The following is a 136,169-nucleotide window of genomic DNA, read 5'->3' on the forward strand; positions in this document are numbered from 1 at the left end:
CAGAAAGGTGTGCTGTCGCCTTACTGTTGCCAATGTGTCAGTGACCACCGTTATCAGCTCTGTGCTCCCGGGCGCCCGGTTCGGGACCACTGATCCGAGTGCTCTCCTGCGCCGTCTTGTTCATTCATCTTTCCTTTCCCTCCTTCCCCATGATTTTAGGGAATCACTTTTCCTTTCTGTCACCACCCTTTAAACATATATTCCGTTCCTAACTTTTAATACTCCCTTTATTACACAGGAAGAAGACAGTCGTCTCTGAGCCAAGGAGAGAAGCTTAGGACAGACCCTTTGTCACAGGCCTCAGAAGGGGCCATCCACGCCATCACCTTCATTGTAGACTCCGACCCCTCCGAACTGTGAGAAATTACATTTCTCTTCTTTTTTTTTTTTTAATAAAAATTCCCTGCCACTGGGAATTTATTTTTTTTATCCTTACCCAAGGACTTTTTTACATTTTTGCATTTATCTTCAGACAGAGCAGGAGGGAGAGAGGGGGAAAGAGAGAGATTGATGTGAGAGAGACACATCAAGTGGTCACCACCCACACGACCCCAACCAGGGCCGGGGACAAACTGCAACCGAGGTACGTGCCCTTAGCGGGAACCGAACCTGGGTCTCTCTGGTCTGCCGCCCGATGCTCTAACCGCTGAGCCAAACTGGTCAGGGCACATTTCTCTTCTTTAAGGCACCTGGTCTGAGGTACCTGAATGAACTAATACACCCTTCTTTACTCTCTGTTCCCCCCAGCAGCCAGTGTGACCCTGACAAAACCTGAGTCAAATCATGCTGTTCTCTGTTAAAATCCCCCCAAAGTAAAGTTCACTCACAGACCCTCAGTGGTCTGCTCCCCTGGGTCTTCTCCGTGGCCCTCCTGCAGCTCAGCCCTCCTCCTGCTCCAGTCGCAGCAGCCTGTCTGCTGTCCCCCGCCCCACCTCAGGCACTGACCCCTGCTTCAGGATACCTGCTCTGCTGGGCCTTCTGCGTGATCGCTCTCCCCAGGACACTCACCTGTCCTCCCCCTCCCTTCCTTCAGGCCTTCGCCCGGGTACAACCTTGCCAGTGAGGCCTTTCCTGGTCCTTGCGTGTAACCCTACAATGCGCACACCCCACTTTCTATCTCCTTTGCCTGCATTCTTGGTCTCCTTAGCCTATATTACTATCTAATATAGTAATTTGTTTATTGCTTATATTTTCTACCCCCCTGCTAGAATATAAATTCCCCTGGGGGCAAGGTTTTTTTTTTTACTGTTTTATTTACTCCTTTATCCACAGTGCCTGACACATAAGTAATGCTTAATAAATAGTTCTTGAATGAATGAATACATAGATAAATGGAGAAATTCTCTATTACAAGTAGAACTCTTTCTTCTTCCAAAATCAAAAGCTTTGGTGGTATTATTCATTTCTTCTTGCCCTCTCCCCAAGCTTACAACACACTGTAATGTAAAACCTTGTCTGATGGTTTCTCTGGTGTTGTTAACTTACCATGCCACGACCTAATATTATTTAAAATCCCCAGATGGTTTTGCAAGAGAGTGAGAAGACTTTTTTCTTCATGACTGCCGATGGCTCTTTGTATCATCTTTTTCCCTGGTAAAATAAATCTAATAACTCTTAACCACATCCAATGTCCTTGCAGTTCCCAAGTTCCCCTCACACCCATTCACAAGGTTTCTTCTCTGTCGTTTCAAATACCTATTTTTACTTTGCGGTGTCTGAATTGCTACCACATTCCTCAATTTTATCTCTCTGGAATTAATTGAAGGTCTCAGAGCCCTGGTGTCACAAATGTTATAGCTTCCCCAGGAAAGCTATAGATTCATGCTTTCTGCATGGAAAAGAAAGTCCAAACATTACGGAAGCCATTGTAGCTTTCATAGGATGCTGAAGGTACATAGTAATAAGTCATTAATTTCTAAAGGCTGAGCCATATTCTAAACTTGCTGAAAGAGAATGAGAATTTGAAACCCTGTGTTTTTAAAAATACGGCCTGGGAAAGTCTCAATGACTGTAAGTACCCAGTGGGACAGACTGCACCTTCCCGTCTCTTCTGTTTGTCAGTCTGGAGCTAACCCTGGCCTTCTGGAGGACTTCTCGGACGGCTGCCTTTCTCTCCACCACGTGCGCGCCACACGAAAACCCTGCTGTCCCTCCAGTCCCTCCCACCGAGACTGTGATATTCACGCTGTGCAAGAAACTGCTGTTCCAGTTGTCATCAGTGGAAGAGTCCTTGCTGGAATATTTTTGGTCTTTAGGGAAATATGTTTTTAAGTGACCATTCTGTCTCCTTTTTAGCTTGTAAAGGATTTCTGGGGGATAGGGCTATCAGAAAAGTTCTCTAGCAGTGGAAGCTTCGATGATACTATATTCTTCAACTTCATTTCAGTGGCTTCCAAAACGCCTTTTCCAAGGGAGGCCCTGGTGGGAAGCAGAAGAGGTGCATAATCTCAGCCCTAGAAATGCTTGCCTTCTGGCAGGGAAGATGACATTAACATCTTTAAAACAGTGAGATGCCAAAAAAAAAAAAAATGCAAATTGGATGGAACTGCTCAGAAGGGCCAAGCGGTTCAGAGAAAGGGGAGAAACGTGGTCAGCATACACAGGTAAGAGGGGCATAGCCCACCTAAAACTCAAGGACGAATAAGGTCAGGGCTGATAGGGTAGGAAGAAAGACCCCGCAGTCAAGAGAAATAGCATAGGCTAAAGCATGAACTCCTTCCTGAGAAATTCTAAATGGAGGATAAAAATCTTCAGCCTCATCCAGCCGGTGTGGCTCAGTGGTTGAGCATCGACCCATGAACTAAGAGGTCACCAGTTCGATTCCCAGTCAGGGCACACAGGAGGCGGCCAATCACTGTTCTCTCTCACCAATGTTTCTATCTCTCTCTCCTTCTCCCTTCTTCTTTCTCTCATATCAATAAAGAAAAAAATATCTTCAGCCCCCAGCCCTCCCTCCCCAGGGCACGGTGGGCTGCCCCGGTGGAGTTCGGCCAGCACTCCAGACTGAAGCCTGGGTGCGGCAGGTGAGAAACGTGCGCCTCTGTCCCTGGAATACTAGTGAGCAGTCTCTAGGTTTCTCCACTATATTTTGAAAAAAATAAATAAGCAAATGTCAGATTCAAATAGATCCCTCAAGAAGGATAATTTTAGTTGACTGGGACTGGAAGCCTGTCTGGGCACGTACAAGTACACAGATATCAGTTACCTTGGGTTACTGAGGAGGAGCAGGTGTCTAAACAAAGCGGCTGCTAGCCAACCCGATTGCAAATGACCCTGCGCTCCTCCACAGCCCCCGGGATTAGCAGGCGTGCAGCAGGCCCAAGATCACCTTCTTTACAGATGGCTTTTGAGGACACCTGCGCTTAATCAACTGTCATAGTCAATGGCTACGTCTGAGCCTGACATTTGGTCCCCAAAGGATCGCAAAGTTATAATAATGTAACATCGTTGAGCTTGGAACCTGGAGAACGTGACCTCCGGCTCTCTGTCTCCCGTTCAGCGACTTCTGGAACATTGCTGGGTCTCTCTGAGCTCCCATTTAACTCTAACTTCTGCCAAGTTGCAACATACTATTCTTTCTTATGTCGTCTGTGCTATTACTTTTTCCATTTGTGGAAGCATGTTTGCTGAGCATTTACTCTGTGCAAAGCTCTCTGCTAAATGTTGGAGGGAAGAAGAGAAACAGCAGGGTGGATGAGGCAAGTTATGTCTTCAAAGAGTAAAACTTTCTCTGATGACTACGTAGGACCGCGTAAGACTGGGCTGTAAGAGGTACAGAATGTGCCATGGGGAGGCCGGGGTAGGGCAATTAATTTGAGAGAAGGTTTCTGCGATGACCCTGAGAGTCTTCTGGGTCATGTTTTGATGAACAGACGCTGTCATGATCAGGAAGGGAAACATTGCATGCTAACAGGAGAGCATAAACAAAGGCACACAGTATGAAAATGCACAATGTATGTAGCCCTGGCCAGTTTGGCTCAGCGGTTGAGCATCGGCCTGTGGACCAGAGAGTCCCGGGTTCGGTTCCTGCTAGGGGCACGTACCGCAAAAAAAAAAAAAAAAGAAAGAAAGAAAATGCACAATGTATGTGGGATTTACAGTTATTTGTATAAAAAATAATACAATAGCTGGCTGGTGTGTCTCAGTAGTTGAGCATTGACCCATGCACTAAGAGGTCGCCGGTTTGATTTCTGGTCAGGGCGCATGCCCAGGTTGTGGGCCTGACCCCCAGTGGGGGGTAGGCAGGAGGCGGCCAATCAGTGTTCACTCTCATCGATGTTTCTGTCTCTCTCTCTCTCTTCCTTCCTCTCTCTCTAAAAATCAATAAAGAAAAAATAATAATAATACAATAATTAATAAATTGTAATAAACTCTGTGTTACATGTTCTCACGACTGCCCACCCTGTATTGGACAGCTACCACCTCTGTTGGTTCCACAACATTTTGATCAACCCCAAATCCGTACCCGTTAAGCAGTCACTCTCAATCCACTCCCTTTGATCCTGGCTACCGCCAATCTGCTTTCTGTTCCTATGGATTTACTATTCTACATAATCTGAATAAATGGACACATAAAATATGTAACCTTTTATGTCTGGCTTCTTTCACTTGGGGTAATGTTTTTGAGGTTCAGCCACACTGTAGCATGTGTTAACCTTCATTCCTTTCTATGGCTGAATTATATTTCTTTGTATGTACATACTACCACTTGCTGATTCACTCATCGATAGGCATTTGGGTTTTTCATCTTTCGCTATTGTGATTAATGCTGCCATGCACATGCTTGTACAAGTATTCGTTTGAGTCCCTGCTTTTAATTACTTTGGATGCATGCCTAGGGGTGAAACGGCTGGACGATATGATAATTCTACTTAGCTTTTTAGGCAATCGCCAAATTGTTTTTCATAGCAGCTGGACCATTTTACACTCCCATTCACACTATATGAGGATTCCAGGTCTGTCACATCCTCACAAACACTCGTTATTTTTCATTTTTCAAATTACTGGGATGCTAATGGGTAGGAGGTAGTATCTCATTGTAAGTTTGATTTGCATTTCCCTAGTAATCAATGATGTTTAAGACCTTTTCATATGCTTGTTGGTCACTTATATATATATTCACTGGAAAAGTACCAATTCAAGTCTTCTGCTCATCTTTAAAATAGGTTGTTTGTCTTTTTACATGTTGAGCTGTAAAGAGTTCTTTATACAGGGTGTGGCAAAAGTAGGTTTACAATTGTGCATACATGTAATAGAGTTTATTCTTGTACTATTATTTATTAACTATTGTATTATTTTCCATAAGAACAATTGCCCACCTTGTATATACAAATAATAGTTATGCAAAGTTTTGAGCAGGGGGATATAACAGGATCATACGCAAGTATTAGTACGTGAAGGGTGGCAGAATAAGCCACCCCAAAATATGCCACTTTGGCATATGGATTATTTTGAGCTGAAGACAATTGAGAAACAGCAGATACAAGAAAAACTCTTTGCCTTCCCCGTTTGCCTAAAAGCAAGACAGAAATTTGTAAAGGTGTCTCCCCTCTCTTCTCCACCAGGAAGGACAGAAGTCAATCACTGAAGTGTGGTACCTTCTCAGCTCAGAGATGGTACCAAAGGAATGTACATATCACATTTTGTTAAAACTTACCCATGTGCATCATTAGTTTCTGCATTTATTTGTCTTCCCACATTTGCTTCCTGGAAGCTCAAAGTCCCTTTGTTTCGTCTTGTCACCTCTAAAAGATTATCGTTCTTTCTCTAAGATGCCAGATAAGCCCAAATTCTGAGCATCCCAGTGAGCTGCTCGTTGCTGAGTCCTCCCATGTGTATGCACGATAAACAGGTCAATAAACTTCTGTCTGATTTTCTCGTTACTCTGTCTTTGTCGGTGTACTCTGCAGAGTCCCAGCCAGTACCTAAAATGGGTAGAAGGAAAATAATCTTTCCCTCCTCTATATACGCTACCAGAAATGTAAATGACGATCTGGAGATACGTTATGAAAGGCCAGTTAGGACCGGCAATCACCCTATTCCTACAGTGAGATGATGGAGGCCTGACCTGGTCCAGCGAGTGTGAAAATAGCTAAAAAGAGGTAAATGCAAAGTGTGGGCCAGATGCAGTGAGGAGCAGGTGGCTGCAGCATTTCCGTTTTGAGTTGTTTGTCTTCCCTCTTCCACCAGACTTTCCAGGGAGCATCTGTGTCAGGGAGTGTTTCTAGGTGTTCTGGATCTTCCCAGACCACAGTTAGCTTTTTTTTTTTTTTTTTTCCTTTATTTATTGATTTGAGAGAGAGATAGAGGAAGGGAGAAGTAGGGGGAGATGGAAACATCAATGAGAGAGAACATCAATTAGCCGCCTCCTGCATGCCCCCCACCGGGATCGGTCCTACAACCTGGGCATGTGCCCTGACCAGGAATCGAACCGGAGACCTCCCGGTATATGGGTCCACACTCAACCACTGAGCCACATGGGCTGGGCCACAGTTAACTTTTAATAGACTAAAATTGGCAAAGGTTCTGTCTTCAAATCCACCAAGTTGGAGAATAAAGATACTTTCATATGAGGAAGAAGAAACAAGAAACAGCTCACGAAGGAAGACACTGGGGACACATTGGGTCCGAAGCTGCCTGGTGGTCATCCAAGCAGGGTCGCCGATGGCAGGTAGAAGGGCTCACTCGAAGCTGTCTCAGAGCAGCTGACGCAGGTGACAGCTGCTTTCAGACATTTGTGATCATGTGTTTGTTTTGTTCATTTGCCTATTTGGAAAGTTATCTATGGGGGAAACGTAAGCTTTGGGTCTGGTGAATCTTCCAAACTGAAGACAAGAAGATGGAAAATATTCTGAGAAATCAAACCTCTTCCAGAAAACTCCAGCAGAGTGTCGAGGCAAACACTACAGGAAGCCTTGTGACAGAGCATCAGTTGTCTCTTTTTAGGGGGAGACCAAACCTTGCACCTGATGACCCAGGGCGAAGTTCATTTATTTTAATTTCACCAACTAAGGCCCTATTTGCATAAGCAATTGCCTTTGGCCCTACTCTAAGGGGTTATACCATCCTTGAATCCAGTCTAGAACTTCCTCTTTCCTGAAGATTCTGAGGTGGGGAGCTTCACTTGTTATATTGGGGAGCTACTAAGGAGTGGCACCCCGAGATCACACCTCTACTGGGCAGCCTGCCTGCCGTACCTCAGGAATAGCAGGGACAGCCAGCCCTCTGACCAAACAGCTAGGCAGGAGTCGCTGGAAGTATGAGTCGCTGAGAGTTTCAAATTCCTCTGAAAGTAAAGCTGATGTTCCTGTGCTTCGAGAGTACGTGTTAGTTTTTTTTGGTTAAAAACTAAAAAGATGCAGGTATCCCTGGCCAGTTTGGCTCAGCGGTTGAGCGTCCACCTGCAGACCAGAGAGTCCCGGGTTCGGTTCTCGCTAGGGACATGTATCACACACACACACACAAAAAAGATGCAGGTCATTGGAAGTAATACCTTGCTTGATGTGATCTTGCCTAGCATTCTAGGTAATAACATTGGCTTTTACTGCTTCTAAAACACTTTTGTAAAACATGATTTTTATTTATTTATTTATTTATTTATTTTTGTTACGGGTGTTTCTCCTTTTTTACCCCATTGACACCCTCCTCCCCACCCCACCCCCACCCTGTTCCCGGCTTTGTTGTCCATGTCCATTGGTCATGCATACATGCATATAAGTTCTGTGGTTTATCTCTTCCCACCTCCCAACCCCCTCTTCTGAGGGATGTCAGTCTGTGCCCTACTTCCATGTTTCTGGGTCTACCCTATTCCTCAGACTGTTATGTTCATTATATTCCGTATATAAGTGAGATCATGTGGTATTTGTCTTTTTCTGCTTGGATGTTTCACTTAGGATAACACTTTCCAGGTCCCTCCATGTAGTCTCAAAGGATAAGAGATCGCTCTTTCTTACAGCTGCGTAGTACTCCATTGTGTATATATACCACAGCTTTTTTGTCCATTCGTCTACCGATGGACTCTTGGGCTGTTTCCAGATCTTAGCTATTGTAAATAGTGCTGCTATGAACATGGGGGTACATATATTCTTCCTGATTGGTGTTTTAGGCTTCTTAGGGTATATTTCTAGAAGCAGGATCACTGGGTCAAATGGAAGTTCAATTTTTACTTTTTTGAGGTAACACCATATTGTTTTCCATAGTGGCTGCACCAGTCTGCATTCCCACCAGCAGTGTACTAGAGTCCCCTTTTCTCCACACCCTCGCCAACACTTGTTGCTTGATGATTTGTTGATGGCGGCCATTCTGACAGGTGTGAGGTGATACCTCATTGTTGTAAAACATGACTTTTAAATACACATTTTTTGAATGGCAAAAACAAAACTACAAAGCAAATTGTGTAACCCACATGTGGGATTTTGGTTAAATTTTTTCATAGTTATACTTGAGTAGTATGTTCACCCAACTGACATTTTATGATTCATATCACCTGCAAAAAAGTATTTACTGCATAGGATTCCTGAGCAATTATGAGCATGTGTGTATTCGTGTATGTGTGTGTTTGAGGTTTGCCTCTACTTACCATAGGAAATGCATACATTTGCCACGTAGGAGACCATCTTTATCCAAAGGGAGTCCTTTATTTCTGTACTATATCCTTGCCTTACAGTTTAAGGAAGATGAAAACATCATCTAAAAGAAAAAACATTATCAGGAAATTTGCTACGCCTCTCTGGAACTTTTAGGTGGTTTCCACAAAGCCGACATGGGGTTGTGTGTGTGCCTGTCTCTATTTCTCTTACCATGCGTTTTGTTCTAAAACGAAACATTCTCAAGATAAAAACTTCCCAAGCAAGGAGAAGGAAACAAAAGCATTGTTTGTAAAAATGTTTTCTTGACACTAATGAGAATGATTGTAGGTCATTATAGCTCCTGCGGTGCAGATTCTCATGGTGCAGGGCCAGTGTGGTGTCAGAAGTGAGGAGTCAAGACCCTTTCTCAGGGCCTTGGACACCATCTCGAATTACCTTCTCTCTGTCTAGGCCTCCTTCTAGCTCATCCCCAACCTGGGGCCTCTCATGTTGAACCTTGTCTAAATCTGACATCTCCACTGGGCCCTGCAGTGAATGGAAAAATACCATCTGCACATGTTATTTCCCATCCTCCACGGCTGTAAGACACGTAGTACTCCAGGCTTCTAGAGTCCCTACCAGTACTAACTATTTTTCATGGCAGGGTGTCCATGAACCACTCCGCCCTATAGATGGTCATGCTGAGGACCAAGGGTTGATTGACTTGCCCTCTGAAAATCCCTAACAGAGCCATGGCAGAGCCAAGTTCAGAAAGTGGGGCCCCTGAAGAAATGGATCACCCCAATGTGAACTCAGGAAATGAAAATATGGCCTCAGGCTCAACTGCAGGGAGAATTCTTTCAGTCGGCTAAATATAGTGGCCCAGACTGGAAGACAGCCAGCCCTCGGCGTGCCCGCTCCAGGGCCCCGCACAGAGCCTCGAGGATCCCTCCCTGCACAGGTGGGTGGCGGAGTCTTTTCAATCTCTCCTAAAAATAAACGTTTAATGAGTCTGACTCCAAAGGTTGATTGTCTTGTCATCTTATGATTCAGGATGAAAAGAGGTAGTGGTGAGCAGAAGGAAGAAGAGGTGGTTATTCTTGGGAAATCAGACATCTATTCCATGAGTTGCTGGGGAGTGATTTTGAAAGTTGATTTGCCACAGATATCGATGTCATTTGTCCTCGACGGTTTTCTCTTTGTTTTGTACAAAGCCTGAGAAATGTATTTGGCGGTCTGTGATTCCTCTCTGGCGGGGTCTCCAGAGCTGTGTGTGCAGCCTGGAGGTGCCAGCTACACACAGAGTGAAGTGAGCCCCACAGAAAGTCCAGCAAGGCCTTCGGTCCCCAGGGAGCCCAGCCTTCTTGGGTGCAGCAGGGGCGATGCAAATCCTCATGGTGATAAACAACTAAAAATTCTGAGGGTGACAAAACACAGTGGGCATGAGCAAGGGCTTTGAAGCCCTCTAGATCCACAGTTTGAATCAGAATTTCACTCTCTCCCGCCATTTCCATATGCAAGCTTCGGGTCATTTATTCCTACCTCAGAAATAATAATACCAAACCCTCTTTATACAGAGGTTGTGAGATCAGATTGTTATTGGTGGGGTGCTCACTGTGCCCCCCCCTTGTTGCCAGTGGACGTGGGCTTCTTGGGGTGGCTCCGGAATAAGAATTTCTTGAGGCCCCCATGGGAGGGTAAGGTAACATGGAAAACTTAATTTCTGTGGAATTAAACCCCTGGATTTCCAAGATCTCAGCTCCCTCCATCCTGCCACGGAAAAGTCCCAGTTTGCCTTCAGCAGGGCTATGATTAGCCGCTGCCCAGAGCCTCTGTTTCCTACCGAAGCACGGTCCAGTGCAGTAGCTGGTTAGCTGCAGCTCCCGGCCGCAGTCCATAGCATGTGGAGTCAGCGTGACCACGGGCCATGTGGATTCTGGGGCCACACGGTGGGCCAGTGCACGGGCCAGTGCAAGGAAGCAAGAGTGAAGCAAGAGGGAAAAGAGGGAGACGATTCCTCTGGGTATTAGGCATTGCCAAATTTTTAAAGGCTTGCACTGGGGTCCACCCTCCTGGCCAATTATCTTTTTTCCAGGCTAGACTGACTGGAAGGCATCTTCCCTTCATCACCCCAACTTCACTGTGCATGTGTCCATCTGCCCCTTTGTTGGACCCCTTCCCTCAGTGATCTGTGGGAAATGGTGGCCTCTTGGGGGATGCACAGTGGCAGTTTCCTAGTGAAGCTGCCCAGATGACCATGCTTATAACATCTGGCCTCCCCTTGGCTCCTTTTCTATTATTAATATTAGCTAGCTAATTATGACTAACAAGATGAAGGAATAGTGCAGAGGGGTTATCTAAGGACCGAATACACGCCACCACCAATATACCCTAGGGGATCTGATTTTAACAACTCAACAATTATCTTGAACAATTCAGGTAATTGCAGTTGCTTTTACTGCATCTAAATGACTTTTGTGAAACACGAGTTGGTATTGGACACAGGGTATTAGGGCAGTGGTTAGTTTTACCAATGGCAGCGATTCATGGATACTTCACAGAGAGACTGATTTTATGACTACCAGGAATAGAGAGGGAGGACTCTCTTCTTCACTGACATTTCGAATGTCCCCCTATTTAAAGTCACTAGGAAGTGAGTGCATTAAGGTGGCATTCCGTCACCAGAGCCCAGCTATGACAAACAGGCTCTTTGTTTATGCGTTTGCCATGACTGTTCCTCCATATTTTCATGCCCATGTTCCCCTTCCTCCAAAGGAAATCAGCACCTCTCGCTCCCTGCTTCCCCGTCTAGTAACTGTCTAGTGTTCAGTGTGAATGAGAGTCGATTAACCATTGGACACATGTGGAACCATCTACTGCTAACAGATTTCTCCAGAGACGCAACCTACAGGCTCATCAGAGCCACTCTCTCCACCCAAATTCCTGCATTTAAATATAGTCCTCAGTGAACAAATAGCCCTTCCTTCCTTCCTTCCTTCCTTCCTTCCTTCCTTCCTTCCTTCCTTCCTTCCTTCCTTCCTTTCTCTTTCTTCCTTTCTTTCTTTCTTTCTTTCTTTCTTTCTTTCTTTCTTTCTTTCTTTCTTTCTTTCTTTCTTCTTTCTTTACTTTCTTATCTCTTCTTTCTTTCCTTCCTTTCCTTCCTCCTTCCTTCTTCTTCCTCCTTCCTCTCCTCCCTCCTCCTCCCTCCCTTCCTTCCTTCCTTCCTTCCTTCCTTCCTTCCTTCCTTCCTTCCTTCCTTCCTTCCTTCCTCCTTCCTTCCTCCTCTCTATCTCTCTCTTTCTTTTTACCACCAGTTTGTCCTGTCCTGTGTGAGTGCTTTTGCTTTAATCCAATTCTACTCCTTTGCATTTGCTTCCTACAAACTGTTTTCAAGAAGTGGTTTTGTTTTTTTCTGAGACTTTTGGCTTTCCTGAGGCCGGGCGGGCAGGCTTGTGTGGCTTGAATTTTGTTTATGTGCTTTTAAAATTCTAATTATAACTCTTTGGGGAGCTGCTCAGCCTCGAAGAGCTGGGTGGGTGGACTGGCATGCTGGCAGCGATTAAACATACATGTCACTGCGGGGCGGGAGCAGCTGCCACAGCAACGCCGCAGCAGACACCCTGCAGCAGACGCTGGGTTATGTTTTCCTGGTGCCTAGAAGGAGAAGTGAGTAATGGAGGGAGGAGGCAGCATGACACTCCAAGCTGATTTAGGGGTACCAAAGCTTCCCCCCTAATAATCCCCCTACCTTATTCTCTGCAAATGGTCCAAGGCTGTTTAAGTAAAAGGTCAAGCGTGGAACCTAAAAGTCCCTGCTAGAGTCGTGGTGAACTTTATAAGAGAGAGTCCCTGACTGGTGAGGGACTGCAGTAAGGAGGAGCATGGAGCTGTCCCCGACAGAGAAGCTTGGCCTGGGAAATCTGTGCTCACGTTCTGTCCCTGGCCCCGTGCAGTGAGGATAAGATAGATGTTCTTATCAAGGATGCCCATGGAGGCGCCATGAGATTGCCATCCCCCCTCCCCCCAAAGAGCCTGCAATCTACCCATAGCCCCTAGGGCTAAGAATTGCCCCGCCCCCCACTGGTTTTTTGTTGTTGTTTGCAAATGTGGGGGTGGGGGCCGTGGAGAGGCAAGAAGAACTCAGGTTGCTTACACCCCTGGTTCTCAAAGTGCAGCCAGGACCAGCGGGGTCACCACCTGGGTTCCTGTGAGTGAAGCCTCCCAGGCCCCACCCCTGACCTACTGAATCAGAATCGAGTACATTTTAGCAAGGTCCTCGGATGACGTGTGTGAACATTGAAGTTTAACAGGCACTGGATGTCACCTTCACGTAGGTCGGTTTATTCTGGGTTTGTATGTTGGAAAGACAATGCATTGTTTCAGGATGTAGAAGAGCATGTGTGGAAACCAGAGATTGCACCCATTCTACTCCTTGGTGGATTGACTTGAAAGTCCCTAAAGCCCATCAGCTTGTCAGTTCCTGTGTTTGCTGGATCAAGGCCCTCCCCCTGCCAGGGGCCAGGTCCCAGTCATTCCCCATTCTTGTGTCGCTAGTGGTTCCCAGAGTGGAGGGGAGTATTTCACAGACACTGGGGCCTCTGCCTGCAGCTCGGCCCTCCCTCTGTTCCCGCTGTTCCTCTGCCGTAGGTCTCTGAAACCTTACTGCTGCTGCAGACACGGCCTCCAGCTGCCCTGCAGAGAAAGGGGACACATTCCAGACCTCCATGGCCCAGACCAGCTGCACTAGGCCGCTATCACCTGCAATTCTTCGCCGTCTGCTTAATGGTCTCTAATACTTACTGCTCTTTCAGGTAAAAGTCATTTCCCTTTAAATGGCCCCCACTTTTCTGGAGAGAGGGCCAGGGATTGAGACGGTTGGGAGAAGGGACCCATGCAAGGTGGCTGGAATTAGTGGCCAGAGAGCAAAGCTGGAGATGTTGAAGACACTCAGCACAGAGAGTCTACTATTCAATGAGACATTTTTTTGTTTTCAGGTTGCTGTTTTTTCTGAGCTGTGCTAGAGTACAAGCCTCTTCCATTTCTCCAAGCAAATCTTTAGTAAAGTCTGCTGTCTCCAACTCTTTGGCAAGACAGCTGAGGGCAGAGGGACTGTCTAGCCTGAGGTCAGCTGGTGTGGCGGGAGGCGGTGTCACCTCACCTTAGAAGGCACACCAGCTGGCTGAGTGACCTAGATTTCAGTGGAAGCAAAAAGTTGGGGAGAACAGTATCTATGCGAGTGTAAGCCCCCCAAATTCATAGAAATCTTGGGGAAATTACTGGATTTACCACAGAATAGGGATGAGGGAGCCTGAAGTGATTATTTTTTTTTAGGTAAAGGAATGGGTGCCCCAGAAGGCTGAAGGGACTTGACCACGTAGGAAGCAGTCACACTGCTGAGTATAATTGTGCCCTTTCCTTCCAGGACACAAAGGCCCTGAAGGGTGAGAAAGACCAGCTGAGTTGAGGGTAAAAGCAGCCACTGCCACCACAGACTGTGCTTGGCCCCAGGACCCTTGTTATTCCCTGGAGTTCAACGTCCATGCTTTTCTCCTCTGCCCCTGTCTGTCAGACATGTATGTGTCTGAACTCTACGTCTGGATAAAGTTCAAGTTCCCTCCCCGTGGACCCCAGGGCCTCAGGAGCATCAGTGATGTGGAGCAACCTAGGGAGGCTGTGTCTGCTGAACGCACCTGGAGGATGCCCAGGGGAAGCCACCAAGTCATGACAGCAGCATAGCTGCGGCTCAGCTGAGCGGCAGCCAGGAGACACGGGGACAAGAGAACTTGAGTTTACTGAGCCTGAAAAGGTCCTGGTCTTTGTTATTTCTAGAAGCTTTTCTTTCTCACCCTACCCAGCCTGCTACCTGCCAGACACACACACATACACACGCACGCACGCACGCACACACACAGTTTAAGGGAATGACTAAACCTCATTTTGTGCAGGGTTATTGACTGGTGCAAACCTATATAGCTGGTCAGCAGATGCTCAGTTTTCTTGGCTCAGGCTGATAGCACTCACGTTTACCCCGAAAGCCCAGAAATCCGTCCCCATCCAGTCGTGGGCTGCAGGCTCCTTCATAGTCTCCAATGGCCCTCAGTCTTTGGAGGCATGACAGTCACCTGGCTGGTTTAGAGGCTAGTGGTCTACCTGTGCCAGCATTTGGCCTTCGGTGCCTCAGTGTGCTAACTCTACGCTCCCATCCTCCTGCGCGTTTTTGCTCCTACACAGCCTACGGATCCTGAAATCTCTTTCAGGGGTAGGTTCTGCCTTTTAGCTTCTGGTATAGTATTGACTGAACAGTTGCCTACTTCCCCAGCTTAGCCAGGACCCTCTCGTTTAGTTTCCCTGATCTCCTCACATTTTTTTTTTCTAAACCCTCTTCTAGTTTTTCACAATTCTGCTCTTCTTCCTGCTTCCTCTCTCCACTTAACATTCTGGGGAAGAAAAAAATCACCTTTGTAATAGTCTCCTTTACACAGACAAAAAAGAACAACAACAAAATCACATTTACATTGTAAGGGAAACTTCTCTTTACTATCATTAAAGGATTTAAAATTCCAAGGCTTCATATTTATAGGATTAACACAGAAATCTCAGGGCCCAGGGCCAGGAGGGAGCAGTGACAGACCTCATCTACTCCGAAATTGTCGCTGTAGTCGACCCCTGCTTCCTGTACTGGCTGCCTCCAGCTGCCTTCACTGTGACATGGCCCCCTGAGCAAGCTGTTGTCACCACCCCAGTCACCACTGCAGCGAGGATTCTACCTTGGCAGCTAATAGTCACCTACATTCCTTACTTGACATGAAAAATAAAATGCATAGACGATGTATGCTTAAAATATATTGTAATTGCAAGAACAAAAAAAAAATCATGTTTTAGGTATAAAGTTAAAGTTTTAGACTCAACTTGCTTTTTACTCATTCTCATTTTTTTTTGTTTTTGTAAGCATCCTGAAGGTCTGAAGGAAAAGGTGAAAGGAATTAAGAATTGACATTTTTAAAACTTGGTAAGACAGGTCATGAACGATGCCTGAATCATCTTAATAGTTTTGTTTTTAATGAATCTTTCATAAATGTGGTGTTGAGTGACATTGTTTAAATTTAGCTCCTTTAATAAAGAGTTAATACTTTTATAGATAGGAAGAAAAAAAAGCAATGGATCTGTACCACCCCTAAACCAATGGGTATGACTGCCACCTAGTGGCAGCAAATCCTCATCGTAGAATTCCTGCCTAGTGGGCGGCAGGACTGCAGGGCTAATCTGCTGGCTAAAGCATTTCCATAAGGTCAACTCACAGCTTCTAGGACTGTTTTACGACATCTATTTGTTGATGTAGTTTCAAAGAAAGTTATATAAGGACCCATAAACCATGGTTTTCACTCTTACGGAGTTCATCTTTATTTCACACGGTCTCCAAATGGACAAATGATCTATAAAGGTTCAAGTTTCCTATTAATTTTATCTAGTTCAGAAATCACTTTGTGATTCTATTTTCTTTTCTTTTTTGTTTGTTTTTTATTGAATTTACTGGGGTGACATTGGGTAATAAAATTATACAGGTTTCAGGTATACAGTTCTATAACACATTATCTGCATATTGTATTGTGTGGTCACCACTCCAAGTCAAGTCTCCTGTCACCATTTATTCTTCCTCTACCCTCTTTTACCTGTCCTCAGCCCTCTCCTCCCCTAGTAATAATCATACTACTGTCTGTTTTTCCTTAATCCCTTTAATTTTTTCACCCAGGCCCCCAACACCCCTCCCCTCTGACAGCTGTCTGTGTATTTGTATTTATGAGTCTGTTTCTGTTTGTTTGTTGGTTTATTTTGTATATTAGATTCCACGAGTAAGTGAAATCATATGGTATTTGTCTTTCTCTGACTGGCTAATTTCACTTAGCATAATGCTCTCCAGGTTCATCTGTGCTGTGGCAAAATGCAAGATTTCTTTCTTTTTTACTGCCAAGTGGTATTCCATTGTGTAAATGTATCATAGCTTTTTTTATCCACTCACCTACTGATGGGCACTTGGGCTGCTTCCAAGTCTTGGCTATTGTAAATAACACTGCAATGAACATAGGATTACATATATTCTTTCAAATTACTGTTTCAGGTTTCTTTGGATATGGTCCCAGAAATGGAATCACTGGGTCATAAGGCAGTTTTATTTTTAAATTTTTTAAGGTAACTCCATGCCGCTTTTCACAGTGGCTGCACCAGTCTGCACCCCACCAACAGTACACGAGGGTTTCCTTTCTCCACATCCTCACTAACACTTGTTGTTTGTTGATTTATTGATGATAGCCATTCTGACAGGTGGGATTTTAATTTTTATTTCTCAGATGATTAGTGTGATGTTGGGCATCTTTTCATATATCTATTGGCCATCTGCATGTCCTCTTTGGAAAATAGTCTATTCAGGTTCTTTGACCATTCTTAATTGGATTGTTTTTCTGGTATTGAGTTGTATGAGTTTTTTATAAAATTTGGATATTAACAATCTCTTATCATATGTATCATTGGCTAATATGTTTTCTCATTCTGTGGGTTGTCTTTTCATTTTGTTGATGGTTTCCTTTGCTGTGCAAAAACTGTTTACTTTGATGTAGTTCCATTTGTTTACTTATTTTGTTGTTGTTTCTCTTGCCCAAGGAGATAAACCAGGGGAAAAAAATATTACTACAAGAAATGTCAGAGATTTTACTGCCTATATTTTCTTCTAGAATTTTTATGATTTTGAGTCTAACTTTTAAGTTTTAATCCATTTTGAGTTTATTTTTCTGTACGGTGTAAGAAGGTGGTTTAATTTCTTTCTTTTTTTTTTTTGCATGTATCAGTCCCATTTTTCCAATACCATTTATTGAACAGATTTTCTTTACCCCTTGTATGTTCTTACCTCTTTTCTCAAGTATCAATTGACCATAAAGGAATGGGTTTCTTTCTGGACTCTCTATTCTCTTCCATTGATCTATATCTCTGTTTTCATGCCAGTACCATGCTGTTTGTAGTATAGTTTGATATCAGGTGGCATGATTCCTCCCACTTTGTTCTTCTTTCTCAAGATTTTTGAGGCTATTTGAGGTCTTTTATTGTTCCATATAAACTTTTGGAATATTTGTTCTAGTTCTGTGAAATACACCATTGGAATTTTGATAGGAATTGCTCTGAATCTATACATTGCTGTGGGTAGTATGGACGTCTTAATGATGTCCTTCCTTCCTATCCATGAGCACGGTATATATTTCCACTTATTTGTATCTTCTTCAATGTCTTATAATTTACTGAATACAGTTCTTTTACCTCAGTGGTTAAATTTATCCCTAGGTATTTTTTTTTTTTTTCGAGGCAATTGTAAATGGGATTATTCTCTTAGTTTCCTTCTCTGATAGTTCATTATTGGTGTATAAAAATGCAACTGATTTCTAGACATTTATTTTGTATCCTGCTACTTAACTGAATTTATTTATCTGTTCTAGTAGTTGTTTTGGTGGAATCTTTAAGGTTCTCTATAAACAGTGTTATATCATCTACAAATAATAACAGTTTTACTTCTTCCTTTCCCATTTAGATGCCTTTTATTTCTTCTTGTTGTTTGATTGATTGCTGTGGCTAGGACTTCCAGTATTATGTTGAATAAGAGTGGTAAAAGCAGACATCTCTTGTCTTGTTCTTGATCTTAAGGGAAACACTTGTAGTTTTTGTCCATTGAGTATGATGTTGACTGTGGGTTTGTCATATATGGCCTTTATTAGGTTGAGGTATATTTTCTTTATTCCCACTTTGCTGAGAGTTTTCATCATAAATGGGTGCTAGATTTTATACAATTTTTTTCTGCATTTATTGATATGATTATGTGATGTTTATTCTTCATTTTGTTTATGTGGTGTATCACACTTATTGATTTTTACAATATCCTTATATACTTAGAATAAATCCCACTTGATCATGATGTATGATCTTTTGAATATATTGCTAAATCTGGTTTGCTAATACTTTGTTGAGGATTTTAACATCTATGTTCATCAGGGATATTTGCCTATAATTTTCTTTCTTTATAGTGTCTTTATCTGGTTTTGAAATTAGGATAATAATGGCCTCATAAAATAAGCTTGGGAGTCTCCCCTCCTCTTGAATTTTTTGGAAATAGATTGAGAAGGATAGGTGTTAGTTCTTCTTTGAATGTTTGGTAAAATTAATCTGTGAAGCCACCCAGTTCAAGATTTTTGTTTGTTGGGAGTTATTTTTATTACTACTTCAATGTCATTAGTTGTAATCTATCTATACAGACTTTCTGATTCTTCCTGATTCAGTTTTAGAAGATTGTATATTTCTAGGAATTTATCCATTTTGTTCATATTGTCCAATTTGTTGGTATATTTATAACATTTATTTTATTTTATTTTTTGGTGGTATGTGCCCCTAGTGGGAACCGAACCTGGGACTCTCTGGTCCTCAGGCCGATGCTCAACCACTGAGCCAAACTGGCCAGGGCATAACATTTTTTTTTATAATCCTTTGTATTTCTTTGGTGTCAGTTGTCACTTCTCCTCTTTCATTTCTGATTTTATTTATTTTGGTCCTCTCTCTTTTTTTCTTGAGTCTGGTTAAAGATTTTCCAATATTGTTTATCTTTTTAAGGAACTAGCTCTTGGTTTCATTAAATTTTATATTGTTTTTTAGACTCTATATCATTTATTTCTCTTCTAATCTTTATTATTTCCTTTCTTTTACTCACTTTGGGCTTTGTTTGTTGTTCTTTTTCTAGTTCCTTTAAGTTTCAAGTTGAGTTGTTTATTTGAGATTTTTCTTATTTTCTGAATAGGCCTGTAATGCTATGAATTTCCCTCTTAGGACTGTTTTCACTGTGTCCCTTAGATTTTGGCTATAGTGTTCTAATTTTCATTTGTTTCAAGGTATCTTTTGATTTCTTTCTTGATCTCATTGTTAACCCATTCATTGTGTAGTAACGTGTCATTTAGCTTCCATGTCTTTGTGTGTTTTTCTTTTTTATCCTTGTGATTGATTTCTAGTTTCATACAATTATGGTCAGAGAAGATGCTTGATATGATTTTAATCTTCTTACATTTAGGCAGACTCGTTCACTTTGTGATTTTAAAAGAGCATTAAAGTTTTCTGGATTTTGTATCACTGGAATTAGTAAGGCAGCAACAGAGGGCTGAGTCAGATCTCACCTCCACCACTGACTAGATGTGGGACCTAAGATAAGTACTTTATTATTTTCCAAGCCATTTTCAACCTGATAAACAGGAGTTGCAATAGATTCTTTCCATGTGCCCTCCATAAAAAGTTTTAAGACCTTTCCAATTTCTTAATTTTCACCCTAAGATAGACTGAAATATATTGAAATTTTAGCTGAGTTGCTCCCATTGCTCTGCCCGTGCCCCCCGCCCACACACATGATTATGGGTGATTTCAAGGCTGACCCATGTTCATAACCTGATTCTACCCTGGCACCTCCTGTGAAGCTAGAATATCTCAGAAATATATTAGCTGGCCTGTTGGTCAAATTATTTTTGCACTTTGTTATTTGCACATATTGGTTAGTATAGCCGTCTTTTCAAATGAAGTCAGATCAAGAAGACAAGAAGGATTTGAAGAAGGCCCACAAGATCCAAAAGTATGAAAACACAATTTCTCTTTGTTGAATTAGCAGCTACTCTTGGAAACTTAAAAACAAAAGCTGGTGTGTTGGAGGTTTCATTTCAGTCCATGTTTTTGTTATTCAGATCAGTGCCGAGCTAATTAAGCATAACCTTTCCATACAGATGGCGTTTCCCTTCATCAGCGCTAACAGCACCTGTCACATAAACCCTTAAATGCAGATGTTTGCATATTTTTAAGACACAGAGTCTTAAAATTGCAAAGTGAATGCTGAAGTAAAGGCTTTGCAGAAAGGACCATAGTATCACTTATTCTATTTGCATTACTTGATAAGAAAGCCACACTGCAGTTCTAGGAAATTAGACGACATGTCAAACAAAGCCCTCTTCTTAAACCACATGTACATATGCTTTCTTAAAATGATTAGAATAATGTACCAACACTGCTCTATCTGAAGGCATGTTGATTCACTGTGATAAGAGGTGTTTTGTTAAATGCGAGCAGTCCCCAAGTTCAACACAAAATAGAATGTGCACCGTGTGAGTGCAGGTAGCTTCCACGACACTGCACGATGGTATCCAAAAGGTCACAACACCTCAAAGTTGAAAGGGATCTTCAAACTGACTTCCTCCCAATATAAGAATCCCTTACCAGTAGCTACAAGGCAGGTAAAGGAGGTTGGGAGCCGCTGAACCCCAAGAAAAACCAATAATAATTGAGAAATAATAATATTGTATGAATAATAATTCATACAATTATGGTCAGAGAAGATGCTTGATATGATTTTAATCTTCTTACATTTAGGCAGACTCGTTCACTTTGTGATTTTATTTTATTTTATTTTTTTAATCCTCATCCGAGGACATTTTTCCATTTTTTGTACAGACAGAGTGGGAGGGAGAGAGAGGAAGAGAGAGAGAGGGAAACATCGATGTGAAAGGGACACATCGAGTGGCTGCCACCCGCACGACCAACCAGGGCCGGGGACAAACTGCAACCGAGGTACATGCCCTTAGCGGGAACCGAACCCAGGTCTCTCCGGACTGCAGGTGGACGCTCTAACCGCTGAGCCAAACCGGCCAGGGTCACTTTGTGATTTTAAAAGAGCATTAAAGTTTTCTGGATTTTGTATCACTGGAATTAGTAAGGCAGCAACAGAGGGCTGAGTCAGATCTCACCTCCACCACTGACTAGATGTGGGACATGAGAAATTGAGAAATAATAATAAACCCCATAAGAATGAGAGGTCAGTCTGCTTTTATTATCACCAGATACCAGCAATTCAGAACAGTGGCAATGTTGCTACTCTTCCGGTAGGGGAAGACCCCCCTCATTCACTTCCGTCCATCATGTCCCCCAGTTCCCCAGCCCATCCACAACCCAGCTCCCGCACCATCTGGCCTCTGGTTTAATATAATATTACATGACGAAAAGCATACTTTCTGTGTTTTTTAAATAGGATTTTTACTTCATATCTCCTGATTATTCAAAGTGATATTTTATAACTTAGAAAATATAGAAACAATACAAAGAAATATTTAAAAAGTTGTTCATAATTTAACTATTCAGAGCTGCTTCCAGCCTACCTGTTGTCACGCTTCTGGCATTTCCTTTTTCTGTCAAGTTTTTCTTTTCATGATTGGATATTTGTATATTTATACTATAGACACTTAACAAATAACATTTTTTTTCTTCTTTTGTACATGCCCCTGGAGGGAATTGAACCCGGGACTCTCTGGTCCGCAGGCTGACGCTGCAACTGCTGAGCCAAACCGGCCAGGACAACAACAAATAACATTTTTAAAAGATACTTAATAACCTAGTCTATGGCTGTGCCATGCATTTCTTAATTCTGTTAATGTTATAAATTTAGGCTGTTTCCAGCCTGTCACTTTTATAAGATAATGTAACAATGAAGATTATTATGTTAATATTGTATTTGCCTAATTATGTTGCTTAAGATTTCTAGAAATCACCCTGGCTGGATTGGCTCAGCAGTTAGAGAGTCGGCCTGCGGTCCAGAGACACCCGGGTTCGGTTCCCGCTAAGGGCACGTACCTCAGTTGCAGTTTGTCCCTGGCCCTGGTTGGGTTGTGCAGGTGGCAGCCACTCGATGTGTCCCTTTCACATCGATGTTTCTCTCTCTCTCTCTCCCTCCCACTCTATCTGAATAACAACAACAACAACAAAAAGGAAAAATGTCCTCAGGTGAGGATAAAAATAAGTAAATAAATAAATAATTCCAGAAATCAAATTATTGGGTCAAAGATTAAGTACTTCTTACAAAGACCTTAGAAATCATATTGCTAACTGGCCAGTTTTCATACCCAGGGCAGAGTGTGAGATCATAGCTCTCACTGACAGTGAGCGTTATCAAGTGGTTGGGTTTGAGGGGTAGGAAGGGGAGAGGGTGGTTTGTTTATTTTTACTTTTGCAATTTGATAAGCAAAAGAATGTATCCCATTGCTAGTATGATTTATATTTCTTGAACCACCAGTGGGATTTTACATTTGCATTTTCTCATTCATGAATTTGTCTTCAAGTCCTTTGCCTGTAGTCACCCTTTTGAACTTAGTTCGTACTGAAAACCACATGAGAAGCACTCATTTTTATGGGGTTGCATGCCTGAGTGACTCTCACATTGAAAAGCTTTCTTTGCTGTCACATACCCTTGACCCTGCTGACTGAGTCCTGCCACCTGCCATGTACACTACGTGTTCCTTTCTTTTTTAAATTTTTTTTTTACTTTATTGATTTTAGAGAGAGAGGAAGGGAGAGGGAGAGAGAGATAGAAACATTGATGAAAGAGAACATCGATTGGCCGCCTCTTGCATGCCCCCCACTGGGTATTTGGCCCACAACCTGGGCATGTGCCCTGATTGGGAATCGAACTGGTGACCTCTTGTTGCATGGGTCGATGCTCAACCACTGAGCCACACCGGCAGGGTGAGTGTTCTTTTTTATCCACAGACCTTCAAACCCTTAAGACATTCATTGCAGTCCCCTCTTCAGTTTTTCTTCTCAGATTTATCAACTGTTCCACCATCCTAGTTGGACACACTTTAGTCTGCTGCAGTAGTGAACAGAAAAAGATATGAAAACAAGCTATGGTCTCATTAGGAGGTTGGGGCAGGACATGGACCTCCAATGATATTCATGCCATTTGTATCTGTTAATGTTGCCTAAAGTGTCCCTAATCATTTTGGGGCTGTACTATCTCAAGGATGTCTCACAGTAAGAAAGCTACAGAAATCCTCAACTCCTTTCCAGATGGCTCTTCTCAAGCCAAGTATCTTTATTCTGTGCCTAGTAGATTGATTCGAGGGTTCGAAAAGCTGGCCTTTGCATTTGGGGGAGGGGTGCCGGGCACCACTGGCAATACAAAAAAGTCCGTCTTCTCTGTTCTTGGCACACGGCTTGGTTCTGCTTCCAGGCTCCAATGCAGTCAGGTAGAGTCACCCACACATTGTCGTCAGCAGAATGTGAGTGATTACGTGTGTCTTTTATCGCCGCAGCCTGTAAACGCCTCCCTCACCTGCTCCTCCGTGCCGACTGAATTCCTAAAACTGAGAGCAAGGTTGAAATCCATGCGTTAACAATGCCACGACCACCATCAGCCTGGTTCGTAAATGACTAAGGTGGAGGGTTGTCCCCACTGACTTCAGGATCTATGCTGGAGAGTTATGTGAGTAAGAGTTACACTTCCTCCGTGTTGAAGTATGAAATGTATGAAATGTTGGGTCTATCTGAAGCAGCTCTTTAGCAGACTAACACGGGAGAAAACGAGGGCTAGTGGAAAGGTCCTAGAATGAAAACATTATGTACGAGTTCTTCATTGTTGACTCTCAGCTCCGTTCCCAACCTTCTCTGCTCTCCTTGTGTCACAGGGGGCTGGGAGCCTACAGAGGACATTTCAACGAGTTCGTTGCCAGCTCTCTTCCAGATAGCATTTGCCATCTGGGGGACTACAAAAAAAGAAAATCCTTTTTAGAAAAAAATAAGTTCTGCTTTCGGCAGTGCATCCAGCACAATGGTGGTAGTTGCAAGTTTCAGAAGCGTCAGCACCGGTTTCCAGCTGTGTCGAGAGGTGTGTCCTCCTGGGCTCCCCAGATCAGCAGTGGCCGAGTCTCCCTCAGAGGAAGTTACAGTTTCATGATCCCCCCTCACTCCTCTTGTTCTTCCAACGTCTTTGTAGCCAGTTTTCTGCGTTATAGCCCTGTCTGGATAAAATATCTAGGATAGATTTTCTTTTCTAATCTGGACACTGACCCCCACAAATTCTCTTCCCCGTGCTATTAATTACTGACAAGTTCCTTAATATTTCTAAGCTCCAATTTTCTCATCTATTAAAAAATAACAACTATCATGAAACCTGTTTCTGCCTAATTAACATAACATTCATAATACCCAAATGAAGTGATCATGGAAACTTGCAATGTATAGTGACATTATTACATGTTTTATGGTTTCTGGCTAAATTTCCTCTTGTTGGTCACATCTTTCTCTTTCTAGAATTTCCACAGCCTCTTGACTATTTCTAAATCTTAATCTAGTTAAATGTGTCAGTTATTTCTTCCTCTGAAAAGGACTAATTTAACCTGCTACAGCAAGAGCTGTTGCTTCATAACCACTGAGGGTGATTCAAACACAAAGCTTCAGTTGTTTCAATACTGTCATTTGGCAAATGTCACCAGTGAACCAATCACCCTGGCTTTCTGCAACTGTGCAGAACTAATTGAATGCCATTGTTGGGCTTGAGCAAAAAAAAATACGTGGTAGACACAAAGGAAGACTGACCTCAGTATCCCAGTTAATGTTCCTTGACGTCTACTCACATAACTCAGGCCCCTCTTAGAAGAAGCAGGACCTTCTCCTTTATCCCTCACGTCTTCCCCAGTTATTCCTGGGAGTTCCCAGAAACATCGCTCCCTGGGTGCTGGAGACCAAGTTCCCTCCTGTTCTCTTGCTCTACCCTTTGTGCCAAGGGTCCTGCGAAGGCCCTTTAGCCACATGCTCCCTGAGGTCTCTCTCTGCAGTGACCTGCTCCCCTGGCCTGCCCCATTCCCGGGCCACACGGGCCCTCTGGGGGAAGTCCGGTAAAGTGACAGAGGTAGAGGAGAAGGGCTGGCGTTTGATTCCAGTGTAGCTTTCTCCTTAGATGGCTTTGCATGGTTCCCCACCGTGGATTTATGGTATCATCGTTTCTAGGATGTTCTTGGAGGAAAAAAAAAAAAAAATCTGCTAAGATAGACCAGACCAGCCCTTTTGATGTTTTTGACTAGGCAATACTTTGTTGTAAGGAGTGTCCTGTGTGCTATAGGATGCTCAGCAGCATGACACACTAGATGTCAATAGGCTCCCCAAGTTGGGAAACCAAAAATGTCTCCAGATATTGCCCAATGTCCCCTGGGGGCCAAATTGTTCCCTGTTGAGAACCACTGCTTTAGGGTCTGTGGATCCTGAATTAAGATTCTCCAGGGAAACAGAACCAATAAGACATGTGTACAGCAGGTCCTCAAATAACATAATTTTATTCCACATTGTTTCATTCACTGCCATTTGCTGTAATGTTGCTGAGATACAGTAGGAACTAAACTCTTGTTTATATCAGTCTATGGCAAAATTGGTTTCTTTATATACTATTTTGCCATAGTTTCAAGAATTTATTGACAACATTAAGTGAGGACTTACTCTACATACAGAAAGAGATTTATTATAAGGAACTGGCTCATGTGATTATGGATCCTGGCAAGTACAACATCTGCAGACTAAGCCAGCAGATTTTCCCTAATTGGGTTCTAGTTTGAACAGGAAGGCTGTCTGCTATAGAACCAGGAAGAGCGATGTTGCAGATGAAGTCTGGAAGCAGTCTTCTGGAGAATTCTCTTGCTCAGGGGAGGCTGATCTCTTTGTTCTGTTCAGGCCTTCAATTGATTGGATAAGGCTTACCCAATTATGAAGAGCAATTTGCTTTACTCAAAATCCATCAATTTAAATGTAAATCTCATTCAAAAACACTCACTGAGCCCGGCTGGTGTAGCCCAGTGGTTGAGCATTGACCCATGCACCAAGAGGTCACCAGTTCGATTTCCAGTCAGGGCACATGCCCAGGTTGTGGGCCCGATCCCCAGTGGGGGGCATGCAGGAGACAGCCAATCAATGTCCTCTCTCATCGATGTTTCTATCTTTCTTCCTCTTCTTTCCTCTCTCTCTCTCTAAAATCAATGAAGAAAAAACAAAACAAAACAAAAACACTCATTGAAAAACCCATATTAATGTTTGACCAGCTCTCTGGACAGCCTCTGGCTCAGTCAGGTTGACACATAAAATTAACCATCACAGAAACAGAGTATCAAGACACTTAAAGTCACTGCCTCCTAGAGCTCACGTTCTAGGCTATGACCCAGATGACAAACAAGTGTTTTAGTCATCTGTCACAGGGTAACAAACCACCCCAACTTTGTGGCATAACACAGCAACCTGTCCATTATGTGCCTGTATTTTTTTTTTTTTAACTCATCTTTATTGTTGAATGTATTACAGATGTTTCTCCCTTTTTCCCCATTGACCTCCTCCTCCCCATTCTCGCTCCCTCCTGCCTTCCCCACACTATTGTCGGTGTCCATTGGTTGTGCATATATGCATAGAAGTTCTTTGGTTTATCTCATCCCGCCCTCCCTCCCTCTTTCTCTTTGAAGTTCATCAGTCTAACAACCAATTTGTACTTCTTAATTCCTTCATCGTTTTCACTCCCTCCTCCCCATCTGGCAAGCAACAAAAAGTTCTCTGTATCTATGAGCCTGTTTCTGTTCTCATTTTGTTTGTGGATTCAATTGTTGATAGATATGTATTCATTGCCATTTTATTGTGCCTGTATTCTTTAGATTCAAAATTCAACAAGACATACAGAGGGATGTCTTGTTTCTGTTCTTCAGTGTCTGGGGCCTCAGTTGGAAAAACTCAAACCACTGGGAGTAACATAACTGGCGGGAGACTGGAGTCATCCGGAGGCTCCTTCAGTCAGGTGTCTAGAACCTGGACTGAAATTATTGAAGCCAGGCTCATTTAGGACTGTCAACCAGAGCACAGCATGAAACACTCCACGCGGTATGGGCTTCCTTTGGTATGACAACTGGATTGTAAAAGAGAACACCTTGGAGGGAGTGTCTGAAGAGTGAGTGGTCCAAGAGCCCGGGCAGAAGCTGCAAGGCTTTTGCAACCTGACCTCCAAAGTGCCGCCTCCCTCATATGCTATTGGCCACAAATGAATCACCAAGGTCAGGCCAAATTCAAAGGTGGGAAATTAGGCACTACTTCTTTTAAAAAAAATATCTAAATTTATTTTTTTAACCCAAATACACATTTATTTATAAGGAAAAATTAGTACATGTACAACTATTTTGATAAACACAAATATTTGAAGTCAGGAGTTGGGATACAGTTATGTCAGTCCACTTCTGCAATTTGGTTTTGGTTGCACATTGGTGAGAATATTCTGACCCACAATATAAGTATTAGCAAATGGTAATAGTTTTTATTACCTTATCCACCAGCACACTGTGTAGGTACCACCTCCTGATGAAGGAGTGACAAGGTCATAATGCAGATTATGTCAGATGAGAGATATGGATGGAGGGATGGAGGGATGGATGGATAGATAGATAGATAGATAGATAATTATATATAATATAATTTATTTGCCACCACACGTAAGCAAATATCTTATGTAATTCATTTAGGTATAGCTAAGTTGAAGTGATTTTCAAAATATTTAGATTGCAAATGAGTACAAAGGTTCTTTAGGGGATGATGAAAACATCCAAAAATTAGATTGTGATGATGGGTGCACAACTTGGTAAATTTACTAAAAATAATTGAATTGTATACTTAAAGAAAATGAACATTATGGTATGTAAATTACACCTCAATACACCTGTTAAATCCACAATTGGCACATCACAGGCACTGAAGGATCAGAACAGACCTGGATGCTGGCCCTAGTGCTGGAACAGGGCTCTGGAATCTCCTTCGCTTAGTGTGGCGAGGAAAGGTCTTAGGTGTCTGGGGGACACAGGTGGCCAAAATGACAGGGAGACACTTAGGGGTTAAGAAGGGTGGCTATTTCCAAACTTGTATGAAAGTATGTTAGTATTTTTAACAACCAACACTGAGTGTTTTGAAGCAATAAGGTAGGGTAAGGGAATAGAAATGACAGGCCTAGGGCAGGAGGGAAAGCATTTTATTGTAATTTGTTGTTGTTGTTGTTGTTGTTAATCCTCACCAGAGGATATATTTTCCATTGATTTTAGAGAGTGGAAAGGAGAGAAGAAGGGGGAGACAAAGAGAGAGAGAGAGAGGGAGGGAGAGAGAGAGAGAAAGAGAGAAACATTAATGTCAGAGAGACTGATTGGTTGTCCCCTGCATGCATCCCATCCGGGGCTGGGGATTGAACATGCAACCCAGGTATGTGCCCCTGACCAAAAATTGAACCCATGACCCTTTGGTGCTCAGGCTGACGCTCTAACCTCTGAGCCACACCATCCAGGGCATTTTATTTTTTTGTCCTCATGTGAGGATATGTTTGTATTGATTTCAGAGAGAGAGAGAGAAACATTGATTGGCTGCCTCCTGTATGCACCGTGACTGGGGATCAAACCCAAAATTTTTTGGTGTATGGGACGATGCTCCAACCAACTAAGCCACCCTGCTAGTGCTGGAGAAGCATTTTGTATGTGGGGTGGTTAGGGAAGCTCTTTCTGCGAAGGTGAACTTTGAACAAAACACCCAGTAAAGTGAAAGAAGGAATCGGGCGGGATCTGGAGGGAGAGAGAACCAGAAAAAGGGAAAAGCAATTCCAGAGCCCTGAAGCAAAAATGAGTCACGTTCAAGGAGAAGCAAGGAAGTGGGAAGAGCTAGTTTGAAGAGAGAGGGGAGAGGGCAACACATGCATTTCTTTCATAGGATCTCGGGAGACACCCGTCCCTACTTCAATAACAAAGTAACTGAACAAACTTGTAGGAACTGGGATAAAGTCCACAGAACCCATGAACTTGGTCCTTGACGCCCCATTCCCATGGCCCTGACGGAGCATGTGAGCTTTGCTCTACTGTGAATGCACGGAGGGTGAGGGGTGCAGGTGGCGTCAGGAAATACCGAGAGAATGGAGCTCCTCCGGGGTGACCCCCCAGGGAGATTGCTAGGGAACCTCCGTGAAGACAAGGATTTCTCTCCTACTGTCGAGGACTCGATGTTCCACCTTCCCTGCAATGGGCTTCGTGACCTGCACAGCTGCTCTTCTGCATAAACTTCAAAAACCTGAAGATGATATGAAGGAATTAAAGCAAGTCACTGGTTTAGTGAATGAAACAAATATTTCACATTAAATAAAGAAGGCTGAAAATGGAGTTCAAGACTGAATATTGAGCCCTGGCCAGTTTGGCTCAGCGGTTGGAGTGTCGGCCCGCGGACCAGAGAGTCCCGGGTTCAGTTCCCGCTAGGCGCACGTCCCCAAAAAAAACAAAACAAAAAAGACTGAATGTTGAAAATGAAAAGGGAAAACTGTAGAGAGGAGAAATAAGAAAGAGGAAAGGGGAGGATTGGGAAGGTTTCTGCGGGTGTATGCTTCTGGCAGGTGTCTGGTGTGTCTGGCGGTAGAACTGACCAGCTGGAGTGCCCGGGCTCTGGAGCCACGTCTGATTCTTACACAGATTTTCTTCCAGAGGCGGTCAGCGGCCCGGGACACCGGGAGAGGCTCACTGCAGTCTTTTGGCTACTCCAGAGCTACCACTTTTGTCATAATTATTTAATAAAAAAGAAGAGCGGTATGGACAAAAAAGGGGGTTCTATGAAAAATAGCTTTAGAGGGTGATCTGATCTGGTCATGGTAGGTTACATGCCAGGCATATAACTTTTTAGTAAAAGGTTTATCTTTGCCTTAGGCAAGCCCTGCCCATTGTTTCTGGACATACAATTTTTTTTCTTTCTTTATTGATTTGAGAGAGAGAGAGGAAGGGAAAGGGAGATAGAAACATCGATGAAAGAGAACATCAATTGGCCACCTCCTGCATGCCCTCATTGGGGATCAGGTCCACATCTGGGCATGTGCCCTGCCCAGAAATCGAACCAGTGACCCTTTGGTGCATGGGTCAATGCTCAACCACTGAGCCACACTGACTGGGCTATGCGTATAATTTAACACAACTTTGAAATAAGCCATAACCACCCTCAAGAGAGCACATGAACTATCCTGTAATCCAATCCTCACCTTGCTTCTCCAGCCTTCCTTACACCCCCTCCTTAATTTCAAAGGCATTTTTTAAAAAGCTGCACAACTGTTCATCTCCAGAGCATCTGAGGTTTTGCTCCCTGGCATATGTTGTCAGTATGGCTCAAATAAACTCTTACAGAAATTCTCTACAGGTTTAGTTGTTTCTTATGTCGACAGACTGAATAACTTTTATGTTCAAGCCCTTCTGTGGCCGCCGTGGGAGCCAGCCACGCAGACTCTCTGGGAAGAACTGCTGTGAGGCCAGCGGCAATCAGAGCACTAACACGATGTTCTCGCCCAATGTCAATGTCTCCAGCGGGCAATGCTGGTTCTGCGGCTGCCCATGCCGGGAGACGTCCCTAGACCTGAGGCTCTTTGTACCCCACTCCCCGTCTTCCTCTTTCTCTCCCTTCACTGGTGTCAGTGTGTACTCAGTTGAATAGTGTCCCCCCAAAATTCATGTCCTCCAAGAACCTCATAATGTGATTTTCCTTGGAAACAGATTCTTTAGAGATGCAATTAGCTACGATAAGATCATACTGGATTAAGGAGGTCCTGAATTCCAATGACTGTCATCCCACCGGAAGGCCATTAGAGGACAGGGAGAGAAGACAGTGGTGTGAGGACCGCAGCAAAGACTGAAGTGAGCCATCTACCAGCCAAGGAAATTAAGGATTGCCAGCAACAACCAGAGCTAGCAGAGGGGCATGGGATAGATTCTCCTGCAGAAACCAATGTCACCATCACCTCAGTTTCAGATGTCTAACCTCCCAAATTGAGAGAGAATAGTTTTCTGTTGTTGGTAGCTACCCAGTGTACAGCACTTTGTTATGGCAGCTCTAGAACCAAGCGCAGCTCCACGTTGTGGTCTGAGGCTCTCTGGGTCGGCCCTCTCCTTCCCCCCTCCTTTACGGACATCCCCGCCTAAGACATGTCCTGCTCATTTAGTTTCATCTTAGCATCTACTCTCTAGAAACTCAAACTGACACAATGACCCAAATGAAAAGTTAGCCCAATTTTCATCTTTCTATCAACATCTTCCGAAAAGGGTCTTTACCATCAACTGAGCAAAGATTGTCAAACTGCTACGACTCCCCAGGGACTATGCTGAGTGGAAGGGGTGTAAAGATGAGCAAGACATCAGCTGTCCTCTAACTGCTCTCTCTCGAGAACAGAGTTTTGTCTTGAGGAATACACCAAGAAAAAAAAACCCTTCAATCTCAATACAGTGGCCAAAGTGTCATCATCAAGAAATGCAAAGCAGATGATGGCGGTGGAGATGCCGAGCAGCATGAAGGCTGCCTCCCCGAGCCCGCAGAGCGGGGAGCCAGAAAACCAGCACCAGAAGAGGTGTAAACAAATGCTGAGGCTTGAAGATGTAAAGGAGCTGGCTGGGGGAAGCCACATCCAATAGGAGAGCGTGCACACAGCAAAATGTCTTCTTTATGGGACTAAATTTAAGTGGTGCTGAGTTTCCTCCGCTTTGGGAAAGAAGACAGGAGAAAGTGTGGCCAAATCGTTTCTCAGAAGTGGGCTGTGAGCTGTGCTGGTGCTGAGGACAGTGTGGGGTTTTCCTCAACCTGCCCCTGCTCCTCGCTCCTTACCCAGTCAGACTCACCCCTTGTTTGGCATGGGATTTTGGAGACCCTGTCTGGAGTTGGGATTTAGACAGTGTCAGAGACCAGGGGTTTCCAGGGGTGTTTCAGCAGTGAGATACCCCAGGTAAAGACGGCACGTGGCGCCAACATCAGGAGGGATCCACCAACGGCAGCAGCAGCTTTATTCGATACTTCTAAGGGCTTTCATAGACTCATGTGGCAGGATACCCTGCCCGGGGCAGTGCTCGACACAGCTTCAGCTGTGTCATACTAAAACACCATGACACCTAGAGAACCACTTTGCAAATAAATTGAGCTGCATCCAGAGACCTGAAGCATTTGCTCCCTCGGGATGCTCCTCCTCACTCCAAGCAATGCCTGCTTGTAGGTCATTGCATTTTGACAACACCCAGCAGGCCAAGAGAGTCGGCAATATCTCTGTAGAGACAGAGATCAAGACTGTACCTAGCAGATTGAATAACTATCCCAAGGAACTTTGGAGATCAGGAAGGAGCAATGACACCCACATAGACACAGACCACAGTGGCCTGGTGCAGGCCCATTAAATAACGAGGGATCGGGAAGCAGGTGGCGATGGGATTCCACCTAGAAGAGAGTAGAAGCCAAAACCAAGTCGTCATTCAGCACTAGGTCTGTACACCACATGGCCTAAATTGGTCAGTGGAAGAGAAATTGACCAAAGGCAAGTAGAATGACTCCCGGGGGACTGGTGAGAAGAGAAGCCACAGCAGTGGTGGGGAAGGGGTTGAGGCAGGGTCTCACAGAGGATGAACTGTGACCAGGCTCAACCCACAGGGCTCAACAGGAGAGAACAGAGCTGTCTTCTCACCATCACTGGATATCCATCTGCCTCACTGAGATATATACACGTGGCCATCATTATCATTTCTTAATGACCAAATTTTACTTTTATAAAATATTTCTTGAGTACCTGGGAACACACACTGTGGCTCCACTGGGCTTGGTTTTTCAGAATTTTACGTCACCCAGGAAACAATGCCTTTTAAAGAATGTATTGTAGCCCTGGCTGGTTTGACTCAGCGGTTAGAGCATGGCCTGCGGTCCAGAGAGACCCGGGTTTGGTTCCCGCTAAGGGCGCGTACCTCGGTTGCAGTTTGTCCCCGGCCCTGGATGGTCGTGCGGGTGGCAGCCACTCGATGTGTCCCTTTCACGTCAATGTGTCTCTCTCTCCCCCTCCCCCACTCTAACTGAACAAAAAATGGAAAAATATCCTCGGGCGAGGATAACAAAAAATTTTAAAAAAGAATATATTGTAAAGGTAAAATCCACCGTGGTTATATCTTTCCTTTCTCCTGTGGAAACTCCTATTTCTCTGTTTCCAGTGTCCCACTCTCCCAAAAGAAAAAAGGATTTGAGTGAATTTTACACCTTGAACTTGATGAGTTATAGCCATATCCAGACAACCTTATTCAACAAAGAAGCTAGGACTGCTTATAAGGACAAGAGAAAAGAATAAAATGGGGTCCCAATTAATTCGAGGAAACCAATCACTTTAGCAATTGATACTGTATTAAGTGATCACATAACTGTGGCAGACAACACGGAGGTGGTGACTTGAAGTAAAACACTAATCTTTTTTCTGTACTTTTTTTTTTTTTTTATTCTCACTCGAGGACATTTTTCCATTTTTTGTTCAGATAGAGCGGGAGGGAGAGAGAGGGAGAGAGAGAGAAACATCGATGTGAAGGGACACATCAAGTGGCTGCCACCCGCACGACCAACCAGGGCCGGGGACAAACTGCAACCGAAGTACGTGCCCTTAGCGGGAACCGAACCCGGTCTCTCTGTACCACAGGCCGACGCTCCAACCGCTGAGCCAAACCGGCCAGGGCAAACACCAATCTTTTTTAAAGCAATTTGGCAGCTCTGAGCTTGCCACAGAATTAGAAGAAGAAATAGAAGCTCTCCTTTTGGAGAGCTGACCTGCAGCTAAAAAACAATGGTCAGTTCTTTCTTTGCTGTTCCTGTTTCAATTTAACATGAAATGATAATTTCTTCTTCTTTGTGGGTGGGAAGAACAGACAGAGAGGAACAGAGTAAGGGTCCCTCAACCCTAAGGGACAGTAACCTCAGTCCATGGTAGTTCCATGCCATGGTTTCCCTTTTAAGAATGTATCTTTTATTTTCCACCATCACAAATGATAGAGAGAAAGAGTGCTTGGTGAACAGTAAATAGTTAACAAATGGAGCTCATAGATCATTCCCACTGGGGAAGGCATGAGTAGAATTGCCATTGATGATGAACAGGTGAAAAGCAGACATTGTGATATGTGAGTTTTCTGTAGAGATAAAGAAATCAGAAAAAGATCAAAAGGGTCTTCAACTACATGGAGTCATTTCTATTAAAAAATTCTCCTCGCCCTGGCCAGTATGGCTCAGCGGTTAGAGCATCAGCCTGAGGTCCAGAAAGACTTGGGTTCAGTTCCTGCTAGGGGCACGTACCTCGGTTGCAGTTTGTCCTCGGCCCTGGTTGGGTCATGCGGGTGGCAGCCACTCGATGTGTCCCTTTCACATCGATGTTTCTCTCTCTTTCTCTCTCCCTCCCACTCTATCTGAACAAAATATCGAAAAATGTCCTCGGGTGAGGATAAAGAAAAAAAGAAAAAGAAAAAAAAATTCTCCTGAGCCTGGCCGGTGTTGCTCAGTGGTTGGAGTGTCAGCCCACGGACTGAAGGATTTCATGTTCAATTTCCGGTCAAGGACACATGCCTGGGTTGCAGGTTTGATCCCCGGCCCCAGTCGGGGTCAGGCTGTGCGAGAGGCAACCAATCGATGTGTCTCTCTCACATTGATGTTTCTCTCTTTCCTCTCTCCCTTCCACTCGATCTAAAAAATCAATGGAAAAATATCCTTGGGTGAGAATTAACCCAAAAAATAAAAATATACCTTGCACTTGTTTTGAAGCAAAATTTGTTATTTCTTTAATTTAAAAAAAATTATGACATCCAAACAGTCTAATGTAAAATATATTACGAGATAGTTTTATAAATGTCCAGTAACTTTGTTGGAACCACCTAGCCATGCTGCAGCCCTGTTTCCACTACAACGCCAACCGTGCGCTTAGTGAATGAGGGGTCAGGGGCCAAGCAGGGATCCTGGGGAAATGGAGTAAGCCACCCAATGAAACAGCGAGCTCACAGGAGAGCACAACAGGTGGGATGGCAACAGGTGGGAAAGGGCCAGGGGCAGGAAGATTGAAAAAGGGAAGAGGCTCATCTTAGTAAACTGCTCCTTTTCTGAACAAAGAAGGCTAAAAAAAGAAAAACCAGAATTGCTAAAGCAGAACAAAATAGCTACTAAAACACTAACCAAAGGGCTCTAGAAAGGGAACAGAAAACCTGCCGCCTGCTGGTCCCCCGTCTCTGCCGCAGGCACACTCAGCACCTCCCCGGCCAGGATGGGCCTCTGTGGCAAGTGGATCCTGCATTTCTCTCGCAACAAGCCGGAGCCCAAGGATTTTACACGCGCATATACAATCAGCGCGCGTCACCGGAGCCCAGCCTCCCCCAGGCTCTCCCTGGACACTCAGGAATTTCTCTGTGGCTATCAGAGGAAGCCAGGGTCTCACAGACGTCAAGGGAAGGACCGAAAGGAAAGGGAGAAAGCCGCCAGGCCATCGGCCGCCTCTCCGTGGGAGCACTCTGCTGTCTGGAACCCTAGCGGGTGGTCCTCCTGAAACTTGCATGTGCTGCCGGGAGTCACTTCGGGGATTTGGTTCAAATGCAGATGCTGGTTCAGAAGGGCCGGGACGAACCTGAAATTCTGCATTCCGATGTCTCCCAGTGATGCCGGCGGTGCTGGTCCCCAGGCAGCACTGGGAGAAGCCAGTGTTGGAGCATTCTGGTGAACCCTGGGCGAGGCAGGGCGGGGCGAGAGGGGAGGCGAGGAGAGAGGGAGGGAGGGAGAGAGGGAGGGAGGGAGAGAGGGAGGGAGGGAGAGAGGGAGGGAGGGAGAGAGGGAGGGAGGGAGAGAGGGAGAGGGCCTGGGACCAGAAGCACCATGTCTCCTGCGAATACATATAGGGAGAAGGCAGAAAGCAACGTGTTCTTTCTGCATGTATCACTGGACTCTGTCCAGCACCCAAGGATGCAGGGTTACTGCAGTTTCCCTTTAGGACTTTCAGGCAGATGGAATTCCCTACCCACGGATCTGGACACCAAGCACTACCAGCTGTCAGCCCAGTGCGGGGAGTGGCGGGGACTTCTAACACGCCCCAGGGGTTGGCACCAGGCTGGCCCCGTCCCACTTTTCCTCCTTCTTGTCACCTTATCCTTCTTCCACGGACGAAACAACTGTGTCTGAACCACGCCAATCTGAACATCCAGCGTATGTTGTACACTTGAAAAATGGAAGCAGAAATATTGAGAAAGTGCTAAAAACCAGACTTCGGGATCAGACTTAGTGATCTGACTCTGATTTGTTTACCCACGCTGATGATGTTCCTGAAATAGAAGCTTCATCGGTGTTCTGTGTGTTCATGTGTGAGGCAGAAGGTGGGGTGAATGAGTGCATGCAACCCCCCTCCCCCACCCCCAGCTCCCCACACACAAACCAGAGGCTAGTAGCACCAGGGAGACACCGTGGTCTGGTCCCGCAAGAGGAGCTCGAATTAATTGTGCAGTCCCGGTTGGAGTGCTGTCATCTTGATTTCCTGTGATAGAAACTGCAGGTTGCCTGGCGCAGTGTGGGTGTCCTGAGAGGTAGCTCGCTAAGTTTGCATGCTTCCTGGCTGACAGCGCCTCCCGCCAGGGCCTGGGGCCAGGGTGGTGAGTGTCAGTGGGAGGAGTAACCAAGTTTCACTTCCTGGAGACTCACAGCTGGCTTCTCTCAAAGGGCAGAGTGTGAGCAGCAGCCGAGCTCATTTCTCTGCCTGTTCCCTGGTAGCACCTGGCAGGGGCTTCGCAGACGTGAGGAGCTCGAATGGGCAGAGCAGAGTCTGTAGGAGGGAAGATGAACGCTCAGGATCCTTCCGATCTGTGGAGCACATCTGATGGAGAAGCCGAGCTGCTCCAGGACCTGGGGTAAGAGAGCAGATCTGCTTTTCTACTTCTTGGTAGGATATTAATTCCTGCTCCCACCGGAATGTTCACTTTGAATATTGATTATCTTTAGCACCCTTGCCCCCCCCCCCCTTTATGCCTTCTACCCTACTCACTGTGTCTGTTAGGTGTCTTCCTGCTTGGGGCCAATTGCATTGGAAAAGCACATATTGTTTTTCCAGATGTGAAAGCAGGGAGCTGGAGAAAATGGGACAAAGTTCAAATGCTGGACATTCTTCGAGATTAGGGACAGAATGGGGATGTGAGAGTTGGTGTTGCTTGGTTTCCTTGGTATTGGTCAGGCTTATGAATATTTGTGCCATGAAGATTTTTTGAGCTCTAAGCTGTGGCTGGTAAGATAAACAGAAAGTTTACCCTGCTGCATGGGAGAGGGACTTTTTCAAGACAGAAGGAGGAAGTGTCTGCAGCAATGTCCATGTGCCTTTCTCCGGAGGCTGTGTGTGTGAGCTCTTCTCTACACACGTCTGCAGGGGCGACTCTGAGCCACTCAGAGAGAGAGTGTCTGCCTCAAATAGGTAATGAGTTTGAATAGGTGGAGTCATCAGAGTCCCATCTTTAAGAGGGGACCAGATGAGACAACTCATCGGGATATTTAATCAGAGAAACAAATATTACACAAGAGAGGAACAGGGGATTTCCTAGAGACTCTGACCCCTAACCCTAAAGTACTGGGAACAGCCTGGTGAGGCTGGTTTCAGCACCTGTGCATTATGAGAGGCGAGACCTGCACCTTAACATCTTAATAAGCAGCTCAAGTCTTCGCAACAACCAGACGACATAGGAACTGTTATCATCTCCACCTTACAAAAGGGTTGAATAATTTGCCTTTGTCACACAACAATTAGATGGCAAAGCTGGGATTCCAACCTGCCAAAGTCAATGTTCTTAACCAGAGAAGTACTGAAACAGATGGGGTATCTGCATTAAGACGGCAGAGACTGTGTCTTTTGTGTTGTACTGTTGTGAAAGTTCTCAGTAAGTCCTGTCTTTAGATTTTAAATTTGAGGTCTCAGAACTGAACTCTACTTTCAGAAGGTAAATCAGATACAATGGCTAGAATTTTCTGTAAAGTAATCTCCTCTTCTTGGGAATTCAGAGTTCTGGGATATCGCTATCCTTCTAGATTTCCCTGAAGGACAAAAGGTAAAATGCCCCTGAGCATCCAAAACAGGTCTCACAAGTCCAGGCACTAAAGCTGGACACATGGGCTCTCACTCAGAGCTCTATTAAATTATTAAACTATACTTCTTTAGTAAATGCTTCTTGATCTATATATTCCCAGTCTACAATCAGTGATAAGCCCCTAAAGAGCTGCAAAGGAGATATTCAACTCTGGTCCTTTAATTCATAGTCTCTGCGCCTAGACTGTGTTAGATGACAAGGTGACCTAGATGATGTCCCTTCTCCCAGCATAATGCCCATGGCAGAAAGCAACTGCAGGTGGAACCCACAAGGAAACTCTGTCTTCCCTCCATGTGCAAAGAATAGACATTCAATACAACCCGGGAAAAACCCAAGGATGTGCATTTATGTCCAGACTTCTCTATTTCAGAAGGCCTAGAAATGTATTAAGCACTTGAGGATGGTTTCCATAACAATAGGTGAGCTACAATTTGTAAGAACGTGGTGGAATGAGGCTGTGCAGGGTCCCCAGAAGTTCGGGTTTATTGGGAATCAGCCTGCCGGACCACCTCTAAGGAGAGAGTAGCAACCGGTTTGTACAGTGGGGATTTCTAAACTCGGGCTGGGGGGGTGGTCGTTCAGCGGAGGAGACGTGGTTGGTCAGGCCTGGGGTCTCCCAAGTTCTTAATTGGTGGGGGGTGAGGTCTCCTGAAATTTGTTTTTCTTGCCGAGCGACTATTTACAGTTTGGGGTGGGTTAGGGTGGTTCCATCATTCCTTCCTCCTGACTGGAGGGATGGGTTTTAGTTTTCTGGAATGAGAGGTTTAGGGCAAGGTTAAATGATAAGAGTGATAAGTTTTGGATTCTTGGAATGAGAGGCTTAGGGCAAGGTTAAATGATAAGAGTGATAAGTTTTGGATTCTTGGAATGAGAGGCTTAGGGCAAGGTTAAATGATAAGAGTGATAAGTTTTGGATTCTTGGAATGAGAGGGTTAGGGCAATAATATGGAAGTTAAGAGCTAACACAATTATCTGGGGAAATTGCTCCATAATTGTGGTTCTCAACCTTGGCCATGCACTGGAATCACCCAAGAAGTTTTTTAAAACTTCTGCTCAGGCCACAGACAACACGAATGACATCAGTATCTTGGGAGTGAGCGTTTTCTTATTAAACTTTCCAAGTGATTCCAGAGTGAGATCAAGGTTGAGAATCACTGCATAGAATATAAATTCATCAGAAATGCTGAATAAATGTGGCTTTATTTTTCTTTTATTGGGTATGTACCTGAATCTTAAAGCCATTAATACATGTTGACATTTTGTTTGTTGATTTGAGAGCATTTTGTTGAACAATTTTATTGAGATATGTTTTAGAGATCATAAAACTCACTCATTTCAAGTGTATACAACTCAATAATTTTTAATGACTTTAAAGAGTGGTGCAACCATGAGCATAAATCAATTTTAGGGCATTTTCATTACCCTGATAAGAACTCTGAAGAGCATGGGTCATTTAAATATACACAGTGATGTGCTGACAAACCACATAGACGGGGGGAGCCCTGATTTTCCAGAGTCTGCCTATTTCTCTGGTGTAAATACTCCTACCTTGGACAATATCAAGCTGCCAAGAATTTATCAACCAGCTTGCAAAATTGCTGAAAATTTACTAATTGACTTGAGCTGTACTTGCCCCTCCAGGACATCACTGATACGCCTCTTATAGGTAATAATATCTGAGAAAACTTGAAAATGGTTTGTTGCCTCTGGCAGAATTCTGAATGTAAATAAATCCCTCTCCCCAACCATTAAGTCACTGGTTTTGTATAATCTATACCAAAACTTAAGGTTAATTTAGACTTTTTAAAGCTCCATAAAAACAAAAATGATTTAATGTACTTGATAGATAAAAATAACTGGTCTTAATGACTTAATTTTAAAGTTATTTTTAACAGGTTGTTTGATTAGGTAGGTAGATTTTTACATTTGTATTTTTGATAGATATAGAGAGATAACTTGATGATTAAATTAAAGAGATAGCATATGTCTTTGTTCCTTGGCCCCTATTTTTCTTCAGGCTCTGGAATATGTAAGCTCTGTAAATTCAATCCTGCCCTGAGCCAAATCCATCACCTGCCTGTCTAGGATACACATGACTTGCTCAGAGCACAGTCTTAGTCCTTCTAAAGTACTTATGTCAAGTAACTCAGACAGATTTCTGTGTCTCATTTATAGAGTGTCAGTCAAACAACATTTATTTTCATTCATCCTAAATGTGTCCAACAGCAAGAAAAAATAAAACCATCTGCAAATGTCACTCAGCTTCACCGATACCTTGGCGATATGGGGTGGGGGAGGAGTGGGTGGTGGTGGAGGAAGGGATCAGGGGTGGAGAATGGCCCATGAGAAGCGAGGGGTGAGCTGGGAACAGTCAGGCTGTGTGTTGCTCTCAAAAGGAAGTAATGGGGAGATGAAACAAGTAATGAATATTAGAGACATCACCTAAGTAACAAACCAGTAGAGAATTGCTAATCAGTTAATAATTTAAAATTCTAGAAATCCTTGGACTATAACAAAGTTTCCTACGAGCTAATGTAGAAACAAAATAGTTTTATCATTTAGTAAGCGGTAACTACAGACACAAAAGATACTGAGAAATGCAAATAATTTAGGATATTTTTAAATTATATATTCAGAAGACCTAGTCAGACATATTCCCTCAGGGGAGAAATATAATAACTATCTCCTTTTCTCTACTTTCCCAAATCTTTATTTTTTTTTTTTTTATCCTCACCCGAGGACATTTTTCCATTTTTTGTTCAGGTATAGTGGGAGGGAGAGAGAGAGAAACATCGATGTGAAAGGGACACATCGAGTGGCTGCCGCCCGCATGACCAACCAGGGCCGGGGACAAACTGCAACCGAGGTACATGCTCTTAGTGGGAACCGAACCCGGGTCTCTGGACCGCAGGCCAATGCTCTAACCGCTGAGCCAAATTGGCCAGAACTACTTTCCCAAATCTTATATGAAAGGGTCAGTGTCTGGCTGTGTTGGCCAGTGTCAAGAAACTAGACTCTAAATTCTGTATACTTAAGAAATCAAAATGTCTCTCATTTCTCTGCCTCTTAACCTTCACATATAAGAGAAAGTTAGAATAGGTCAAGGGTCAGCAAACGTTTTTTGGGTGAGGAGCCAGGTAACAAATATTTGGGGCTTTGCAGGCCCTGCGATCTCTGCCCAAACTTCTTCCATCTGCCCCTGTGGTGGGAGAACAGACCACAGAAACTGTCATGGTAGCGCTCACACAAATTGTTATTTTTGAACACTGAAATTTGAATTTTATACAATTTTCACGAGTCACAAAATATTCTTTCCCCCCTCCTCTCAACCATTTAAAAACATAAAGATAATGGCTTTCAGTTCATCCAGAGATATGTGCTCTAGCAGGAACTGGCCCTCAGGCGATGTTCTGCTCACCCAAGGAGTAACTGATAATAACCCAAGTGAGTTCTTATGACAAAGCAGACATTTTGCACACACTAGCTCTGGCCTTTAGTAGGTCCTGCAATTCCAACTTGACTTGTGAAGAGACTCATTGGCAGAGAATTCAGGCTGCCTAACATCCAGTGGATCCGGGTCCAAGCCCATGTGTATTCTCCCAAACCAGGGTGCTCTCTGGCTGCCATAGTCATTCTATACTGGCCCCCTACTCTGCACTGCACCATGCCATTCACATCCGTGACGTCATTTAGTCTTCACAGTAACACGTTCAATAGGTATGATTATACTCATTTCATAGATGTGGAGGGTGACTTCAAATAAATTCAATGAACTGACCAGGTCACCGACTTCCTAATTGGTTCAACTGAGTGACATGCCTAGGAGATTACCCCAAAGCTGATCCTCTTTCCACTGATCCAAGAAGGTATATGTTCTAATCATGGCAATTAGTAATTACGGGAGGCTCACTAGGTGCCAGGCACTATTTTAAGCCCTTTGCATGTATGACTGATTACATCCACACATCGCTGTAGATAGATAGTATTACTGACATCATTCCCGTTTACAAATGAGAAAAGTGAAGGACAGAGCTGTGATCACATGCCCAGGTTTACATGCTCAAAACCAACAAATCCCGTTTTGCTCCAGAGTCCATGTGCCTGTTCACTAATGCAACTCCCAAATTCCCCTCACACTTCTTTCTTCTTATACTAGCACTGTATGTTAGTGCTAGCATGAACTGAGACAAATACAAAAGTTCTGTGGTTACTACAGCCAATCGATTTTATTACGAAAAACAACACTAACTATTCTTTCACATTATTCACATAGTACACATACATGCACATGACACAGTCAGGTTAATATCCTAATTAATAAAAAGTTTTTGAATTTTGTGTAGATTTCACTTTTGGGGCCGAGCTAGACAAATGGACAAGGCTAAGAAAAGTATAGAAAAGTCAGCTTTGAAGGAATGTGTTTACAGATCTCTGATACTAAGTAGAGCAATGATGCTTGTTCCTCTTCTGAGTCTATAATCTGCAATTCTGTAATCTTGGAGTCTAAAAACGGAAGGTGAGTCTCTTACCGTGGCAGGAGAAAATGTAACTAGTGTAGTTTACTCTCTCAGTGACTCAAGCAAATTTCCTCTTCAGTTGTTGTGTTTTCTGTTCCTCTGTGGGTGATGGTGACTTCCTTCTGCTTACATATGGAAATCTGTCCTCACAGGTTCTCCACACTAAGGGGTCACTCAGTTTCATTCATTTACTTTTCCATTCATCCATAGATCCCTCTGTTTGTTGTCGATGACATTAGGTGCCATGCAGGTGGGGAATGCTGAAATTAAGATAGAATGGCCGCCCCCTCGAGGAGTTCGCAGCCCAGAGGACAGAATGCAGCTGCGTGTGCAGCTAGTGCTGGGTAGTGCGGGCTGGGGACACAGCGTCGAGAAAGCATACCTCATATGGCAGGAACTGGACGCGGAGGAGGTGGCCTTGGGATCGATAGGATTTTTGTCAGTTGAAGTCAGAAAACAATGAAATAGAGAGTAGATAACTAATAAAATAAGGACCTGTCTGGAATCTTTTTACATCTCGCAAAGCTTGGGACTCTTCCCTCTAGCCATAGCTTCCCGAAAGTGGCCCACTCTGTCGCCTGTACCAGCCCAAAGTTGTCAATGATAATGCCGTCTAAAGATAATTACCCTGCAGCCGCCTTTTACGAGGTACTGCAGGCTGCAAGGATAACCAGAGGAGGTACAGAATCCAGCCTGGTCCTACTCAGAGATGAGCCCTCCTGAGAGAAACGTCTGATGTTTGATTTCTGTGCAGCCATTCTAGTGCTCCCCAAGTCCTTCTGCACAAAATATTTCTTCTGGTCAGTCATTGAGCTTTGGGTCCCAGCCCAGATCACACACTCCCTGGCCCCAATCACTGGGGGAGCAGTGATGTTCTCTTGGTCTTGCACCTTGACCTGGGGGCAGGACAGATGGACGTCTGCGGGAATGAGATACAGTTTGCCACCCCTCCCTCCAGTCTCTCCACGTCTGACAACCCTGGGTGTGCTGGCCCACCTGAGTCAGGCTCTCTACATGCCTATGTCCTCTGTCTTTGGCTCTGCCTCTGTCCTTTGAACCACTCTGTTTGGGTTGTATCTGTGTTCCCAAATCACTGTCCTGTGTGTTTCTGTCTGTCTCGGTGAGCTGGTGTGCCTTTTTGTCTCCAGGTTTTGGTCTCTATCTCTCTGTCTCGGTCTACAGCTCTTAACTTTTGTGTCTCTGACTCTGTGCTACTCTGCATCTCTGAGTCTCTGGCTGTCAACCTCTGTGATTCCATCTTTCAGAACACCCTGCCGCATTCCTCAGACTCCTTCAAGAACAGGTTTATCCTGGTCTCCAACTCCCTCAGAATTCTCTTCTTCCAGTCCTGTTTACCTTTCGTTGAGCCTTGACTCCCACCAAAAGCAAAAGAAACAAAAACAAAAACGCCCTGCGGCCAGCCTTTAACTCACTGTTTGACCAGCACTCACATTTTCTGCCTCTGTGGTCACTCAGGTTTGCCTCGAGAAGCCTGGGGCAGCTGGCCTCACCTTTAGCTCTACTAGCTCATGCAGATTTAGAATGGCCACATGGAAAGCCACAGGCAGGCAGGTTTCATCACAGGACCTTACTGGAAGGCTGGCGAGTCTTTCAGCCTTTCCTATGGTCACACCGTGCCCGTCTGAGGCCTCGTTAGAACTTTCAGAATCCTGCGCAGAGCCTTTGCTTGGTTCTCTGTACCTGGCCAGGGCCTGTCACTGTGATCCATGGAAAGAGAAGGCCACATTGTGACCATGGGAGTTAATGTTCATACATGACCACACCATCTTGTCTTAGATTTGTCACAGCCTGACTGTAATGCAAGTTACAGCACAGAGAGCTCTTGAACCAAATGAGATATTTACTTATCCTAAACCATGATTTCTGAGGGTATAGGGGGCCAAATGCTTTATTTTTCACCAAACTGAAGAACCTGGAACCAACCCAATGAACAACTGAACATGCAGATAATCAGCAACTAAGCAATCCCACGGAAACTCAAATGTTAAGGACAGACCAACCCAAGCTCAGACTGCTTGCAGTGGGATTGCCTAACTGATCTATTTGATGGTCAAGCTCCACTCTGTTCAGAAAGACTCCGAGGCCAAGTGTAGGCTTAGCAAGAACAAAGGTCGGTGAGCATCATCTATGGCCTTAGGAGCAGGAGCAGCCTCACGCTCTGCATTTGCCACCTTTGGTCTAGCGGGTTCAGAAAGTGTGTCGGTGTCGTTCAAAAGTGAGAATAATTTTGAAAATGAAGAAAAAAGTGAAAATTCTCTGCGGAGGAGTGATTTTGTTGGCTGTTCAACTCCAGGACCTTTTAACGGCTTTCACATAGCCAGGGGTTGAATCCATTGCTTTGGGTTGAAATGTATGTCCTTACATTTCAAAATGTATGTCTCATTACAATTCGAACGGGATAGAATCTAGGTTCTATGTTACTTCTCTTTGCCAGGAAGGAGAAACATATGTCATTAAATATATGAATAATGTGTAGACAGGGGTTACTAAGAAATTTTCTCACGAACAAATATGTAATCTAAGTGGATGCAGGCTCATGTTTTAACGTAAAAGATCACGTTCGGTGCCCACTGTTCTTCTAGCTTCATTTTGTATTGCTCAGCATAGACCCTCCGTTCTGCCTAGCTCCAGCTGAGGGTCTTCCTCCTCCGAGAAGCTTTCCCTGATCATCCCAGCCTCCTGCGAAGTCTCCTTCTGTACCATTTACTGTCCATTTCACTATTTAGGGATTTTCTGACATCACTGCCTGCAAATCCTTCTCTTCTCCTCCCCATTGGTACTGTAAAGCCACTTAGTATTTGCTTTGCCCCCTTGGTCCCCTTCAGATGCCACACACTGTGAAGTCACACCATCCAGGTTATTGAAATGAATTCCAGTGTTGAGTACCAAGAGTTTTTCACCTCTGATTCTCAAGGTCTACACTGCATATCAATCACATGAGACTGTTGATAAACATAGATTAAAACCCAGCAGGTGTAGGGGGCCTGAGAATGTGAGTTTCTAACAAGACCTCCGGGCACTGAGGAGCAAGGCTGCCCATTGTTTGCAAACACCAGGTGCCACTCATCAGTGTTCTGAAAGTCAGTTTAGTGAGTCACAGTCAATATCTGTTCAAAAGAAATACAAGAGAAAAGAGTAGTAAATGGCATATAGAATAGTGTTGTTTCCTATGACATTTTTGGCTTTTTTGTGTATGTTTGTAATGTATATCTGTGTGTGTGTTTATATACATGGAGGGAGAAAGAAATACAAAATGTATTTTACACCAAAGGGCAATTCAAAAAGTTTAAAAGACGCTTCTTTCAAGGAGAGTGCAAAACGAGATATAAACGTCTATCAGCAAATTAAGACAGTAAAACCCAATGGGATAAGAATCTATGAGGGTTCCACCATGCTGGGCAATTCCCCAGAAGGTTCTAGCATGAAGGGGCACTGGAAAGAGACAAGAGGCTAAATTTGGGAACCAGTGTTCTGGATCTAGCTTGTCTTTTGTCTCTGCGGTTGGGCGTGTTTCCTGTACTTTGCTGAGAGGCAGCTATGAATATTCTTTAGCGAGTGGGTGTTTTCCTAATTTGTTACTGTATCACGGAATGGATACTACCACTGTTTCCTTAAGGTCAGCTGCTGCTTTTGGTAATTTCAAAAACCCAATACAAATATTCTTTTGAAGCTTGATGAGTCTCTGCTCTGCTGCCTCTGTTAGCCTTGAGACACAATAATGGCACCGTGTGGGCCGTGGGGGGAATAGAATATAACATTGCTTTGAGTGTATTGTTACAAATAGTAGCTCATACTCTTTTTTTCTTCAGGGTAAGTAAAACAAACAAAAAAATTTTTTTTTAAGTTTTAGAAAAATGAACCTTATTCCAAATTATTCCCAGCCCGTAGCACCATGCCTGGCATAGTCATAATATGTTGTATAATTAGCAAATCCTGTATCCTGTTCTTTTCTGCAAAAGTCAAAGAATGATATAAAATGTTTATAAAAGAAGACTGTGTTCCAATATATGAAAATAAGAGGGTTTTCTTACCAGGCAGTATTGTTAGTTGCCTTGACGGTGAGAGAAAACCGAGGTTGCTACGTGGGTGAGGTCACAGGCACTGGAGTGGATAGACTAGCTGAGGGAATGACTGGGCACCAAAGTGCCTCTCTGCTCTGCAGAATCCTCACTGACACCGCATGGACGCTCAGGATCGAAGGCGGCTGCTTACTGGCATTCATTTTCACTTGGCACTTCCCGGTAGTCAAGTGGTTTCTTCTTGCGCTTAATTCTAAAGACGTTGTGCTTCGGATCAGCTGGGGGAGGCTTGAAGAGGCAGCAGAGGAAAATGACTTGGGAGATTTAATCGACAGTAGGTTTAGTGTGAATCAGCAGCATGATGCAACTGTCAAGAAGCAGCGCAATCTTGGGTTTCCTTCAAGACGGCGAGAATAAGGGAGACCCGTGAGGCTTTGTTTTGCACGTCAGACCTCAGTGCCACGTTGATTATAAGAATTGGGAAAGTAGTCAAAGAAGATAAAGTTTCTGGATGATAAGGTCCTTGGGAGCTAAAGGAACTGAGCGATTATCAGAAAAGGAGAAGTTGAATGCCCTGCCCAGTTTGGCTCAGTGGTTAGAGCATTGGCCTGTGGCCGGAGAGACCCGGGTTCGGGTTCCCGCTAAGGGCACGTACCTCGGTTGCAGTTTGTCCCCAGCCCTGTTGTGTGGGTGGCAGCCACTCAATGTGTCCCTTTCAAGTCGATGTTTCTCTCTCTCTCTCTCTCTCTCCCTCCCTCTCCCCCACTCTATCTGAACAAAAAATGGAAACATGTCCTTGGGTGAGGATAAAAAGGAGAAGTTGAAGATGATGGAAAGAGAAGAGAATACTTTCTAAATGCCTCTATTTACGTTTTTTTTTTTTTTTTTTTTTTAAGTTTAACACCAAAAAGTAGCTCTGGGACCATCTGTTGAAAGCAGTTGCCTAGCAATTCAATGCAGGCAAGAGTTTCCTGCCTCAGTTAGGAAAGCATGGAGTGAGCTTACCTATAAAGGAGCGAGCTCCCTTCATTAGCAATATATGTAGGCAAAGACTGGATGAGGTCATGTTGGGGTTGAGATTTCATTCACACACTCTAAAAAAATTTAAAGAATTATAAAATAAAATAAGCTGATGGTTGCAATGGGAGATTATACATGACTTTTATTTATTAAGTTAAACATTCTTAATTGTTTAATTTTAAAAAATAAAAATAGCCTTGGCCAGTTTGGCTCAGTGGTGAGAGCGTTGACTCACAGACTGAAGGGTCGTGGGTTCGATTCCCGGTCAAGGGCACGTACCTGGGTTGCAGGTTGATCTCCAGCCCCTGTCGGGGCACATGTGGGAGGCAACCAACCCATGTGTCTCTCTCACATCAATGTTTCTCTCTCTCTCTCTGTTTCTCTCTCTCCTCCTCCCTCCCTCCCTTCCACTCTAAAAATCAATGGTAAGGATTAACAAAATAATAATAATAATAATAAAAATTAAAATCCTACATGGCTTTTATAATACTAGAGATGAGTTTACCATGAAGACATTGAAGTTTCAGCCCCAAGGGCCCTCTCTGGTATAGACCCTGGCAATATAGTTAATAAATGTCGTTGCCTCACCTGGTCGGTTTGGCTCAGTGGATTGAGTGTCATCCCATGGACTGAGAGATCCCGGTTCGATTTCTGGTCAGGGCACATGCCTGGATTGTGGGCTCGATTCCCAGTAGAAGATGTGCAGGCGGCGGCCGATTGATGTTTTTCTCTCACATCTATGTTTCTATTTCTTTCCCCTTTCCTCTCTCTCTAAAGAAGAAATTAAAAAAATATTTAAAAATAAATAAATAAATGTTGTTGCCTTGAAGTGTATTTAATACTATTCCCTGTACATGAACCTTTTAAATGCCCTGAAATCTTACAGCTTACATTTTAGAGAAATTTAAGGACCCCAAGTTTGCCAACAATCTTAAAAACTTTATTACCAATAAAGCTGAAAATAACTTTTCTACACTATCAATAATTTTAAAAAATTATTCTATGTGGGAGACTGAATTACTGTTCTATGCTCTCTCTAGAAAATTTTATTATAAAATTATTGTTATATGAAGAAATAATCAAAGATAATACAGCCAAAAATATGGAGGGGAAAAGGTATAAGGGTGTGTTAAACAACAGAAAAAGTTATTTTTTTGCCCTAGCCTGTTTGGCTCAGTGGTTGGAGCGTTGGCCTGCAGTCTGGAGAGACCCGGGTTCAGTTCCCGCGAAGGGCAAGTACCTCGGTTGCAGTTTGTCCCCGGCCCTGGTTGGGTCGTGTGGGTGGCAACCGTTAGATGTGTCCCTTTCACATGGATGTTTCTCTCTCTCCCCCTCCTACTCTATCTGAGCAAAATATCGAAAAATGTCCTCGGGTGAGGATTAAAAAAAAAGTTATTTGTCTCAGATTTGTGATATTCATCTGCTTTTTAAATTTGCAATGTTTTGTGTTTCTCATGCTATTTTCATATTATTTTTTGTAATTTTATATTAAATATCTTAATGAGATTTCCAAATTTTACAAACATCAAGTCCCTTAAAACCTGACTCTTACCCTGACTGGTGTGGCTCAGTTGATTGGAGCCTCATACGCCAAAAGGTGGTGGGTTCAATTCCCGTCAGGGCACATACCCAGGTTTCCAGAGGCAACATGTTTCCGTGACATCAATGTTTCTCTCTCTCTCTCTCTCTCTAAAAATCAATACCATAAAATAAAAATTTAAAAATCTGACCCTTCCCCCTAAAAAATCAGAATAATGAAATAAAAAAAAAAAAAAACTCATTTAAACACAGCTCCAATTACAGGAAATTTAAGTCATGCAACTGGGACTCTATGTACTGAGCTGTTGGATGTGCCTGTGAACCATACAAAGCCCTATAAATAAAGCCTGCATCACGGCAGCCAATGAGCCGTGGTCCCCAGTGCGGAGCACAGCAGCACAGTCCACTCCAGGCTTCATCTCTCTGCTGACTGCTGCCCCGCCACACTCACCCCGAATCCTCACACGCCGTGCCCTGCTCTGACCCTGTGCGCACCTGGCACAGTCTTGCTTCCCGGCCTTGGCTCTGGTTATATCCTCCCCCCCTCCCCCCCCTCCATCCAAGTGCTGGGTCAATTCCAACATTTAATAAACAGTAGTTGAATAAATTTCAAAAATTAAACAAATTATTAACAGGTTTATCTCTGGAGTTTGAATTAAGAAAGAAATGAATTCTTTTATTTTCAAATTGTAGTTACCCAAGAAATAGATTAATCTATTTTATTATTTTGTTTATTGATTTGAGAGAGAGAGATGAAGAGAGGGAGAGAGAGAAACATTGATTTGTTGTTCCACTTATTTGTACATTCATTGGTTGATTCCTTTATGAGACTTGACTGGGAATCGAACTCAAAACCTTGGCATATGAGGATGACGCTCTAATCAACTGAACTACCCAGTTGAGGCCATTTTATTATTTTGATTTTTATTAGAACAAGCTAAATTAGGGAAATTTGATTAAACTAAAGTCTTTTTTAAATAACACCCTAAATCCTGGTTCCTTCCATTAAGGAAACCATACTTATGTATTGGGTGTGTACTTTATTTTATGTGTTTGCATATCTTCATCTGTCAATATATATATGTTGTATAGTTTTGGGAGAGAAGGAGCGATTTTATACAACTAAGTGATCTCATTCTGTACCTGGTACTAATTCCTGTAACTTAACAATATGTTTTGGGATCCATCAACTATTTTATTTTTTTATCCTCACCCAAGGACATTTTTGGGAGGGAGAGAGTGGGGAAGAGAGAGAAACATAAATGAGAGAGACACCTCGGCTGGTTGCCACCCACATGGCCCCAACTGAGGCTGGGGACAAACTGCAACCGAGGTATGTGCCCTTAGCAGGAACTGAACCCAGGACTCTCTGGACCACGGGCTGATGCTCTAACCACTGAGGCAAACAGGCCAGGGCAGGATCTATCAACTTGTGAATTGTGTGTGTGTCTACAACACCCTCAGTGTCTCCCAGTAGGGGTGCACTCGGCACTCTGAGCAGGACAGTTCTTGGTTGTTCGTGGCTCCATCCCTCCGCAAGGTGTTGAGCATTCCTGGCACCCCACCTCCTCACCAAGTGCTGGTAGCACCAATCCCCAGCCCGCAGCATTTGACAATCAAAAATGCTCTCACACCTTTCAAACACTTCTGGTTCACTTTTTCACAATCTCATCTGATGACCACTCAACTTTGTCATCTCACTGTTACTGGATATTGAGAACAGCTCCAAATGTGTCCTCTCCCAAGCACGTCTGCAACAAGCACCTGTGTCCGTCTTTCCTTCTGCTTTTGTGTGAGCTTTCCACTCGGCAGACCCGTGAAGTGGAATCGCTGGTCACCCGTGCGTGCTGTTACACTAGATGCTCTGAATTTCCCTCCAACTTACACCCTCCCAACCGCACAATAATATCCGCCATCCCCAAATTCTCTAATAGTTAATGCTGTCTCACTCTTCAGTTTTAGCTAATCTAGTAAATAAAGAAATGGCACATTGTTGTTGTAACTTGAACTTCTCTGATCAGTACTGAGACTATTTATTTAAAACGCAACATTCCTCTTGTGTGAAAGACTTTCACTTTCTCTTCTGTATATGTTTATATTTTGATTTTTACTACAAATACTTTATAATCAGAAAAAATCATACACACTTTAGAAAAGAACTACGTGTCCTTCAAGGCCTACTTCGATGTTGGCTCATTTGGGTTGTGGTCTTGACTTTTCTTCCTGAAACCTCTGTGAGATGCTTCATCCTCGAGTACACAGTTGCAACATGTTTGTCTCCTGCTCCTGACTAGATTAGTGGTTTTCTAAAGCCCAGCTTACAGTTTTTCCATTTTTGTCCTTTTGACCTGCACAATTGCTTTGCTCAGATTTGAAACTTCATAAATAAAGACTTACAGAGCTGAATGACGGAAGGTAGAGAAGGTTCAATATGAGGAAATTACCAACTTCACTCTACTGTATTTTCAACCTTTGTTCTTCATGGACACAGATAGACATATTCCTACAAAATACGTGTAACGTTATTTGGCTTCATAGTCAATCCCCTGGAAGATATATATGCTCATCCTAAGTTTCTGGGAAAGAAATGCTGAACTCAATTAAAAGAGGAACTTTAGGCATTTATGGGAGAGCTGTTTGCGGAATGAAGATCCTCATTGCCCCATAGACATCACAAAGTGGGTGTAGGTGTCTGTCTGGCAGACTATCTTAGGTTTGTCCAGGTTCAGGGCTCCATAAAATCCAAGAGATGTCAAGATAGACTCAGCAAGCTGCCATCCAGAAATTACCATTCACAGAGATAGGCCAAATTGGAGCACAGTGTGCTTCTTCTGGCTTTATACTCAAGTGTTTTTTTAATGTATTTATGATATATAATTGTTACTTAAAAGATTACCCTAAAAAATTCTCAGCAAAAACTGCCATCAAACTGTGATCGCCAGAAGACAATTCTTCTGTAAGTGCTTTAAACACAGACTTCAGATCTCATTGAAAAGCACCCCAAGGAATGTCCAAGTCCTTTACATTTTAGAATTTTGTTGATCGAATTTTGTTGCTTCAAATATGTGATCTACTGGCTCAAACTAAATCTTATTCTGAAGTGTTCATCCAAAAATCAATTATTGGCAAAAGGTATTTAAGAACTTGCGGTCTTGTGGAGATTTCAGCTATCAAAAGAATTAGAGTTTGGGCTCACAACTGACCTGTAAAGTATGACTATTATTAATCCTATTTTAGAGGTGAGAAAACTGAGGCTCAGATTAGTTATGTAACGTATACAGCTAGTAAGACTTATCACTTGGATAGGGACCCAGGCAAACCAACTCGAGGCCACAATGCTATTCACCACCTAGACTGCCTCCATCAAGTCCTCAAGGGAATAAGAGCAAGGTGCAGAGACTGTGCCTAGAATGCTCTATTTTCATGAAATTGGGAGCAGGGACATATCTGAGTGCCTCTAGATCAACCATTTGCAACCTATTTCATCTCATAGCACACATACACTAATTACTGAAATTCTGCAGCACACCAAAAAATATAAAATATAATTTGCCTATCTGACAATTGATTGATTTTGAGTGATTATAAAAATAATAATAATAGTAGTAATTACTTACCCTTTTTGCTCCAAGTTATTTTCGGTGCTTAGCCTAGGACTCTCTGGTCCGCAGGCTGATGCTCCAACCGCTAAGCCAAACCAGCCAGGGCTTGCTCCAAGTTATTTTTTAAAACATCAGGTGCCTATACTTGTACATAAGGATTTCTGGTATTCCAAAAATTAACCAGTCAGATGCAACCTTATTATGCAATGTGACCAATAAAATGCAACTCTGTTATACGATTTATGTATTTATGATTTAAGACAGGGCATTCATTGTTGTTTTGGCTGTTGTCATTTTTTTATTTGATAATCTAAAGGAAAAGAGGTCAGTGTCTTGCATGTTTTAAAAATTCTGGTGGCATACTAGTTAAAAATCACTGATGCATAGGCTGTCTCTTAGGAGAAAACACAGGAAATGGTGAGCATTGGTGTCCCCTGGGTAAAGGAACAGAGGGAGTGAGGATCAAGGGTGAGAAAAAAGATTTATTTTCACTGTCTTCTTTTTTTTTTTCCCTTAATTAATTTTAGAGAGACCAGAAGTGAGAGGGAGAGAAAGATAGAAACATCGATGAGAGAGAACATTGATTGGCCGCCTCCTGCATGCCCCCTACTGGGGATCGGGCCCACGACCTGGGTGTGTGTCCTGACCCGGAATTGAACCAGCCACCTCTTGGTGCATGGGTTGATGCTCAACCACTGAGCCACACCAGCCAGACTTCACTGTCTTCTTTTGAAACGTATCTGGAATTTTTTTCTTGTACCATGGATATGTAATCTTTTCTAAAATAACCTTATTTTTTTTTAACCCATAGAGCAATTTGAATCTCCTTGGGACTTTCCCAGCTCTTCAAATGTTTGTCAGTTTGAAACAATATTTGATGAGGCTTGCATCTTGTCTAAAACATCTGAATTCCTTGTACTCCATTTCTCTCATGACGACGATTCCAGTGTAAAGCTCGGTGGTTTTCCACACTACAAAAGGCGGTGCAAGAGAGACTGTGGCAGAGAAAACAAATGGAAGAGAGAAAATTGGCCAAAGCCTATTCTTACGGTTATTTTTGACTTGGACTTTTTAAAAATTTCCTGTTTACCAAGTAATTTTGTATGTTTGTCTGCTAGAGCTACCATGACAAAGTACCACAAAGTGGGTGGCTTATGCAGAAGACATTTATTATCTCACACTTCTGGAGGATAGAAGCCCAAAGTCAAGGTGTCGATGGGTTGGCTCCTTCTGAGGGATCGGTTCCAGCCCTCCCTCCTTGACTCGTAGATGGTCATCTTCGCCTTCACATGGTACTTTCCCGATCTGCAAGTCTGTCTCCAAATATCCCCTTTTCACAAGAGGACATTAGTCATATTGATTAAGGCCCAGGCTAATGACCTCATAACTTGTTAAAGACCCTATCTCCAAATACAGTCACATTCTGAGGTTTCGGGGGTTAGGTCTTCAACATATGGGTTTTCAGAACACAATTCAACACATAACATTTCACTAGTAGCCAACTCTCTCTGCTTCCCCCTTTATACCCAGGGATTTCCTTCTCCTGATGATTTGGCTGAGAGCGTGGTCTCCTGGCTGCCTATGTGGGGAGTATTGCTGGGGTTATCCTTGAGAGGAAAAGCCAGTGAAGGAAGAGTCACCTGGTAGTCTGCCCTGAGTGAAAGCACTGTTCTCTCCTTCCTAGGTGGTACCACAGCAACCTCACGCGCCACGCGGCCGAGGCTCTCCTCCTCTCAAATGGATATGATGGCAGCTACCTCCTGAGGGACAGCAACGAAAGGACCGGGCTGTACTCTCTCTCCGTGAGGTAGGATGCTCAAAGCTCCATGAATTCAACATGGTCCCCTCTCTTACTTACATAGCCATCAACTTGACCATCACAATCAGATAGCCACATAACAAAATTCTCATGATTCCTGGTAGACCAGCAGACCACGCATTCTGTGCTCTGAGTGGTGAGAGTTAAAAACTATTCTTGCTCCTTCGTTGGCAGGTGAAAACTGTTATGGCTAAAAGAGACTTTGTGCATTGTTTAATCCAAACCTCCTGCTTGAGTGGTGAAGAAACTGGAACCTGAAGTGGTAAACTGTCTTACACCCAATAAACCAGCGATACAAACGGCACCTGAACCCAGGTCCCTGAATAGTGGCCCAGGGCCCTTTTAACACTCCTTACTTCCTCTGGAAAATCAGAGTGATCTGTGGCTGTGCAGCTTTTATCGTCACAAACTCAAGCAAGCAATAATGCCACTTTTACTTTTTTCTGTAAATGGACTGACCCTCTTCTTCAAGGTTCCATTTCCCCTGGATGTTAACGAAATTAATCTAGTCCCTACCAGGCATACCAAAAAAAGTGAATGCCCAGTCCTCCCACGTTCTCTCTCCTTACCCTTTCCTCCTGGATGGCCTCCCTATCAGAGAAGTTGACCTCACCAAGAGATAAGCAGGAGGAGTCAACGTCAGCCTCTGTCACCTTGCCTTCTGTAGCAGGTGTTGGTGGGTTCATGGGCAGTTGCCCCTGGCTAAGACTGGGCATGTGAGATCTCCATGAAGTTGCTTCAGCCATCTACCCATTAACCTCAGATTGTTACTATTGTATTACTGTTCTGAGGGCACCGCCATACATGTTTTCGTTGCAGTCCCTCACGTTGATCACTGATCCCTCATCACAAGGTTTTCTTTTTTCTTTCCTGCTCAACACGGTTGCGGCCTCCTTGTCACAAACTCAGTAGCAACATTTACACTTCTTTTTCTCCGAATCCTCTTTTCTATCCAACTCAGCAACATTTTTTTAAAATCTCCTCTCTCTCTGATAGGGGTAAAAAACTAACTATAGCCCAGCTGGTGTGGCTCACTGGTTGAGCATTGACCCATGCACCAAGAGGTCGCCAGTTCGATTCCTGGTCAGGACACATGCCCAGGCTGTGTGTCTGATCCCCAGTGGGCGCATGCAGGAGGAGGCCAGTCAATGTTCTCTCATCGGTGTTTCTGTCTCTCTCCCCCCTCCCTTCTTCTCTCTCTAAAATCAATAAAGAAAAAATAACTAACTATAAACATAATTCACCAAATAATTCATGGCAGGCTTTGATGAGCTCAAAAGCCAAGAATTAATGTATTTTCTTATCTCCTCTTTGGAGTTGGGCCTTCCGTATTTTCTATGCTACATTAACAAATTACCCCAAAACTTAGTGACTTAATACAACGTAAATTGATTAGCTCACAGTTTCTGTATGTCAGAAGTCCAGGCATGATGTGGCTAGATTCTCTGCTCAGGGTGACATAAAGGTGTTGGAGAAGGCTGAGGCTGACCTGGGCTTTGTGTTCTCTTCCTTCCTTCTCTCCTTCCCTCTTCCTTCACCTCCTTGCTGCTGGAGGACTGAGCTTCCCATTTTCCATATAGCTACGAGCCAGGGACCACTCTCAGCTTCCAGAGGCCGCCCACAGTTCCTTGCCAAGTGGCCCCCATACGCAGTTCACATGGATGTTTGCTCTTTCTTAGGCCGGCTAGACATTGTCTCTCTGACCTCCTCTTCTGTGACCAGCAGAAAAAGCTGTTTTTATCAAAACTCTCACATGATGAGGTCAGGTCCACCCATGCAATTTCCATATTTTAAGGTCAGCTGATTTGGGGCCTTAATTATCTGCAAAATGCCTTCACAGTAGCATTTACGTCAGCGTTGTGTGGAATAACTGGGGGAAAGTGGATGTGCTCCAGGGGCTGAGGACCTGGGATCCTTGGTGGAATGCTGCCTGCCGCACCTTCCATCCCCAGGGTCCCTGGACGCCTACAGGCTGCTGTAAGGGGACTGGGAGAAACAGTGGGAGGTGGTGGGGTAAGTAAGAGGGTCACAGAACAACAAAACTCATTAACATTTTTCATGCTACTATGCTGTATATTCTTTACAATTTTCCAAATAACATTTTTGGGATAATTATTATTTAAACATGGAATTCTGTTTAGGCGGGAGCAGGAATTGTGCTTTTCCTGATCAACAGCAAATGTTAAAAAAGTGTCAGGTGGTGATGCTGCAGATCCTTTATTGCGTAGATCTCCCCAAAATCTAAAAAAAAAAAATGTGGAATTATGGGCTCACCTATAATTGTCTCATCTGAACACATGGATCATAATAAGCTCCTTACAAATAGATGGCAACATATTACATTTATGCAAAATTTTAAATAAAATAACTAATTGCCATTACTAGCACTTGGAAATATGTACTTTAAAAAACAAACAAACCAAAAAACAAAAACACCAGCAGAGGTGACAGAAAGCATAGACCAGCACAGGGTATGTAATAATTTAAGAGCATCCACTCCGTGCCAAGCACTTTGACAAGTGTCACAGAAGATTCAAAGAACGTGCCCTTAGGAAGTGTACCTTCCAAAAAGACATTTCCAAATACCTCACTACAAAGTAGAGTTCAGTAAATGACGGGACAGAAAACAAAATGTGTGCTTGGATGGTTGAGAAGAGGAAAAACAAGTAAATCAAGCTGGACAAATCTTGTGATACTTGACAGTTGGTGATATTGGAACGGACGCTTGATCAGAAACAAAGGGGAAGAAGTTGCAGGTGAAAGGGACCATCTGAGCTAAGGGACAAAGTGGAAACTCCTGGGAGAATTGCAGGTTTGGCTGGACTGGAGCAGCAGTTCTCAAGGTGTGGTCCCCAGACCAGTAGCATCACCTGAGAATGTGGTAGGAATGCAAATGATCAGGCCCCACCCTGGACCTACTGAGTCAGGAATTTGGGGGGTAGGGCCCAGAAATTGGAGTTTTAACAAGGCCTCCAGGTGATTCTGATTTCGGATGCATGTGGAAGTCAGAGCGTGCCCTGCACAGAAAGGAGAGAAATAGTGGAATTCAAATAAAATATATATACTGTATATAACGTACAATTTATTTAATGCTCTGCCTCATTCCAAAAATGAGGTGGAAAATAACAATGTAGGGAATTGGATATTTTAGTCAGCAGGCCATAGAACAGGCTCGGGAGGGAAAGGGCTGGGCTTGTGCAACTAACTAAGTGACAGAAGCAGAATCAGACTGACTCCCAAACAAGCAAGAGAGGAGGGCCGAGGACAGAGGAGAATGTGGGGAACATGTGACCTGCCATTTCCATCATCTCTCTTCCCTGCCCTTTTAAACTCATGATCCTTAAGGATTTGTTCACGGACTCTCCATAAGCCATAGAATACACAGGGAGAATTGTCTCTCATCTTGCACTAGAGTGAAAAATTGATGAGAGCACACTATGCCCAAAGAAACTGTGCTTTAAAAAATGCCAATAGTACCCTGGCCAGTTTGGCTTAGCAGTTAGAGCATTGGCCCTCGGACCAAGGAGTCTCGGGTTCGATTCTGGTCAAGGGCACGTACCTCGGTTGCGGTTCTTCCCAGGTCCTGGTTGGGGTCCTGTGGGAGGCAACCAGTCAATGTGTCTCTTTCACATTGATGTTTCTCTCTCTCTCTCCTTCCACTCTACCTGAACCAAAAAAATGGAAAAAATATCCTCAAGTGAGGATTAAAAAAAAAAATGTCAATAGTTACAATGATTGTCATAATTCTCAGTTTTTAGGGGGTTTAATGGTGATATTAAGCTTACTATTTTCCTTCAAAAATGATATTCATTTGTTCAATTAATGTTAAACATTTTGTTTTCCCTTTCAGAGCCAAAGACTCTGTCAAGCACTTTCATGTTGAATATACTGGATATTCATTTAAATTTGGCTTCAATGAATTCTCATCTTTGAAGGATTTTGTCAAGCATTTTGCAAATCAGCCTTTGATTGGAAGTGAGACAGGTAAGCTCTGAACACAGACACTTGTCCTCTGAGACATTGTTTCAGGTTTCAGGGTGGAGGAGGGACAGGTGGATCTCAATGAAATACTAGTCACTTCTATTGAATTATGTGCATATGCCATGCAATTGGATATATTTAGAAACTTTTTCTCAGTACTGTGCCGTATGATACATTAATACATTCTATACATAAATTTATATATATTTCAGTATTATCTTTAGGAGAAAACAATGTTCTTTGTGCAAAGCAGATAATTTTTGTCAAAATGTTATTTAAAGGATTGATAAAAAGCACACAATTTCTTTAAAATCACCTATTCATTTTATAATAGTATATACAATAACAAAGAAAAGACAAAGATAAGTACAACTTTTTGATTCCTCATTATTTTTATGCATATTGGGGATATCCATAACAAATAATTTTGAGCATTCTTAAAACTAAAATTTATATTTAAATTTCCAGAAAGATCACTGAATATTGAAAATACAAACTAACAGTTGCTCTCCTGAGTAATTCCTTCATTTCATCATAAAATTCTGTTTTGTCTTGTCTTGGTTTCTCATAAGTTTTAAAATTGGATTTACGTATGGCTAAAACATTTTTAAATTTACCTGTTTGAGTTGATAAAGTCAAACCAGAATATTCAACCTAAAAAAATCAAACAAACACACTCTCTTGGTATTGGAATCATCAAAGTTTTTTTTGTCCATACTATTTAAATAAAATAAATGGGCATTTCTATATTTGTGATGTAAAGTCACAATTTTACAAGTCCTAAATGGTAATTCTCAGTTAAGCAAAAGTTAGGCAATTCCAAGAATCTGTGTCATAGAGGAACTCAAGACTTAATGACACAACTAGTTATCATGAATTCATACAGACTTTTCTTGGTAAACATGGCCAGGGGGCTTTTTGTTCATTTTAGTGTGATAGGAAGAGATGTCACCATTGGCTTTTCCTTTTCTGCTATTTCTGTGGTCCAGATAAACCCTGATATGAATCATTCAGTGTGGAATATAGATGAAAAGTACAGTAGAAACCACAAAATATTTGCCTTACCTTATACTGACCATACAAGGCCAGTAATAGAATATCCCAAACTACAAAGTTGAAGCTCTATTTTTTGTCTGTTGGAAATTCTCCCCATCAGCCCTGAAAATGACTTCACCATCTAGCCAGAAGTCATTCTCACAAACAATGGCAGGTGGGGATGTATTTATTCCTATTGCTACTTTAGCTTTGGCAAGCATTTCTATTTCTCAGATCCCTTCACTTCAGATTTATTTCCTATTCATGTCCAACCTGACACTCAGTTTTGTTCAGTTCTTGGTCACTGGCAATGGAGAGGACATTTCTAAAGTCAAAGACTGCGTTGTCTGCCTCTCTTTTTGTCCTTTATGTCCCCCAAGTCCCGGGCATGGCACTTTGGATGTATGTATGGGTGGATGGATGGATGATGGATGGATGGATGGATGAATGGATGGATGGATGGATGGATGGATGGATGGATGGATGGACAGATGGATGACTATGAAGAGGAATTCTTTGTAGGCTTCAAAGCCATAATTGTTATCTTCCAACCTTCTCTTCTTTCTCCAAGCAAAGTCAACCCCCTTCTTTTAAACTGTCCTCCTAGACTCTATTTTTCAATCCCTTTGAACTTTCTTTGAAAGGTACTCATTCTTCCTACCAACAGATTTCAAAACAGTTTAAGATTAAAGTGAATGCAGAGTTTTTGAGTTGAACCTTTCTGGCACTGATCCAATCACCAGGCAAGAGGATCACCTAAGACTGCTCCAAAGTAAAGGCTCCCTGACACTGAATTCAGGACAATATTAAACATCCCAGTAAATACATTAATTTAGCTAAAGGAGGTTTATGATTAATGCATTAGTGATTGTAAGGATTTGTAATCCTGACTCCTACGGTGGTTTTCTCCAAAGCTCAAGATTACTACTATAATTATTTTATTTACTTCTATAAAACTCAGGAAATTAAGTTTTAACCCTCTGCACTGCATATCCTCTGTTCTGATCATTATCCAATAGGGAATTTGCTGCTACTTGAACCCCTGCTATAGTACCCTGGTGCTGATGGATATGTACTTGACTTACTGGCTTCTAGCCCTTCAGTTAGATTCTACTAAGTCTATGAAATATCCTTCTTATCTGTCCCAGTCAGATGAAGGCAAAGTCACTAAGGCTGGGAACAAAGGGCACAAATCGTGACAAATAAGTGTTCCAATTTTGCCTTTTTGGGAGAAGTAGGTTTCAGGAAACTAGATAATATGCTGAAGTCGTGATGACTCAAGCCTAAAAGGTCCTCAAGCCACAGAGTCACCACTGTGACCGACGAAGAGTAGTAAATGGAAACTGAAATGCCACCTTCCCCAGATAGGTGTCTTCTCACTCATTTAAGAGTTAGCCCCGGCCTGTGTGGCTCAGTTGGTTGGAGCATTGTCCTGTACACCAAAGAGGTGGCAGGTTCGATTCCCAGTCAGGGCACATACCCAGGTTAGGGGTTCAATCCTGGGTCAGGGCACAGGTAACCAATCGATGTCTCTCTCTCTCTCTCACATTGATCTCTCTCTCTCTCTCTCTCTTTCTCCTTCCCTCTCTCTAAAAATCAATTTAAAAAAAGAACTGGCTTCTGAGGCATGGGAATGGATTTATGGGGGGCCCTTCTCGGTGGGCCTCTCATAGTGTACCATGCCAGAGTACACTGCAACCTCGAACCATAGCCCAGCCTCCTTGCCTGTGGGCTGTGAGCACTGAAGGGGGTTGTACAGTGTTTAAAATAAAAAGGAATTGTCTTCTGGTGTTGGCTCCCTGTGATCAGGGCATCAGGAGACCTCCAGACTGATGATTCTTTGTGCACCATTAGATGAAGTGCAAATTCTTCTTAAAGTTTCTGTTAGATAAAACACCAGGAGAAGCATTTGCCTGCGCAATGGATGAGGCCCTTCCAGGGTTCTCACCCCCAGATCCTCAGAATGGGAAGGTCTGGACTTGGGTATTTCAAGCCGCTTCTCCCAGCCCAGACCCCATTCAGACCAGCCTCCCCCTGCAAGGCCTGGAGAGTGTTTATGTAAGAGGGACTTTCTCACACTCATCCACTAATAGGGGTGGCACACCTCTGAGGGCCGCAGAGATCTTCAAAAAATCTTTACACGCCTTCACCTTACATTTAATCCAATGTCTTCCATAGAGTGAAACCCAGAACCCTTCGTTCTGGGTCATAAGAAAATATTTGTGCTCAGGATAGGTAAAAGTATTGCTTTAAAGGGATTGATACTATTTTAAGATATCTTTTCATTCTATTCCTATTCCCTATATTTTAAACTCTAAGAAATTCTGCTTCCTATTCTGAAGGATGAATATTTCCTAAACAAGATCTAATACCCTGACAACCTTAAGATTCTCTTGTCATAATTTCCCCTTTCCTTTGCTATAATTGACATTTAATCTCTCTCCTCTCCATTAACGTTTTTGCTCCCTCTAATTTTTCCTTATTAATACCCATAAACACTCTTAAGCTGTTTCCAATTTTCAAAACCCAATCATTTCCCAAGTATATCCTAGAGATATATAATGTACCCTCTGGCTTTACATTTCTCAATGGCCTTTTTACCTTCTAAAAGGTAAAATTTTTTACCTTGTATAATTCACTTAAAAAATCTTTGCACTAGTATATAAACTTGTTGAGAAGCGGGGTTTTCGCCAGTTTTGTTCCCTGGTGTGTCCCAACACAAAAGAATCAGTGCTCAGAAGAATGAAGACAGCACTTCGTGTTGGGTACCCCGTCGCCAACGCTGCACTGCAGCTGGCGCGGCAGCCCCGCAGCAGGAGACTCCTGACAACCGATGCTGACTCCAGCGCGCATACAGAGCGGCGTCTGCAATGATGTTCTGTGCTGGCTGCATGCTCAGCGGTGATGCAGTTCAGAACTCGCCTTTCATTTGTAATATTGAGCGGTTATCGAAAATGCCTCTTTATATTTGTACATGGTTTCTAAATTCAATTCAAGGAGACTTGAAAATTTTAGACTTTTTTATATATGTTTGGTCCGTTATTAATTTTACTGTTTCCTCTTGTAATTGGCCAAGTTTCCCATATAATCTTGAAAATATGGACAACAATTCTCTTTATGTTAAATTCTGAATAGTAGTAGAACAAAAATTACCTTTCCCATTACCTTTTGTTTCTATTGCAATTTATATATGTGTGTATATAACTGTCATATCTGATTTATCATGGGAGTTGCTACGTTGTGATTTTAATCACCTAACGGCATGAAAAATTATAGTCATCAAGTGCTTTGTTTGTGCCTACCCTTTATAGTAATTGGTTCTCGGTTTTGCAGATCCTATCTGGTTCTTTCTTAAATGTCAAATGTCCACTTCTCTTTTTGTTTTGGTGTGGGGATTCCCAACCTCTTAACAATTGCTATAGTTGTTATTATATTGTTTTGTGACACCAGCCATTTTACTCAGGTAGCATTTGAACATAATTAAGTTAAAACTATTTTAAATGGGAGAATTGTGTGACATTTCTGAGAATAATCTATGACAACTTGGAATTTTGCCAGACCATGACCAGGAGTCACTTCTTTCATTTGTTTGCCAAAAAATAAACATTTTCTTAGTTTGTAAGGAGGTGTACTTGAAAAAGGAAAAAGCAAGCCAAAAAGAGAATGAAACCAACATTTGTGGAGTGTTTACTAAGTTCTAGGCATTCTGTTCGATGTTCTGACAAATATCAAATTTCTGTAATCTTCTGAACCATGTACAATGATGGGTAAAGTGGTGCCATTTTAAAATGAGGAAATAAAAAACTCAGAGACTTTCAGTTATCTGCCCAAGGTTGCACAGCTAGCAAGCATCCGAGCTAGGCTGGAATCCAGACTAACTTTGTTCTAGGAGTAGGCGCTTTCCACTCACCTTGCTTCCTCCCAGAATTGCTGTCATGGTGACACGGTAGTATCGCGTCACCACAGCGCAGCATGGCCTTAGATGTACTTGGATGGGAAGAATCTCTGCCACAGTATGTAATAGGGTGTGTGTAGGATATGGCTGGGCTACAATGCATATTTCAGTCCTGTCCCTCTGTCTCTATAACAATATTGTCCTGAAGAATACAAGTCATTGTGAACGTCTGTCTTTGTATGCATTGCCATTTGAGAAATTATACTAGAGGAAATCTTAAAACATAAAAAGACTGACTAGAAAACACCTCCCAAATATTTTGGCCCCTCTCACTCATGTCTCTCCAGAAAAGATCCAAACAGCCTATGTAAATACAAGAAGGTAAAATAAAATTTAAAATTTGATGGAGGAAAAGAAAAATGGGACACAACGATAAAATGACACCAAGAAAAAACTATTTCAAAAGCATACTGTACGTCTGCGGGAAGCAGGACGTGCATTTAGTTACAAAGCGTTTAATATTTCTTGCCCCTCAGCTGCGCCTGTGTGTTTAACCAGGCTTACAGATGTTAGAATGGGAAGGGATCTCAGAGACCATGTAATTTCTTCTTTACAAATGAAGAAACTGAGCCCTGGAGAGAAATGTTGAGGCAAAAACTCACATCGCCTTTTCTGAAGCTGCCTCAAAGCATCCAGTGCTTTGAATTTCAATTTATGCATATGCTCTCTTCCCCACAATAGATAGAGTACAGCATTTCACATGCCATAGAGGGTTTTAGTGGTGGTTATCACACCAATTCTTAGCCCTGATAATACCATAATCATTATATATGGTGTAATGATTAAACACATGGACTCCCAGTTCAACTCCAGTCTCTGCCATTCACCACCGTGTGTCCTCGTGCACGTTGTGTACCCACTCTGAGCTTCAGTTTATCATGTTATGAAATGGAGTTGATGGTATAATAATTCATACCTTAAAAGGTCATGACTTGCTGTGAAGATTGAATGAGATTAGGCATGAAAGACATTTAGAATGATTTATAGCATTGCATAAATATTCAATGATTATTATTATTTATACCATTAAGTCCTTTTGTGGTCATTAATTCCATAATATTATACACAAGAGCTGTACATGCATCGGTATATCATGAAGAATTAGTTTAGGGACAGTTGAATTTGTATTTAACCAAGGTGTATGGTGTCTTCTTCAAATTTTAAGGCCCTTCATATGTAAACGAATGTGGTTGAACTAGCACCATTTTATGATGGGTTATAGTCCATTTGCAGGGCAAGTTGCAAGGAGACAAATCTTGACTATTCCCATAACATTTCCCCCTGCCCCCAGAAAGCCCCTTCCCATTGGCAGGAAGAGACAGAGGAGTCCATCATGGATAAGCCAGCTGCAAAGCTCGTTTTCTGAGCCTGAGGTCAATAATGAAACATGGATAGATGAGATCTTATTTTAAAATAATTCATCAAATAGATAGTGAGTGCCAACAATGAACTGGGCACTTGTTAGCCACTGACGATTTAGTGATGAATCAGAGAGCATCCTCACCCTCAAACTCTTCCAGTCCAGCTGGGGAATCTGACCAGTAAAGCACTAGATTTAGTGCATACAAGAACGATTCAAAACAAAAGCTTGCCTTTCGGGAGCGATGTGTGCTCTTGCACTACACTCTGTTTCAGACACCAAACCGGTGCCTGGGGCTTGAGCCTGTCCTTACTGGCCCGGCTGGAATACAGAACGACCTCTTCAATGCAGACTCACGGCTGCACAGACAGAAGACAGAGGAGGTGTGCTGCGGGTGACGGTTCAGGCAAAGCAAAATGAAATGCCTGCTCTGTCCTCCTCTGATCATCTCAAAAATGTACCTCCACCAAGCATTTCTGAAACCGAGTTTTAGTCAAAGGCAGGAAACAACAATCTCCTTCATGAAGTTCAGAAACTGAAGTGAAACTAGCTACCAGGTTTCCAAGACCTGTGGTTGCTGATCTTCCTCTCTCTTCTCCTTCTACCAGCCCTGCCTTTGGTTGCTTTTTATGTGAATCTTCCAACCAAGTCCTGGAGTTCATTTATGTTGAATATTATTAACCCAGGGTTCCTCTCCTATGGAGCCAAGGCACTGTCTTGAACCTTGGGTGGAGATGATAATGAGTCTGTAGTGGCTTAACTATATAAGTTTTTTTTTCTTTCTTTTTTATCCTGACCCGAGGATATTTTTACATTTATCTTCAGATGGAGTGAGAGGGAGAGAGGGAGGAAGCGAGAGAGAGAGAGGGAAACATCCATGTGAGAGAGACACATTGATTGGTTGCCACCTGCACAACCTCAACCGGGGCCGGGGACAAACCGCAACCGAGGTACGTGCCCTTGGCCGGAATCGAACCTGAGACTCTTTGGTCCACGAGCCGATGCTCTAACCGCTGAGCCAAACCAGCCAAGACTATATGTTTCTTTTGATTGAAAATCACAGAAGCCAACCGTGACAAGCTGAATTTAAAAAAAAAAAAAAAAGAGGACTACAAAGAGAGAAGTGGAATTTTTTAGAAGGATATTAGTATTCCCTCCAAGAATCCGAGGACAGGCTGAACAACAATAAGCAATCAGCCAGTGATCACGGCAACTCTGAAGCTTTCAGAAAATCAAAATGCCTTGGTCCTGCTCTGCTCACTACAAAAATGTACCTCCACTGAGTGTTTCTGAAACCGGGTTTCACGTCAAAGGCAGGAAACAGCAATTCCCTTCATGTCGTTCAGAAACTGAAGTCAGTGGACCTTCTCTCCAGAGAAGTAACTAAGCAGATCCCCAGGCAGTGAGTGCAGCCAGGTGAGGTGTTTAGGGGGAGGGCCAGCGTCTATGGGGCTCTACATCTCTGTTGGGACAGGCCAGTCTCTTCAGAAGGGGAAATCATCGTAAGCCTAGCAGCCATGCCAAGAAATCTGTTTATTGGCCCTTCCTTGGGCAGAATGGTCAGCTAAGGAGCCCTGTCTTTTAGGAGGCCAGATTTTTATCAGGGGAAGTTACCACTTCATAAGTAGTTTATCATTTTCTTCATTCCACCATTCAGTCTGGCCTCCTTTATGGTCTTACTAGTTAAAATCAATTCAAAGTCAAGTCTGCTTTCCTGGTTGACTCAATATCATTTCCTTCAGTTTAGCTTCTGTTGGTTAAACTTTAGAAGAAGCTTTCAAGTAGAATTTGGGTCCCCCAGTGGAGATATGGAGAGCCACACTTAGAGGTGTTGCCCTGTCCTTGCCCCAGGCCAGGATGGGTGTAGACCACGGAGGCTGGCCCATCCCAGGCCGTTTCCTGCCTTAAACCTGAATTACTGTGACATCCACTCATTCATTCACTTATCAAGTCTTCATTATGTCAGAAACTGGATCGAGAGGGAGGGATACAAAGATACATTTGGAATCATATCTGCTCTGAGGGGCCCACAGGGTTTGGACAAGTGCCTGTGGTAAAGACAGTGGCTTTCCAATACCAAGCGGGGACAGCGCTGCAGGCTCAGGAGCAACACCAGCCCCGAGATCCTCACATGGCAGCACGACTGGCCCCCCGGGCTCTGCTCTCCCAGCGGCTGTGGTAGGCAGGACAACGGCCCCCTCAAAGATGCTCACATCTCTCCCTGGACATGTGAATAAGTTATGTCTCACGGTGAGAGGGAATTAAGGTTAATTAAGGCTACTAGTCAGCTGACATTGAGATGGGGAGATGATCCTGGATCGTCCAGGGGGGCCCCGTGTAATCAGTGTCCTTATAAGTGGAAGACAAAGGCAGAAGAGGGGGAACCAACGTGAGACGACTTGACCTGCTGTTGCTTCGAGACGGAAGAACGGGGCCGCCGGTCAAGGAATGCAGGCAGCCTCTAGAAGCTAGAAAAGGCCCGGAATGGATTCTCCTCCAGAGCCGCCAGGTGGGAAGCAGCCTTGTCCATAGCTTGATTTTAGATTAGTGAGACCCCTTTTGGATTTCTGACCTCCAGAACTGTGATCATAAATTTGAGTTATTTTAAGTCACTACACTTGTGGTGGTTTGTTACAGCAGCAATAAGAAAATAGAGCCAATAGGAGTGTGCCTGGGGGTATATGTATGTCTGGTTATATGCAAAAAGATTGAGTAGGTGCATCTTTCTACAGCACCATTTAAAATACTATTTTCAGATGGAAGGTAAAATTTAGCATCAACTTTTATGAGAAAGCACAAAAATTTCACATTCTTTGTCATTTGTGAGCCATTTTGATTCCTGGGCTGCAACTCCCCTGGCCTCACTGTCGGACAGAAGCGTTCAGGGGGCACTGATGTGTCTTAGCACTAGTCGGTAACCACCAGGCAACTGTCATTGTTATTCTTAGCAGAATGTCACACATTGGTCCTTTTTAACGTTTTAAAATTCACGTTCCCAAAGATGCAAACATGGGACTTCCATTGAAAGATTTAAAAATACTCTACATATGCCCAGCTGGTGTGGCTCAGTGGTTGAGCATTGACCCCTGCACCAAGAGGTCACCAGTTCGATTTCTGGTCAGGGCACATGCCCAGGTTGTGGGCCTGATCCCCAAGAGGAGGCCAATCAGTGTTGTCTCTCATTGATGTTTCTCTCTCTCTCTCTCCCTCTTCCTTCCTCTCTAAAAATAAAAAAATAAAAAATTTTTTTTAATACTCTATATCAAAATATAATAACATCTAACATTTTAATAATCCTTTCACAAACACTTCTTTATTGGTGCTTAAAACAGCTTTGTGAAGAAAAGATAATTATTCTTACTTGTCAGAGGAGGAAACCAAAGCTGGAACAATTGTCCAAAGTCACCCAGGTACTCAGTGGCCGTGCTGGCTCTTTCCTTGACACCAGGTGATGCCTGGCACATCACTGGAGGTGTTTCTCTGGGGGTAGGTCACGGAGGTGCCAGCCCCAAATCCATCAAGCACCTGCCACCAACGACGGCTCACACAGCCCCGAGCCCGCACAACGGCTGCTCTTGATCCAGTCATTGCTGCTTTCGCTATGACTGTGAACCTGTAACCAGCCCCTTGTCCTGATTTGACTACATCTGTTCTCACGAAAGGCGCACATTGACAAAAGCCTTCCGAGGACTGCACAAGGCCGTTTGCGTTGTGATCCCAGGGCCACGGACACGAGCTCCACGCAGAAAGAGGAGGGACCCCTCCCCTGGCTGTTCTCCTGCGCCTTTTCGTTTCCAGCAGCGCGTTCCCGGGGCCCAGGTATCAGAAGCCGCAGCTGTGTCCGTGCAGTGAGCACCTCGTGTGTACTCAAGCACCATAGAGAGGTTCCGTTTTGTTTTGTAGGTTTATCATTATTAATACAACTTTTATAACTACAGAGGGAGGGACTTTTTTTTCCTCCTTGCCTTTCTCTTACTCCAATTCAAGGTCCATACTCTCTGTAACTTTTCAAACGACCTTTTCGAAGGAGTCTCTCTGACCACCCATATAAATAGCACCCTTGCCCAACCCCACACTTCTTGTTCTCTATTCCTTTACCTTGATCTATTAGTTCATTCAAAACACTTCTCTCACTTGACATCTCATTTTTTCCAATTTTTCTGTCTCCCCTGCCACAGAGTAGATGCTGTATCTCCCTTTTTTGCTGTTGTATCTAGACAAGTGCCTTGAATGAATTACTGAATTCTTTCATCTCCTCGTGCCTAGTACATTCACAAGCCTGCCCTATAAAATACCCTAGTAAAATAAAAAGAATCCATAACAAAAGGGGAAAGCTTTTACTTTTTTAAAAAAAAATTTTTTTTCCTTTATTGATTTTGAGAGAGAGAGGAAGGGAGAGGGAGAGATAGAAACATCGATGAGAGAGAACATCAACTGGCTGCCTCCTGCATGCCCCCCACTGGGGACTAGGCCCACAACCTGGGCATGTGCCCTGACTGGAAATCAAACTGGTGACCTCTTGGTGCATGGGTCAATGCTCAACCACTGAGCCACACCGGCTGGGAAAACTTTTACTTTTTTGTAGTCAAAGTTTCTAGTTTCTGATTGACTGACTGATTGGGGGAAGGGAAGGATCAGAAGCGGGAAACTTTGGACTTTGGGTCGGAAGCAGAGTCAGAACGCTCTCAGCCCCTGGGTGATGTGCCCAAGCCTCCAAAGCCTGCCCTGGGCAGAGCGGTACCTGCTGGAGGCCCTCCTCCAGGTGAGTGGATATTCATGGCATGTTCACTTGACACTCAGAGGCTTTGGTTAGTTTTTCATGAATTGGGTGGTAGGAGATAGTAGAGAGAAGCTGAGTCTACTTTTTTAAGATCCAGTGATTTGTTACAAGTTTGTTCTGAAACTAGTAAGAACTAAGGGCAGTAGAATAAATTCTCCTATATCCCAGTGCATTTGTGGGTTTTGTCTTCATGGATTTTGCAAAGTCTACCTGGAAAACTTACAGTTATTGCTTAAGGGTTAGATCAATGTCCTCCCCTAGGAGAGATTTCCTGATGCCTCCCACCGAAAGGCTGGTTCCTCCGGGCCTCCGGGAGCCGCCAGCCTGCTTCGCTCATATCCTGACATCGGTCTCTTTCCCAGTTCACGTAAATGAAAATGTGTTAAGTGATACCCTTTGATAGTTCAGTCTGAGCACCAGGAGGCCAGAAATCATCTCATCACGCTTCGTATCTCCAGTGTCCAGATCGAGGGCCTGGCTCACAACGGTGCTCGGTAAATGTTGGGAAAATAAACGAGTGAAGTCATGGATAAACACGAAGCGACAGTCCAGCTACAGTTATCCGGTTGTGAGCGTTTGGGCCTTCTTCGGAGGAAACCATTTGAATATGTTTTTCCCCCCCTTCATTCAGGCACTCTGATTGTTCTGAAACATCCGTATCCAAGGAAAGTGGAAGAACCTTCCATTTATGAATCCGTCCGGGTTCACACAGCAATGCAGACGGGAAGAACAGAAAATGACCTGGTGCCCACCGCGCCTTCTGTAAGTGGCCATCATCTGCCATAGCTCTGAGTGTGCAGTAGTGACGAAGTGCGATGAGAGTGATACACTAATGTTTGTTCACGTACAAATTCTAACTTGGGATATAATGCCTGGAAAGGAACATAAAATCCGATGCCTATGACTCAGTTCATCTGGTTCAGCATAAATCTTAAGAAAAAAATAAAATTGAAATGCAATGCAATTTATGAGAGGATCTTAAATACTTAGAAAATGGCACTTAACTCTCCATCCTAACTTAGTCAAACTAGTTCTGCTAGAATGGGTGAGAGATGTTTAAGTTCACATAATTGGCTGAAGTATTCCTAAACAGGTTTCTAAAATGAAGGGGGGAAAAAACGTGGTTTTTTTGGTTTGTTTTTTACATTTCAATTGTCTGTGGAAGAAAAAAATGTTTTTCAAAACTATTTTACTGTAAACCCTGGGGAATTTATTTCTCCCAGGCTTCTCTTCCTTGACTGAATGAAGGGTGCACACAGAAAACACTTGCCCCTCTTTGTAGTGTGTGCCATTGGCCAGGGCCAGGGCCCCGGAGCACACATGGTGCGTCTCAGTCCTCTCTGTTCTGTGAGCTGTGAGCCTGCAAAGTTCCTCTCCGGCACCCTCTGCCCTGCATTGTGCTCAAGCCTCCTCTGTTCTCTTCCTCGTTGTTTGCTGAATACTCCTGGTATAAGACATTTGGGTTTGTGCAGAGGATAAAGAAGAGAGCACACAGGTGAAATATCACGAACTGATTCTAGACACCAACCGTTACACGTGAAAAATATTCACTTGGAGATACTCGGTTACGATTCTATTGAAACAGGTGCCCTTTCTGTGTCTGCAGTCCTTTTTCTACTCTGCCACTGGAGACATCTCTCTTAAGAAACAGATTCACACATGACCTTCCTGCTTACCCTCCTGCTGTGGTGCCCACGGTCTTCTCAGCCGGCCCGGACCCTGCTCACCGTCGGGCCTCCCCGCATGCTGCCCACACACTCACACCGTGGAACCTGCCTCTCTCGACAACATGCGTTTCTGATTGCACTCCTCCTCCCTGCCTGCATCTGAAATGCTATTAACGTCACACTGTCCCTTCGTTTTTCTTTTTTCCTTCTTTTTCAAAACCCTCACCCGAGGATATGTTTCCATTGAGTTTTAGAGAGAGAGAGAGAGAGAGAGAGAGAAACATCGATGTGAGAAACATCAGTCCATTGCCTCCCGTTCGTACCCTGACCAGGGATTGAACCCAAAACCTAGATAAGTGCCCTGACTGGGAATCAAACCCACAACCTTTTGGTATATGGGACAACGCTTTGACGAACTAAGCCACCCAGCCAGGATTGACCCCTGAGTTTTCAAGAATCAGTATCTTCCAGGAAGACTTCCTAGCCCCTCCTGCTTCCTCTAAAAGGCCCCTCTTCTGTCCTCCCCAGCACCGGTCTGCCCTCAGCCGCCTGACACTTCTCAGGGCAGGAATCGTAGCTTGTCTTTGTAGCTTTCTAGCCTAGCCAGGTTCAAAACACACATTACGTTCTTCCACTGAGCTACATCTGCTCAAAAATTAAAATCCTGGAAATTGGTTGAGCAAGACATTTGATATTTCAGCTTTGTTAGAGTTGGAGGAGGAAGCATCAGACCTCAGAACTAAAGAATTTAGGAAAACAAGACAAATCATCGCCAGACCAAGGAACAAGTCAAGACCTACCTTCTAATTCTTTGTTTTCCAGTCGACCTCATTCCGAACGTTCCTCTTTACCCATCCTTGCCTCACCACCAATCACTTCAACATCTCACTCATTTGTACTCTCAGTTTAACTTCACATCCTCCACTTTTACCCTTCTCCTGAAGATCTCCACCTAAGGTCAGTTGTATCATACCCTATGATATGTGTCTTTTACCAACAGTAAAATTCAGGTAATACCTAATTTGAAGAGTTGGTGTGAGCATGAGATACAGTATACTTACGGAGAACTAGACCACTTTAGACCACATCTTGGAAGCCTTATTACTTATCTTCCTTGCTCACTCCAGGTATCCGATGATTTACCTGCCCAAGTATCAATATATGATCATACATACATAGAAGGTTCCTCTGTATGATGGAGGTTTTTAAATGGTGGTGACTGAATGGTTGGAAATGACTGCACTCACACTATATAATGAGAAGTCCATGAAGTTTCCTGTGCATTAATATAGACAGAAAATTATAAAGGGTTCCTAGTGGATACTGAAGTGTGTCTTATTACTCCTCACTAAGGAATGATTGACAACTGGACCAGCCAGCTGGAAAATAGTTCTGGTTGGATCTGATGTTCTTGTCCCTTACTGAACATGAGTTCTCAGTCTTCATTGTACTCTCAATGATGACATAATATTGTACCTTTTTCTACAACCTGAGAGTCTGAGGGCTTTCAGATGTCTCTCTTCCCTTTTTGGGGTGCAGGTCTTGCATAAGCTCTGGCAGTGGAGGAAGAAAAGTAAGTCTTATTTACAGAAAAAAAGAACTTCTTGCCTGAAGTGAAAATGAAAACAGGTATCCTATTGCCCAGAAATATGGATGTTTGTGTAACACTGTTTAACATCCTTTGGAAACTGCATTTGGGGAAATTACTATTTATATATTTTACAAACAACATAAGATTGGGTTCCTCAGTCTAAGATTTGACGTTTCTCAGTCTAACAATCAATTTGTACTTCTTAATCCTTTCACCTTTTTTACCCATTCCCCCAAACCCTCTCCCATCTGGCAACCAACAAAATGTTCTCTGTATCTATGAAAATGTTTCTGTTCTGCTTGTTCATTTTGTTTGTAGATTCAATTGTTGATAGATATGTATTTATTGCTATTTTGTTTATTCATATTTGTGATCTTCTTCTTCAAGAAGACCCTTCAACATTTCATATAATAATGGTTTGGTGGTGATGAGCTCCTTTAGCTTTTTCTTGTCTGGGAAATTCTTTATATGGCCATCGATTCTAAATGACAGCTTTGCAGGATAGAGTAATCTTGGTTGTAGGTTCTTGCTTTTCATCACTCTGAATATTTCTTGCCACTCCCTTCTGGCCTGCAAAGTTTCTTTTGAGAAATCAGCTGACAGTCTTATGGCAACTCCCTTGTAGGTAACTAACTGCTCTTCTCTTGCTACTTTTAAGATTCTCTCTTTGTCTTGAACCTTTTGCATTTTGATGATGATATGGGCCTCTTGGGGTTCATCTTGTTTTGGACTCTCTGTGCTTCCTGGACTTGTATGTCTGGTTCCTTCACCAAGCTAGGAAAGTTTTCTGTCGTTATTGTTTCAAATAGGTTTTCCATTTCTTGCCCCCTCTCTTCTTCTGGCACCCCCATGATGCAAATGTTGGTACACTTGATGTTGTCCCAGAGGCTCCTTATACTATGCTCATTTCTTTGGATTCTTTCTCTTTTTGCTGTTCTGACTGGGTGTTTTTTGCTTCCTTATATTCCAAAGTAATGATTTGCTTCTTGGCTTTACCTACTCTACTATTGAATCTGTGTAAATTATTCTTTATTTCAGTTAGTGCCTCCTTCATTTCTGACCATGCATCCTTCATTTCTGACTGGTCTTTTTTTATTCTCTTGGGGCCCTCACTAAGTTCACTGACGTTCTCACTAAGTTCACTGAGCATCCTTATAAGCAGTGTTTTGAACTCTGCATCTGTTAGGTTGCTTATCTCCATTTTGTTTAGTTCTTTTCCTGGAGTTTTGTTCTGTTCTTTGTTTTGGGATGTTTTATTGTCTCCTTATTTTGGCTGCCTCTCTGTGTTTGTTTCTATGTATTAGGTAGAGTTTCTATGTCCTGGGCTTCCTAGGGTGGCCTATTGTTGTAGGTGTCCTATAGGGTCCAGTGGCACAGCCTCCCTGGTCTCCCAGCTGGGCCCTCAAGGTGCACCCTATTTGTGGATTTTACACCCTTCTGTTGTAATTGAGTCTTTATTGCTGTTGGCATATCAATGAGAAGGTTTTACTCAGGCTGATCAGATGCAAGGACTGGCGGTGCCCACTGTCCACCGACCTCTGACTGCCTTGGATGATCAGCTGTGTAGGGGCCCCCCACACAGAGCAAGACTTACTTCAGCAGGGCTCTGGTACCCACTGAGTTTATTCCTTGAGTGTGTCACCTGTGAAAGTAGCTGGATGGTGGTGCTTCGCAGTGTTCTGAAGCTGTCCACTGGGTGTGCTGACTCTGGGGCCAGGTCAGTCACTGCCCGTGATCTACCCCCGGCCACCAGGCATAAGCTACAAAGCGGTCTGCAAATGGCTGTTTCCTGTGCTGGGCTTGGAGGTGCCCGGCAAAGCCAAGTTGTGAACCAAGGCTGGATGCTTCTAGTGCTGGGCCTGGAGCCACTTAACGAGAGGTATGGGGCTCGCTGAGACTAGATGCTGCTTGTTTGAGAGAATTTAGAAAAATGTGAAGCAGGATCCAAACAGGCCATTCCTATGGTAAAGCAACTGGGAACAGCTTGGGTGGGCCTGAAAGTTGGGTGGGACAGGGCCTCAGGGAATCACCAGGGCAGGACAAATAGTATGAGCCAGTTTTCTGGAGTCCCACATATGGCGGCTATCTGCTGGCCTTGCTGGCCTCTTGGGGGAAGGGCTCACCAAAGGAAAAAGACCTCTGACAGCACATCTGCCCAGGAGAAAGCTGCCTCTCCAGCCCTCGCCTAAATGCCAAACAAAGTTCTTCCCTGTATGTCTCTGGTGACTTTCAAGCTGCCTTCCCCACACTGGAGCCTGGAGGGTGGGAGTCCGATAAGTCCATGCGCGGGCCCTTTAAGAGGAGCTGCCTGGGGCTTCAGCCACCTCAGCCTCCCTCTGCCTCAGTTCCCGCTGGTTTTTACAGCCAGGAGTTATGGGGACTTCTCTTCCTGGCACTGGAACCCTGAGCTGGTGGCCTGGTGTGGGACAAGGACCCCTCACTCCTCAGGGAGGACCTTCCCAGCCGAGGTGTCCTCCTGATTTTTATCCGCCACACGTGGGTGTGGGACCAGCCCGTCCGCCTCCGCCCCTCCTACCAGTCTCGATGTGGCTGCTGCTGTAATTCCGTAGTTGTAGGACTTCCATTCAGCTCAATGTCAGGTGGTTCTGAATGGTGGTTGTTCTGTAGTTTAGTTGTAACTTTGATGTGGTTGTGGGAGGATGAGATACCATGTTTACCTACGCCATCTTGACCGGAAGTCTAACATTTCTTTTTTTTATTGACTTTATTGGGGTAACATTGGTTAATAAAATTAATAGGTGTCAGATGTACAATAGTGTAATACATTACCTGTATATTGTACTGTGTGTTCACCACCCCAAGTCAAGTCTCCTTCCATCACCATTTATGCCCCCTTTACCCTCCTCTTCTATCTCCCCCACCCCTTTCCTACTGATAATCACCACTATTGTCTGTTTATGAGGGGTTTTTTTTTTTTTTTTTTTTGCTTAATCCCTTCAACTTTTTAACCCACATTCCTAATCCCCCTCCACTCAGACAGCTGTCAGTCTGTTCTCTGTATCTATGAGTCTGTTTCTATTTTGTTTGTTTATTTTGTTCATTACATTCCACATGTAAGTGAAATCATATGGTCTTTCTCTGAATGGTTTATTTTACTTAGCATAATACTCTCCAGGCCCACCATGTTGTCACATAAGGATTCCTTTTTTTTTTTTTTTTTTTGTAATTGATTTTTTAAATTGATTTTTGAGAGAGAGAGGAAGTGAGAGAAAGAGAGAGAAACACCAGTGTGGGAGAGAAACATCAATCGGTTGCCGCCTACATGCCCTGCACTGGGGATTGAGCCCTCAACCTGGGCATGTGCCCTGACCAGGAATTGAACCAGGACCTTTCAGTCCATGAACGACGCTCAGTCCACTGAGCCACAATTTCCTTCTTTTTTTATGGTCAAGTAGTATTCCATTGTGTGATTGTACCACAGCTTGTTGATCCACTTATCTACAAATGAATACTTGGGCTGCTTCCAAATCTTGGCTATTGTAAATAATGCTACAATGAACACAGGGGTGCATATTATTTTGAATTAATATTTTGGGTTTCTTCAGACATATTCCCAGAACTGGAATCACTGGGTTAAAAGGCATTTCCATTTTAAATTTTTTGAGGTAACTCCATACTGCTTTCCACAGTGGCCACACCATTCTTCATTCCCACCAACAGTGCATAAAGGTTCCCTTGCAAACACTTTTTTTTGTTGTTGATTTATTAATGATAGCCATTCTGACAGGTGTGAGGTGATATCTCATTGTGGTTTTAATTTGCATTTCTCTGATGGTTAGTGACACTGAACATCTTTTTATGTGTTTTTTGGCCATCTGTGTGTCTTCTTTGGAGAAGTGTCTATTCAGGTCCTTTGCCTATTTTTAAAATTGTATTGTTTGTTCTTTTGGTGTTGAATTATATAAGTTTTTTATAAATTTTGGATATTAACTTCTTATCAGATGTATCACTGGTGAATATGTTCTGCCATTCAGTGGGTTGTTTTTTCATTTTGTTGATGGTTTCTTTGCTGTGCAAAAACTTTTTAGTTTGTTATAATCTCATTTGTTTATTATTTTTGTTTGTTTCCCTTGCCTGAGGTGATACATCAGAAAAAATATTGCTACAATAAATGTCTGATTTTATTGCCTATGTTTTCTTCTAGGATTTTTATGATTTTGGTCTAACATTTAAGTCTTTAATCCATTTTGACTTATTCTTGTGTCTAGTGAATAAAGGTGGTCTGTTTTTATTTTTTTGCATGTATCTGTTCAATTTTCCCAACAGCATTTATTGAGTACACTGTCTTTACCTCATTGTATGTTCTTGCTTCCTTTGTTAAATATTAATTGATCATAAAGGCTTGGTTTTATTTCTGGGCTCTCAATTCTGTTCCATTGATCTATATGTTTGTTTTTATGCCAGTATCATGCTGTTTTGATTACTATGACTATGGCCTTGTAGTATAGTTTGATATTAGGTGGCATGATTCCTCCAACTTTGTTCTTCTTTCTCAAGATTATATGGCTATTTGGGGTCTTTTATGATTCCATAAAAATTTTATTCCAAAACCAGATAAAGACACTTACAAAGAAAGAAAATTATAGGCCAATATCCCTGATGAACATCGATGCTAAAATTCTCAACAAAATATTAGCAAACCAGATTCAGCAATACATTAAAAAGATCATACACCATGACCAAGTGGGATTTATTCTGGGGATGAAAGGTTGGTACAATATTCACAAATCAATAAATATGATATATCTCATAAACAAAGTAAAAGATAAATATTACATGTTTGTATCAATAGATGCAGAAAAAGCATTAAATAAAATCCAGCACCAATTTATGATAAAAACTCTCAGCAAAAGGGGGATAGAGTATCATACCTCAACATAATAAACGTCATATATGAAAAACCTACAGCCAACATCATACTCAGTGGGCAAAAACTAAATCGTATTCTTTAAAATCAGGAAAAAGATAGAGATGTCTGCTTTTACCACTCTTATTCAACATAGTACTGGAAGTCCTAGTCACCACAATCAGACAAGAAGAAGAAATAAAAGGAATCCAAATTGGAATACAAGAAGTAAAACTGTCATTATTCGCAAATGACATGATGTTGTACATAGAAAAACCTAAAGACTCCACTAAAACACTACTAGATCTAACAAACTAATTTGGCAAAGTAGCATGATACAAAATCAATATCCAGAAATCAGTGGCATTTTTATACACCAATAATGAACTATCAGAAAGAGAATCTAAGAAAACAATCCCATTTTTGCAACAACAACAACAACAAAATAACATACCTAGAAATAAATTTAACCAAGGAGGTAATAGACCTGTATTCAGAAGACTATAAGACATTGTAGAAAGACATTGAAGAAAATACAAACAAGTGGAAGCATATACCATGTTTGTGGATTGGAAGAATTAACATAATTAAAATGTCCATTCTACCCAAAACAATCTATAGATTCAATGTTATTCCTATTAAAATACCAGTGGCATATTCCACAGATTTAGAACAAATATTCCAAAAATTTATATGGAACCAAAACAAAAAACAAATAGTCACAGCAATCTTGAAAAAGAAGAACAAAGTTGGAGGTACCACAATATCAGATACTACAAGGCCATTGTAATCAAAACAGTCTGGCACTGGCATAAGAACAGACTTACAGATCCGTGGAACAGAGCAGAGAGCCCAGAAATCAACCTTCACCTTTATGGTCAATTAATATTTGACAAAGGAGGCAAGGGTACACAATGAAGAAAATTCAATCTCTTCAATAAATGTGTTGAGAAAATTGGACAGGTACATGCAAAAAAAATGAAACTAGACCTCCAACTTACACCATACACAAGAAAAAACTCAAAATGAATGAAATACTTAAATGTAAGTTGCAAAACCATAAAAATCCTAGACAAAAACATGGGCAGTAAAATCTCAAATATCTCTTGTAGCAATATTTTTGCTGATATATCTCCTAGGGCAAGGGAAACAAAGGAAAAATTAAACAAATGGGACTACATCAAACTAAAAAGTTTTCTCACAGCAAAAGACACCATCAACAAAAAGAAAAAGGAACCCATGTATGGGAGAACATATTTACCAATGATACATCTGACAAAGGGTTAATTTCCAAAACATATAAAGAACTTATACAATTCATCACAGGAAGACAATCCAGTTAAATAATGAGCAAAGGAGCTGAATAGACATTTTTCCACAGAGGACATACAGATGGCCAATAGACATATGAAAAAATGCTCAACATCATTAATCACCAGAGAGATACACATTAAAACTACTATGAGATAACACCTCACACCTACCAGAATGACTACCATTAATAAATCAACAAACAGGTGCTGGTGAGGATGTGAATGAAAGGGAACCCTTTTGCTCTGCTGGAGGGAATGCAGATTGGTGCCGCCACTGTGGAAAACAGTATGGAGTTTCCTCAAAAAATTAAAAATTGAACTCCCTTTGACCCAGCAATTCCACTTTTGGGAATATATCCTAAGAATCCCGAAACACCAATCAGAAATAATACATGCACCCCTATGTTCATAGCAGCATTATTTACAATAGTCAAAATCTGGAAATAGCCCAAGTGTCCATCAGTAGATGAGTAGATAAAAAAGCTGTGGTACATTTACACGATGGAATACTAAAATGCTGTAAGAAAAAAATAAAAATAAAAAGCTCTTACCCTTTGCAACAGCATGGATGGACCTGGAGATTATTTTGCTAAATGAAATAAGCCAGAGACAGACAAATGCTTTGTGATCTCACTTATATGTGGAATCTAATGAATGAAATAAGCTGACAAACAAAATAGAACAAGAGGCATGGATACATGGGACAGACTGACAGCTGTCAGAGGGGAGGAGGGTGGGAGGGCACTGGATGGAATAAGGTGAAGAGAATACCAAAGAACATATATGCGTGGCTCATGGACACAGACAACAGTGTGGTGAGGGCCAGAGGGAGGTAAAGCTGGGGACCGGATGGAGGCTGGCAAAGGATGGGAAAATGAGGGACATCTGTTATAGAGTCAACAATAAAAAAAATAGTAATAAATCATAAAAAAAAGAAGAAGTAGGATAAGGGGAGAAGAGAGGCCTCTTTGAGGAGATGATATCTGAGCAGAGGCTTTTCTGAAGGAAAGTCTTACGGCAACATGGGGGAGAGTGCTGCAGGCAGGGAGTACAGCACAGGAGCCCTAAGGTGGGAACCACATTGAGAGGTTTTAAAGACTAGCAGGGAGATCTTAACGACTGGCATGGAGTGAGCTAGAGAGACGGTGGTGGGCGATGAAATTATTGAGATAATGAGTGGTCAGATCATGAAAGGCAATGGCATCCTCAAGAGGAAGTACTGTCCAGGTAAGTGTTTGGAGATTAATGAAAGTGTTTTAGTTGTCACATGCTTTGAGGCACTGTTCGCATTCGTTGGTGTCAAGAGCTGTGAGGAGTCTGAGACTTGACCCTACTTGCAAGCTAACAAGTTAGCCTGCCACAGTTTCACGGGTGCTAATAGATGGCGCCCGATGTGTAGTTGTCTGCCTTTTCCTCTGGAGGAAGACATTGTTTCTGTCTTTCAAGGCTGTTTCCTATACAAACATGCTTTAAAATCTGGTGTGGGACAACAGCTGTTACAGCCTTGCTCACAAGACGTGCCGAAACAGAAGAGACCCCTGTTGTTTCCCAACAATGAGCAGGGGTCATGGAGGCTAAATATGCTTCAATACATAGTGAAGATTTATCCTGCCCAAAATGTCAATTGTCCCTCCTTTACCCAACACAAAGGGCCTTGTAGAACAAGGTAAATAATTCATTTTTTTGTGTTCTAACTATTGATGAGAATTTTTGAGATTTTTGAATCATGTAATTTGTTTTTAAGTTTGGGAGAAAAGATCAAGTATTACAGATGTCCCCTCCCCACCCTTGACCCCCTCCTCCCTGCTCCCACTTCCTTCCTGCTTTCCCCAAACTGATGTCTGTGCCCATTGGTTGTGCATATATGCATATAAGTTCTTATGGAATGTCGTGAATGAAATAAGCTGTTGATCAAAATAGATCTAGAGACATGGAAGCAGGAAACAGACCGACAAACCTCAGAGGGGAAGGGGTGGGAGGGGGGAGGCTGGGAAGAGAAAAAGATTATTCTTACTACTAAGTGGAAAAGGAGTGGGGGCAAAGTTGGAGAGGAGGAGACCAGTTAGGAGGCTGTTAAGGCAGACCGGGTAAAAGATGGTGGTAGTTGAAACTGGGGAGAGGGTCTAAAAATGGGTATTTAGAAGAGGAAAAGGGATAACTGGTCAACCTCAGAATGAGTTTTGAGAGTAGAGACCAGACTCTGATGGATTGAATGTGCTACGTGAAAGAGCAGCAGGGTGAACACCCACTGAAGGGCTAAGATTGCAGGAGTGGGTTTGGGGAACGGGAAACAGGAGTTCGTCTCCAACCTGTTAACTCTGAAATGCCAACTATGTATGTTGGAAGAGATTAAGTGAGACTATATATTTTAAGTGCCTAACATAGAATAGGTCTTATCTAAAATGTTAGCTTCCTTAGCTTTCCTTTTGTGGTATGTGACATTTTGAACAACTTCCTTCTAAAATTTCTGTTCCCTTTGCTTCTGTGACATCTCTCTCTCTATTCTGTTATCTTTACCACATGTTATAGTTCCTTTTCTTGGACACTCCCCTTGAATGTTTGCCTTTGCTAATAGTCTGCCTTTGAAGCTCTTCTCATGGTTAACACTTTCGTATCTATCCTTCTAGCCTTTTTCTTGAATAAAGATTATATATATTACACATATATAAAATATACATCTTACATATATAATGAGCTCTTCATTGTAAATAGAATTACAATGTGCTTGTTTAATTATCTGTAAACATCTTCAATGTCATTACACAGTCTTCTAAAACATCATTAAAACAAATTCCTAAATATACCATAATGTATTTAGTTAATCCTCTATTATGTTTTCTCATTCTGTTTTTGGTGGTTGTTTGAGGTTTGCTGGAAATATACATGCTATTTATTATTTTAAATAATTTCAAACATATAAAAAATATTGCAAGAATAGTACAAAGATTATACCATATACAAGAATAAACTAAAATATGGATTGCAGACTTAAATGTTAGACTTGAAAAAAATATAGGCAGTAAAATCTCAGACATTTCTCAAAGCAATACTTTTTTCTGATATATTGCCTCAGACAAGGGAAACAAAAGAAAAAAATAAACAAATGGGAGACTACATCAAAATAAAAAGTTTTGCACATCAAAGGAAACGATTCACAAAATGAAAAAACCCACTGAATGGCAAACATATTCACCAATGATATGTCTGATAAAGGGTTCATATCCAAAATTTATAAAGAACTTATAAAACTCAACACACACACAACAATCCAATTAAAGATGGGCAAAGGACCTGAATAGACAATTCTCCAAAGAGGACATACCTGTGACCCTTCACCCCTTGGATCAATGTTCTAACCACTGAGACACACTGGCCAGGGTTGAAACCTATATAATTTTATTAACCAATGTCACTCCAATAAGTTCAATAAAAATTAAAAATAGAATAGTACAGCCCTGGTAGTGTTTCCCAGTGGTTAGAGTGTTGGCAAGTCTTGGGTTTGATTTCCAGTCAAGGGCTTGTATCAGGTTGAATTCCCAGGCTCTGATTTCAGGCATGTGGGAGGCAATCAATTGATGTGTCTCTCTCACATTACTCTCTCTCTCTCTCTCTCTCCCTCTCTCTCACCCCTCCCTCCTTCCCTTCTACTCTCACTAAAAATCAATGGAAAAAATATCCATGGGTGAAGGTTAATGATATAGCACAAGGAAATATGTTTGTTCTTGAGCCATTTAAAAGTAAATTACCTACATGATGCCTACGACCTCAAGTAATCGAAGTAATGCGTATTTCCTACACAGAAAAACATTTGCCCACATGACCACAAAGCCATTCAAATTAGAAAATTAATATGGATACAGCTCCACTGACCCATCTATGGATCTCACTCAGGTTTCACCAGTTTTCCCAATAAGGTCCGATAGGGCAAAAGGGTTCAGTTCACAATCACAAGAGGCATTCATTCCTCCCACCTCTTGCGTGTTCTGGAACACTGCCTCAGTTTGTCCTTGATGTCATAATCTTGACACTTTGATTCGGGTTTTGCATCATATTGTTGCCAAATGGTGATTCTGTAACTCTATTATGCCTTTTACATCTATTGGTTGTCATTCTATTGCAAGAAAAAGCTTTTTATTTTCTGAATCTCTGCATTTATTTTTATATTAATGACTATAATCATAACTATCATTATTGATTTTAATCCTTAAATTTTCCCAGATTGGCCAATAAGAGCCCATTCAAGGTGACTTCTCTGTCGTTACAGCTTCATAATTCTTTGAGAATTTTCTTACTTACTAGTTTAGCAAAATGTTCCAGGCTTATCTTGTACATTCCTTGCATCTATCTCTAGAATCAGCTGTTTCTTCAAGAAATTCTGTTCTTTTTATCTGGAGAGTGGTATTTTAGAAACCAAGATCTGGGTGCTACATGCTTATTGTTATTAGGATGTCACTCTTCCAGCCCACTCTGAGAACAGGGCTAGCAAAAGTATGTGCGCATATACTATGTACCTGTATTGATACCTGTTTTTAAATATGTACCTGTCTCGATACCTGTTTTTATATATGAACCTGTCTCTCTGTCCATCTATCCATGGGTTCATGCCAATACCTCCAATTCTAATCCAGCATCACAAGGCTCATTCTAGTTTTTTCATATTTTAATATTTCATATTCTTCCACAGTGAGGAATATTGATCCCATTACCTTCAATACACTTACTTATTTGTGATCAATCAAATGTAAGCAATCTGCTATTGCCCGGGAACCACTGCCTGGCCATTGCCACTCCGACACTCACCGCAGATGCCCACCTAGCCTGACGTGGCTCTAACACTAAGCCTTGTCCCCCACCTCCATCCCTTCAGGCAGAAAGCCCTCCTCACCTGCCAGGCGTCAACACCTCACGCCAAGCTGCTGCAACCACGTTGTCCACACACATGTTCTCTGTGCCCTGCTTGGGTCCACCCTGTTCTAAGGTGCAATGCCCTGCACACACTCACATTGATGCCCACCTTGCTCCGCCACACCCATTGACTTTTGACTGCGTTTAAGGCAGGCAGGCATGCAAGCAGATAGAAAGGATGGTAGGAAGGCTAACCCTTTATTTTTAAACATTTAGGTGGTTTCTAATTTGGGACACAAAAATATCTTTCCTGTTATAGATCATAAATTTTTTAAAAGATAAATATGCTATATAATTATTTCCTTTCTTACTTCCTGAGACCATGAATAAAATTAATATTCTTAGCTCTCCCCTCTGCAGCCTTCCGTTTACCTCCAAAATCTTAAACAAATACTATACTTATAGCATATTGCTTGCCTGGAGGTAAGGTGAAGGGAGCAGCATAGTTCCTTAGCTTGATTTCAATGAACAGTTTTCTCAGGGTCTTTTATATAACAATTCACCCTTCATTATTTTGCCTCAGCAAACTTTAACCTGCAACAACCCAAAATCTTAATTTTTGCCATTTCCAAAACACAACCACCAAACTAAGTTCAGTCACTTCAATTTCTTTTAATATCAAAATGATTAGGCTAAGTCAAATTCACTAATATTGTTTAATGTTATTTAAATGAACACTTGGGAGGTTCATCCTTACTATAATGCCCTAAGAATTTAAAAGAAGGGGTCATATATTATTTTTTCCTTTAACTCTTTTTACTGTGGTCGTTGTTGTTCCTGTTTTTATTTAGTAGAGAGAATTCACTTCAGGAAAAAATACTCTGGAAACTACCATAAAAAGAACTTGACATTCAAGTAATTTATTTCCCAAGTTTTATTCACTTTTCCCTTACTAATATAAGATATATTATAACACCATAATAGAACAGAATATCCTACCAAGAGTTAAATTTCTGCCAAAATCTACAAAATTATAATTTTCTTCATCTTAGGGTTCTACATTTATGTAAATTTCTATTAGTACAGTCCCCTACCATTTGTTACATTTTATAGTTGCTAGGGAAGTTACCCTTGAATTAATGATGTATATGTTAGAAGAAATGACTCACTCTCACTTCCAATTCCTTTTGGATGAATCAAGTATAAATAAATCTACATTCTGGAAAATTTGTTCCATGGAATAAATGTCTCAAGAGATGGTGTATGAAAAACTAAAACGGGGGTTGGTGGAGGATTATGCAATAAAATAAATATTGTAATGGTATTTCTAATGTTCCCTTTTAAAAATTCACAAAGAGCCCAGCGGGTGTGACTCAGTGGTTGAGTGTTGACCCAGGCACCAGGAGGTCACCAGTTTGATTCCCTGTCAGGGCACATGCCCACGTTATGGGCTCGATCCCCAGTTGGGGGCATGCAGGAGGCAGCCAGTCAATGTTCTCTCTCATCGATGTTTCTATCTCTCTCTTCCTCTCCCTTCCTCTCTCTCTCTGAAATCAATAAAGAAAAAAAGTTCATAAAGCACATTAGCATAATACAGACTCTGAGAAGCATGGAAGTAAAGAAATTCCTTTCCTTTGCTTAATCCAGAGTTTCCCAAATGTGTTGACCCAGTGTCAATGTGTGTGTTCCTGTTTGTGTGCCCAATGCCCCTGCTACAATCCAAGCAGCTGGGCTGCACATGACAAGCGTTGCCCAACACTAGCTTTTAAAAGGGGTATGATGTGGTTTATTGTTTGCCAATAGCTGACTCCAGTTAGAAGAAAGTATTTCAGTGGCTGCTGCTGCTACAGAATTATGCAAGACAGTGCAGTCTGACAGTCTCTAACAACACAGGAAGGATTTTCAAATGCCTAGGTGAAGAATGCAAGGTGATTATTTAAAGATCAAAGGCAAGCTTGTGTTTTGTTTAAACACAGGACAGAAATAGAAAGACAATGATCATGGTCGAAGAGTTCTGGGCTTCACTTGATGCTTCTTTCTTTTTCAGCTGGGCACCAAGGAAGGCTACCTCACCAAGCAGGGGGGCCTGGTCAAGGTAAGGATGCGAGCGTTTGCCAGAGCCAGCCACGAAGGAAGAAAACGTGCCATGTAGACTCAGTTCTCACTCTGACACTTAAAAGCATAATTGCCTGCTCATTTGGACCCAGTTCTAGTACTTACCTGCTTCGAGATTTCATCCTAATGACTAATATTAGCTAAAATTCTGGAAAGTTACTTGATTCTTCTTTGGCAAAGCCAAATGTATCAGAGTAGCCTACGGTTGATACCCAGGAAAAATTAATGGAATGATGGAGGATGAAAGTAGCAAATGAATTCTAGCAATAGTTCTTTTTTAAAAAAAACTTTTTTAACAAAGAATTTGAAATTGTATGAAATGTTACCTTTAAGTAGGCAAAAGACATCACTGGCATTGATGTAACTATGTTGTTTTTTTTCTTAATCCCAAAGAAAACACAATTAGGACTTTACGTGTGAGTCCGAGTGTCTAACTGTCCCTTCGTTTATGTGATCATATGTTTAAAGTTACTGTCACATTTTACTGTGCCAAGATCTTCATGAAATATCTCTACCTTTCCTATTTTAAGAGTCAGGAAACTTAATCTCTCTCAAGGGTAACTCCCAGCTTGACTTGAACCTAAATATTTAGTTGTTTCTGTCCCTACTAGATGGGATGCTCCCTAAGAACAGGAAGTATTCATATTCACAGCAGGTTTATTTTTAAATCCATTGTTACATGTTTAAACAGGCACATTGGCACTCAGGATAGGATTAGGGTTCGATTAGTAAATAAAGAGATGTGGGGGACAGCAGTTTTTGCCATCAATGCCATGGAATTCTTAGGCAAAGTTTAGAGTATTACGTGGCTTGAGGTTCCTAAACCTCAATTTGCATATTTGTAAAACAAGAATAATAATCTTTGACATTGTATGAGGATTGGCTATAATATAGATAAACCTCCAAGGATGGTATGTAGCCCTAAGCAAATGCTCTCTGTTCTTATTACAGAGTTAATAAGATGGAAATTTTAGTATTTGTTATAAAATACCTTGAATGTTTATGGTAAGCTATTTTTTAAAAGTTGTTTAAATATGCTAATGATATACTTGCTTTTACTATGAGCTTAATGCACAAATCATTTTAATTTTGTAGATATTTTAACTTTTTCAGAAATGACACCACAAGAATATTTTATTGTATCTAATCTTTTAGATATATATATTTATTTATTAAAAAAAAATTTTTGGTTAATCCTCACCTGAGGATATTTTTTCTACTAATATTTAGAGAGAGTGGAAGGAGGGAGGGAGGGAGAGAGAGAAAAACATTAATTGGTTGCCTCCTGCACAACCCTGACTGGGGCCTGGGATCGAACCTGCAACCCAGGTATGTGTTCTTGACTGGGAATCGACCCAGCAACCCCTTGATCCACAGGCTGATGCTCTAACCATGAAGCCAAACTGGCCAGGGCCATATCTGGCCCTATCTAAAATAACTGGCCATATCTAAAATATTTCTAAAACAAAAGAGAATTATCTGGTTCAAATATTGCATTTCTGTATTCAAAACCTATGTTCTGAATTTTTTTTTTCTCTCAGACCTGGAAAACAAGGTGGTTCACTCTGCACAGGAATGAACTGAAATACTTCAAAGACCAGATGGTGAGAAACGTGATAATACATGTTCCCTTTTAAAATCAGCTCTCTAGATGAAAGGAACATCTGCCTTTAAAATCCCTAAACTTTTCCTTATGAGCACCTGAAGCACCCCCTAAATCAGTGGAAACATGAGTTTTTGATTCCTGATATGAGCCAAGTTCTTTTGCGAAGATGAGATGTGTCTCCCGGGGACTGCTCTCCAGACCCGCTGACCCAGGGCAATGGAACCGTTCTCTTACCACAGTGTACTAACTGTCTCTTGCAGCAATTTCTCCCTTTATTAACAGCATGTGCATGGCCCATGTTCATGTCATTAAGCTAATTTTAATTTATTTTGTTTCTTCTCACCTTCCCTGTACAAAATTTCTGAGAAAGTAGAAGTTTAAACACATAAGAGAAAAATGACTTCCTTCCTTCCATGTGTTAAAATCCATCTCCATCAAATTAAAATTTATAAATCAATGTCTTCTTAGTGCTCAGTTGCATGAGAGGCCAACTTCCAAACCAGGAATGTGTTACTTCCCTTAGTAGGTTTTCTATTATCCATCCCCTTGGTGAAAGGAAAATGTACTGTTGCACATAGTTGAAGATTTGTTAGTGGATAAGTGAGGGACAGATCTGTGTTTGTTTTATGATGACATAGGTTGCTTTTCTTTCTTTCTTTTTTTTAAGTCACCAGAACCAATTCGGATCCTAGACTTAACAGAATGTTCAGCTGTACAGTTTGATTACTCACAGGAAAGGGTAAACTGTTTTTGGTAAGTTGTTTTATAAAGAAAATATTGTTTTCAAGTTTTCTTTTTATCTTTTTTTTTTTTGGTGGTACGTGCCCCTAGCGGGAACCGAACCCAGGACTCTCTGGTCTGCAGGCCGACGCTCAACCACTGAGCCAAACTGGCCAGGGCTCAAGTTATCTTGCTACTTATTTTAGCTGAGGAATAAAAAACGATGTCTGAATGTGTACAGAAGTTTTGATCTGGGTGACATGGATTTAGCCTAATAAAAAAATCAGGCATTTTGCTAGGAGTGCACATGTGCGGGTACAGTCGGTTAGGGACTGCACTGCCCGAGTGTGACCCACAAAGGGGATGCCATTCACCTGAAACCGCGTTATTCCTTTGGAGTTTTGGCCTCAGTTATAATTTTGTTGACTCCAATCACAGGTGAGTTGTTTTGTGATGACAATTTCTGGGAGATGCCACAAAAATGTTTTGTTCAAACATAGTCAGTCTAGCATGACAGTTTGCTAACTAGGAGAAGTAAAGTATCTTGAGAAAGCAGTGTCTTATTTCCTACCAACTTTTATTTTAAAGTTTTCAAGCCTACAAAAGTTGAAAGACATATATCTATATATCCCTCACCTAGACACATCAATTGTTAATATTTTGCCATATTTGCTTTATCTTTATCTATTCACTTTTTTTTTTTTTTTTACCTGAACCAATTGAAAGTAAGTTGCAGGTATCAAGACTCTTTACCCTTAAATACTTCAATATGCATGCCTTAAGAATAAAAAGATCACTTATAGAACTACAATACCATTATCCCACTTAAGAAAATTAAAATGAATTCTATAGTATCAACCAAGAGTGGACATCTTTAAAAATTTTACATAAAGCAACCATGAGGCAGCAGGGGTTTATATTTTCTCATAACATACGATATGAAAATATTGGGAGGGAGGCAGCTGACTTGACAAGGTCAGGTCCTATATCGCTACAACTTTGTCGGCCTTTTCCTCATGTTTACTGCTCCAGCGTTTATGTGAGTCATGATGAAAGACGTAGGGATGGCATCGGCCATGTCTGTCCATTCTTATCAGGAAAGTACAAAATGTCCCGGAAAGTTTCCTATCAGATTTCCCCTCATATCTCATTGGCCTAGACTCGGTCCCTTGGCCATCGCTGGCAGCCGAGGAAGCTAGGAAAGGGTACTAGCATGATTATAATTGGCTTCAACCAATTATAATTTATCATCTGGAGGTCTGTTAGTAAGAAGAAAGGAAACTGTTCTCTGTATTAATAGCCAAGGAATAATGGTTCCCACAGGGAGTAACGAACAATGACAATGCCAGAAACCAGTTTCATACAGTGTGCCCACAGTGCCACTCCATCCTACCTCACTGTCCACTCACCCCTCAGTTGGACGTCATTCACATCAAGGTGTACCCTCTGTATACAGGGACTGAGGTCTCATCTATTAAACATTAATTACTGGTATAAACAAAATATGTTGTTTGTCTTTAGGATATAGAAACCCTTCTGAATTTCAGTTCAAGGCTTTTTTTTTTTTTTCTTTTTTATGAAAGGGGAAAAGATTTTTGGTATTTTGCATCTCAACTGTAAGCCCAGGAAGTATGGATAAGATGTAAGCTACAGCTGACCTTATTAGTCAAAGGATTTTAACTCAATAGCCAAAGAAACAATCAAACGAAGAGCTACCATATATTCCTAGAACAAGTCTTCTGTGCTAGTAGGAAAGTTCATCTTCCCTCCAGCAGAGACTAACTCATGGCCGGAGGTGGGCAGGATGACTAGCTGCTTATCTCCACAAGGGGGCGGCGTTAGTCTCGCTGAGACAAGATAACCCAGATGAGTTCCTTCATCAAACTCCTTCTCTGTCTTGAGTATTCTTTAAATCATAGCACGGGTTCTGAGTCATTTTACAGGTCAGCTGAATAAACATGGGAGTTGTGTGTTCAGTCTAAGACAAAAGGATATGGGTGTATCCTGGACGCGTTTTCCTCTTCTTTGGATTCTCATTTGAAAATATAAGTCTGGTCCATAATGATAACGTGAATCCACAACGTCCTCGACGTTTCTGCAGAGTGCTGGCGGGAATAGCTCTGAATACAGCAGATTGCTTCCTCCGGCCTTGTGTCAACTCTTGTTTTCTTGGAATCCTCTAATTAGTGTTCAACTAATGTGTATTCAACTCACCACCTAGAGTATCTTACCTTCTTTCTTTTGTCTTCAGCTTAGTATTTCCATTCAGGACATTTTATCTCTGTGCAAAGACAGGAGTAGAAGCTGATGAGTGGATCAAGATATTACGCTGGAAACTGGTAAGTTATGCAACTTTTCTGGATGGATGACTAATACTCAGAAATAACATGGTGATGATTTGAGACATGTTTCTGTTGTAAGAGTTAGACTATCTCCGAGACTGGGATGTCTATTGGTAGGCTTGTGGAATAGTCTGTTCCTTTTTTTTTTTTTTTTTTTAAATCCTCACCCGAGGATATTTTTACATTTCTCTTCAAAGAGAGTGGGGGTGGGGGGGCATCGATGTGAGCAAGACACATTGATTGGTTGCCACCCACATGACTCCAACAGGGGCTGGGGACAAACTGCAACCAAGGTTAAGTGCCCTGGGCCGGAATCAAACCCGGGACTCTTTGGTCCGAACGTGGGGCTCTTTGGTCCGCACGCCGACACTCTAACCCTTGAGCCAAACTGGCCAGGGCAGTCTGTTCATTCTTTAGGGACATGGAAGGGCTGCAGAAAGGGGTAAAAAGCAAAAGGATGGACCTGCACTGGGTCTCAGCCCCAGAGCCTTGTGCTGGAGCATCTGTCGGTCTTCCTTCAAGTGTGCAAGCTTGGCCAGTTTTGCCTGGAGGAGGACAGTGGGACCAGAAAGTCAAACAGAGGAAAGCTGACATATTTCTACAGTAGAAAATCCTTTAAAATTGTCAGAGAAGAAAGCTTGCCACAGGAACCTAGTTTAATTTCCAGCATAGCATTACTTTGTACAGGTCAAGGACAAAAGATAATTTATTTTATCTGTTTTCTATATATCTTCCAGGGGGAATATGGAGTGCTTATAAAAATTTATCAGTTTCATACAGTTTTTGTACATGTTTGTAAGTTAGTGAACTGTTAGCCCAGAACTTGACCTTAAAGCTTTCTAAAAACTCCTATGGACACATGATCTTGAAATCCTTAAACATAAACAATTTTTCTAATTAATTTTTTTATGAAATTAGCTGATATACAGAATCTTGTTAAATCTTCCTTTCTAGATACTTGACCTTTTGTTTCGGTTAACTTTTCAGTTTGAGATCCAAATAAATATACCACTCATTTGAAAAGTTCTAATGTATTTGATACCCAGTGGGAATTTTTTTGCCATATGAAACCTTTGCTGAGATATGAATCAATTTTTTATTCTTCGTATTTTATAATTACACAAGTAATATATAATCATCATAGAAAAATTAAGGTTAAAAATACATCAAATGCGCATACTTTCAGATTTCTCCCTGTGTCAATAACTATTTTATTTATTTTTTATTATTTTTTAATATTTTTATTTTTTATTAATTTCGTTACAGATGTTTCTCCTTATTTCCCCATTGACACCCGTTTAATAAATATTTTTAAACAAAACTTACTCATTCTTAAGTGTTTACCCACTCACTCCACCTAATAATATATTGTGAATATATTTTCATATCAATAAATTTAGATCTCTGTCTTCTGATTCATTTAGTAGTATAAAATTTTATGGATTACTATAAGTATTAGGCCAATTTCCAATTTGCACAAGTTTTAGCAACCACTTTACTATATTTCTCCTGAGAAAATTACAGAAAAAGAAAAAGATTAAAACTTGGGGGGAGAGAGCACATGATAATTAATTTATAGTTGCACGGTTTCCTTACTAATCAGCATGTCTTAATATTTGTTAAAGCCAGAATTTGTTCTTAAAATCGCTCAATAATACATACACATATGTGTGCGTTTTATTACAGTCTCAAATAAGAAAACAGCTCGACCAAAGGGAAGGCACAGTCCGATCTCAGTCGTTCATCTTCAAATAGACCCTTCCCGAGAGGGGCGCCATGGCCCGGCCGCCGCGTGGCGTGTCCACCGGTGCTGTGATCCATAGCAGGCTTCAGCCGAAAGCTGAGTACGGATTTTTCTTTACAAACAAATCCAAAGCAGATGTTGATTGGATCTTTCCGAACACACCACATTTGCTGACTCGTGGGAAGCTGCAGCCCCTCGAGGTGTTGTCATCTGCTTCAGTACCCACGGTCATCGTTCTGATGGAAATGGTGTGGCCGCCACACCCAGTGCGCTCACTCCTAGAACACGCAACGGAAGAGAAAGGGTTTGTGTTTTCCCTCACCGGGGTCTTCAAGCTTGTGGACATGATTTGCCGGGAGTCCCACTCTGCCACGGTCAGCTTCACTGACAGGTTGAGCTACTAACCGGGAAGGAAACAGCTGTCTACTTTGAGGCTCGGGCTGCCTCTTTAGAAAGTATATTGAGATAGCAGACATCAAAGATTGGTTTGGGAAGGGAATAGGATTATTCTTCAAAAAACAAAAAAATATTAAAAAAAAAACCAAAAAAATATTTCCAAAACTATAATGGAAAATGTTTGCAGTATTTATTTTCTCTTCGTAAAAGGCTCAGAAGTCGGTGGGCTCCTCCTTCCTTTCTAATGGTAAACTTGTGAAAACTAAATGTCTTATGGATGACTATGTAAGATGACAAAGGAAGGTATAATCTAAAAAAAAAATCTCAATCATTTTGGAGAAAATATTCTAAAGAGTGAGAAAACATAAACTGGGGAAGGGTAATAAAGTAGTAGATGATATAGCTTAATGATATTATTATAAATATTACTCTAATGATAATAGAGCATATGGAAGTGCTAAGTTATCTTCATCCAACATTTCTCCAAATAGACTGAGGGAGTCTTTTCAAGAAGAGTATGTCACAATGATCCCTTCCCCAGAGTTAACTGAAGGTGTTGGCCCAAGAGAAGGAAGAATCACCCAGCACTGCGAGGCCTGAGCACCCTGCACCTTATTCAAGAGCAACTTTTGTTGCCAGTGGAGGGAGCAATACTAAATCCACATGCAACGTATAATAATGTGTTTTTTACACAGCATTTTCAAACTGGAACAAGGGGATTGAAACGGGAAGGAGATACTGTCATCCAGAGCTCATAAATAGATTCTATTATCTTTGTTAATATTCCTTTTTTTTAGATAGAAGTTTGAAGGAAGAGAAGGTGGGGGGAGAACCCCCAAACACGATTATGGTGCAAAGCTACAACACTGCTCTTGCAGTCCAAAGGAATAGTTAGTTAAGTTAGTTTTGTTAATTTAAACATCTAGCTCTCAGAAATTCCATTACATTTTTGTATATTTCAAAAAGATGGGTTTTTTTTGTTGTGTTTGTATCATATGAGATAAAGCAAATGTCAAGTTAAAATGTATTCTGTTACATTCGCACAGTAAGGAGCTACAAATGGTTTTATATTTTGTTTCCCTAGAACCAAGGGTGTTTTTTGTGTGTGTAGGAAATGTTATTTTTACCTTTTGTAAAACATGTCATGTTTATTTATACTTTTTGGTTATGTTTATTAAAAAGAGCCTGATTTTCTGTGCCTGTAATAGTTTGCCATTAAAATATATTTTAATATCTGTAATTTAAAAGAATTTCAACTGATTAATATCATAAATAGCAATGAAGAATCCATATCGGTTAGACTATAAGCTATGAAAGATTCAGTTGAAAAAGTAGTCTAGGTCTTCAAGGGTTTCTTAATTGAATATGGAAAAGACAATAGACACATGATAATGTATAGACGTAAATAAGGTAAATACTGCAGGCGAGGCACACAAAGCTATACGAGGGAGTGTGTGTTGCCGTCGGGATAAAGCCATTTTTTTGAGGGTTTGACATGAAACCCTCTACTATACATCTACTGTGTCATTAGCATTATGCTAGATGCTTTACCTGCTGCTGCCAGCAGCCCTGGAAAGTGGTCATGATTTCACCTCTTGAGAGGAGACCCTCAGCTATTTCTACAGTCCAAGATGAGGGAGGGTGTTTTCTGCCAATGGCAGATGTGACTGAGGTTTGGGAGAATAGCCCGCAATGTGTCTGTGTCAGGCCATGTCTGCTAACAGGTATGTGCTTATCATCAAGGCATCACTTCTTAAAACACAGCCAAAGTGTTAGCAGTTAGCAGTAGTCCCCATTATCCATGGGGAATGTGATGCGAGACCCCCGGTGCATGCCTGACTCTGCAGGTAGTACCAAATCCTATTAATACTATGGTTTTTCCTCATGCCCATGATAAAGTTTGCTATATAAATTAGGCACGGTAACAGATTAACAACAATAACGTAGTAGAACAATTATAATAATATACTGTAACAAAAGTCATGTGCATGTGGTCTCTCTCTCTCAAAATACCTAGAATTTTCCATTTAATGTTTTTGGACCATGGTTGACTCCAGGTAACTGAAACCACAGAAAGTGAGACCATGAATAAGGGGAGTCTTCTGTAGTCTCAGAATTCCCCCAGGAATATCTTGCCCCACGGAAGCACTGTTCCCTCTGGACCAGGAGCGTCACCCAGTGGTGAAGATGGCTTTTACTACCTCTGAGGGAACCCTGCACCCCTATTTCAGAGCCACTGGGCATCAGAACACGCGGCAGGGGTGAGAGCAGGTCTTAGGTCCTCACCCCAGCAAGTCCAGTACACAGCAGGCTCCCAGGCACTGTGGATTCGGGCTGTCAGGGCATGGGGTCGAGCCTCCTAATCATCTGTGGTCAAAGATCAGATTTTCTTTCCTATTTTTCATTTCGGACGGGAATTTGGTAAAATCCAGTAAAAATAGAAAAGTGAAGTGAAAAATACAAATATCACAATCCCATTTTTATTATCAGATTCTACAGACACGAAGTCACTATGTCAAACTGCTGTGAGATTTTAGAGCTCTCTGTTTCTGGGCTTCTCTCGTCACCCACCGTGAACCGAAAGAACAGCCGGTTTGCGGAGCACATTTAAGGAGCCCTGGTCTAATGGACTGGCAGGTAAAAGGAACCAAGAGACTTCTTGAGAAAGAGTTCACCTGAAGGTAGACAGGATCGAGGTGCATGTTTTATTGATGAATTACGGACATCTGTAACGGGTGATTCTGAGCACATTCTTGTCTATTGCTTCGACACTTGGCAAAGCCTTAAGGGTTTTTTTCACTAGAGTCAAGGGACAGACACTAATACTGTGTCCCATTTACAGCTGTGAAGATGGCACCCTTAGCTTTCAGCAGCCTCTAGGCCCCCTTATTTTCTGTCAGCAGCAGCAGCAGCAGCAATGGCCAGAGTTGGGGGACAAAGGTCATTGCAGAGAACAGGAACAAGAGCAAATGAGATTGGCGGGTGCCATGTGGCAGACGGGTTTCAGGAGTACGCGTAAAGGGTTCTGTGGGGACTCCCCGAAATATCTGGAGGACATTTAAGAGAGACTGGATTTTCCGCAGAAGCAGCAAGGAAAATGGTGGTCCAGTGGGCTCCAGAACCTGTGGTCATTACCCCAGTGTCAGAACGCAACACTAGTATAGACACCCGCAGCAACTGGCAAAATACCCACGTTGGTTTTCTGAGATGTGGTAAGAAAGGACGAATGTAAGCCACTGGAGTTGCCTCTACCTAGGAAGATAGTAAACCAAAAGCAATGGAGGGATTTCGGAGATTAGTGCCACGATCAACACTGGAAGGATGCAAGGGTGGTGATCTTCATTCAGCCCACCTATCTGACCTGTGCAGAAAATAGAGGACTCCTGGAGAACAAGAATGGATTATCACACACTTAACCAGGTGGTGAATCCACTTGCAGCAGCTGTTCCAGATGTGAGCCCATTGCTTGGACAAGTTAACACGGCCCCTGATATCTGGTATACAGACATTGATCTGGCAAATGTTGTTTTTTTCCTGATACCTATTGGTAAAGAGTGTCAGAAGCAGTTTATCTGGCAAGGCCAGCAATATACCTTTCACTCTCCTACCTCAGAGGTCTATGTTCTCCAGCACTATGCTGCGATTCAGTCCACGAAGACCTTGACCACCTTTACCTTCTACAAGACAGGTCCGCTGCATTGATGACATTACACTGATTGGACATAGTGAGCAAGAAGTAGCAACTGCTCTAGACTCATTTGTAAGACATCTGTGTGCCTGAGGGTGGGAAATAAATCAAGCAAAAAATTAAGGGCCTTCTATCTCACTGAAGTTTTAGGGGTTCAGTGGTATGGAACAGGTCAACTATCTTTGATAAAGTACAGGTTAACTTGATGCGTCTGGCTTCTCCCACCACCAAAAAAGCAGCACAATACCTAATGGGCCTCTTTGGGTTTTGAGGACAATATATTTCTCGTATTGCTCATGGAATTCATTGGACTTACCATGTTTCCCATCATCCTGAAGCCGCTGGCCTGGTAGAATGGTGGAATGGCCTACTGAAGACTCACTATTGTACTATCTGGGTGTCAGGGCTGGGGCAATGCGCTCCAGGAAGCTATGTATGCTCTAAATCAGTCTTTAATATATGGTGCTATTTCTCCCATAGGTTCAAGAATCAAGGGGTAGAAATATACGTGGCACCACTATTAACCCTAGTGACCTTTTGGGCTGTCCCCACATTCTTAGGCTGTGCTGGTCTAGAGATTTTGTGACAAAGGGAGGAATGTCTCCACCAGAGGACACAATTCCATTAATCTGGACATTAAGACTGCTACTCAGTTACTTCGGGCTTCTTACCCCTCCAAATCAACAGGCAAAAAAGGGAATTACTGTGCTGGCGGGGGTGATTGATCCGGATTACTGAGGGGAAATTGGGCCATTACTGTACAATGGAGGTAAGGAGGAGTATGTCTAAAATACAGATCTCCTAGATCTTACTACCACCAAGCCCTGTAACTAAAGTCATTGGAAAGCTATTTAACTTCAATTCAGGCAGGACAACTAATGACCCAAATTCTTCCAGAACTAAGGTTTGCATTACCCTACCAGGCAAAGAGTATGACCAGCTGAAGGGCCTGCTGAGGGCATATGGAATCAGTAATGAAAGGCAGTTATAAATACCAGCTACAACCACATACTCTGTTGGAGAAACAAGGACTGTGATTGTTATATTTTTTCCTTATTTTATGTTTATTTTGTTATATATATATATATATATATATATATATATATATACATATATATATACACACACACATACACACACACACAATAAACACACATATATGTTATGAAAGTATCTTTTTTTCCCCCCTCTCTTAGCCTCTAACATAAAATGTATCAAAAAGTGCTTAACCTTACATTATAGTAAGGACTTTACATCCTCTTCTGGGGAAAGGGATAACATGTTTCAGTTGTATGCTGAATAGTTGTATGTTACACAGATGTATGATGTGATTGTTGTCATTATTTGGAATTAAATATGGTTTAAGATGTGTACAGCTGCCAAGATGACAAGGGTAAACAGTGAAGGTTGTGTGTCAGCGTGGCTAGGCTAACCTATAGCTCAATGGAACATGAGTATAGATGTTGCCATTAAGGTACTTTATACATGTGCTTGACATTTACAGTACACTGAATTTATTTATTTATTTATTTATTTATTTATTTATTTATTTATTTATTTATTTATTTATTTTTTTATCCTCAACCGAGGACATTTTTCCATTTTTTGTTCAGATAGAGCGGGAGGGAGAGAGAGGAAGAGAGAGAGAGAGAAACATCGATGTGAAGGGACACATCGAGTGGCTGCCACCCGTACGACCAAGCAGGGCCGGGGACAAACTGCAACCGAGGTACGTGCCCTTAGCGGGAACCGAACCCCGGTCTCTCTGTACCGCAGGTCGACGCTCCAACCGCTGAGCCAAACCGACCAGGGCAACAGTACACTGAATTTAAATGAAAGAGATTATCCTCCGGGCCTCATCCAATCAGTTGAAAGGCATTAAGAACAAAACGTAGGTTTCTAAGAAAAAGAAATTTTGACAAAAGACTGTAGTTTCAGCTCCTGCCTGAGATTTTCCAGCCTTCTAGCCTGCCTTACAGATTCTGCATTTGCCAGTTCCCACAATCATGTAAACCAGTTCCTTGAAATAAATCTTATACATATATATTCTACTGGTTGTTTCTTTGACAAACCTTGACGGATACAACATTCTGCTCCAAATACCTCATCGCCATTTTATTATGAAGTTTGTTGCCAAAATATTTTATTATTTTTAAATAGTTAAAAATTCAAGAAGTTTAATAAAATTTATGGTGAAAGGCTGATTTCTGGGATCCCTGTCCCCCAGGTACCTAGTCCACTCATTGTGGGTTAGCAATGTAACCAGGTTGTGGATATACAGAGATACTCTATCATATACAAGCAAATATAAACACACACACAAACACATATATTTTATCTTATATATAACTGTAATATACAATACCCAGTTCCACATGCTTTTTTCAATAAACGTGTCTTAGAGATCATTCCATCTCAGTACCTATAGTCTTCATTTTTTCTTCCATTGGGCAAATGCAGTAATTTATTTAGCCAATCCTGATTAGAGTGACCATGTAATTTCTTTATAAAATGGGACACTTGAGTTAAAAGCTCTGATAATTTATACCATGAAAAGCAAGTATAATTTGGTACTGTTAAAAACAAAACAAAAAGAACAGAACATACGGTCACCTTACCTATGATGGGTATCTAGGTTGCTTCCAATCCTGTTTTATTAAGCAGATTACAATGAATAGACTTGTAAACATGTAATTTTCTATGTGCCCTTATGCATCAGTAGGATAAATATCTAGAATTGGAATTGCTGGCTGTGATGGTTAATTTTGTGTCAACTTGAATGGCCCTGGGGTAGCCAAATTAAATATTTTGTGTCCGTGGATTCTGTTTCTCTGGAGAATTCTGGTATTTGCAAGTTTGCTGGAGATTGCTCAACTGTCCCCCATAAAGGAGCATAAAAATTTTCACTTTTATCAGCAGAATGTAAGAAATACTGGATTTACTTGTTATTGAATAATCTTTTCCCCATTGACTTATGATGCCCTCTTTATGTTTTAAGTCCTCATATGTATGTACTAACGTCTATTCCTGAGTTGGTCTGTTCCATTGATCTCTCTAGGTATACACCTAATTTAGTTTTATACCACCTTTCCAAAACTTACAGATTTTCAATTTATTATACCCCTTTGAATAGAAATTTTAATAGTAGTATTTGCTGTACAAAGGTTAAGCACCTCTATTTTTATTTATTTTTTAATTAGTAAAACATTTTAATCTTGCCATAATTGCAGACTCCCCTATTCCCTCCACCCTCTTTGCCCACCTCCACCTGTCCCTGCCTCCCCTTCTTCTGGCCATCGCCACACTGCAGTATTGTCCATGTCCATGGGATATGCATATCTGTTCTTTGGCTAATCCCTTCACATTCTTTATCCAGTGAAATCTCTATTTATTATAGTTTCCTTTTCTGGTGTTTTTTAGATACATATTTATTACCTGCAACTAAAATTTTGGTTATCTCATTTGTAAAAGACCTTCTTATTTTATGAATCACTACATTGGCAAAAATCTGGACATTACTAAATAATCCAGATAATGGGAATTCTGGATTTTAATGGGTATGTCTAATGCTCCATTAGGTTGCAACAATTAACTATGTATGGTTCCCTGCAGGTAAAGCATCTCTCTTACATCTACTTCTTAGTTAAGGTTGCTGTTCTTGCCCCATTTAGAAGTTCCTATTCTCTCTCAAAATAAAGCAGAATCTAATGCTAAATAAATAAAAGCCCCTATTCTGTTTCGAGAGCATCCTTTGTCACAGCATTTCACATTTCATTTTTTGAACTGTAAATTCTTTAAAGGCAGGTCGCACGATTTTGTCTCCATTTGCATAGGATGAAAGGAGGGAGGGGGAGTGCGTGAAAGAAGCAAGCACAGTGCCTGGCCCATTACCTCAGTCCACAATTCCAGGAACCACATTCGCACACATTCCATGCAAAATGCACTCCTGAAGCACAGAAATATGATGTGAATTGTGCTCCTTAGAATTCTACAATGTGGTAGTTCTGGAGAATGGCACACAGGTCCTCAAGTCTGACTGTCAAAGAACCCAGGAGGAAATTAACAACCTCAAATGACAGACTGCATTCCTGAATATACAGGGGATATTCTAGAAGTATGATACAATTTCATAGAGATTAAATGAGGCTCTTGAATATTTATTTTCCAACTGACAGTTTATGCTAGGTAAAACTATCTCCAAACCCATATCCACAAGAAACACTCACTACTTATCGATGTGGTTGAAGACAGTGAATTAAGTAATACCTTTAAACTTTGAAAGTAGTCTGAGGAGTAAAAATTACATAGTGCTCAAAGTGTACTTTTAAAAATACTATTTTATTTATACTCATGTATTGAAAAAAAAATGGCTGTAATACCATGTTTACATATATACCAATATTGGAAACGGAGTTCAATGATGAATCACATCTAAATTTTATAAAGAACACAAACATTAAAACAATGATTGGTTATAGAAAGCAGAGTGGGGTGCATTAGCTATTGTTTTCATTAAATAGCAGCACCCTCTGAGAAGAATCAAATCAATTAGCAATATTAACCTATACTGTAAAACAATATATACACAGGGAAGTTAGTGATTGTACTGATTTTATTACTTTACTAAGCCGTTTTATCGTCCCCACACTCAATGCAAAGAAATAAAACACCATGAAAAAAAGATATCCTCATTATTATTCACAATAAAAAGAATCTGCTTCGTTCTGCACGCCTGGCAGAATGTAAAGAGAGAGCACTTCATGGCTCAAGTGGATCAACATACTAGTTTGATTCTGACCCACCAAATAGCATCTCACGCTGATTTGGTGACTGGATTAACTCCATGGGAGCTGTGATAAACTGAACCATTTCTGTGGTATCCCCAGATCTCAGTAAATAAGACTTATACAAGAAAAGATACTCTGTCCATAAACTGTCTCTACATACTTTTTCTTTAGTGTAAGGTAGAAAAGGGACCCTTTCTTGAGTACATAGATACAAGTATTGTTGTGGTCTCGAGATTGCTAGATTGATATTGTGTCTGCTATAATGAAGATAAGGTAGACATCAAAACCACTGTTAGATTAAGAAACTTCTACAACTTGTCTCAATTCTTCAAATAATGGAGCCAGTTCCTTTTCTAGGCTGACAATTAGTCCTAAAACAAAGAGAGTAAGAAAATTAGCACATTAGAAAAAATGTTCCTGAAAAAGTCTCTGACTTAAATTCCCTTTTGTTGAAATTGTTACTGAAAAGTAAACGAGACATAATGTATTTCCCATAACTAAAATAAATATTCTAATTCAAAGTAAAGTAACCAAAAAAACTCATATTCACAATGAAGAAGTTTACATATACTTCCATGTTTAAAAGAAAGTTCAACAATGAATCTGGAAGACAACCCAGTGTAGAAATTTAGCATATCTAGCTTCTCCTTAGTTTACCAGAGTGAAAGGCTATATATTTTAGACACTGCTTACTTTATGTTCAAATAAATAAGGATCTTCCTCTGTCTCACAGAATATTAAAAGCATCTGGGGTTCTCAAGGAAATATTTTAAGTATTAAAATATAATTCTGTACATCATCATAATTTATAACAACCAATGGTTTAGTATGTGATGGTGATTTATTACAACTGAGGTTTAATATACTTAAACACTGACACCACTACTATCCTACACAGGGGTGGGCAAAGTAGGTTTATAGTTGCAAGTACACAAGAATTCATTCTTGTATTATTTATTAATTATTGTATTACAGCTGTAAACCTACTTTTGCCCACCCCTGTATAATTCACAAAGTGTTTTCACATATATATTTTACTGCTTCAAAACATTTAGAAATGGAAGAGACTAGATTATCAAACCTAAACCCCTCATTTTAAAGATCAGGAATCTAAGGACTGGTTTCAGTGACACAGATGGAAATAGAACTTGCTCAAACAGCTTGGAAAGAAAGAAAGAAAAAAAAAAACAGAACAGGAATCTATAACAGTTCTAAATAGCAGTCAAATCTGAAGAAGATAGACCTTAAAAAAAAAATAAAAAAAAAAAAATAAAAAAAAAAAAAAAAACCCACAGCCCTGGCTGGTTTGGCTCAGCAGTTAGAGCGTCAGCCAGCGGACCAGAGAGTCCTGGGTTCAATTTCCGCTAAGGGTACATACCTCGGTTGCAGTTTGGCCCCAGTTGGGGTCATGTGGGTGGCAACCCCTCGATGTGTTTCTCTCACATCGATGTTTTTCTCTCTCTCTCTTCTCCCCTCTCTCCCTCCTGCTCTATTTGAAGATAAATGCAAAAAAAAAAAAAGTCCTCAGGTGAGGATAAAAACAAACAAAAAACCAAATCACACACACACACCCTTCATTCCAAAGGAGTAAAAAAATACAATTGAACTGAATACTGTTCCTTTACACATAGATACACACGGAAGGCTACTGAATATAATGGGATCTTACTATCTGCTTTGGAAAGTACAACTTACTAATGTTTATTCTCTATTCTTCAATTCTCAAGAGATTGTGATTATGTTCATCCCATTCACAGTCTTCACAGTCACCTTGTTCACTATCATTCAAGATTTAAATAATTCTCATAGATTGGTCTATATGGAATTTAACTCATCCTTGACCATTTGGTTTGTTTTGTTTGGTTCTCTACTCTGTTTTCTAAAGCTGTGTTAATGTGAGCAAGACGTAGCATTCAATAGGTAAAGATAACATTTCATTTTCTTTCTTATCTCAAAGAGTAACTCATCCACACAAGCAGATATTAGCTCCACTGTACAGAATGTACAGATATGAAAAACAGAGAAGTTACTTTTCTGGAAAGCAAAGACTAGACTGTGGACCTGGCCCACAAATTCAGGGGTTTTTTTTTTTACCCTAAATCTACTCCTATCATATTAGACTGCTCAGATATGGTATTATAAACAATTAAAAGCTGCATTTCAAGTAATTAAAACACACCTGTATTGGCATTGCTGCTGGCTATGAAACTCACCACCAAAGGTAAACGATTAAATTGAACCACCTAAAAAGAAAATAAGATCTAAATACTATGTTGTGTTGTGAAAAGGCAGTATAATTCAATGAACTATCTTAACCTTTCAAAAAACTTTTAAATGGTTAATGTGTAAGATACTAGCCCAACATCATGGCATTACATCATAAAATATGAAAGAGCTGAAAACAATTATTTCCATAAAACAGACTTAACTGATTTTCACTTAGAAACAATACCATTTAGCCTGGCAAGTTTTTAAGATGGGACTGTATCTTCATCTTTTTATCCAGCAGAGTGTCAATTATATAGTAAGAGCTCAATAAAAAGTTAATAATTAAATGGCTAAAGGAAGTATTTCTCAGTCACTTAAGTAGTTGTATCATCATGAATTTTCTGCTTCCTATGTACCGATATAGTTTAAACAAATTTAAATTAACTTTAAATCAATTATCTTTAACTTAACTTCAATCTAATCCACACCAGTCAAGTTAAAGGTCAAATGGGTTGGTTATCTTTTGCCCAAAACACATTAAAATATACAACTTAAAAAAAAAAAATGTTTCTTGTGTATCATCAGTAGTATATAATTCCTACTTTGGTAAGCACTGCTCTAAAAAACAAGTGATTAATTTATTCTAAAAAAAATATATAAAGCTGGAGCCCTGGCCAGTTTGGCTCAGCGGTTAGAGCGTCAGCCTGCGGTCCAGAGAGACCGGGGTTCGGTTCCCGCTAAGGTCAAGTACCTCGGTTGCGGTTTGTCCCCAGCCCTGGTTGGGTCGTGCGGGTGGCAGCCACTCGATGTGCACCTTTCACGTCGATTTCTCTCTCTCTCTCTCTCCCTCCCACACTATCTGAACAAAAAATGGAAAAATATCCTCAGGTGAGGATAAAAAAAAAATATCTATATATATATGTACATATATATATACACACAGCTGGAGATCATGAACTATGTAGCAACTAATTTCTTTCCCACAATTAGGAAACTCACTTATTTTATATATATGCATGTATATATTATATGTAATAATATGTATCCTCCAAACCAAATATAGAAATTAGCTAAAATAACAAATTTAAATAATGTATCATTTGACTTTCAAGACAAATGTGTATATGCCTCAACAACACAGTGTCTGAGAAATCAGTTATTTAACTAAGGGCACCATCTACTGGAGGTAAAAGTAACATGACTTACCCTTTTCAGGATAGCGTGTACTTTATTACATCTTTTTAAACTACTTTTGTATAGTAATTAACTCCTGGAGTAAAATGTGAAGGAAATCACTATAGTTTAATATAACCAACTTGAAGGCTAAGAATTTAAAATTCCACCCATTTTAAAACTCAAATTTAGAATGACAACACAAGCTATTTAATACAGAACACAATTATAGTTGAAATCACCAAATCATTCGACAGTTATTAACTTACCTGATAGGTATTATAGTAACAAATGATACTTTTATTTTTTGAAAGTCCAAGTTTGCTGCCTTGGTCTGTTGCAAGGGCAAAAGTAGATAAGAAACCAGGTCTCAAAGCGTGCTCTGGAGCATTATCATTGGCCACTGGAAATACAAATGATTTACATAAAAATTATGCAGTGGACATGGAAGAAAGATTTACAACACCTTTCTAAAACATATATCTATAAAAATATCAAGCATGCTCTGGCTGTTCTGTTCAGAGGTTAGAGCGTTGGTCTGCAGACGTAAGAGTCTCGGGTTCGATCAAGGGCACATACCTCAGTTGCAGGTTCCATCCCTGGCCCTGTTGGGGTTGTGTGAGAGGCGGCCAATCGATGTGTCTCTCTTCCTCCCTTTCGCCCTCTCACTAAAAATCAATGAAAAAATATCCTCGGGTGAAGATTAAAAAAAAAAAAAAGTCAAAGGAGAAAAATCTTAACAAAAGTAAACTAATAAAAACTGCAAAAAAAAAAAAAAAAGCCCAGCCAGTGTGGGTCACTGGTTGATCATCAATCCATGCACCAAGTGGTCACCAATTCAATTCCCAGTCAGGACACATGCCCAGGTTATAGGCCCAATCCTCAGTGGGGGGCATGAGGGAGGCGGTCAATCAATGTTCTCTCTCATCGTTTCAATCTCTTTCTCCTTTCCTCTCTATAAAATGAATAAAAAACAAAACAAAACTATTTTTTAAAAAAATCAAGAGTTCTGCTCTCAGTACTTAAAATCATATCACTAATTGGGTCTCATCAATTTAGGTGTAAAAAACTGATCAGAAGTTGAGTGATTGATCATAACTAAGGGAAAAAAATGAATCTCACAATATTTTCTTATTTTTTAAAAGAATACTAAATGTTTATATTTCTTTAAAGTCTACCTACCTTAAGACAGATTAATCAGTACATTTATATATATATACACACATATATACACACATATATATATTTTTTATTGATTTTGGAGAGAGGAGGGAGGAAGGGAGGGAACCACTGATTTCTTGTTCCACTTATTTATACATTCATTGGTTGCTTCTTGTGTGTGCCCTATCAGAGATTAAACCTGCAACACTGGTGTATCAGGACAACACTCTAACCAACTGAACTACCTGGACAGAGAAATCAGTACATTTAATAAACTGAATATTCTGGTTAACTGACAGTCAAGCTAAAACTAAAATGTCTTCGGAAAACTTTGCTGTCATAAAACCCACAGCAGTATTACTTGTAGATATGAATAGTTCTGCAGCTGGCCCTCTATTTTCCTTCACTCACTAAAGTCATGGAGTTTGTTGTGCAAGCGTAAGGCTTTAACACAGAGATCCTCAGAAAGAACATTAGAGCTGGCAAATCTCTAACATTATTTTGTTTAAAGGCTTCATTACAGAACTAAGAAAAGGCAAGTGACTAACCCATAGCCACTTATGTTTTATGGTAAGTTAGAAAGTACACTGGACCACACATGAAATGCTGGGTTCTGATATTATTTTATCACTGACTTACACTGCAACTTTGGAATGACAATGTACTCTTTTTTTTTATCCTCACCTGAGGACATTTTTGCATTTATCTTCAGATAGAGCAGGAGGGAGAGTGGGAGAAAGAAAGGGAGAGAAACATCGATGTGAGAGAGACACATCGACTGGTTGTCACCCACACGACCCCAACTGGGGCCAGGGACAAACTACAACAGAGGTACGTACCCCTTAGCGGGAACCAAACCTGGTACTCTCTGGTCTGCAGGCCAATGCTCTAACTGCTAAGCCAAACTGGCCAGGGTGACAATGTACTCTTTACACTTCACCATCTTCATTTATAAAACAACAGAACTAAAAAATTAACTGATTTCTAAACTTTCTTTCAGCTCTACAGTCTAATACCTAATATATATGATAAACCCAGGTGAAAAATAAACTGACAACAAAATGTACAGAACATTATTTAATCTATCCTTGGTAAAGTTATTAGTGTCCCAGTACAACTATATACATCCATTCAGATGATACCAGACAGTAGTAAAAATGTTCCTAATATATACTGTGACATAATATACAGTTAAGAAAAAGGCTGAAATCAGGTAAAACTTTTATTTTAGGTTAGCAAGCTCTTCTTTAGGTAAAAAAAAAAATCCTTGTTAGATTTGTTAACTAAAGTAAATGGAGTTAAAGTTTTTAAAAATCTTATTTCCAGTAAAGTAGAAAATCAAGAAAGATGAAATAAAAACAAACAATACATGTTAATTCAAATGTATGGATGTTTAACCTAAAACTATTTTTTTTTTTTTTTTTATCCTCACCCGAGGATATTTTTCCATTTTTTGTACAGATAGAGTGGGAGGGAGAGAGGAAGGGAGAGAGAGAGAGAAACATCGATGTGAAAGGGACACATCGAGTGGCTGCCACCCGCACGACCAACCAGGGCCGGGGACAAACTGCAACCGAAGTACGTGCCCTTAGCGGGAACCGAACCCGGGTCTCTCCGGACCGCAGGTCGACGCTCTAACCGCTGAGCCAAACCGGCCAGGGCTAACCTAAAACTATTGATAAAATATATACATGGGAGAGGGGGCTGTGTGTATAATGTATCTAGCTGCATACACTTAGATTTACTAATGGTTTATATTTTACCATAAAATGTCTTTAATGGGAAACTGGGCCTGTAATTAAATCCATGCTTAAGCTCTGAATGGTAACAAGATACATTTAACATGTAGTAAGTTATGTTTCAACAAAGCCTTCAACATACAAAAGCAAACATTCCCCCACAAATTAAGACCATCTCCTAAATTTACTGAAACAGGTTTTACATGCTTGCTTCTACACTACTCAGATATAAATACATTTTTATTCTAAAGCAAACATGACACTGGCATGTTAAGTGCTCAGTTTTACCTTTAATAACAGGCACTCCGTCTCTGTCTGACACAACAATAGCGTGGAGCCCTTCAACACTAGAAAGGGAAAAAAAGTTTTATCATAAAATATTTCACTTTCTAAAACATGTACTTCAAAGTCAGAATAGTAATTTTCATGCATATTTCTGTAAAACCATGGAAACTCAATTCTTGACAGCATAAGCTAGGTTTGCTAAAACTCTTCCAGAAACTGAAAGAGTACCACTGACATGCTTATGTAGTTTAGATGAAGAGCTAAAACATAGCTGATTCTCCATTAAAATTGCTAATTACTCTATGGTTTACAAAAGTATGAAAGGTTATCAGCAGTGGATACAGTGGCAAAGCCAGACTTTTTCTTTCACTCAATCTAATAACAAGTGCCCACTATTTGTGACATTGAATATTTATAATATCATGCTAAGCAAAAATAAACACAGTCATTGCCTTCACAAATCTTACAATCTAAAGAGAGTGGCTATCAATCAAATAATCTCATACTAACAAATATAATACTACAGCTGTGGCAAGTGCCATTAAGTAATCTGTGAGGATATGAGAGCCTTTATGAGGGAGTTATTTAGACAGGTGGGTTGGGGAAGGCTTCCCTGAGGATAGCTCAGTTTATATGCTATGGCACTGATTAAGAGAAGGGCAAAAAGACTTCTAAGCCAAAAGAACTGGATGGGAAGAATGAAGGTCATGCAGCAATCCTTTCAGCCATGCCTACATAAAGAGCAGGAAGGAGAATGGTTAGGACTATGCCTCTGAAGTTAAAAAGACTGGGGGGAAGGGGAGGGTGGGGAGAATGTTCCATCCAGGCTCACCTACTTACTATTCATGCTACTGTGGGCCAGTTATAAAACCTCTCTAAGCCTCAGTTAACAATCTGAAAATGAGGATAAGTGTACTTTTTGGCTATTGTGAAATGCAATAAAATAATACATGTAGAGGCTGGTACATAGTTTACATTAAAAATATTAATTATTATTAATATCAGAATATCATCTGTGTACTCTGACAATGACAAAATTTATCACTGCAGTTTAAGTAGTAATTAGTGAGAATTCCTAGAGCACAAAAGTATAGTGTTAAAAATTATGAGGAAACATTCTCAAACATTTAATATTTATGCAAAACCTAGACCCTTGTAACTATCTTGTAACATGTAGGCTGCATCTCAGAAATCTGCTCACTGTTCCTACTATATAACCCAGAATTATCCATTCCTTATTGTGTTAACCTTAATATTTTAACTTAGAAATGAAGAATATTCACATTAACTTAAGATATTAAAATTATATTTTCAAAATCTCACTGTCAAAAATGTTTAAGTCAGAGAAGTGTTACTGCAATTTGAAGAGAAAATGTTACAAACAAAGCTATTTATCTGTCTCACATTAAAAATAAGAATAATGAAAAAATTGTGTATATTTACTAGTATTATTTGCTATTATCATTCAATCCTAAAATTATCTATGGATTGAAACATGCCCTATATGATTAACACATAAAACAATATATTCTTCTAAGTTAAAAACTAGGTTATATAAAAATACATTCTACTGATATTTAGACACCTACACATCACTTTGTGCAGTTATTGATAGCACCATCTCTTTAAATAGAAAAAGATTGGAAACCTAACTACCCATCAAAAGGAACAAGTTAAGTAAGTTGTGACACACATATATAACGGAATACTCTGCAGACATAAAAAAACAAAGCAGCTCTTTATGTACTGGAAGGATTGATCTCAAAGTTATAGATGTTAAGTGAAAAAAACACATGGTTTTGAATAGTGGCTACAAGAAGCAACTTATATAACATATTTAGGCATACGTGTATATGTGTTGCAATAGATTAAACGTTTGTCGTCCCGCCTCCCCCACTTCATATATTGAAACTCTAATCCCAATGTGATGGTATTTGGAGGTGAGGCCTTGGGAGGTAATAAGGCCATGAGGGGGGAGACCTCTTGAATGTACTTAGTTCGATTATAGAGGCTTGAAAGCTAGCTACTCCTCCTTCCCTGTGTGAGAATATAAGAAATCTACAACCCAGAAGAGGGCCTTCACCAGAACCCAACCCTGATCTCAGACTTCCAGCCTCAGGAACTAGGAGAAATAAACTTTGGTCATTTACATATAAGAAATATCTGATCTATGGTACTTTGTTACAGCAGTCTAAATTGAGACCTATACGTATACACATATATGTATACATACTAACATACATATTTGCCTGTAGGAAACACTGGGTGCCTATGACAGGAGAACTACATGGATGAAGGGCAATAATGGGAAACTTCTCCCTCTATGTCCTTCAATTAACTTTAGTATATTGAACTTTATAAATGTACTGCCTACTCAAAATATAAGCAAATTGAAAAATAGGTAAGAGTACTACAAAAATATTTTGTTACCATAGGTAGCTTCATTTTTCTTTTCATGGCAATTAAGTTAAATGCCAAGTAATGCAACAAAAGAGGAAGTAGAAATAAAAAGACATTTTTAATGGATTTCAAATTCACAGAGATAACTGTCCAACAAAATAGAAAAATTACTCACATACTTAAAGAACCATTTAAACAAATCAGGTCACAAATATAAAAGCCGTTTCCCTTTCTACACATAGTCAACAGAAAATAATGTGAATAGATTTTTACTAATAATTAAAAATAATTGTGAGAACTGAGACTAGCCTTCAGAAAAGTCCAACCAGCAGAGTAGAAGAAGCTGAGGACCAGATCAGTGAATTAGAAGACAGGTTAGAAAAAAATCAACCAATTAAAAAACAGGAAGATAGCTTAAGAGAATTGTGGGTCAAATGGAAATGTAATAACATTCGCATTATAGGAGTCCCCAAAGAGGAAGAAAATGGGCGAGGGTTGGAGAATATATATGAAGAAATAGTGACAGAAAACTTTCTTAACTTGGTGAAGGAAGAAGGCATTCAAGTTCAAGAAACACAGAGAGTCCCAAGTAAGAAGAACCCAAACAGGCCCACACCAAGACACATAGTAATTAAAATGCAAAAAATTAAAGACAAAGAGAGAATCCTAAAGGCAGCAAGAGATAGGCAACAGGTTACCTACACAGGAAACCCCATAAGGCTCTCAGCTGACTTCTCAGCAAAAACACTACAGGCCAGAAGGGAATGGCATGAGGTAATCAAGGTCATGAAAAACAAGGATCTGAATCCAAGACTACTCTATCCAGCAAGGCTATCATTCAAAATAGAAGGTCAAATAAAGAGCTTCCCAGACAAAAAAAAAAAGGCTAAGGGATATATTAACACTAAACCAGCACTGTAAGATATGCTAAAAGAACTGCTGTAATTAGTAGAAAAAATAGAAAGAAAAATATAACCACACTAAACAAAAATGGCAATAAATAAGCACATATCTATTATCACCATAAATATGAATGGTTTGAATGCTCCGATAAAAAGACAGAGTAGCTGACTGGATAAGAAAGCATGACTCACATATATGTTGTTTACAAGAGACTCACCTCACAATAAAAGACTCACATAGGTTGAAAGTGAAGGGATGGAAAAAAATCTTTCAAGCAAACAGAAAGCAAAAAAAGCTGGGGTAGCAATACTTGTATCTGGTAAAGTAGATTTCAAAATGAAGGCCTTAACTAGAGACAAAGAAGGTCACTACATAATATTGAAAGGATCTATTCAACAGGGAGATCTAACCTTGGTAAACACATATGCACCCAATATAGGAGCACCAACATATATTAAAAATCTTCTGGAGGACTTCACAGGAGAAATCAACAGCAATACAATCATAGCAGGGGACCTCAACACCTCGTTGACATCACTGGATAAATCATCTAGACAAAAAATTAACAAGGAAACACAGACTCTAAATGAAGCGCTAGATCAAATGGATTTCATAGATATCTACAGAGAATTACAACCCCAAAGTGCAGAATTCACATTCTTCTCAAGTGCACATGGGACATTCTCAAAGAGAGACCACATGTTAGGGCACAAACTAAGTCTCTACAAGTTCAAGAAGATTCAAATGATATCAAGCATCTACTCAGATCACAATGGCATGAAACTAGAAATTAATCGCAACAAGAACAAGCAAAGACATTTGAGAACATGGAAGTTAACTAGCATGTTACTGATCAATAAATGGGTTACCATGGAGGTCAAGAAAGAAATTAAAAACTTCCTGGAAACCAATGAAAATGAACACACAACAACACAAAATCTATGGGATGCAGCAAAAGCAGTTCTGAGAGGGAAGTTCATAGCACTACAGACCTACCTCAAGAAGCAAGAAAAATTTCTAATAGACTATCTAACCTCACAACTTAAAGAACTAGAAAGCAAACAAAAAGAAAACCCCAGAGCAAGTAGAAGGAAGAAAATAGTAAAGATGAGAGCAGAAATCAATGACATGGAGACAAAAAAAAAAAATCAAAGGATCAATGAAACAAAGAGATGGTTCTTTCAAAACATAAACAAGATTGATGGACCCTTAGCTAGACTTACAAAAAAAAAAAGAGAGAGAACCCAAATACACAAAATCAGAAATGAAATAGGAGAAATAATAACTGATACCACAGAAATATAAAGGATAGCTAACAAATATTATGAACAATTATACAACAAATTCGACAATCTAAGAGAAATGGACAAATTTCTAGAAACACAGAGTCTCCCAAAATGGAACCAGGAAGAGATAGAAAACTTGAACAGATCAATAACAACAAAAGAAATTGAAGATGTAATCAAGACTTTCCCAGCAAACAAAAGCCCAGGCCCGGAAGGCTTCATGGGGGAATTTTACCGAACATTCTAAGAAGAACTAATACTCATTCTCCTCAAACTATTTCAAAAAATTCAAGAAGAAGGAAGACTTCCAAACTCGTTTTATGAGGCCAGCATAACTCTAATTCCAAAACCAGAAAAAGACACTACTGTAGAAAGAAAACTATGGGCCAATATCCACGATGAACATAGATACCAAAATCCTGAAAAAATACTAGCAAATCGAATCTAGCAATACATCAAAAAAATTATTCACCATGACCAAGTGGGATTCATTCCAGGGATGCAAGGCTGGTACAATATTCACAAACCATTAAATGTGATACACCACATAAACAAAATGAAAGATAAAAATCACACGATCATATCAATAGACGCTGAAAAAGCACTCGACAAAATCCAACACCCATTTCTGATAAAAATGCTCAGCAATCTGGGAATAGAAGGATCATATCTCGACATAATAAAGGCAATATATGAAAGACCCACAACCAACATCATACTCAGTGGGCAAAAACTAAAAGCATTTCCCTTAAGAACAGGAACAAGACAAGGATGCCCACTTTCAACACTCTTATTTAACATAGTACTGGAAGTCTTAGCAACAGCAATTAGACAGGAAGACAAAATAAAAGGGATCCAAATGGGAAAGGAGGAAGTGAAACTGTCATTATTCGCAGGGGATGTAATATTATACAGAGAAAACCCCAAAGACTTCATCAAAAATCTAGATATAATAAATGAATTTAGCAAAGTAGCAGGACACAAAATTAACATCAAGAAATAGATGGCATTCTTATACGCCAATGATGAATTCACAGAAAGAGAAACTAAAAAACAATCCCATTTACCACTGGGACAAAAAAATTAAGATACCGAGAAATAAATTTAACCAAAGAAATAAAGGAGCTATTCACAGAAAACTACAGGTCATTGAAAAAAGAAATAGAGGAAGATATAAAAAAGTAAAAGCACATACCTTGTTCATGGATTGGAAGAATTAACATCATTAAAATTAAAATTAACATCATTAAAATTTAACATCATTAATATGTCCGTACTACCCAAAGCAATCTATAGATTCAATGCAATCCCCATCAAAATACCAACGGCATACTTCACAGAACTAGAACAAATACTTCAAAAGTTCATATGGAACCAAAAAAGACCTCGAATAGCCCCAGCAATCTTGAAAAAGAACAAAGTTGGAGGGATCACATTACCACATTTCAGGTTATACTACAAAGCCACTATAATCAAAACAGCCTGGTACTGGCACAAGAACAGGTATATAGACTAATGGAACAGAACAGAGAACCCAGAAATGGACCCAAGGCAATATGCTCAATTAATATTTGATAAAGGGGGCAAGAGCATACAGTGGAGTCAAGACAGCCTCTTTAATAAATGGTGTTGGGAAAACTCGACAGCTACATGCAAAAAAATGAAACTAGACCATCAGCTTACACCATACACAAGAATAAATTCAAAGTGGATAAAAGACTTATATGTAACTCATGAATCCATAAAATCCCAGAAGAAAATGAGGGCAACAAAATTTCAAACATCATACGCAGCAGAATTTTCACTGATACATCACCTAAGGCAACAGAAACAAAGGAGAAAATGAACACATGGGACTACCTCAAACTTAAAAGCTTCTGCACAGCAGAAGAAACCACCACCAAAATGGAAAGGCAACCCAGTCTATGGGAGAGCATAATTGCCAATGATACATCAGATAGGGGGTCAATTTCCAATATATATAGAATGCCCATACAGCTCAACAAAAGGAAGACAAAGAACCTAATTAAAAAATGGGCAGAGGAACTAAATAGACACCTCTCCAAACAGGACATACAAGTGCCTAAGAGACATATGAAGAAATGCTCAACATCACTAATCATCAGAGAGATGCAAATTAAAACAACAATGAGGTATCACCTCACACCTGTCAGAATGGCTGCCATCAACAAATCATCAAAAACGAGTGTTGGCGAGGGTGTGAAGAAAAGGGGACTCTAGTGCACTGCTGGTGGGAATGCAGACTGGTGCAGCCACTATGGGAAACAATATGGTGCTACCTCAAAAAATTAACAATTGAACTGCCATTTGACCCAGTGATCCCATTTCTAGGAATATATCCTAAGAAGCCTGAAACACTAATCAGAAAGAATATATGTATCCCCATGTTCACAGCAGCACTATTTACAATAGCTAAGATCTGGAAACCGCCCAAATGTCCATCAGTAGACAAATGGATAAAAAAGCAGTGGTACATATACACAATGGAGTACCATGCAGCTGTAAGAAAGATAGATCTCTTATCCTTTGAGATGACATGGAGGGATCAGGAGTGTATTATCCTAAGTGAAACAAGCCAAGCAGAGAAAGACAGATATCACATGATCTCACGTATTTGTGGAATATAATGAACATAACAGTTTGAGGAAAGGGGTAGTCCCAGAGACGTGGAAGTGGGGTACGGACTGACAATCCCCAGAACAGGGGGTGGGGTGGGAAGAGATAAACCACAGAACTTATATGCATGTATGCATGAACAATGGACATGGACAATATAGCTGGGAATAAGGCTGGGAGGGAGGGGGAGGGGAGTATCAGTTGGGGAAAATGGAGAAACATCTGTAACAAAAATAAATAAATTTTTAAAAATCAATAAAGAAAAAAAAAATTGTGATACATTGATAAGTATACTATATTTTTAGAATAAATTAAATTTTATAAAATATTCTGCAGAAATCTAAACCTTATGCTTACTAAAACATTTTTATTCCCAAAAGAGCAAATGTTACATTAGTAATCAAAGACATCATACTTAGTTTTGTTCATATCATGATGAAACATTTGGTTATTTTAAAGCACTAAGTTGTGACTATTTAAGCTCAAGACTGCTTGGGTCACAACTAGATTAAAAAATACAAATCCAAGAACTTTATTTAACAGAGAATTAAACAAAATCTAGCCCTTGCCGGTTTGGCTCTTTGGTTAGAGTGTTGGCCCACGGACCACAGTCTTGGGTTCGGTTCCCACTAAGGGCACGTACCTCTGTTGCAGTTTGTCCCCTGTGTGGGTGGCAACTACTCAATGTGTCTCTCTTGCGTAGATGTTTCTCTCTCTCTTCCTCCCTCTCTCCATTCTGCTCTATCTGAAGATAAATGCAAAAATGTTCTCGGGTGAAGATAAAAAAACGAAACAAACAAACAAAAAAACTAAACCACATTCCATTATATCTGTAACTGACTGACTTGGTTGAGAGGCACAGCAGCACAACCAAAGGCACGAACCCAAAGCTCTGAAGCCAGGCTGCCTCTGTCCAACCCTTAAGTTACATACATCTAGCAACAAATCAAAGTATTCTAATATTTTCTTTGTAAGTGCTCAATATTATTATTTTTCCCTTCTTTTGGCTCTTGGAATTCAATATGCCTACCTTCAGGAAGACATTATCACTGTGCTGTGTGAAATGCGCAGCCAGGGGAACTTAGTGAAGGTGGACTTATTGACATAAATGAGTAAAGTGGTAGTGACAAAAAGGATAAAGATGTCCCAGAGAAAGTGACATTGGCAAAAAACCCTGCACATTAAAGAACTCTTAGAGATATTTTACAGCACTAGACAAAATGTTGAAAGCTGATCCAAACTTCAGAGTATACTAATTTGCCACGGCATTGAAAAGCTACCTGCTTCTTATCTTAAGGATACAGCTTTCGTATTTGTTCAAGTATATGGGAAGAAGTAGGCAAACACTGTTGAAACTACTCTTGATAAGATTTTTACAAAGAAATATACTCTAATTCTCACTGTTTCTACTGCTTTAAATTCTAGTATATTAAACAAATATTAGTTTTAGTATTTGTTCCATTACCCTAAATATAACCAACAATAACAGAGGTTATGTTTTGATTAAAAACTTTAAAAAAATTTATTTTTATTTAATCCTCACCCGAGGATATGCATATTGATTTCAGAGAGGGGGAAGGGGGAGAGACAGACAGCCACCAATGTGATTGGGAAACATGGATCAGTTGCCTCTTGTGCAAGCCCTGACCTGGGACCCAACCAGCAACCTTGGTATGTGCCCTGACTGGAAACTGAGCCTACAGCCATTCCAACCAACCAAGTCACACTAGCCAGGGATTGATAAAAACATGTAAAGGTCACAAAACAATTGTAATTTTTCCTACTGAGTACCAAAATTGCTTGGGGCAGTTTCAGATTGTGTCATCACTTTTATGACACTGCAGTACTGTGCAGCTAGGAATGCCTGTATTGCTAATCATGAAGTTGAGAAAAGAATCAGCAGCTTGTGTTTAGTTTGCCAGAGAAGGAAAACTGTAAAAATAAATTTAAGTATTGCACTAACGTAAAATCAATGGTAATAAACAACTGTTTAACACCACAATAGTGTTTTCTTTCTGAATATATAAGAAAAATATAGACAAATCAAAACCAGAAGATATAATTTCTAATAGTCTGTAATCAGAGTAAAGGCACCAGTAAACAATAGCATAATATACATACAATATTAGTCTAAAATATCAAGAAACAAAATATTACATAAAATGAACATGATATGCAGAATTTATTCAATGACAAATTAAACATTTTTTACCTTGGTAGTTTTTTATACAGGAATCGCTTTAGGTCCTGAAAGAGAATATTAAAAAATCATATAATAACATGCCTTGTACTAATTCTCTAGATCCTGTCCTAGTCACATTTCAGTACCTTAAGTCATCATTCATAACCTTTCCTGTTTCTGTTTTCTTTCTCTTTCTGATTTGGCACTAGTTGTGTGACTCGAAGCAAGTTAATCCTTTTTTCCTAAGCCTCAGTTTCATTATTTGTTGAGCAGGGACAACAGCAGAAGCTAAGCTGGAAGTCTGTTTTTTAAAGTTTTGAGAAGATGTAAAGTGATTAGCATAAATAGAAATGGGAAACACAAATATATATTAGCTGTAAAATTAGATCATACTTTCGTATTACTTCATATCTTGTTGCTACTGTTGTGTTCACTTGAGAATATATTATAGCATCTTTCTATACACACACAGAGAGAGAAAGAATGAGAGAGAGGAGACTGACTTTGTTACATCACTTTCACAATCCTGGGTAAGTGATTTACTTCTCTGAAATTCAATTTTCTCACATGACTAAATATATGACAATGTATTCAAGTGCTTAGCATGGAACATAATTAGGACAAAAGAAATAGAAGACTATTCTATTTTCTCATTACACTCTCATCTGGGGAACTTTATTGACAATCAGGTATGAATTATGAACTCTGCATAGATAAATCAGATGCCTGTTATTTTGAAACTCTAAACCCTACCATTACAATCCTTCAAACCAGAATGTCCATTTTATTTCATGTTATCAACACCAGTTTACCTCTGCTCTTATTTTAAACATACACACACACAAATCTCAATTCATCAGTGTCATCTAAAATCCAAATATCCTCTCAATCATTTCGTTCCCACTAATGGCACTACCAACCCCGTTATTCAGGTTTGAAACTAAGAGTAATAGTTAACCCTAACCTCACATTTGTCACTTGTAAATCACTTGTGAAGTCAAATGTTTTAAAACTGATCTCTTCTTCTCTTTTTCAAACTGACATCACAGTTTATTTTCATTTTATTATTTATGACTTGCACTAACCTTCCAATTGGTATGCTAGTCTCATATTTCTATCCCCTGCACTTCTACACAGTGCCAAGAGTCATATTGTCTCTTTCTCTAAAGCCATAATTGCAGTGATTTTCAACCTTGGCTATGGATAACATATGAGGAGCATTAATAAACGTAAATTCACACACACACTGGTGTCTGGGTTGGAGGTGCTCCTCGGATAATTCCCTGTACAGCCAAGGTTGAGAACCAGTGTTTGAATGGCTCTCAACTGTATACTGAATTCTGCACAAATTCTTTAGACATTTGTGACTCTACAATGTGGTCTATGACTAAGTTTACAGCCCTGCTTCCTACCACTCCCTCATACATACCCTTAGCCCCAGCTAAACAAGACTATTCAGAGTTCTTCCATACACACCTCTCCCTTTCCCAGCTCTCTAAATCTGCTTAGATTGTTCATTCTACTAGTAATATTCTCCCTCTCTTGCTCTTTAAAAAATTGCTACTCATCATTTAGAGCTATTATAAACCACTAAATACTCCAATCAGGCTATCTTGATGGACACAAACCAGAGGTAATCCCTCTTTCCTTTGAGTTTTCACACAGTAATGTATGCATATCTATGATCACTTGCATATTATTATTTTTAAACTGTAAAACCCTGAAAGAGAGGAATTATACCTCAATATTTGTTAGTTCACCCACAGCCCTTATTACAGAAACCTTTGCAAGGCAGATGCTCAATAGATAGTAATTTAATTATGCCTAATAAGGACTCAAAAATACAAGGAAGACACCCCAAAATGGAGTGATAAAGGCATAAAATGTTGCTGAATGTTGAAACACATAATCTTGCAACTTAAAAACAAACAAACAAACAAACAAACAGATTCCTATAAATACTGAATGACTGACACTTAGCGTAATGGTTAAGAGCATGGATTCTGGGGCCAAAATGAGTTGGTATCCTGACTCTGTAAGTGCTAGCTGTTACTTAGGTTACTAGAGGTCTTTCTGTGCTTTATCATCCTCATCTGCAACACCGGGAGGTTAGTGCCTACCTCCTAAAAGTTATAAGAAATGAATATATGTTCAATATTTAGAACACCCAACATGTATGTAATCAAAGTAACAGGATGTAGAATATAAACATTGGTATGAGTGTTCTTTTCCTGTACTTTCTAGTAACTAGCACGATTAAATTACCCAAACTTAGCATCTGATTTTTGTTGCTGTGCTAAAAATATATCCGCTGGAAATCAACTAAAACTGCTACAATGAACCTAGACAGATACCATGACCACTCGCTGAAAAAAGGGACTCCAACCAGCAAACCACAATTTAGAAACTCAAATGGCAAATGTTCAGAGCCTCTCTTGTGTCCGCAGGATTTGGGGAGTGAGAACAGGACCCTTGGGTGTCCTCCACCCCTATTCCAGGCCCCACTCAGGACCCCAGCAAATCCATTCACATTAGTCTCTCACTCCAGAGCCCAGAGGAAATAATTAAGGGGGAGGGGCAAAACGAAACAAATTTCTACTTGGAAAGCGCTACCTCTCCCCACCCAGCAGTCTCATCCAAACTCTGCACCCTGGCCCTCCCTCTTGTGAGGGGGTTTTAACTCACATCCGCCATGATGAGCCTCTTCCTCCGGCAGGTTCAATATCCAGCCTGCAAAAGAAACTCCTAGTGACTCCACCGCCAAGGATCCCTCGCCCTCCCCACCCCCAACCTAACAAGCGGGGTGAGCCCTCCTCCGGGTCCAGCAAGAATCCGCGCCTCTGGGACTGGCAAACACCGCAGGGAGTCGGAGTTCCCAGGTACGGTGGCCTTAGCCCACTCCACCTCCCCAGCCCCCAGGCTCTAAGCCCAAAGGGAAGGGGCGTCCACTCTCCCAGCTCAACGCCCGCGCAATCCGCGGGCCCAGGCCTGAACACCCAGCGAAGTGGCCCCAGTTACCCGGCCTTCCTGGCTACCAGGTCCTCTGGAGCAGGGCTCGTGGCTGTCTGCGGCCACTTCGGGGACAGCCTCAAAGACAGGTTCCGCAAAAAGCCGCGTCACATGATTTGTGACTTCTTCTGTGCCCCAGGAAGCACTCCCTGCCCCTCGGACACCAGGTGACACAGGATTTCCGGGGAGGTGCAGCGGAAACGGAGAGCGCGCAGCCCCGCCCCTCCGTAGGCTGCTGCCTCTTGCGCCTGCGCAAACGCTGCAACATAAGGCCGTAGGGCCGTAGGGCCGGCGGGACACCGGTAGTGGGGGATTCCGACCACAGCTCCTGTCTAAGGCCACCCTGAGAAAAGCATGCAAAGAAACAGTGTATGATTGTCATTAGTTTATCGGGGTCCGGTATCCTAAAAGCTTTTCTTTGAGTTGAAAAAATTTGAGAATGTGGTGTTAAGAGCCGAACAGCCAGCCCCAGAATGCCCGTTAATAGAAGTCCCCAAATCTGCCCCCAACTTCCTGGTCTCTTTTGGCTTTTCCCTGTTTGCCAGCCACTGCTCTTTACTCATGGCCTTGTCTAGACTGAATTGAGCCACGGGCTTTCTGGAGTTCCCACAGTTATCTGTGCACCTCTGAATATGCAGACATCGGTCAGCCTTTCATGGGCTCTTGAAGTGGAAGACCATGCCTGTAAGGAACGCCATAGCACTTGGGAGCCTTGCTTGTTTGCACACTTAACAAAAACCTACAGTAGGTAGCAGGGACATTAAGTCTAAGGGAACTTGTTTACAGCTAATCGTCAACTCCAATCCCTAGCAAGAGTACAAAAGTGAACTAGCCCAAGATGTGGTGAAAAGAATTGGATACTTACTTCCTAGTTGCTCCTGAGAAGCTCCCAAATGTTCCAGATGACTCTTAATTATTACAAATAGATTTAGCAGTTCCATAGCAACCAACATCATTGAAAATCACTTCATCTCCCTTATTTAAATCCTTTTGGTCTCTTAGCATCTGGGACATGGCTTCGTTTGTTTTAGGCCTTCCCCTAGTCTAGTCTCCTAACTTAAATGATAGCATTCAAGCTTGCCTTTGGTTTCTCTGCTATGTTTTTCTCTTTCCACAATATCCTGAGTGTGAGCCCTAAATCTGCACCTTTTATCTGAGTTTTACGTTCATATTTTAAGCTGCTTGATGGGTGTTGGATAGATTACTGCCAGCTCTAACTTAAAAGCTTTAAAAGGTGTCCAATAAATCTGTTTCTCATGTTCTATGTCTATTGGTTTTGTAATTCTACTAGTCAGGTATCTTGTTTGCACTCTTTTCTTCCTCCTTTCTTCTTTTCTTCCCTAACAATGTCATTTGCATCTATATATATTTTTTCCATTCTTCATTCAAACCATGATTCTATTCAGCAAGACGATAGCCACTTAACAATGACCAGATAAACCTTCTTAAAATAATACACATTACTGCTGCTCAAGAATTTTTTAGTGATGTACCTTTGTAGACAATGGCCAAATCGAGTCTTTAACCTGGCACTAACATATTATTATATTTTACTTCTGAATTTATTCTAATGTGAATCCTATACTCCAGCCAAACTGATTATCTCACTCTTCCATCACTATGACTTTTATTTTCTCACACTGGTTCTGGAGGTTCCTTTCATCTAGAATGATTACTTCTCTTGCAGAGGAGGAAAAACTTCCTTATGCCCACTTAGGTTTTGTGGCTGGGTCTAAGAATTAATGTGATATAGATAACAGGAAGAAAATTATACAAATTTATATATGTTTATTGTACATGGAAGTCTTCAGCAGGAAAATGAAGATCCAAAGAAGAATCCTAACCCTAACCCTAACCTAGCATTAGGCTCAAAAGCTTTTTATACAGAGATTGACAAGTTGTAGGGATGTGATAAGACAAAGGGGCTTAGGCTAGAGGCAGTAATTGCGGGATGGTAACTATGGGAAAAATAATGGGAGATAAGGGTTATTTTGGTAGGTTTGTTTGTATAAGTCCATTTCAGCATCAATCCCCAGTATCTGGTGATAGTAATGTTCTCTTCCTAGTAAAAGGAATAATGCACCTTTCTCATGGGAAGTGTTATGACCTGATTCTAGGTAGAAAAGGGAGGTCAGAGAACCTTTCCTGCATCTGTTATTTCTTAGTGCCATCAGATCAAAGTAGTCAATATGCCAAAATAGCATACTTTGAGGTGGTATGTTCTGAACCCCTTAACTCTCTACCATAGCTAATTTAAATCTTGTTCCCCTGTAACACCTTCTCATTCATAACATTCTCTCTTTTTAATTTTTTTCAATATTAGTTGATATACAATATTATATTAAGTATACAACATAGTGATTAGACATGTATATTACGAAGTGATCATCTCAATAAGACCAGTACCCATCTAACACCATACATAGTTATTATAATATCATTGACTATATTCCCTATGCCATATCTTACATTCCCATGACTGTTTTTATAACTGCCAATTTGCACATCTTAATCCCTTCCCTTTTAAACTGGTTACCCAACCCTCTTTTTGTCTGGCAACCCCGAGTTAGTTCTCTGTATCTGAGTTTGTTTCTGTTTTGTTTGTTCATTTGTTTTTAGATTACACATATAAGTGAAATAATATGATATTTGTCTTTCTCTGTCTGACTTATTTTACTGAGCATAATATCTAGGTATATCCATGTTGTTGCAAATGGCAAGATTTCATTGTTTTATTTTTATGGCCAAGTAATATTCCATTATTTATATGCACCACATCTTCTTTATCCAATCATCTAATGATGGACACTTAGATTGCTTCCATAATTTGGCTAATCATGCTGCAATGAACATAGGGGTGCATATGTCTTTGCAAATAAGTATTTTGGTCTTCAGGTAAATTGCTAGGTTATATGGTAGTTCTGTTCTTTTTTTTTTTTTTTTTCAGGAAACTCCATACTGTTTTCCATAGCGGCTGCACCAATTTACAATCCCATCACCAGCGCACTATGGTTTCCTTTTCTCCACATCCTGGCCAACACTGTTGTTTGTTGATTCATTGATGATAGCCATTTTGATAGGACATGACATCTTAGTGGGGGTTTAATGTGCATGTTTCCTGATTGGTGATATTGAGCATCTTTTCATATGTCTATTGGCCATCTTTATAGTCTCTTTGGAGAAATGTCTATTCAAGCCCTCTGCCCATTTTTAATGGGATTTTTTTTTTTTTTTTTTTGGTATTATGCTGCATGCATTCCTTATATATTTTGGATATTAACCCTTTATTGGATGTATCATTGGCATACGTATATTCTCCCTTTCAGTCCTTATCTTTTTGTTTTGTTGATGGTACTCTTCGCTGTACAAAAACTCTTTAGTTTGATTTGTCCTATTTGTTTATTTTTTGTTTATTTCTCTCATCTGAGGAGATATATAAAAAAATATTACTAAAACAGTGTCAAAGAGTTTACTGTTTGTTATTTTTGTCTATGAGTTTTATGGTTTTGGGTCTTACATTTCAATCTGTAATCCAGTTTTTGTTTACTCTTGTATATGTAAGAAAGTGACCCAATTTAATTTTTTTTGCTTGTGTCTGTCTAGTTTTTCCAACACCACTGATTGACGAGATTGTCTTTACCCCATTGTATATTATTGCCTCCTTTGTTATAGATTAATTGACCCTGTAGGCATGAGTTTATGTATGGGTTCTCTATTTTATTCCACTAATATATATATTTGTTTTTATTCCAGTACCATGCTGTTTTGATTACTATAACCTTGTAGAATAATTTGATACCAGGTAGCATGACACATCCAGCTATGTTCTTTCTCAAGATTGCTTTGGCTATTTGAGTTCTTTTGTGGTTCTATATATAGGATTTGTGTTCCACACACATTTTAGGATTATAAAATGTGAAAAATGCCATTGTTGTTTCTATAGGGATTGTATTGAATCTATAGATTGCTTTGGGTAGTATGCACATTTTAATGATATATGCATCCATTTATTTTCATCTTCTTCAGTTTCTTTCTTCACTGTCTTATAGTTTCCCAAGTACAGGTCTTTATCCCTGGTTAAATTATTCCTATGGATTTTATTCTTTTTCATACAATTATAAATGGGATTGTTTTCTTAGTTTCCTTGATAGTTTGTTATTGGTGTATAAAGATGCAACCAGTTTTTGAATATCAATTTTGTATCATGCTTCTTTGCTGAATTCATGGTAGTAATTTTTTGGAGAATTATTTAGGGTTCTCTCTGTATAGTATTGTATCTTATGCAAATAATGACAGTTTTACTTCTTCCTTTCCAATTTGGATGTCTTTTTCTTTCTTTTTTTTTTTTTTATCCTCACCAGAGGACATTTTTCCATTTTTTGTTCAGATAGAGCAGGAGGGAGAGAGAGGAAGAGAGAGAGAGAGAAACATCGACGTGAAAGGGACACATCGAGTGGCTGCCACCCGCACGACCAACCAGGGCCGGGGACAAACTGCAACCGAGGTACGTGCCCTTAGCGGGAACTGAACCCAGGTCTCTCTGGACCGCAGGCCGACGCTCCAACCGCTGAGCCAAACCGGCCAGGGCTGGATGTCTTTTTCTTGTCTGATTACTGTGGCTAGGACTTCCAGTACTATGTTAAATCAAAGTGGTGGCAGTGGATATCCTTATCTTGTTTCTGATCTTAAAGAAAAAGCTTTCAGGTTTTCACCAATAAATATGATGTTAGCTGTGGACTTGTCATATATGATCTTTATTAAGTTGAGGTATGTTCCCTCTATACCCACTTTGCTGAAAGTTTTTATCATAAATGGATGTTGGATGTTGTCAAGTCAGTATGATCATGTGACATTTATCTTTCCATTTTGTTTATGTGGTGTATCACCATAATTGACTTGTAGATATTGAACTAGCCTTGCATCCCAGGAATAAATCCTACTTGATCATGGCATGTGATCTTTTAAATACGTTGCTGAATTTGGTTTGCTAATATTTTGTTGAGGCCTTTGTACCTATGTTTATCAGGAATATTGGCCTATCATGTTTTTGTAGTGTCTTTGTTTGGTTTTGGTATCAGGGTAATACTGGTCTTGTAAAATGAATGTAGGAGCCTTCCTTCCACTTCAGTTTTTTGGAATAGTTTGAGAAGGGTAGGTATTATTTTTCTTTGAATGTTTAGTAAAATTCACCTGTGAAGCTATTTGGTTTTTTCAATCCTCACCCAAGAACATGGAGAGAGGGAGAGAGGGAGACAGAGAGAGAGACAGAGAGACAGAGAGAGAGAGAGAGAGAGAGAGAGAGAGAGACAGAGACAGAGACATCAATCGGTTGCCTTCCATACACTCCCTACTACCCGACTGGGCATCAAACCTGCAACCCAGATATGTTGTTATTGTTCTGCTTAGATTTTCTGTTTCTGTTTCTTCTTGATTCAGCCTTTGAAGAGTGTATGCTTCTAGGACTTTATCCATTCCTTCTAGATTGTCCAATTTGTTGGCACATAATTGTTCATTTTATGTTCTTGAAATCCTTTGTATTTTTGCGGGTAGGTTGTCACTTCTCTTTCATGTCTGATTTTATTTTGGGGGGCCTTCTCTCTTATTTCTTGATAAGTCTGGCTAAAGATTTTATCAATTTTGTTTATCTTTTCAAAGAACTAGCTCTTGGTTTTATTAATCTTTTTTATTGTTTTTTAGATTCTATGTTGTTTCCAATCTGATCTTTATTATTTTCTTCCTTCTACTCTAGGCTCTGTTTAGTCTTCTTTTTTCCAGTTCATTTAGTTGTAAGGTTAGATTGTTTATTTGAGATATTTCTTGTTTCTTACGTATGCCTGTATTGCTATGAATTTCCTTCTTAGAACTGTTTTGATTGTGTCCTTCACATTTCTGGGTCATTGTGTTTTCATTTTCTTTTGCCTTAAGGTATCTTTAGATTTTTTTCATGGTCTCATTTTGTTAACCCATTCATTGTTTAGTATTATGTTATTTAGCCTCCATGTGTTAGTGTGTTTTTCAGTTTTCTTCTTATAATTGATTTCTGGTTTCATACCATTATAATCAGAGAAGATGCTTGATAGGATTACTAACTTCTTAAATTCATTGAGACTTGTTTTATGGCCTAACATGTGGTCTATCCTGGCAAATGTTTCATGTGCACTTGAGAAATGTATATTTAGCTGCTTTTGGGTGAAATGTCCTAAAAATATCAATATCAAATGTCTTAAAAATATCTAGTGTGTCATTTAAGGACCACTGTTTCCTTGTTGACTTTGTGTCTGGATGACCACCTAACCATTGATATCAATGGGGTGTTAAAGTCTGCCACTATTACTATATTACTGTCAGTATCTCCCTTTATGTCCTTAATATTTGCTTTATATATTTAGGTACTAGTACATTGGATTCATAGATGTTTATGATAGTTATGTCCTCTTGTCAGATGAATCCCATTATCATAAAGAAATGCCCATCTTTGTTCTTGTTATACCCCTTGTTTTAAAATGTATTTCCTGCAAATATTGCTTCCCTAGATTGTTTTCCATTTCCGTTTCCATTTGTATGAAATATCTCTTTCCATCTCTTTCCTTTTAGTCAGTGTGTGTCTTTCAATCTGAACTAAGTCTTCTGTAGGCAGCACATGTAAAGGTCTTGTTTTGTTATCTAGTCAGCCTCCCTATGTTTCTTTCTCTCTTTTTTTTAATCCTCACTGGAGGACATTTTTGCATTTATCTTTCAGACAGAGTGGGAGAGAGAGAGGAAGGAAGAGAGAGAGGAACATTAATGTGAGAGAGACACATTCAGTGGTTGCCACCCACACAACCCCAACCAGGACCAGGGACAAACTGCAACTGAGGAACGTGCCCTTAGTGGGAACCGAACCCGGGACTCTTTGGTCCGCAGGCCGATGCTCTAACCGCTGAGATAAACCGGTCAGGGCCACCCTATGTCTCTTAATTGGAGCATTTAGTCAGTTTACATTTAAAGTAATTATTGATAGGTATGTAGTTATTGCCATTTTATTAATGTTTTCTGATTATTTTTGTAGTTCTTTTCTGTTCCTTTCTTATTCTCTTGCTCTCTTCTCTTATATGTTGATGACTTTCTCTAGTGTCATGCTTGGATTCCTTTCTCTTTATTTCTTAAATATCTCTTGTAGATTTTTTGGCTTGTTGTTATTATGTGCTTCCTATATACTAAGTTATGTTTATAGTAGTCACTACAATTTTTACTCACTCCCTGTACATTTATGTTTTTGTCATTATTTTTTACTTCTTTTGTGTATGTATATCTTTGTATCCCCTAATTTATTGTTGTAATTACACATAATCTTTATACTTTTGCCATTTAACCTTTGCATAAGCCTTATAAAGTTGGTTGATCACTGCTTTTATTATGTGTTTGCTTTGGTAATGATAATTTTTTTTCATATATTTTCTTCATATTTTTGATCCTTTCTTCTTAAGGAAATTCCTTTAATATTTCTTGTAATACTGGTTTAGTGGTGATGAACTCCTTTAGTTTTTTTTTTTTTTTTTTTTCTTGTATGAAATCTATATGTCTTTCAATTCTAAATGATAGCCTTACTGGGTAGAATAATCTTGGTTGTAGGTCTTTGCTCTTCATCACTTTTAATATTTTGTGCCAATCCCTTCTGGCCTGCAAAGTTTCTGTTGAGAAATCAGTTGATGGTCTAATAGGAGCTCCCTTGTAGGTAACTGCTTTTCTCTTGATGCTTTTAAGATTCTCTTTGTCTTTAACCTTTGGCATTTTAATTATGACCTGTCTTGGTGTGGGCCTCTTTGGGTTCATCTTGTTTGGGACTCTGTGCTTTGTGGACTTGTATGTCTATTTGCTTTGCCAGGTTAGGGAAGTTTTTTGTCATTATTTGTTCAAATAGGTTTTCAATTCCTTGCTCTCCCTTTTCTCCTTCTCATACACCTATAATACAAACATTGGTACACTTGATGTTGTTTCAGAAGTCCCTTAAACTTGTTTCCTCTTTTAAAAAATTTCTCACCTGAGAATATGTGGCTTGATTTTAGAGAAAGAGGAAAGGAGAAAGAGAGAGGGAGAAACATGGATGGAAGGGAGAAACATCGATCCTTTGCCTCCCATATGCATCCTGGGATCAAACCTGCAACATAGGTATGTGCCATGACTGGGAATCAAACCCACAACCTTTTTGGTGTGTGGGACGATGCTACAACCAATGGAGCCATCTGGCCGGAGGCTATTTACACTTTTATTTTCCTTTTTCCTGTTTTAATTAGGTGTTTTCTGCTACCTTGACTTTCAGATTGCCGATATGATCCTCTTCTTCATCTGATCTACTGTTGATTATCTCTAATGTATTATTCATTTCAGTTACTGTGTTCTTCATTTATGACTGGTTCTTATTTATGTTTTGTATCTCCATTTTTTTTTATCCTCACCTGAGGACATTTTTCCATTTTTTGTTCAGATAGAGCGGGAGGGAGAGAGAGGAAGAGAGAGAGAGAGAAACATCGACGTGAAGGGACACATCAAGTGGCTGCCACCCGCACGACCAACCAGGGCCTGGGACAAACTGCAACCGAGGTATGTTCCCTTAGCGGGAACCGAACCTGGGTCTCTCTGTACCGCAGGCCGACGCTCCAACCGCTGAGCCAAACTGGCCAGGGCTTGTATCTCCATTTTTATGTTTTCTCTCTTTTTGTTGAAATTTTCAGTGAGTGTATCCATTCTTTCTTTAAGTTCATTGAGCATCCTTATAATCAGTGTTTTGACCTCTGCATCTGGCAGAATGCTTGTCTTCATTTCATTTAGTTCTTTTCTGGAGTTTTGTCATATTCTTTCATTTGGGACATGTTTCTTTGCCTCCTTATTTTGACCAACTCTCTGTATTAGGTAGATCTGCTACTTCTCCTTGTTTTCACAGAGTGGCCTTATGTACTACTTGTCCTTTGGGGCCCAGTGGCACAGTTTTCCTGGTCACCTGAGCTGGATACTCCAGGGGGTCCCTTGTGTGGGTTATGTGTACTCTCCTGTTTGAGCCTTGATTGCTGTTGGCACATCAGTGGCTGGGATTGAACCCTTAGATTGAGTAGCTGTGAGGAATGGTTGTAACTACAGCGGATGAGCTGTTGTGCAGGGGTGGTCTGACACCTTGTAGTGAGATTCACTTTAGCAATGTTCTGGTACCTGCTATTTATGTCCATTAGGTATGTCATTTGTGGAACTGGTTGGGTGGTGCTCTGGAGTGTTCTGAAGCTGGCCACTGGATGTATTTATTTTGGGGCCTCTTGGAAAGGGCTCTGGTGCAGCCCAATGTCAGCTGCTTTCTGTGCCCAACCAGTGCTACCTGGTGGGAGTTACAAAGTGATCTCCTGTTGGTTGCCACCTGTGCTGGGCTCGGAGGCACCTGGGAGAGACTAGACCGATTATCAAGGCTGACTGCCACTACTGCCTGGCTAGGGGCTACTTACCAAGAGGTAAAGGGCATAGTGAGGCTGGCTGCTACTACTTTGGTGTTTATGGACCTTTGAAAGATTTTCAGAATTTCTCCTGCATGAGTCAAAGTAGGCTGCTTGCATGGAGGATCCACTGGAAGAGGTTTGAGCTGGTGCACCAGTTGGGTGGGTTGAGGTCTCAGAGAATCATCAGTCAAGCCAAATGGTGTTAGCCAAGGTAATAGAGAGCTCAGATTTGGCCCCTGCTTGCACCTACCAGTTCGGTGGAGGTAGGGCTCAACAAAGGAACAGTGGTGTCTATCAGCACTTCTATCCCCCGAGAGTTGACCTTACCCCTGCCCTTCCAGCCCTTGCTCTGAAGCTAGTCGATTCAGTTCCTCACCACATGTCCCTGGCTCTTTTGGAGCTACTGCCCTAGCACTGGAGCTCAGAGCAAGTGAGTTTGTGAATGAGTGAGTATGTGCATGGTCCCTTTAAGTCCTGCAGTGCCTAGGTCTCCAGCAGCCCTCAGTATCAGCTTCAATCCCCATTGGTTTTTATAGCCAGATATTATGGGGACTTCTTTTAGGCGTTGAAACCCTATGCTAAGGATCCTGGTGTGGGACTGGGTCCCCTTGATCCTCAGGGTGAGGGATCTCAGCAGCTGAGATATCCCTCCTGTTTCTTAACCACCACACTATGAGTTTCACTCCTATCAGTCTCGAAGTGTCTTCTTTATATCCTTAGTTCTGGTTTCTATTTAGCTAGTCTTCGGGTGGTTCTCAATGATGGTAGTTCTGTAATTTAGTTGTAATTTTGATGTGCTTGTGGGAGGAGGCAAGCACAGCATTTACCTACTCTGTCTTCTTGGCCACTATATTACCAAGAATAATTGATAAATTTTTTTGTGCATAATTATGTGTCACAATTTTGGTTTGTCTCCCTAATGAGACCACAAGGTCCAGAGGGCTGGGTCGTGTTTTACATATTTTTGTTTCTTGTCTAAGTTTTTTACACTCTGCTGGCCCTCATTCAACATTTGTGGAACTAAAGAAACCATTGAGGGGGTGGGAAGAGATAAACTGAATAACTTATATGCATATATGCATAATCTATGGACACAGACAATCATGTGAGGAAGGCTGGATGGTAGTGGGAGCAGGGAGGGGGATCAGTGGGGGAAAAAGGAGGGACATCTGTAATACTTTAAACAATAAAGATAAATAAAACTACAAAGTGAAATAAAAAATAAACCATTGATCTTGCCCTAGCTGGTTTAGTTCAGTGGTTAGAGCACTGGCACATGCACCAAAGGGTCACAGGTTCGATTTCTGGTCAAGGGCACATACCTGGGTTGCAGGTCCAATTCCCAGCCCTAGTTGGGGCATGTGCAAGAGGCAACCAATCAATGTGTCTCTCTCACATTGATGTTTCTCTCTCTCTCTCCCTTCCCTTCTTTTATTTCCTTCCACTCTCTCTAAAAATCAATGGAAGAAATATCCTTGGGTGAGGATTAACAAGGCAGGCAGGCAGGCAGGCAGGAAGGGAAAGAAAAAAAGAAAGAAACTACTAAATCCTGGCCCTGACTAAAACTTCTTATTCCTCCCACATTATTCCTCCACACAAGTTTAGGCACAAATAAAAATACAAACTCTGGTGAAAACTTTTAATTTCTGGAAATGCTACTTTTCATTTTAACAAAATTCTCTATGTTAATGACCGTAATAAAGGGAAGTTGACCTGGAAAATATTGCAGATATTTTTCTTCCTTTTGAGAAGCAACAAGGGAGACCATGTTTTCCAAGATCTCCAAACACCACTATGTCCTCAAACTTAAAGAAATAATGAGATTTCTGATTTCCAGGTGTGGTGGTTTCTTAATTACAGCATGTCAGTGGGAGAGTTCTTACATACTCAGATTGTTCTGTTTGCATGTATTCATTAATACCATTGCTCTTAGTTTAGGACTAGGGGAAATATTTACTGGCCTAAAAGATTATCAGCACCGATTCCAAGATGATGGCGGAGTGAATGGATGCTACACAGACCATCTCCCAGGACCAAACTGGAATTACAACTAAAATGAAGACAAATCATTGGGGCAAATCAACAGAAAGCAGCTGGAGAGGACCTGTATAACCATGGTCAGAAAGCAGACACTAAATTGAGCCTGGTAGGAACTGCAGAGGTATAAGAGGGCAGGCTGGGAGCCCACGGACAGCAGCTGTTTTGTCTGTGAGGAGTTCCCTCAGGGTTAAAATCCCAAGCTGGATCCACAGCACAGAGGGCCAGGACAGAGCACTGAATTAGCTATAGCCACTCACCTTGGGCTCCTGCAGAGGGAGGGCAGACTGGACTGGAACTGTGTGGAGAGACTTGAGAGCTGGGAAGGCAATGGGAGTTTTGTGCTGAATCACTCCCTCACAGGACCATAGCCATCTTACTCAAAGAGCTCCTTCCCAGAGTCCTGGGGAGAAGCAACAGCCCCTCCCTCAGGAATTTAACACAACTTGGCCAGGCCAGAGAAATGCAAATTGAGGTTCATTAACAGCCAGAATCAGCCCCACCCGCTGGAAATCCTCTTACCCTGAACACCTGAGGGAGTTGTTTCATTCAGTTAAGGGCTACACCCCAAGGCTCATTAAGTAACTGAAACTAATAGCCTTCAGGCAAAAAGCTAGGGGATAACTAAACCTTTCCTGGACTTGCAGATCTACCCAGGAAAGTAAGACAAATACCACGTGATCTCACTTATTTGTGGAATATAATCAATAAAAAAAGCTGATGAACAAAACAGACCCAGAGACAGAAAAGTGTATGGTTCAGACTGACAAACCTCAGAGGAGAGGTGGGGGGTCGGGGGATAAACCAAAGAACTTATATGCATATATATATAACCAATGGACATAGACAACAGTGCTTGGCGTTGGGGGCGGGGTCAGGATAGGGAGGAGGGTGTCTGCGGGGGGGAAAAAGGAGAAACATCTGTAACAAAAATAAATTAAAAAAAAGAGAGATTATCAGCACTATGCAGTTCTCCTAAGTGGGGTGGGAACAGATGATTCCTGACGTTCAGGAAGACACTAATGGAAATTGTACATATACTCACATAACATTTTATCTCGTCATCCAAATTTTCTATTTTATTATGTACACAACATGTTAGTATATAGTTAATAAACATACACATTGTTGCAGTTCAAACTTTATTGGTTATATCAGAGCCTTTGTTTCTGCTTCTCTTTAGCTTAAACTTCTCTTTCAGTTGTATATCGCAGAGACCTCTACTTTTTAAAATTCTTCTTTCCTATCAGAAAATCAACAATCATATGGATTTTGTTATGTGAAAATTCTAGTTGGTATTCAAACTCATATGGGGAGAAGAGTCTTGCTGATTCTCCAAAATACAAAAATGAAAATTTTATCACTTAGATTGTCAAAGTTGGTTGTCTTACTAATTTTGTTTGGGATTTGGCCCATTGAGAATAAAGTAAGGTCATAGGCAATAACCTTCTCAACCAAACTACCATCTACTGCCGTCACACCCAGGATTTATGCAGTCACCACAGAACTCACTCATTCCCCCGATTTCTAGCATACATCCAATATTCAATCAGGGCACTCACTCACATGCCAACACAAACTCCCCTGCCATCTTTAGTGCCTGACGGAACCCACAATTTGAATTAGTAAATGAGTAGTATTCTCTAAGTCTATAACTAGGCTGCTGGGTTATGCTGGAGAAAATATCACAGATTGTAAATTCTGTCACCAACCTGGGACCCACAGAAATCCCACTTATTTGCTAGTCTTCTGACTCAGTGAAAATGATTTCTCCAAACTGTTTTCATTCTTTCTAATCCTTTTTTTCCTACCATTCTTCCTCCTCCCCCACTTTAATTGCCCATTTCATCAAGAAAATGCAGCCATAATACTATCCCACCAATGCTATACATGCACTTGTATTTGTACCCCTCCTCTGTGCATTCCCTTCTGAAAGACTGTGGTGGTGTCTCTTTGCTAAAGTAATTCTTCCATCTTTGCAATGGATTCTATATCCTCTGGACATACCGGGTACTTACTTAAGGCTATTATCCCATCTCTATCTTGACTCTTTCACTTTCTACTTGCCCCTTTATATCAGAATAAAAAAATAGTAAGTTCTCTCATGTAGTAAATAATTGAAAAACATAAAAGCCTTCTTTAGAAACCAAATTCTCTCCACCCTTTTGCTCTAGTCTCTTTATAATCAAATTTTTGAAGTTAATTGCTGCCTCCATTTATCTCAAATCCAATCAATCAAATAATTCTCTTGGTTCTACCTCCTTAATCTCTCTCAAAATCATTTCCTTATCTATATCCTTATTCTGGTCTAAGCCATCATCTCTCCTTTGACAATCTCCTATCCTTCCTACGTTCACTTTTGCCCTCCAGTCTTCACACAGCAACTAAAATGATACTTTAAAAACTCAAGTCTCATCATATGACTCCCTCCTTAAAAATCACAAAGGTTTTCTGCCTTAGGTTACAGTCCAATGATCATCACTAGGGTTTATATATGCTCTCATGGAATCTGGCTCATATCTTATTTTAATGCTCTAACTTACCCTGGTTTCCTTATGCCATACTAATACAAGTTTGCTTTCACTGCTGAAAAGTTTCTATGACCATACCAGCTTAACACACTCTGCCCGAAACATTTCTCTAGCATTCGCCTCGCTCCTACTCTCATCTTTTGGGTTTCAGCTTCAGCTCACTTTGTAAGAGAAATCTTTCTTGCTCCTCCCAAAGTAGGTTATGTCTTCTAGATACATGTTTTCACTGTACCCTGTAATTTTCTTTGTGGCTTGCATCATAATTATAGCTAGTTATTTACTTGACATTTATCTTCCTTGTTAGATAATGAACCTTATGGGTTTCTGTCCTGTTCACTGATTATTTCCCAGCACTCAGCTCCCTGCTAGCACATGTATGAATGGGTGGCAGGCACTCATACATTTATTGAATGGTAGAAAGAAAGAAAGAAAGAAAGAAAGAAAGAAAGAAAGAAAGAAAGAAAGAAAGAAAGAAAGAAAGAAAGAAAGAAAGAAAGAAAGGAAAGAAAGAAGAAAGGAAGGAAGGAAGAAGGAAGGAAGGAAGGAAGGAAGGAAGGAAGGAAGGAAGGAAGGAAGGAAGGAAGGAAGGAAGAAAGAAAGAAAGAAAGAAAGAAAGAAAGAAAGAAAGAAAGAAAGGGCGTATTGAGAATTAAAACATGATAGAAACAAATTTTAGGGTGAGAACAGACCTTTTTATTCATATATTGAGATAAACTGCAGAGACTGAAAGAAAAAAATCATAAATCATTCAGCAGAACATTCATTAAAAATAAAATTTTCTTTAATAGAGTTCTCACGCAGAAAATTTTATTTTATATAAGTCTGATATAACATTAAATATTTTACAAATCAGACATTTCATTTTTAAATCTAATTGTATAATCTTGAGTGCACTATAGACAAATAAAGTTAAGATTTCCTTTACCAGTTTCACTTCATTTAACTGATACAAGGCTTCCATTAAAATTCCATCACACCTGGAAAACTACCTGCAGCTTTTAAAAACACATGACTTAAATTGAAATGGAAAGAAAGTCTTATGTAGCAATCCAAAAAACAAAACAAAATTAGGTAAGAAGCATTTCTTAATACAAATAAATTATAAAATACATGTGTGAATTTCTTTCTTCTCATTGGCATAGTTTTCCAGCCCCAAACAATTCATCTTGAATTGATGCGTAAAATACTCCAATGCCACTGAAAACCCCTATCATTTTTGTGGTCTTCTCAAATGGCAAAGTAGGATATCAGATTGGAATGTCCCTATTCCTGTGCTGACCTGAATGAGACTTGTTCACATCTATACCAGGTGTCACCTACGATGCAGTTACTAGACAGTTTGGCAACCAGTAATCCCAATTTTCAATAATATACTAAACTAAGACATTTCAAGAAACACTTCTTACCACCTACATATTTCCAGATTGCTAGATATAGAAAGCTACAATTATATTTGAAGTATGGGCTTTTCAATAGGAATCTGTTTTAAA

The 136,169-nt window shown here is 40.9% G+C and overlaps 2 protein-coding genes, 1 long non-coding RNA gene and 1 other non-coding gene across 4 annotated transcripts; 2 read left to right on the plus strand and 2 right to left on the minus strand.

The window, feature by feature from the left end:
- Positions 1–29,059: 29,059 nt before the first annotated feature.
- Positions 29,060–47,254, minus strand: LOC118636131. The gene is made up of 3 exons (XR_004960623.1): positions 46,911–47,254; positions 36,652–37,115; positions 29,060–29,507 (listed from the first exon to the last, which is right to left on the minus strand). It is a non-coding gene; the product is annotated as an uncharacterized LOC118636131 (long non-coding RNA).
- DAPP1 (dual adaptor of phosphotyrosine and 3-phosphoinositides 1) lies at positions 37,004–94,390 on the plus strand. The gene is made up of 9 exons (XM_036271169.1): positions 37,004–37,120; positions 54,744–54,866; positions 58,729–58,862; positions 70,621–70,751; positions 86,320–86,367; positions 87,929–87,991; positions 88,661–88,746; positions 90,965–91,052; positions 92,742–94,390. Exons 1-9 carry the CDS (start codon positions 37,020–37,022, stop codon positions 92,808–92,810), a joined length of 843 nt encoding a protein of 280 aa, XP_036127062.1. The 5' UTR covers positions 37,004–37,019; the 3' UTR covers positions 92,811–94,390.
- Positions 61,520–61,655, plus strand: LOC118622438. The gene has a single exon (XR_004958061.1). It is a non-coding gene; the product is annotated as a small nucleolar RNA SNORA42/SNORA80 family (small nucleolar RNA).
- A 6,846-nt stretch (positions 94,391–101,236) lies between the features above and the next one.
- LAMTOR3 (late endosomal/lysosomal adaptor, MAPK and MTOR activator 3) lies at positions 101,237–120,791 on the minus strand. Its single transcript, XM_036246692.1, has 7 exons — positions 120,663–120,791; positions 120,330–120,374; positions 117,675–117,709; positions 108,240–108,298; positions 105,321–105,454; positions 103,850–103,913; positions 101,237–102,041 (listed from the first exon to the last, which is right to left on the minus strand). Exons 2-7 carry the CDS (start codon positions 120,336–120,338, stop codon positions 101,968–101,970), a joined length of 375 nt encoding a protein of 124 aa, XP_036102585.1. The 5' UTR covers positions 120,339–120,374; positions 120,663–120,791; the 3' UTR covers positions 101,237–101,967.
- Between the last annotated feature and the right edge of the window lie 15,378 nt (positions 120,792–136,169).

The sequence above is a fragment of the Molossus molossus genome, unplaced genomic scaffold (assembly GCF_014108415.1).
Source record: "Molossus molossus isolate mMolMol1 unplaced genomic scaffold, mMolMol1.p scaffold_m16_p_1, whole genome shotgun sequence".
NCBI lineage: Eukaryota > Metazoa > Chordata > Mammalia > Chiroptera > Molossidae > Molossus > Molossus molossus.

Coding starts and splice junctions, on each gene's coding strand:
- DAPP1 (XM_036271169.1), top strand. CDS start 37,020: ATGGGCAGAGCAGAGTCTGTAGGAGGGAAGATGAACGCTCAGGATCCT. Junction 58,863..70,620: donor TTTGATTGGAAGTGAGACAG/GTAAGCTCTGAA, acceptor CCCTTCATTCAG/GCACTCTGATTGTTCTGAAA. Junction 86,368..87,928: donor AGCAGGGGGGCCTGGTCAAG/GTAAGGATGCGA, acceptor TTTTTCTCTCAG/ACCTGGAAAACAAGGTGGTT.
- LAMTOR3 (XM_036246692.1), bottom strand. Junction 105,455..108,239: donor CGGAGTGCCTGTTATTAAAG/GTAAAACTGAGC, acceptor TTGTATTTCCAG/TGGCCAATGATAATGCTCCA. Junction 103,914..105,320: donor GTTACTATAATACCTATCAG/GTAAGTTAATAA, acceptor TTTTCTTTTTAG/GTGGTTCAATTTAATCGTTT.